This window comes from Diprion similis, chromosome 12 (genome assembly GCF_021155765.1).
Source record: "Diprion similis isolate iyDipSimi1 chromosome 12, iyDipSimi1.1, whole genome shotgun sequence".
NCBI classification, from domain to species: domain Eukaryota; kingdom Metazoa; phylum Arthropoda; class Insecta; order Hymenoptera; family Diprionidae; genus Diprion; species Diprion similis.
In genome coordinates, this window is record NC_060116.1 from 3,458,012 (window position 1) to 3,602,190 (window position 144,179).

A 144,179-nucleotide genomic window follows, 5' to 3' on the forward strand; every position below is an offset into this window, starting at 1 on the left:
ATCGCAAAAAAAGTAAGGCTAACCCCTTTGGATTTTTGGCGAAAATTTCGACGACTTTGAAAAGTGCTGCAATTAATTCGTTAGGGCACTATTCCGAAGTAATTTTGCGAGAGAAATTGATTGAGCGCAGTCCCAATACGCTCCGAGCAACGGATCAAAAGTTACAGCCAGAAAACTGCAGATTTTCTTCGTCGTTTCTCTGCTGTTGGTCCTACGCGTTTTTTAATGTGCTTTTTGAGTTCCTGTGGTTCCAATGAGCCTAGAAATGGTCATACAAATTAATTCGGAAACCAGAAATTTTCGTCTTCAAAAATCGCAAAAAAAGTAAGGCTAACCCCTTTGGATTTTTGGCGAAAATTTCGACGACTTCAAAAAGTGCTGCAATTGATTTGTTAGGGCACTATTCCGAAGTAATTTTGCGAGAGAAATCGACTGAGCGCAGTCCCAATACGCTGCGAGCAACGGATCAAAAGTTACAGCCAAAAAACTGCAGATTTTCTCCGTAATTTCTCTGCTGTTGGTCCCACGCGTTTTTTCATGTGCTTTCTGAGTTCCTGTGGTTCCAATTAGCCTAGAAATGGTCATACAAATCAATTCGGAAAACAGGAATTTTCATCTTCAAAAATCGCAAAAAAAGTAAGGCTAACCCCTTTGGATTTTTGGCGAAAATTTCGACGACTTCAAAAAGTGCTGCAATTGATTTGTTAGGGCACTATTCCGAAGTAATTTTGCGAGAGAAATCGACTGAGCGCAGTCCCAACACGCTGCGAGCAACGGATCAAAAGTTACAGCCAAAAAACTGCAGATTTTCTCCGTAATTTCTCTGCTGTTGGTCCCACGCGTTTTTTAATGTGCTTTCTGAGTTCCTGTGGTTCCAATTAGCCTAGAAATGGTCATACAAATCAATCCGGAAACCAGAAATTTTCATCTTCAAAAATCGCAAAAAAAGTAAGGCTAACCCCTTTGGATTTTTGGCGAAAATTTCGACGACTTTGAAAAGTGCTGCAATTAATTCGTTAGAGCACTATTCCGAAGTCATTTTGCGAAAGGAATCGACTGAGCGCAGTCACAATACGCTGCGAGCAACGGATCAAAAGTTACAGCCAAAAAACTGCAGATTCTCTCCGTCATTTCTCTGCTGTTGGTCCCACGCGTTTTTTAATGTGCTTTCTGAGTTCCTGTGGTTCCAATGAGCCTAGAAATGGTCATACAAATCAATTCGGAAACCAGAAATTTTCATCTTCAAAAATCGCAAAAAAAGTAAGGCTAACCCCTTTGGATTTTTGGCGAAAATTTCGACGACTTCAAAACGTGCTGCAATTGATTTGTTAGGGCACTATTCCGAAGTAATTTTGCGAGAGAAATCGACTGAGCGCAGTCCCAATACGCTGCGAGCAACGGATCAAAAGTTACAGCCAAAAAACTGCAGATTTTCTCCGTCATTTCTCTGCTGTTGGTCCCACGCGTTTTTTAATGTGCTTTCTGAGTTTCTGTGGTTCCAATTAGCCCAGAAATGGTCATATAAATCAATTCGGAAACCAGAAATTTTCATCTCCAAAAATTGCGAAAAAAGTAAGACTAGCCCCTTTGGATTTTTGGCGAAAATTTCGACGACTTTGAAAAGTGCTGCAATTAATTCGTTAGGGCACTATTCCGAAGTAATTTTGCGAGAGAAATTGATTGAGCGCAGTCCCAATACGCTCCGAGCAACGGATCAAAAGTTACAGCCAGAAAACTGCAGATTTTCTTCGTCGTTTCTCTGCTGTTGGTCCTACGCGTTTTTTAATGTGCTTTTTGAGTTCCTGTGGTTCCAATGAGCCTAGAAATGGTCATACAAATTAATTCGGAAACCAGAAATTTTCATCTTCAAAAATCGCAAAAAAAGTAAGGCTAACCCCTTTGGATTTTTGGCGAAAATTTCGACGACTCCAAAAAGTGCTGCAATTGATTTGTTAGGGCACTATTCCGAAGTAATTTTGAGAGAGAAATCGACTGAGCGCAGTCCCAATACGCTGCGAGCAACGGATCAAAAGTTACAGCCAAAAAACTGCAGATTTTCTCCGTCATTTCTCTGCTGTTGGTCCCACGCGTTTTTTCATGTGCTTTCTGAGTTCCTGTGGTTCCAATTAGCCTAGAAATGGTCATACGAATCAATTCGGAAACCAGAAATTTTCATCTTCAAAAATCGCAAAAAAAGTAAGGCTAACCCCTTTGGATTTTTGGCGAAAATTTCGACGACTTCAAAAAGTGCTGCAATTGATTTGTTAGGGCACTATTCCGAAGTAATTTTGCGAGAGAAATCGACTGAGCGCTGTCCCAATGCGCTGCGAGCAACGGATTAAAAGTTACAGCCAAAAAACTGCAGATTTCCTCCGTAATTTCTCTGCTGTTGGTCCCACGCGTTTTTTAATGTGCTTTCTGAGTTCCTGTGGTTCCAATTAGCCTAGAAATGGTCATACAAATCAATCCGGAAACCAGAAATTTTCATCTTCAAAAATCGCAAAAAAAGTAAGGCTAACCCCTTTGGATTTTTGGCGAAAATTTCGACGACTTTGAAAAGTGCTGCAATTAATTCGTTAGGGCACTATTCCGAAGTAATTTTGCGAGAGAAATTGATTGAGCGCAGTCCCAATACGCTCCGAGCAACGGATCAAAAGTTACAGCCAGAAAACTGCAGATTTTCTTTGTCGTTTCTCTGCTGTTGGTCCTACGCGTTTTTTAATGTGCTTTTTGAGTTCCTGTGGTTCCAATGAGCCTAGAAATGGTCATACAAATTAATTCGGAAACCAGAAATTTTCGTCTTCAAAAATCGCAAAAAAAGTAAGGCTAACCCCTTTGGATTTTTGGCGAAAATTTCGACGACTTCAAAAAGTGCTGCAATTGATTTGTTAGGGCACTATTCCGAAGTAATTTTGCGAGAGAAATCGACTGAGCGCAGTCCCAATACGCTGCGAGCAACGGATCAAAAGTTACAGCCAAAAAACTGCAGATTTTCTCCGTAATTTCTCTGCTGTTGGTCCCACGCGTTTTTTCATGTGCTTTCTGAGTTCCTGTGGTTCCAATTAGCCTAGAAATGGTCATACAAATCAATTCGGAAAACAGGAATTTTCATCTTCAAAAATCGCAAAAAAAGTAAGGCTAACCCCTTTGGATTTTTGGCGAAAATTTCGACGACTTCAAAAAGTGCTGCAATTGATTTGTTAGGGTACTATTCCGAAGTAATTTTGCGAGAGAAATCGACTGAGCGCAGTCCCAACACGCTGCGAGCAACGGATCAAAAGTTACAGCCAAAAAACTGCAGATTTTCTCCGTAATTTCTCTGCTGTTGGTCCCACGCGTTTTTTAATGTGCTTTCTGAGTTCCTGTGGTTCCAATTAGCCTAGAAATGGTCATACAAATCAATCCGGAAACCAGAAATTTTCATCTTCAAAAATCGCAAAAAAAGTAAGGCTAACCCCTTTGGATTTTTGGCGAAAATTTCGACGACTTTGAAAAGTGCTGCAATTAATTCGTTAGAGCACTATTCCGAAGTCATTTTGCGAAAGGAATCGACTGAGCGCAGTCACAATACGCTGCGAGCAACGGATCAAAAGTTACAGCCAAAAAACTGCAGATTCTCTCCGTCATTTCTCTGCTGTTGGTCCCACGCGTTTTTTAATGTGCTTTCTGAGTTCCTGTGGTTCCAATGAGCCTAGAAATGGTCATACAAATCAATTCGGAAACCAGAAATTTTCATCTTCAAAAATCGCAAAAAAAGTAAGGCTAACCCCTTTGGATTTTTGGCGAAAATTTCGACGACTTCAAAACGTGCTGCAATTGATTTGTTAGGGCACTATTCCGAAGTAATTTTGCGAGAGAAATCGACTGAGCGCAGTCCCAATACGCTGCGAGCAACGGATCAAAAGTTACAGCCAAAAAACTGCAGATTTTCTCCGTCATTTCTCTGCTGTTGGTCCCACGCGTTTTTTAATGTGCTTTCTGAGTTTCTGTGGTTCCAATTAGCCCAGAAATGGTCATATAAATCAATTCGGAAACCAGAAATTTTCATCTCCAAAAATTGCGAAAAAAGTAAGACTAGCCCCTTTGGATTTTTGGCGAAAATTTCGACGACTTTGAAAAGTGCTGCAATTAATTCGTTAGGGCACTATTCCGAAGTAATTTTGCGAGAGAAATTGATTGAGCGCAGTCCCAATACGCTTCGAGCAACGGATCAAAAGTTACAGCCAGAAAACTGCAGATTTTCTTCGTCGTTTCTCTGCTGTTGGTCCTACGCGTTTTTTAATGTGCTTTTTGAGTTCCTGTGGTTCCAATGAGCCTAGAAATGGTCATACAAATTAATTCGGAAACCAGAAATTTTCATCTTCAAAAATCGCAAAAAAAGTAAGGCTAACCCCTTTGGATTTTTGGCGAAAATTTCGACGACTCCAAAAAGTGCTGCAATTGATTTGTTAGGGCACTATTCCGAAGTAATTTTGAGAGAGAAATCGACTGAGCGCAGTCCCAATACGCTGCGAGCAACGGATCAAAAGTTACAGCCAAAAAACTGCAGATTTTCTCCGTCATTTCTCTGCTGTTGGTCCCACGCGTTTTTTCATGTGCTTTCTGAGTTCCTGTGGTTCCAATTAGCCTAGAAATGGTCATACGAATCAATTAGGAAACCAGAAATTTTCATCTTCAAAAATCGCAAAAAAAGTAAGGCTAACCCCTTTGGATTTTTGGCGAAAATTTCGACGACTTCAAAAAGTGCTGCAATTGATTTGTTAGGGCACTATTCCGAAGTAATTTTGCGAGAGAAATCGACTGAGCGCAGTCCCAACACGCTGCGAGCAACGGATCAAAAGTTACAGCCAAAAAACTGCAGATTTTCTCCGTAATTTCTCTGCTGTTGGTCCCACGCGTTTTTTAATGTGCTTTCTGAGTTCCTGTGGTTCCAATTAGCCTAGAAATGGTCATACAAATCAATCCGGAAACCAGAAATTTTCATCTTCAAGAATCGCAAAAAAAGTAAGGCTAACCCCTTTGGATTTTTGGCGAAAATTTCGACGACTTTGAAAAGTGCTGCAATTAATTCGTTAGAGCACTATTCCGAAGTCATTTTGCGAAAGGAATCGACTGAGCGCAGTCACAATACGCTGCAAGCAACGGATCAAAAGTTACAGCCAAAAAACTGCAGATTCTCTCCGTCATTTCTCTGCTGTTGGTCCCACGCGTTTTTTGATGTGCTTTCTGAGTTCCTGTGGTTCCAATGAGCCTAGAAATGGTCATACAAATCAATTCGGAAACCAGAAATTTTCATCTTCAAAAATCGCAAAAAAAGTAAGGCTAACCCCTTTGGATTTTTGGCGAAAATTTGGACGTCTTCAAAACGTGCTGCAATTGATTTGTTAGGGCACTATTCTGAAGTAATTTTGCGAGAGAAATCGACTGAGCGCAGTCACAATACGCTGCGAGCAACGGATCAAAAGTTACAGCCAAAAAACTGCAGATTTTCTCCGTAATTTCTCTGCTGTTGGTCCCACGCGTTTTTGAATGTGCTTTCTGAGTTCCTGTGGTTCCAATTAGCCTAGAAATGGTCATACAAATCAATTCGGAAACCAGAAATTTTCATCTTCAAAAATCGCAAAAAAAGTAAGGCTAACCCCTTTGGATTTTTGGCGAAAATTTCGACGACTTTGAAAAGTGCTGCAATTAATTCGTTAGGGCACTATTCCGAAGTAATTTTGCGAGAGAAATCGATAGAGCGCAGTCACAATACGCTCCGAGCAACGGATCAAAAGTTACAGCCAGAAAACTGCAGATTTTCTTCGTCGTTTCTCTGCAGTTGGTCCTACGCGTTCTTTAATGTGCTTTTTGAGTTCCTGTGGTTCCAATGAGCCTAGAAATGGTCATACAAATTAATTCGGAAACCAGAAATTTTCATCTACAAAAATCGCAAAAAAAGTAAGGCTAACCCCTTTGGATTTTTGGCGAAAATTTCGACGACTTCAAAAAGTGCTGCAATTGATTTGTTAGGGCACTATTCCGAAGTAATTTTGCGAGAGAAATCGACTGAGCGCAGTCCCAACACGCTGCGAGCAACGGATCAAAAGTTACAGCCAAAAAACTGCAGATTTTCTCCCTAATTTCTCTGCTGTTGGTCCCACGCGTTTTTTAATGTGCTTTCTGAGTTCCTGTGGTTCCAATTAGCCTAGAAATGGTCATACAAATCAATCAGGAAACCAGAAATTTTCATCTTCAAAAATCGCAAAAAAAGTAAACTAACCCCTTTGGATTTTTGGCGAAAATTTCGACGACTTTGGAAAGTGCTGCAATTAATTCGTTAGGGCACTATTCCGAAGTCATTTTGCGAAAGAAATCGACTGAGCGCAGTCACAATACGCTGCGAGCAACGGATCAAAAGTTACAGCCAAAAAACTGCAGATTCTCTCCGTCATTTCTCTCCTGTTGGTCCCACGCGTTTTTTAATGTGCTTTCTGAGTTCCTGTGGTTCCAATGAGCCTAGAAATGGTCATACAAATCAATTCGGAAACCAGAAATTTTCATCTTTAAAAATCGCAAAAAAAGTAAGGCTAACCCCTTTGGATTTTTGGCGAAAATTTCGACGACTTCAAAACGTGCTGCAATTGATTTGTTAGGGCACTATTCCGAAGTAATTTTGCGAGAAAAATCGACTGAGCGCAGTCCCAATACGCTGCGAGCAACGGATCAAAAGTTACAGCCGAAAAACTGCAGATTTTCTCCGTCATTTCTCTGCTGTTGGTCCCACGCGTTTTTCAATGTGCTTTCTGAGTTCCTGTGGTTCGAATTAGCCTAGAAATGGTCATATAAATCAATTCGGAAACCAGAAATTTTCATCTCCGAAAATTGCGAAAAAAGTAAGACTAGCCCCTTTGGATTTTTGGCGAAAATTTCGACGACTTTGAAAAGTGCTGCAAGTAATTCGTTAGGGCACTATTCCGAAGTAATTTTGCGAGAGAAATCGATTGAGCGCAGTCCCAATACGCTCCGAGCAACGGATCAAAAGTTACAGCCAGAAAACTGCAGATTTTTTTCGTCATTTCTCTGCTGTTGGTCCTACGCGTTTCTTAATGTGCTTGTAGAGTTCCTGTGGTTCCAATGAGCCTTGAAATGGTCATACAAATCAATTCAGGTACCAGCAATGTTCATCTTCAAAAATCGCAGAAAGGAAGGCGAACCCCTTTGGATTTTTGGCGAAAATTTCAACGACTTTGAAAAGTGCTGCGAATAATTTGTTAGGGCACTATTCCGAAGTCATTTTGCGAGAGAAATCGACTGAGCGCAGTCACAATACGCTGCGAGCAACGGATCAAAAGTTACAGCCAAAAAACTGCAGATTTTCTCCGTAATTTCTCTGCTGTTGGTCCCACGCGTTTTTGAATGTGCTTTCTGAGTTCCTGTGGTTCCAATTAGCCTAGAAATGGTCATACAAATCAATTCGGAAACCAGAAATTTTCATCTTCAAAAATCGCAAAAAAAGTAAGGCTAACCCCTTTGGATTTTTGGCGAAAATTTCGACGACTTTGAAAAGTGCTGCAAGTAATTCGTTAGGGCACTATTCCGAAGTAATTTTGCGAGAGAAATCGATTGAGCGCAGTCCCAATACGCTCCGAGCAACGGATCAAAAGTTACAGCCAGAAAACTGCAGATTTTTTTCGTCATTTCTCTGCTGTTGGTCCTACGCGTTTCTTAATGTGCTTGTAGAGTTCCTGTGGTTCCAATGAGCCTTGAAATGGTCATACAAATCAATTCAGGTACCAGCAATGTTCATCTTCAAAAATCGCAGAAAGGAAGGCGAACCCCTTTGGATTTTTGGCGAAAATTTCAACGACTTTGAAAAGTGCTGCGAATAATTCGTTAGGGCACTATTCCGAAGTCATTTTGCGAGAGAAATCGACTGAGCGCAGTCACAATACGCTGCGAGCAACGGATCAAAAGTTACAGCCAAAAAACTGCAGATTTTCTCCGTAATTTCTCTGCTGTTGGTCCCACGCGTTTTTGAATGTGCTTTCTGAGTTCCTGTGGTTCCAATTAGCCTAGAAATGGTCATACAAATCAATTCGGAAACCAGAAATTTTCATCTTCAAAAATCGCAAAAAAAGTAAGGCTAACCCCTTTGGATTTTTGGCGAAAATTTCGACGACTGTGAAAAGTGCTGCAAGTAATTCGTTAGGGCACTATTCCGAAGTAATTTTGCGAGAGAAATCGATTGAGCGCAGTCCCAATACGCTCCGAGCAACGGATCAAAAGTTACAGCCAGAAAACTGCAGATTTTTTTCGTCATTTCTCTGCTGTTGGTCCCACGCGTTTCTTAATGTGCTTTTAGAGTTCCTGTGGTTCCAATGAGCCTTGAAATGGTCATACAAATCAATTCAGGTACCAGAAATGTTCATCTTCGAAAATCGCAGAAAGGAAGGCGAACCCCTTTGGATTTTTGGCGAAAATTTCAACGACTTTGAAAAGTGCTGCGAATAATTCGTTAGGGCACTATTCCGAAGTCATTTTGCGAGAGAAATCGACTGAGCGCAGTCACAATACGCTGCGAGCAACGGATCAAAAGTTACAGCCAAAAAACTGCAGATTTTCTCCGTAATTTCTCTGCTGTTGGTCCCACGCGTTTTTGAATGTGCTTTCTGAGTTCCTGTGGTTCCAATTAGCCTAGAAATGGTCATACAAATCAATTCGGAAACCAGAAATTTTCATCTTCGAAAATCGCAAAAAAAGTAAGGCTAACCCCTTTGGATTTTTGGCGAAAATTTCGACGACTTTGAAAAGTGCTGCAATTAATTCGTTAGGGCACTATTCCGAAGTAATTTTGCGAGAGAAATCGATAGAGCGCAGTCACAATACGCTCCGAGCAACGGATCAAAAGTTACAGCCAGAAAACTGCAGATTTTCTTCGTCGTTTCTCTGCAGTTGGTCCTACGCGTTCTTTAATGTGCTTTTTGAGTTCCTGTGGTTCCAATGAGCCTAGAAATGGTCATACAAATTAATTCGGAAACCAGAAATTTTCATCTTCAAAAATCGCAAAAAAAGTAAGGCTAACCCCTTTGGATTTTTGGCGAAAATTTCGACGACTTCAAAAAAAGCTGCAATTAATTTGTTAGGGCACTATTCCGAAGTAATTTTGCGAGAGAAATCGACTGAGCGCAGTCCCAATACGCTGCGAGCAACGGATCAAAAGTTACAGCCAAAAAACTGCAGATTTTCTCCGTCATTTCTCTGCTGTTGGTCCCACGCGTTTTTTAATGTGCTTTCTGAGTTCCTGTGGTCCCAATTAGCCTCGAAATGGTCATACAAATCAATTCGGAAACCAGAAATTTTCATCTTCAAAAATCGCAAAAAAAGTAAGGCTAACCCCTTTGGATTTTCGGCGAAAATTTCGACGACTTCAAAAAGTGCTGCAATTGATTTGTTAGGGCACTATTCCGAAGTAATTTTGCGAGAGAAATCGACTGAGCGCAGTCCCAACACGCTGCGAGCAACGGATCAAAAGTTACAGCCAAAAAACTGCAGATTTTCTCCGTAATTTCTCTGCTGTTGGTCCCACGCGTTTTTTGATGTGCTTTCTGAGTTCCTGTGGTTCCAATTAGCCTAGAAATGGTCATACAAATCAATCAGGAAACCAGAAGTTTTCATCTTCAAAAATCGCAAAAAAAGTAAGGCTAACCCCTTTGGATTTTTGGCGAAAATTTCGACGACTTTGAAAAGTGCTGCAATTATTTCGTTAGGGCACTATTCCGAAGTAATTTTGCGAGAGAAATTGATTGAGCGCAGTCCCAATACGCTCCGAGCAACGGATCAAAAGTTACAGCCAGAAAACTGCAGATTTTTTTCGTCGTTTCTCTGCTGTTGGTCCCACGCGTTTTTTAATGTGCTTTCTGAGTTCCTGTGGTTCCAATTAGCCTAGAAATGGTCATACAAATCAATTCGGAAACCAGAAATTTTCATCTTCAAAAATCGCAAAAAAAGTAAGGCTAACCCCTTTGGATTTTTGGCGAAAATTTCGACGACTTCAAAAAGTGCTGCAATTGATTTGTTAGGGCACTATTCCGAAGTAATTTTGCGAGAGAAATCGACTGAGCGCAGTCCCAACACGCTGCGAGCAACGGATCAAAAGTTACAGCCAAAAAACTGCAGATTTTCTCCGTTATTTCTCTGCTGTTGGTCCCACGCGTTTTTTAATGTGCTTTCTGAGTTCCTGTGGTTCCAATTAGCCTAGAAATGGTCATACAAATCAATCAGGAAACCAGAAATTTTCATCTTCAAAAATCGCAAAAAAAGTAAACTAACCCCTTTGGATTTTTGGCGAAAATTTCGACGACTTCAAAAAGTGCTGCAATTGATTTGTTAGGGCACTATTCCGAAGTAATTTTGCGAGAGAAATCGACTGAGCGCAGTCCCAACACGCTGCGAGCAACGGATCAAAAGTTACAGCCAAAAAACTGCAGATTTTCTCCGTAATTTCTCTGCTGTTGGTCCCACGCGTTTTTTGATGTGCTTTCTGAGTTCCTGTGGTTCCAATTAGCCTAGAAATGGTCATACAAATCAATCAGGAAACCAGAAATTTTCATCTTCAAAAATCGCAAAAAAAGTAAGGCTAACCCCTTTGGATTTTTGGCGAAAATTTCGACGACTTTGAAAAGTGCTGCAATTAATTCGTTAGGGCACTATTCCGAAGTAATTTTGCGAGAGAAATTGATTGAGCGCAGTCCCAATACGCTCCGAGCAACGGATCAAAAGTTACAGCCAGAAAACTGCAGATTTTCTTCGTCGTTTCTCTGCTGTTGGTCCCACGCGTTTTTTAATGTGCTTTCTGAGTTCCTGTGGTTCCAATTAGCCTAGAAATGGTCATACAAATCAATTCGGAAACCAGAAATTTTCATCTTCAAAAATCGCAAAAAAAGTAAGGCTAACCCCTTTGGATTTTTGGCGAAAATTTCGACGACTTCAAAAAGTGCTGCAATTGATTTGTTAGGGCACTATTCCGAAGTAATTTTGCGAGAGAAATCGACTGAGCGCAGTCCCAACACGCTGCGAGCAACGGATCAAAAGTTACAGCCAAAAAACTGCAGATTTTCTCCGTTATTTCTCTGCTGTTGGTCCCACGCGTTTTTTAATGTGCTTTCTGAGTTCCTGTCGTTCCAATTAGCCTAGAAATGGTCATACAAATCAATCAGGAAACCAGAAATTTTCATCTTCAAAAATCGCAAAAAAAGTAAACTAACCCCTTTGGATTTTTGGCGAAAATTTCGACGACTTTGGAAAGTGCTGCAATTAATTCGTTAGGGCACTATTCCGAAGTCATTTTGCGGAAGAAAACGACTGAGCGCAGTCACAATACGCTGCGAGCAACGGATCAAAAGTTACAGCCAAAAAACTGCAGATTCTCTCCGTCATTTCTCTCCTGTTGGTCCCACGCGTTTTTTAATGTGCTTTCTGAGTTCCTGTGGTTCCAATGAGCTTAGAAATGGTCATACAAATCAATTCGGAAACCAGAAATTTTCATCTTTAAAAATCGCAAAAAAAGTAAGGCTAACCCCTTTGGATTTTTGGTGAAAATTTCGACGACTTCAAAACGTGCTGCAATTGATTTGTTAGGGCACTATTCCGAAGTAATTTTGCGAGAGAAATCGACTGAGCGCAGTCCCAATACGCTGCGAGCAACGGATCAAAAGTTACAGCTAAAAAACTGCAGATTTTCTCCGTCATTTCTCTGCTGTTGGTCCCACGCGTTTTTTAATGTGCTTTCTGAGTTCCTGTGGTTCCAATTAGCCTAGAAATGGTCATACAAATCAATTCGGAAACCAGAAATTTTCATCTTCAAACATCGCAAAAAAAGTAAGGCTAACCCCTTTTTTTTTTTTTTTTTTTTTTTTTTGTTATCGCTGGTAAAAATGCTTTATGCACACCCTGAAGTTTCGCGCAAGAAACTCCAGGGTAGTGTGGGACTCGCACCCACTAAAAAACCAGCGGCCACCCTGGTACGGGTAGGGGACTCCCCGGAACCGCACGAGGCATAACCTCGGGGAGCCCCCCGGCACCTTCCGCATTCGTGCGGACCTACCTCTAACGCCTAATTGGGAGTTGCGCCTCCCGTCCCACCCCACTATGTATATATATATATATAGTACACGTCCATACACATGCGCACATTCATACGTTCACACACATGCACACACACACACGCTCGCATATGTATTTCATATCTTAATATATTTTCGCCTTCCTCAATCCACCGATGAAACGTCGGTGGATGCGTCCCTGCCCGATGGTGGATGGTCCCTATTCGGCGCTGTAGCCCGGGCTCCGCTCAGCGGAGCCGCTCAGCGTATGGTGACCCCCAGTCAGTGCTCGTGTTACTTTGACCGAGCACCCTACCCACGCGAGTACGAGGTGGGAATGGGTCCGGCGCGGCCGTTCCATCCACCGTCCCAAGGCGCCGGAGGCCGAAGAAGAAGGAGAGGAAGAGGAAGAAGAAGAGGAAGCATGGCCGGGGCGACCCTAAGGCTAACCCCTTTGGATTTTTGGCGAAAATTTCGACGACTTCAAAAAGTGCTGCAATTGATTTGTCAGGGCACTGTTCCGAAGTAATTTTGCGAGAGAAATCGACTGAGCGCAGTCCCAACACGCTGCGAGCAACGGATCAAAAGTTACAGCCAAAAAACTGCAGATTTTCTCTGTCATTTTTCTGCTGTTGGTCCCACGCGTTTTTTAATGTGCTTTCTGAGTTCCTGTGGTTCCAATTAGCCTAGAAATGGTCATACAAATCAATTCGGAAACCAGAAATTTTTATCTCAAAAAATCGCAAAAAAAGTAAGGCTAACCCCTTTGGATTTTTGGCGAAAATTTTGACGACTTTGGAAAGTGCTGCAATCAATTCGTTAGGGCACTATTCCGGGGTAACTTTGCAAGAGAAATCGATTGAGCGCAGTCCCAATACGCTGCGAGCAACGGATCAAGAGTTACAGCCAGAAAACTGCAGATTTTCTTCGTCATTTCTCTGCTGTTGGTCCTACGCGTTTTTGAATGTGCTTTTAGAGTTCCTGTGGTTTCAATGAGCCTAGTAATGGTCATACAAATCAATTCGGAAACCAGAAATTTTCGTCTTCAAAAATCGCAAAAAAAGTAAGGCTAACCCCTTTGGATTATTGGCAAAAATTTCGACGACTCCAAAAAGTGCTGCAATCGATTTGTTAGGGCACTATTCCGAAGTAATTTTGCGAGAGAAATCGACTGAGTGCAGTCCCAATGCGCTGCGAGCAACGTATCAAAAGTTACAGCCAAAAAACTGCAGATTTTCTCCGTCATTTCTCTGCTGTTGGTCCCACGCGTTCTTTAATGTGCTTTCTGAGTTCCTGTGGTTCCAATGAGCCTAGAAATGGTCATACAAATCAATTCGGAAACCAGAAATTTTCGTCTTTAAAAATCGCAAAAAAAGTAAGGCTAACCCCTTTGGATTTTTGGCAAAAATTTCGACGACTCCAAAAAGTGCTGCAATCGATTTGTTAGGGCACTATTTCGAAGTAATTTTGCGAGAGAAATCGATTGAGCGCAGTCCCAATACGCTGCGAGCAACGGATCAAAAGTTACAGCCAGAAAACTGCAGATTTTCTTCGTCATTTCTCTGCTGTTGGTCCTACGCGTTTTTTAATGTGCTTTCAGAGTTCCTGTGGTTCCAGTGAGCCTGGAAATGGTCATACAAATCAATTCGAAAACCAGAATCTTCGTCTTTAAAAATCGCAAAAAAAGTAAGGCCAACCCCTTTGGATTTTTGGCAAAAATTCCGACGACTCCAAAAAGTGCTGCAATCGATTTGTTAGAGCACTATTCCGAAGAAATTTTGCGAGAGAAATCGACTGAGTGCAGTCCTAATGCGCTGCGAGCAACGGATCAAAAGTTACAGCCAAAAAACTGCAGATTTTCTCCGTCATTTCTCTGCTGTTGGTCCCACGCGTTTTTTAATGTGCTTTCTGAGTTCCTGTGGTTCCAATTAGCCTAGAAATGGTCATACAAATCAATTCGGAAACCAGAAATTTTCATCTTCAAAAATCGCAGAAAAAGTAAGGCTAACGCCTTTGGATTTTTGGCGAAAATTTCGACGACTTTGAAAAGTGCTGCAATTAATTCGTTAGGGCACTATTCCGAAGTAATTTTGCGAGAGAAATCGACTGAGCGCAGTCCCAACACGGTGCGAGCAACGGATCAAAAGTTACAGCCAAAAAACTGCAGATTTTCTCCGTAATTTCTCTGCTGTTGGTCCCACGCGTTTTTTAATGTGCTTTCTGAGTTCCTGTGGTTCCAATTAGCCTAGAAATGGTCATACAAATCAATCAGGAAACCAGAAATTTTCATCTTCAAAAATCGCAAAAAAAGTAAACTAACCCCTTAGGATTTTTGGCGAAAATTTCGACGACTTTGAAAAGTGCTGCAATTAATTCGTTAGGGCACTATTCCGAAGTAATTTTGCGAGAGAAATTGATTGATCGCAGTCCCAATACGCTCCGAGCAACGGATCAAAAGTTACAGCCAGAAAACTGCAGATTTTCTTTGTCGTTTCTCTGCTGTTGGTCCTACGCGTTTTTTAATGTGCTTTTTGAGTTCCTGTGGTTCCAATGAGCCTAGAAATGGTCATACAAATTAATTCGGAAACCAGAAATTTTCATCTTCAAAAATCGCAAAAAAAGTAAGGCTAACCCCTTTGGATTTTTGGCGAAAATTTCGACGACTTTGGAAAGTGCTGCAATTAATTCGTTAGGGCACTATTCCGAAGTCATTTTGCGAAAGAAATCGACTGAGCGCAGTCACAATACGCTGCGAGCAACGGATCAAAAGTTACAGCCAAAAAACTGCAGATTCTCTCCGTCATTTCTCTCCTGTTGGTCCCACGCGTTTTTTAATGTGCTTTCTGAGTTCCTGTGGTTCCAATGAGCCTAGAAATGGTCATACAAATCAATTCGGAAACCAGAAATTTTCATCTTTAAAAATCGCAAAAAAAGTAAGGCTAACCCCTTTGGATTTTTGGCGAAAATTTCGACGACTTCGAAACGTGCTGCAATTGATTTGTTAGGGCACTATTCCGAAGTAATTTTGCGAGAGAAATCGACTGAGCGCAGTCCCAATACGCTGCGAGCAACGGATCAAAAGTTACAGCCAAAAAACTGCAGATTTTCTCCGTCATTTCTCTGCTGTTGGTCCCACGCGTTTTTCAATGTGCTTTCTGAGTTCCTGTGGTTCGAATTAGCCTAGAAATGGTCATATAAATCAATTCGAAAACCAGAAATTTTCATCTCCGAAAATTGCGAAAAAAGTAAGACTAGCCCCTTTGGATTTTTGGCGAAAATTTCGACGACTTTGAAGAAAGCTGCTATTGATTCGTTAGGGCACTATTCCGAAGTAATTTTGCAAGAGAAATCGATTGAGCGCAGTCCCATTACGCTGCGAGCAACGGATCAAAAGTTACAGCTAGGAAACTGCAGATTTTCTTCGTCATTTCTCTGCTGTTGGTCCTACGCGTTTCTTAATGTGCTTTTAGAGTTCCTGTGGTTCCAATGAGCCTTGAAATGGTCATACAAATCAATTCAGGTACCAGAAATGTTCATCTTCAAAAATCGCAAAAAAAGGAAGGCTAACCCCTTTGGATTTTTGGCGAAAATTTCAACGACTTTGAAAAGTGCTGCGAATAATTCGTTAGGGCACTATTCCGAAGTCATTTTGCGAGAGAAATCGACTGAGCGCAGTCACAATACGCTGCGAGCAACGGATCAAAAGTTACAGCCAAAAAACTGCAGATTTTCTCCGTCATTTCTCTGCTGTTGGTCCCACGCGTTTTTGAATGTGCTTTCTGAGTTCCTGTGGTTCCAATTAGCCTAGAAATGGTCATACAAATCAATTCGGAAACCGGAAATTTTCATCTTCAAAAATCGCAAAAAAAGTAAGGCTAACCCCTTTGGATTTTTGGCGAAAATTTCGACGACTTTGAAAAGTGCTGCAATTAATTCGTTAGGGCACTATTCCGAAGTAATTTTGCGAGAGAAATCGATTGAGCGCAGTCCCAATACGCTCCGAGCAACGGATCAAAAGTTACAGCCAGAAAACTGCAGATTTTCTTCGTCATTTCTCTGCTGTTGGTCCTACGCGTTTCTTAATGTGCTTTTAGAGTTCCTGTGGTTCCAATGAGCCTTGAAATGGTCATACAAATCAATTCAGGTACCAGAAATGTTCATCTTCAAAAATCGCAAAAAAAGGAAGGCTAACCCCTTTGGATTTTTGGCGAAAATTTCAACGACTTTGAAAAGTGCTGCGAATAATTCGTTAGGGCACTATTCCGAAGTCATTTTGCGAGAGAAATCGACTGAGCGCAGTCACAATACGCTGCGAGCAACGGATCAAAAGTTACAGCCAAAAAACTGCAGATTTTCTCCGTAATTTCTCTGCTGTTGGTCCCACGCGTTTTTGAATGTGCTTTCTGAGTTCCTGTGGTTCCAATTAGCCTAGAAATGGTCATACAAATCAATTCGGAAACCAGAAATTTTCATCTTCAAAAATCGCAAAAAAAGTAAGGCTAACCCCTTTGGATTTTTGGCGAAAATTTCGACGACTTTGAAAAGTGCTGCAATTAATTCGTTGGGGCACTATTCCGAAGTAATTTTGCGAGAGAAATCGATTGAGCGCAGTCCCAATACGCTCCGAGCAACGGATCAAAAGTTACAATCAGAAAACTGCAGATTTTCTTCGTCGTTTCTCTGCTGTTGGTCCTACGCGTTTTTCAATGTGCTTTTTGAGTTCCTGTGGTTCCAATGAGCCTAGAAATTGTCATACAAATCAATTCGGAAACCAGAAATTTTCATCTTCAAAAATCGCAAAAAAAGTAAGGCTAACCCCTTTGGATTTTTGGCGAAAATTTCGACGACTTCAAAAAGTGCTGCATTTGATTTGTTAGGGCACTATTCCGAAGTAATTTTGCGAGAGAAATCGACTGAGCGCAGTCCCAATACGCTGCGAGCAACGGATCAAAAGTTACAGCCAGAAAACTGCAGATTTTCTTCGTCATTTCTCTGCTGTTGGTCCTACGCGTTTTTTAATGTGCTTTTAGAGTTTCTGTGGTTCCAATGAGCCTAGAAATGGTCATACAAATCAATTCGAAAACCAGAAATTTTCGTCTTTAAAAATCGCAAAAAAAGAAAGGCTAACCCCTTTGGATTTTTGGCGAAAATTTCGACGACTTCAAAAAGTGCTGCAATTGATTTGTTAGGGCACTATTCCGAAGTAATTTTGCCAGAGAAATCGACTGAGCGCAGTCCCAACACGCTGCGAGCAACGGATCAAAAGTTACAGCCAAAAAACTGCAGATTTTCTCTGTCATTTCTCTGCTGTTGGTCCCACGCGTTTTTTAATGTGCTTTCTGAGTTTCTGTGGTTCCAATTAGCCTAGAAATGGTCATACAAATCAATTCGGAAACCAGAAATTTTTATCTCAAAAAATCGCAAAAAAAGTAAGGCTAACCCCTTTGGATTTTTGGCGAAAATTTTGACGACTTCGGAAAGTGCTGCAATTAATTCGTTAGGGCACTATTCCGGAGTAACTTTGCAAGAGAAATCGATTGAGCGCAGTCCCAATACGCTGCGAGCAACGGATCAAAAGTTACAGCCAGAAAACTGCAGATTTTCTTCGTCATTTCTCTGCTGTTGGTCCTACGCGTTTTCTAATGTGCTTTCAGAGTTCCTGTGGTTCCAATGAGCCTAGAAATGGTCATACAAATCAATTCGGAAACCAGAAATTTTCATCTTTAAAAATCGCAAAAAAAGTAAGGCTAACCCCTTTGGATTTTTGGCGAAAATTTCGACGACTCCAAAAAGTGCTGCAATTGATTTGTTAGGGCACTATTCCGAAGTAATTTCGCGAGAGAAATCGACTGAGCGCAGTCCCAATACGCTGCGAGCAACGGATCAAAAGTTACAGCCAAAAAACTGCAGATTTTCTCCGTCATTTCTCTGCTGTTGGTCTCACGCGTTTTTTCATGTGCTTTCTGAGTTCCTGTGGTTCCAATTAGCCTAGAAATGGTCATATAAATCAATTCGGAAACCAGAAATTTTCATCTTCAAAAATCGCCAAAAAAGTAAGGCTAACCCCTTTGGATTTTTGGCAAAAATTTCGACGACTTTGGAAAGTGCTGCAATTAATTCGTTAGGGCACTATTCCGAAGTCATTCTGCGAAAGAAATCGACTGAGCGCAGTCACAATACGCTGCGAGCAACGGATCAAAAGTTACAGCCAAAAAACTGCAGATTCTCTCCGTCATTTCTCTGCTGTTGGTCCCACGCGTTTTTTAATGTGCTTTCTGAGTTCCTGTGGTTCCAATGAGCCTAGAAATGGTCATACAAATCAATTCGGAAACCAGAAATTTTCATCTTCAAAAATCGCAAAAAAAGTATGGCTAACCCCTTTGGATTTTTGGCGAAAATTTCGACGACTTCAAAACGTGCTGCAATTGATTTGTTAGGGCACTATTCCGAAGTAATTTAGCGAGAGAAATCGATTAAGCGCAGTCCCAATACGCTGCGAGGAATAGCTGGAATAGAGGAAAAGTTACGGCTGAAAAACTCATGATTCTCGTCATCATTTTTTTGCCGTTGGTTTTAAGCTCTCTTCCATGTGTTCCCTTAATTTCAAGTGGTCCAATTGGTCCCCAAAGGGTGATACAATATGATTCGAAGACAACAAATTTTTGCGCAAACAAAAAATCAAGGCGTCGGATTTAAGGTTTAATTTTGCAGACTCCGAAAAATGCTGCCCACATTTGTTTAATGCCCGATCACGAAGTAAATTTTCCAGAGAAAGCGATTGAACGCGGTTCTTATACGCTGCAAGCAGTGCTTGAAAAGTCACAGCCGGAAATCTGTAGATCTTTATTGTCCTTTCTGCGCTGTCGGTCCCACGCTCTTTTTGATCTATTTTCTGCGTTTCTGGGGGTCTCATTGGTCTGGAAGGATGATACAAGTCGATTCGGAGACAGTAAATTTTCAACCAAAAAAAAGTAAGGCCAACCCCTTTGGATGTTTGGCTGAATTTCACCAACGTCGAAAAATGCTGCTACAATTTCTTCAATGGCCTGTTCCTAGGTGAATTTGCGAGAGAAATCGTTTGACTGCAGTCTCAATACGCTGTGAGCAACTTCCGAAAAGTCACAGCCGAAAAACTGACGATCTCTATTCTTATTTCTCTGTGGTTGGTCTTACGATCTTTTTGATGTGTTCTGTGAATTACTTGGGGTCCAATACGTCCAAAAAGGGTGATACAAGTCGATTCTGAGACACCGAATTTTCGTCAAAAAAAAAAAGTAAGGTTAACCCCTATGGATTTCTCTTGAAAATTTTGAAGACTTTGTAAAATGCTGCGAACAATACTTTGGGGTGCCATTCCGACATAATTTTGCGAGAGGAATCAATTGGGCGCAGTTAGAATTCACTGCGAGCGACGTAAATACAACGTTTAATACACATTATACACAGATTTTGTTCAGAAATTTTATTTTTTCTTTACGTACACTAGCCGACTACTTTTGCATGCGTTTGGGAATTGGGGTTAATAGATTCAAAATGATGTTTCACATTTCAATTTGATCCACCTGAAATATTTTACAATAACAGTGGTATTTATTATTCTCTGACGAACGCTTGAGGTTACTTTTTTTTAAATTTATTTATCCATTTTCTTCCACGCAATCACTGTTTCAAATACTGCGTCCATTACGTGTACATAGCTTATCGTAATATAGAGTCTGTTCGCGTTAAGACGGCCGAATTTCGATCACTTGTAATTACACTCTAACAATTTAATAGTATATTAAGATTTTTATGTCAGTCGACCTTTCCGACATGATCCAGTTATGTCGTTTTCTTTATTACCTTCTTGACAATCATAATTTTGTCCCATAAAAATTTTCATTTGTAACTCTCTTGAAGGTATGCAATAAATTTGCCGTGAATCTTTAGTCCTTTTAATTGTTCACATATTGTATATGTATACATATATTAATGTATATATAGAGTGAATTGCTAACGGCTGAATGGTTTCATGTGTATATGCTAAAATACGAGAGCAATCGCAGTTGTCTTGTCAGGGCGACCAACAGTCATTAATTCAGATGACGGGTCGCCGCGGTGTACGTAACCTCAAATATGTTATCACCCTGATAAAACAACTGCTCCTGCTCTCGAAGTTTAGCGCATGCGCATTGAACCATTTAATCGTTAGCAATTCACTTTGTTTAATATACATGTATATTTTTTTATATGTATACCTATATAATCAGTTTAAAATATCATTTTGTAATATTACAATAATTTATTTATATAATAGTAATAATATATAAGTACTTCGATTAAATAATTTACACCAATTCGCCCTACTTAACGCATAACGACTGAATATTCATCATTATTAAACTGTATAATATATGTATCATACCTGCTATAACTTATATCAATATATTGCACATTTGACAACAATTACGTCTTAAGACCCTTAAGTACTTAGGTATAGGAATTAGTGCTCGCTTACTTTTTTTCTTTTTTCAAATCTATTGTTTCGTCTTTTCGTCATTTCATCCCTGGTCATTTGTGTAACCGTGTATAATTATGCGTATGTTTAAGTGTACATGTATATGAATTGGATCATGTTCTCTTCTGGAGACGATCGCAGATAAAGAAAACCAACAGAAAAATAAGTCAAGAAAAGATCACCTAGCTTCTTTGAAATTCGTTCGATGTATTTCATCTATTACAGATGCATAATAGCTTTCGTTGCGGTTTGATAACGGTACAATATAGCGTATGTGAAGGCGAAATATATTCGATATATATTTTTTTTTCTTCTATATATATATATACCAAAGCAACTATTATAATATTATAGATAATAATATTTGCAATTCGTTTTATTTTTCATTGTTTAACGCTTTGTATTATTTGTTTTTATTATTCTTAAAACTTTTTTCGTCTTCCTTTCCATTACCTCCTTCGTAACCACCCTACTTTACCATATCAGTAAGTACAATCTTTTGTAAGTGTATTTTTGCTTCATTGTATTTGTATTTGCAGATTAACAATATTCCCTCTGAATATGGACGCTTCTCTTAATCATTACTCGAACATTTACCCCATTACATGTATCTGTTTACGAGTATTTTGGCAATTACCTCAGTATAAAGACACCCGGCCCTATGCCGAAGTTAATACCGGCAGTCGAATCGAGTCATGCTCGTGCTATTGATGGGGGCAAAGTAATTTTCAAGAATCATATTTCCCCCACCGCCTTCAAGCGGCCTTATTCTGAGGAAATACTGTATGTATAAGCCAGGCATAATAGCTCTACAACCGTTTATTATTCGAGATCCATCATCATTGCGTTATACCCTCTTCGTCGAATCTAGATATTTATTATTTGTCTCCTTATCGGAGATATAAAATACCCGATGCGTTATAGGCCCTCTATCGTAGGCCTCGTAAGTATTCAAGCCATTATAACCTCATTACAACTTTTTCTCAACACAAAATCATTTTAAATCTCGCGCGTGCAACTATGTTCGATTCAGAACCTTAGACCATTTAGAACGCGCGTTGGAAGATTTTAAATTTTTGAATCAAGTCCCGTGACTCCCTCACAGCAGATATCTCGACCGGTAAAGTCAGGAGCTAACGTCCCGATCAGAAATCATTACAAGCGTTACATGGACGCCGCTAGGTAAGGGTAGATTCCGGATATACCAGCCGGACACTCATCAACCTCAATTATTTTTCACACTCAAAACAACGAAACTTCGCTGGATAATATCGTTACAGATTTAACCGAGATATCTAATTGTACCCTTCTTCTTGCTTCTCGCTCCTTGGTTTTCGCAGCAAGTCGCAAGAACCGATCGATGCTAATCAGCACGATTTTGCCGCAAGCATCGTTGGGCTATCACGAGACTCGGTAGAGTCTCGCGCTTGAGCGTTGCGTTGTGCCTAAATAGCGTTGAAAGACTCGTGCGCAAGCGTGATAGCATTCTTGCAGTTTCACATGCTTCTCTCATTGAACAGTATCGCAGTCCACGAATTATTTTCACGTTTTTACAGCAAATCGACCACCACGCTGATCGCTAATCTTCACAATATTATTGCGGAGGATTCGGACACACCGTGGGTCAATTCCTCAGCTCAGGCGTGGAGAGTGCTCGTTTGTGGAGGAGCCGAATACGGCGTCGTTCCAGGTGCTGTTGGCGGCTGAAGACTCAGTTGCAGCTGGTGCTGCTGTGCCTTGGCCCTCAAACAAGCGATGCTTTCGTTCCTGAGCTGCTCGGTGTCTTGAACGCCTGGAAAAGATTCACGGGAATTAATCTCTTTATGTACATGTCGCATAAAGTAGAACATTTTTAACATCTTATGTTAGAACTGAACTATGCAGTTCCAATATCGTCTAGCATGATAAAAAAAAAAAAAGAAATGAGTCCGATTCTTAATCAATTTTCACAGAATTGAAAAAAGTCGAGTTTCACAAAGGAAATTAGCAAACTGGATGGTTATGATTAGTCGAAATTCAAAAGAACTTGGAGCAAATAATTCAAAACCTTATTACATGGATGATTGTAACTTAGAATGGGTTCAGACTTCTAGTACTAAAATATCTTTCATATCATTTATTTGCGTAAAATAATTCAGTGCACTGTTTGCTTTTCTCTAAAATTTACGTGCACTCATCTCGGCTGTGAATTAATTTCTTTTCACTCCACTGCGATTTTTGGAAATTGAGAATTCTAAGATTTTGTGTCTTGAGCATGTTTGTGTCCTCTGCATCTACGTAATGAGACGAAAATTTGCGGAGACTCACCTTTGAAGTCACCTCCGGAAGATGAGGAGGGCCCCATACCATCCTGGCTCTCTTGGCCGCTCTCGGAGCTCGTGGGTCCGCCTTGAAGGTGGTTATGGTGGGGGCTACTTCCGCTTCCGGCATGATCGTTTCCGCTATCTTCGCCGCCACCCTTGAGGTGTTCCGCTGCCTCTATGGACTTCCGGTGCATCCCTACAGACCCACAGTCAATCAGATCTTGATTATTTTCGAAATCTTGATTAAAGCTGCTCGACTTAGACGATTGCGCTGATAGAGACGGACAGAAAAATTTTGCTTCGTATGAATCTCGATTTTCGTCTTCCTATCTGTGAGCTCTGTCTGAATATTACACAGCAATCTTATTTTCATTATTACAATGCCTACATGACTTTCATTTTCTTTCTTTTTCCATTCCATTTTCTCCATGTATCGGAGGCAGGAGATTTTCATATTCAAATCGCTTCAGACTCGATTTTGTACGAAATTTGAAAGATAATTTGATTGCGTATCAAAAGATTGATTTCTCGAAAGTTGCAATTGATGTTATCATTCATTAATTTGAGACGCAGTATAATCTCGTTGTATAACTTATTAAAACAACTTTTCGGAGAAGTTGAAATATTTAAACAGCATCATAATCTTGATCCACACTTGAATCGAAGAAAAAATTAAAGACCAACGCAACAGCTTAAAGGAAAAAAAATAAAATAACAATTCACGAGTGATAATCGACATGTTAATTAGGCTTACCGAGTAACCAAGGTGCGACGGCCTCGTTCTCCTTCGCACTTTTCAATATGGTTTCTGGAAGAGGGAGCGAGTGACGCACCATGGCTCCATAAAGACCGTATTCCGCCATTATGGTACTTCGGCCCCAGCATTTCTCAGTCTTACGCCATTTGGCCCTTCTGTTTTGGAACCAGACCTGAAACAGGAAATGAAAACAAAAATTGAAACCATGTAAATTTCTTTCACGGGGATAACAAACACGAGTTTTTATATACAAGTAAATTACCCGAGAAATAACCATAATGGTATCGAAAATCGATTCGAAGAACCACGAGTAAGAAGGATCGTGAAGTGCCAAAATTCCACATAAAGTCGTCTAAACTAAATTTCTTCTTCTAGGAAGAACGAGACAGCGCGATGGGTAAAATTCTCGAGAAAATCGGTAACACTTCGACAAGGAGTTACAGTGGCCTTCTTTTGGTCTGACATTAAAATTTTTCAAAATCTCTTCTCTTTTTCTCCCAATTAAATCAACTGCGTGAATCGTTGAATCGCCCAGCGTAAGCTTCTCCTATCCATAACGCACTTTCTAACGATATCGATACACACAGGATGAGTACGTATAGGTGCACGCGGGTGGGTCATTTCAATCTCACTGTATCCCAATTACGCAGACACACGCTTCAGGCGGCTGCTACTGAGCGTGGGTTTATTACGCCCGAATGGCCTTGTTAGACACCCGACCCATCATTATCTCGCTCCTCTATACCCGATACGCGTACTTTGCGGATAAATTTTCGTTACTGTATTCTTATTTATTTTTCTCCTCTTGCTATTGGTTCAGAATACAGATGAAAAGAGAAGGAAAGTAATTAGAACACAAATTTTATTTACGTATTCATTGAACAGCTATTTATATTTATATATATATATATATATATATATATTAGGGTAGCGCAAAAAAACCGACTATTTTTTTTTTTGAGTCTCGTGTGACAAAATGTTAGTTTTTGATGTTTTAAGAGCCAACTGTAATGGACGGCTCGAAAAAAAATTTTTAAGAGGTCGCTCCAAATTTTAAAAAATCTCAAAAATCGTCAGAAAATTAAATTAAAAAAATTATATTTCAAGTATTTTGTTTGATTTTTAATTCATGTCGTGGTGTATTGTTATCGATTCTATTTTACTAAATTATAGAAAAAAAAATTAAAAAATTTTAATATGAGTATTAAAAGGTCGCTCGAAAAGATTTAAAGAAATGCACCAAAAATTGAAAAAAAATTATGAGCGACCTTTCAAAATTCAAATTTTGAACTGACTTTCGGAAACTTATTTTTTTTTGTCTGTAAAATTATACCGTAACGAGAAATAAAATTAAAAAAAAAAATCGATTTTTGACGATTTCTGACGTTTTAAAAAAGGTGGAGCGACCTCTTAAAATTTTTATATATATATATATATATGTATGTATATGTTTTTTTTTTAAATTTATATCTCGTTTTTGCTCCTATCACTTATTAGTTATAAAGATTTTTGATGTGAATATTTTATCAATCCTCATGGAAAGTTAAAAATACTTTCAGTCAATCTAAGGCGTCAAATCTTAAACACATTTAGTGCATTTGGCTGCTAACTTCGACTGGCTGTTTTGTATTGTTTAACCATAGGCGTATATATACGATTCATATTAAGTCCACTTTTGCAAATCGGTATGCATTTAGGTACCTATATTCGAAAAATAAGCAATAGAAGCTTATCTCTATCGATCGATCGTACTCTGCACTCGTTGTTATTACGCATATAGTATACAACTAAAATATGTTCATTTCAAATCGTTTAGCCAAATAATTTTTCGATACTGTACGTTTATCTTCGCGTACTAAATCAGCGTGTTCCAACTGTAGATAAAACTTGTTACTTTTTTTTTTTTTGCATCGTTCTCAGCCACATCCCTGATCCGTGAGGCTGGATAATTGATGATTCTGCAGCGACAGAAAAGTTACAGTCTGCTAATAAGTGCAGACCACCCGTCGGGCAGACGCGTGTCAAAATCTAGTTTTGGTTCTAACGAAGTAGGCGTGCGAGATATTTCTTTCTGTATATGCATGAATTGTTTTTTTCTTTTCTTTTTTTTCCTCTCATAAACGACGCGTCACTTCTCTTCTTAAATTTCGACTTAAATTTTGTCTTCTTCTATTTTTAATTCATTTTCTACAAGCCTGCGTTGAATAATAAGTTCGTTTTGCCTGGAATCGTCGGGAACGATGATAAACGCAATGTCCCAAACGATCCGACTGCGGGACATCGCTATTACTTTTCCCTGCCCGAAATACGAATTGGAAATTAGATTTCAAGAGGCGCGTATAAATTATACCTTATACTCTCGAGATTCGTTTGTCTTCTCTAACGGTGGGTTGGTACTTTCCCCCGCTTATCCCCAACGAGCCTTTGAACGTACTTTATGAAATCAGGATCGATAAGCCCTCCAGTCGATACAAGGACTTTCGAGAGGAAAACGGACTTCTTGATTAATTAAATATCTCCGGGAATTATACACTCCCCACCAGAGGCTTATAGACTTCAGTTTTCGGCTTCAGATCTTATCCAATGTACGGTGCTCACCGTAACGAATGGGCAATATCGTTTTCACGTATACCATGATTTTCTGACGAAATTTAATTGTTTTTCAATATTCGTCGCATGCATAAATTGAAATAATTTCAGCCACTGGAATCATGTCTCCAAACGGAGTGAGAAGATTTGATTACAAAAAAAAAAACATCTATTCTTATACTCTCGGCTAGTATCAAATTTTATACTGTTAGGTATATCAAGTACTTACGATTCATTGCGCAAACGTTGCAAAAAAAATTTAAACACTTATTTCAAACTTTTCGGAATCATTAGGATGAGATCATTGATGGATAACATGAGTATGAAAATAACAGTTAAGCACTGATCTTGTATTTTAAGAAATTTTGTAATTCACCTGTCTGAATTCAAATGTCATCCCGTAAATCGGTAAAAAAAATCGTTTTTTCTCTGATAAATTTTATTCCCAGTGAAATAGTATGCAATGCTATTTTATATTAAATAAAATCAATATTTTGTATTGGAAAAGAAAAAAAAAACGATTTTCTTTTATACCCAGAACCGTATTTTTGGTTCTGTTTAGAAAAAAACCCAGTTAATGAACTGTACATACCAACCACAACAATAAAAAAGTTTTTTTTTCGCACGAAATAGCAATGCTGCTGCAGAGATTTTAGCAGCAAAGTGTTTAAACAACTTTATACTTATAAGTCGACTAATTTTTTATCGCCACATCTTTCTCGCCCTCCCTCCCTTTGCCTGGTTTTTTGCGAGTCGAAAATTATGACGGCCTAGGTTTTTGCAAAATTTACGCCTCGGGAGAGTTTGCAACTCGGAGACGGTCGACTTCCGGCAAACATTTCACCCTTGTGCCAGAGGCTGGATTCGCGTAAGCGGCGCAGCGTTGCGGAGAACACGCAGTTATGGGCGGGTACCAATTTGCACCAACAATACCAAAGTCACCGGCAGAATTGAAACGTAATTTGAATGAATGGAAATGGCGCCTGTTCCCGTGTCAATTTAACTCCACACCCTGAAATTATCAGCCTCCCCGTTAAACCCCCTCGTAGAAACTTCTCGCTCATGCCCTCGCTCCAACTTTTCCAAATTCAAACTTTCACTTTCGCCATGTTTGTGAATTGGAACAACCATTCGAGGCATTGTTTGCCACGTCACTGTTTATATCTATTAAACTCACCAAATTTGACAACAATCACACGAGAATTTGAATTGTCGTAGGAAACTCAAGTCTACTAGATTTGAGTAAAATTCGTTTTCCTTTTTTTTTTTTTTGATGTTAAGATTGCATGAATTTGAGTCACAGATGAATTTATCCATGATTTCTGTGTTTTGAGACAATCGAAATGCTGGGTAATTTTCATAGATTTTAAAATTGATACGCAGACTCGTTAAGTTGCATTTGTTTGATGAAAAAAAAAAGAATCAAAGTGTTCTTTACATTTAAACTTAAAGCAAGACAATTTTTTTCTATTTAAATATAATTTGAATATCAGTTCTTTCCCTACTAGAAATCTTCTTAGAGGATAAGGTTCTTAGCTCACAAGTATGTGACTAATTTTTCCCGTTTAAATAACACGTACCAAACATACTCATCCCAGTATCGTTACAGAATTTTCCAAAATAATTGTGAATGTGGTTTTTTATGTACACAATAGTGTAAATGGTAAATTGTTTAAAAAAAAACGATATCACTTTTTTGTATGTTTGAGCATCGAGAAACCAAATATCAGCAGAACCGGGACTTCTTGTACCTTTTATTCAAAATGGCGGGCTATAAGCGATGTTTCAAGGTCTACGAAGACAAATATATTATTATTAATATCGAATTAACAGTGAAATCATACTACAAGATCATTTTAGAAAACTGGAGTGAATATGTTAATTAGATGAAAATAGTCGCGAATATAAACACTGCAGCTAAGACTTGGACTAAAAATCCTAATAACAGGAAGAATTTTAGTCACAGTTGAAAATCAACGCTTAGATCTTGTGCCAGTAAAAAAAGGAACTGAAAAATATTTCGTTATTTTGGAAAATAGAAAATCTCAAATAGGCACCTCTTAATATTAATATTACAGCTCACACTTTTGCAGATTTTTTTTTTTTGTCATCTTGAACGATACTTTAAAATCGTAATTTTTTTTTGGCCCACCCCTTAAGTAGGTATACATGTGCCTAATACCATAAGCAGGATCGCCTAACAGCTTTGGTGTATCTGTTACCCTGAAAAACAAAGGGGAAAATGTAAAGAAATGTAATCGTTTATTTGCACGGTATAAAGCAGACAGCCAAGAAAATCCGAGGCGACACCGAAGACGCTCCTGCACGGTGGCAGCGCGAATGGCTGGCTTATTTGTCGCGATGTGCTTTCACGCCTCTGTGTGCATAGCTTGCATACACGTATATCTGGCGGATTGCTGTATACATCTATAATAAGTCTGGCTGGCATGCGCAGTAGCCTGTTGGCGTATCATTGATCAGTGCGGCGACAGACTATTGGGCGAGAACAACAGAACGAGGCTGGCCGGGCATAAAGAGATGAAGAAACGATTCCGCACATCCGAATCCCTCGACTTTTTCCGACGACAGCGAAAGGATCTCTGCGCCTGATGGGAAGGCAATCGGAGTTACACCTGCGCTTCGGTTTCAGCCATGAAGTAAGAGGGAAAGAGATGAAACTCAAGTCTGCGTGCCAGCGAAAAATGGGCTCATTTTTTGTGCAGAGTTATTAGTACCGATTTCGCAATTATCTACAAAATGATCTGCATATAAGATGGTTTGCTTTAATTTTAGTGAATTATAGTGATTATTGCTAGCGTGATTATTCTAGCCAACATATACAGTTACATAAATTTGAGGAAAGAGGAAATTTATTCGAATCCATAGAGTAAACGCGAAAAATGTGTCAATACTTGTTGGCACGGAGGATTAAATTAAGTAAAAATTTTCTAGAATAAAGGGATAAATAATTACACACTTAAATTAAAAAAATTTATAATCCAATTGAATAGATCTTGTCTACGGGGAATTAATATCTATATTTTGATTAATTAACCGATATTAGCGTCAAATCAAATTTGGGAAAGTATTAATTTCAATATAAACAAATCTTAACGCACGTCAAATTTCTTTATCAAATTGATATTAATCGAATCTCTTTTTATGTGCTCAACCGATTTTAAACATTCGATTTAGTAATCCAGTGATATCGATGAGTAATGGAAAAAGGATATCTACACAAGATATCGAATATAAAAATAGAATTTCACCGTGGAGAAATTCTTTTCTGCAAACGAGGATGAAAATATATGAATATCAGCAAATGGAAGGGCCACAAAATCGATTTTCCCAAACCGAGAATTTGGACTTACCACATTTTAAGAATACTATAAAATAAAATTCCACGTTTCTTCAACTTCTCCATTTTCAATCTTTCTAAATTTTCATTTCCATCAATTTCACAAAACCAAATCGAAGTGAGAACAAATCTATACCACCACTCGAACGATGACGTGCACTTTCAGCATGATCGGCAAGCAGGGCGACCCTTTTATAGTGCTCATCGAGCGTTACAGTCAGACCATATCAGCGTTCCAATCAGTATAATTTGAACCCCTATGTATACACACGAACCCATGTACGTGTGATATGGAATGAATCCAAAAGAAGATTCCCACCGAACGCTAGGAGCACACTAAGCCAATTAATGACTCGTTCGGAAATAATAAGTGTAACTGCACCGCAGTGTGCGAACGGGACGCATCAACCCCTGGCAACTCCGCAAGCCTTCTCCTCGCGTTACTTATTCACCGCATAATGCACCCGGATCCCAACGTCTCACGGGCCCTTCGGGATCTGGTTGTTACCAGTAAATAGCTGGCCCATCCGACGCGCGACGCCCCGCAGGGTCCGCGTGCGACACGCGTCACGACGCGTCATTATCGCAAGGGACACTTGCTGGACCATTTTGTCTAGCACAGACGGAGGTGTGAGAGAGTGCGAATCGGCTACGGAACTTTTAGCGAAACATACGATTTTTTCCGCCTTGATTTCAAAAAAAAAAAAAATATTAAGGTAATATCGTAAGAATTTGATGAAAATAAACACATAGATTTTAAAAACTCTTTTTAAGCAGAAATTCGAAGAACAACGTTGGGTTTTTACACACAGTTAGCACAGGGTTTTATGTAGCTTCGGTTTTATTGAAAAGTAACAATTGACGACGGACTTATTGTTAATGGAAAAAAGATATTCCTTCGTTCCTTGATTCTAATTTTTTTATCGATCGGCTGGATACTTTATTACAATTTTAAAAATCGAACAAAGCAGACTCGGTGAAAAAAGATTTCTGGATTTTCGTAAAAAAAAAAAAAAACTACTTAGATCGTTTGTTATTAACAAATGAATAGACATTTTTGTTAATCATCTGACCATTAGATAGAAAATTTTATGATAAAGAATCTGCCCACATTTCTGGTCGATTGGACAAATAGATTTTGAGATTTGATGCTCACCGATTTGAAGAATATACTTTCGAAAGTAAAAACCTAAAAGAAGAAAGGGTACGGAAATTCTCATATTCAGAATAAATTTTGGAGTCCGCTCAATATTGCTGGTGGTTTGTGATGTTTTTGCGCGCGGAGAAAAAAAATATATTGCAAGTTTATTTCTATTGTAATTTTTTTCCTCTATTATTTTATAAACAATTAGCTGGTTCGAAATTTTCTCCATTGAAATCGGCATAGCTCGATAAATTTTACGATTTTTTCTAAGAACTTGGCCGTAAATGAATTTTAACGTTTCAGGCTATAAGAATGTGACAAAAAGCGAAAATCGGTTCTTCGTAAATTCATTCTTCATGATACTGCCTTTAGGCATGGATCATTATTGCAGGGTTAAGGATCAAGTTTATTAAAACAATCTTGAAAAATCTCACCCCGTGAAAAATTGTTGCTAGGGGATTTTATCAGTCGTTAACTGTTTTAGTTTTTTAACATCATATAATCACACTAAAAAGTTACTAATTATAAGTTTTTTATAATAATTATTTTTGTTCGTAAGGAAAATTTCGCTAATTCTGATAAGAGATCGCAGAGAATCGACTGATCTTTTCAGATGACAAGTTGAAAAAGAAATTTTTCGAATTCGCTAATCGGACAAATTCATTTGTATCGAAAGTGAATTTTTTTTCGTGTATATCCGAAACAGTCGTAAGTTTTTAGATTTTCCCTTTCTAAGTAAAGAATAAAACGTGAAATTCAAGTAAGTAATCAGACTCTTACATTTGAATAAAAAAAAAAAAGAATCGTGACATCGAGAGTGTCAAGTGAATCATAAAATATATTTATACATATATAACATTACCTCAATATATACCTACACAGAATTATCATGATAAAATTTTTCAACCCTCGTCAAAGCAGATCTTGAAAATTGAGAACGAGAAGTTTGCCGGTAAAATATGTTCGAAGAGACGAATTAAAAATACGTCGGCGTGGATGTCCTGAGATTCTGAATCCCAGGGATAAAATCGTCGTATCGCGATTCCGTGCATGGTTTCGTCGTCGGATGTGTAAGCTTTCCCCAAAGGGCGTGGCAGATTTGATCTCGTACTTGGTAAAGCGGCATCGGGTAATTCGTTTAGGTCAAAATTTATCTTCTAGCCGTTGGTCGTTAACTTTGGTTAGTTTACCGGGCAAACGAGACAAACAGGGACATATAAGAGCGTTTTATTAGAATTTATAAGCAGTTTCGTTGACAGTATCTCGTAACGCCCAAATTGGTCGATAATCCCCGAACACACAAGTGGATATAAAACGAGACCACACGCACGTCGTGTATTCGAGGTCCGTGAGCCACCCTCTCTCGCTCTATACGTATGTACGTATGATATATACATACATAGATGCGTACCGATATGCGCCCACCCTTATTTATTCGCCATTCTGTCGCACACGGCCCAGTCAGTTGGACTGCCTGCAGCAGGTCGCGGTATATAAGAAATTCGATGTGCATTATTGGTCAATTTTTGGGGTGAAACGCGCCCATCTGGAATTCATCGCTTTGTTTGTCGACTCGGTTCGAGGGTCGAAATGTTTTTCCCCCCTCTCTCTGGTTTTTTTATTTATTTTTTTTTCAATTTTCTCTTTTTCTTATTGACGAAAATTCAACGGAAAATAATTCCCTTTGAAAATCGGATGAACTGACAAACGTGCTTTTCTCTACATCGTATGTACAGGCTCTACATAGGTACAGATCTATGTGCAAATGGATGTAGATTTTGTTTTATTCTCTTTCTTTTAAGTACTATTCGTCTCTCGATACAATTGTTTGTCTGTATAGATTCAAACACATAATCGATAAAGTATATTTCAAATGGATCGTCCTGAAAATAATCATGAAAGACGTTTGGATCGGTTAATAGTTGCTATTTTGCACTATTTTTTGTGTACGTTTATTTCAGGATTAAGCTGTAGTTAGACGTGTTATGTTTTTAGGAGTTTTTGTTTTCAAAATCTGGGCAAAACATTAAGTATCTTCATAAAGTTTCAAGATGGTTTAAGCATTTACAATACTCAATCCGACGAAAACTCTAAGAATTTTGCAAGATATTTGAAACTTTATGAAAGAATTTACTCAAGCGTAGATTTCGCGTGTTTCTAACGCTTGGTTCAACTTGTCTAACATATTCCTTCGAAATCCTTCGAGAATCTCTGACGGATATATTTCGTTATCATTTTACAGATTCAGAGCAAGTGCCGATTTCATTATTCAATTTTTACACGAATTTCTTCACCAGAATGCATTGCAGTTATAGTAGAGAAGAATTTAATTTTTGCACAAACTTGGCGTCTTTACGATACGTAAATACGTTACTGTCATACACAAATACATGAAGTTTTGCAATTGTTCAAAAGATATTTGAGATAAGAAGTGCAAACAATATCCGCCGAAGAATATTCTGCAAAAAATTTTACTGCACTTATTGATTGGTAGTTTAATTATTTTGTAAATAATTTCATACCAAAGTTTCTGAATTCGACACAAAAAAATGTAATTATTTCAGGAATTCAGTCGCTCCATTTCTATATTTTTTAACATAACGAATCACAAAAAATGTATTTTAGATTAATTTGAATTTCGAATTAAATTTTCCGAGCGAACCCTTTGAGGAATTTATTTCTATTCATATTTATCACGTGGGTGAAGCCGGTTTCCCTTTTATCAATTTCGCCTCACTTCTACGCGAAGAAGGAACGTATTTTTCGCTACGTCCTTGCGAATAACGGAATAACTGCACGAGTGGGTAGGTACGCAAGCCGCGGGGTCCTGTTAATGTGAATAATTGAACGTATAACAGTGCGTTACGAGTAAAAGTCTAGCGGGATAGGAACGATTCTTCCCCTCATAAACGCGCCGCGCAGAAGTCAAAAGCCGTCGGTGGCGCGTCGAGCCCGAACCCTCGGCGTCGAATCATTTAATCATTTCGACAAGTGATATAAAATTCATGAGCCCCGCAGCATCCCCCGCTGTATTTGGTCCAGCCGTTGACTCCCGACGACGTCAACGGCAGCAACTGCTGTTCCCGATGCAGGAACTTAGTCCTGCGAAAGTGGGGGCCTGTGAGAGGGAAATTCCGAGGGGGGAAAACCGACTGCGGCTGAATCACTCATCCTGGATATATTTTAATTCGATTTTAATTTGATCCTCGGTTTAACTGGCCCCCATTCTGCTCTGACATTTTATGACGCGCTCTTCAGCTGCCCGACTCGTATTATACGCTGCAGAATTTTTAGTTCAAGTCACGTACCGACCGGAAAAGCATTTCATTTGTACCCTGACGTGTAAAGATTAAAAAATTCGCCTCAACGGTTGTTGGTAAATTTTTTTTAACAATGCCAAATGCCTGATTTTACTGGAATTAGCTCTTTGCATTACAAACTGAGATGTAAAAAACAATTGGGTTATATACGAGGGGTTAATAACTCCTGAAATCTGGTGTACATCTTTCCTGGGAAGCCTGTTGAAATCTTCGAAATCTTCTGAAATATTTTTTGATCTATAAAATCTCTTGAAAACTTCCGAAATTTGCTGAAATCTCTTGAGATCCGTTGAAATCATTTGAAATTTTCTGAGTTCATTAAAATCTTTTGTGATCTTTGAAGTCTTATAAAATCTGTCCTTTGAAATCTTTTGCAATTTTTTGAATACCTTTTTATAGTAACAAAAATCTCATTTAAAATATGTAAAATCATTTCTTTCGTAAGAAATATTTTTTCTCCAAAGTGAAAATAATGCAGTCATTCGTTTGTAAAACAAAAAATTAAACATATTGAATCGCAGTGGACAGAAAGTAGTCCGCTGGTGAGCCTGCAGTGCTGTATTCCGAAGACAAAATCGATAACTTCCTAGTGACTAAGAACTATTATTTCTAATCACGAAGTAATAAAGTGCGCATATGAATGGATTAGAAAAATTGTCGAAATGCATAATAACGCTCGCAAAGCTTGCTCCGCCGCAATGAATGTTTTTGAAATTAGAGATCAAATTTTTTCCGTACATATTAATGGCTTGAACTCGAAAATTTATCGAGAAATATTCCGGTTAATTCAGGATTACAAATGTAGCTAGATTTATCAAAAACTGAGTCTAATAATTCGGTAGAAAATTTTATACGTAACGGTCTAGAATAAATTAGCAATAAATAAGTTGAATGAATAATTTTTTGACTGAGAGCTCAACGAAAACTAAATTCATAGACGTGGAGCAATTTTGTGAGTGAAAAATATTTTCCATTTCAAATTTGAATGAGGAAGGGTACAGGATTTTTATTCTATACCTAAGTAAGAGAGAGAAAAAAAATTCGAGAGAAATTTATATTTTTCTTGTATATTGTGCTTGTATCAAGTAATTAATCGGGCGAAATCCTTTTCGCTTTTGTAAAAAGAGGATGCAGCATCCCTGTTGAAACAAAGGTGTATAGTATACATACCTACTTCCACTTCGCATAATGAGTGCGAGGGTCGAGGGTCGAGGGTTGGAGGTTGGAGCGTTATTTCGAAGATTCATTTCTTGAGAAATCAGAAAGCAGCGACTCATCGTATTTAACAAAGCCAATGCAGCATTTGCCGGATCATTACACTATGGCGGGTAGAAAATTTCTATAATCTGTTGACGGTGGTCAAATGTGAAAATATTTATTTTACAGCTCTCCAAGGCTACGGCTAATTTGTAAGTAACGACAGTTTACACAGCGTTAGCCCAAGATTTATGTACTAATACATAACAGAGCTACACGTATTTCCTCGACGACCCTTTTGAGCCCAAAATTAGACGGACCAAGAGGTAAAGAAAAAAAATCCAACATTGTGGAGGGAAAAAAAGAGAGTAAAACGAAAGCTCGAGATGCACTTGGGAGCTGGTCAAATCCTTTACTCAACTCTGTTATTCTTTCATCACGACCCACGCACTCGAGACCTGAAAGACCCAGCATTAACATAATCGAGTTTAGCATTTTCTTTGGTATGCAGATGCTGTGTATAACTGGTACCTACATACCTTCAAGCCTCGAGTACCTACGTTATTAATTAATTTCAACCTCAAGCACCGAAATAATTTGCTTCACCGCATTATACACGTAACTTGTAGCTGCTGTACGGAACACGATGATATTCCTGGATTAAAAAAAATAAAAGATGACTACATCAGTTCAAGTTTTCACGATATAAACAGATTCAGAGTCTTCAATGAGCTCCGTAAATTAATCTCACAAATTCTCGCGTAGTTCCTATGAAAGTAATTCTGAATCGTAGTTACGGTTCTTACTATGTTTTTCGACGATCCAACTACATGGCTTTTGAATTTTATCGCTAATCCTTCTTAACCACTAACAACGCAGTCAATGCTGATTTAAAATCTGGTGTTGCATAAGAAATAAAATACTTGTAACTGCTGATAATTTCTCTCCACGTTCAATAGAGAATTTGTGTATTCTGGTGATTCTAGTTACTTTTTATGCATATATTTGGCAAAATAATTCCCTAGAAATATAGAACGCATTTCCAGTTTATCCCCAGATATCAAAATCACACAATTTGTCTCGGGTTCTCAGCGAGATTTTCGGTTCAAATACAGTCAATTCAACCCAAGATTTTTCGTTTTATGTGAAACTCGCTTAGAAACGACTTACCAAATGTACAAGCACTGCATTACCATAAATCTTTCTTACCCGGTGAGTTTCGGCGGTGAAAATATTTCCGATGATAAAATCTCCCGCCGGGATATTCTCCGGTGGATTATACGAAGACATCTGACTTCGGTTATCAGATAATCGCACCCCGGGCTGTAGAATTCGCACGAATATAGCGACAGTCTTAAACGGTTGTTTAAAAGCCAGTTGAGATTGAAAATTACCATAAATTTCCCGTGAAAATGGTAATATTACGGTATAATTTTCGCCGACTTTATTCCGGACTCTGCGGGAATGCCTACCAAACATAAACAGACTCCTCGAGCTGGATTCGCGGGTCATTTGAGTCGTTCCAAACCATTACCCGCCGCCTCCGCCGCCGCCGATTCGCGTCATCTTTGCCGCGAGAAGGACGCGGCTGGCGTCTCCTGGCGACGGGACTTGCGACTGTCTCCAGGACTCGCCGAGTCCTTAAGGAGATGATACGACCGTCTGGAATAATAGAAGCTTCCGTCCGCAACGGTTAAGAACAGAGTTACGATCTGTTCTCGAGTTTAATGCACTCCACCAACTTGAGAAACGCGAAAAATGTTGCAATATTTACTTGCGGTTGAAAGCACGCGCGAAAACCCGCAAAATTCGCGATTTTTCAGGCACGCAGAATAGCGGGAAATACTAATGAAACAGATTTGAGAAGTACCTAGTATTGAACTGAAATTAATGGGAGAATCTCTCATCAATGTGACGGAAGTCACGTTACCCAAAAAAAAAAAAACAACAGAAAAACATGAAATGTGAAACCAAAACTTTTGTATCGTTCTAAATGTTACAGTTTCAGCGAAATTCTTAACATACTGTGTATAATTCGAGATTTTCAGTTTTGCGAATGAAAAATATAAATTTAAGTGAAATGTGACCGAGAGATTGAAATAAATAAAATATAATCTTTAGCGATTAATTAAAATTTTTTTTTCGATATTTCAATCTTAAAAAACACAAGAGGTAAATAGAAAATCATAGTTTCAGATATTACTTGGAAAAATCAAGTAAATCTGCAATTTAATATCAGTGGCAACGATGAGAAAATATTGAAAAACGTTCACTCGATTAAAGAAATGCTTCTTTTATATCTTTTAAATACCAAGATTGTTCAGAATAATGCAGTAGTTATAGTAACGGACCATAAAAGACTGTAAGCAATTGATTGATACGAATAAAATAATAAAAAAAACTTTTATAAGAACTAAATTTTTCAGATGAATAATGGAGAAAACAGGAATAAAATTTTCACCAAAGTATACAACCTTACAGAAATTTACTGTTCTTACCAATATCGCGGCGTGATTTGATAAAAATTTTTCTTCCACCTAAGAAACAATTAAAACTCATCAGTAAAGCTTCAGTGTTGCTATAGAAGCATGAAGTTCTGTTTTACACCTAGAATCCGAAGATTTCTGCATCAATCAGAATTCTCTTCGTATGCTCAAGTCCCTTTTTCTACACAATGAAGCCTGTTGTCAAGAATAGAGAACTTTTGGCAGAGAGAACCCTTTGTGAGGAACTTGTAGGACCGTACGAAGAGCCGTGCTGATGACTTGTAATTTGTAAAACGCCAGCAGTGCTACCTACCTCACGTCAATTTCTTTCTCGCCTCAAGTGCCACCTCATGTTCGCCGGTAACCCGTTTCAAAATTTTCAACATTTCCGCCTGTAATTGAGTTGCAAGCTAATTTTTTTTAACTTATTATCGTAATAAAAACTTTCACCAGTACGAATGCAAGTTTCAATGTTTATAACGATTTTTAACGCAGCCAAAAACAAGTGAAACATCTTCGATAATACTTGATGCATTGATTAAACTACATTTTACTCAAAACTGATCAGATCCAAAGAAAAATCCGTACCGTTTTTTGTAAATGTACAAAAAGTTTTTCGTTCAAAACCAACATTCATTAACTTATACGTAAGGACGATTTTGAAATTTTTTAACCCCCCCCCCCTACCCCCATCTAAGAACACATCAAATTTTTTGGACTTCCCCCGCCACTTCTTACGTAAGATTTTACCTATAGTTTTCATTTATAAACTTCAAAGTGTGCAAATATGAAAACATTTTCGATTTTAACAAAACTTGTTGATGAATAAAATTTTTTACAATAAAAATGTATAAATGAAATCGTATATTAAAAATGAAAAAATAAATATCATAGTTTGTGGATCGTCTGAATAGAAATTTTTTGTAGTTTTTGAAACTGCCTTTTAATTTTCTGTGGGATTTTTGTTTCCTGAAATATTGCTGTACGAACATTTTGTCCCAATGGAAAATGTCTACTATGCACATTCCGACTTGTAAAATATTACGTAAGAATTACTTTTACCCCCTCCTCTCCCCCCTGCCCTCGAGATAAGATCATGTATAGACTTTTTAAACCTCCTCCTCCCCTTGAGACCCTTACGTAATTAATGAATGGCCCCATATCCTAATTTTCTCAAATGCAATGATGATAGCGAGAGAATATTGAAATAGTTCTTTTAAACTATTCGATTCTTGTTGCTTGTTGCAAATTAAAAAAAAAAAAAAAAAAAAAAATCACAGTATAGGTAATACAGTATAGGAATATTGTCAATTTATTTATTATTAGCATACTTTACCCGCTGAATAAGGCACTAAAATATTTATAAATATATTGTTTTTCATTTACCGATTTTCGTTCTTAGGAAAAAGCGAAATGGAAATGAAACGCCGACCCCAATTGACGCGCATGTAATACATCATCCACATATACATATATATGTGTATTGTATATATGTACGTGCGTGTGTAATAATTCATTAACCCCAGATTAATCGAAACCGCGGTCGCGCACGTGAGTGCCCTATAATTTTGCCACCCCAGAAGAAATTGGAATGAAATTACTTGTACTTTGTTCGGAAATCTGCGATCAAGTGCAGCCCCCTTCTGGTCTGACACTATCTCCGTCGGTGTTTCATTGACGTGGCGACCGTCGGGAGCATTTATCATTATATTTGTCAATATCGTTATGACTGTCGGCTAGAACCGCTTATTTTGATACGTACGTGTTCATGCCATGCGGCGTCAGCTTTCACCTATTATATATGTATGTATGAAATATATATAATTTGCTCGTTGAATTCTCATACACATAATTTTTATCCGGAGACCTGAAAGACGATAATACGAGTTTCTCTCTAAGATCGCAGGGCTGGGAATCTGCCGAGGACATTTCGATTAAGCGCTTGGCAGGGGGTGGACTCTCTTTTATCCGCACTTTGACACCCGGGGAAAAAATCTGAGTTAGCAGCTTCAGATCGTTTCTCGATTCCAGAAAGCTTTTTCTTCAATTGTTTTTTAGACAAAATATTTGACCCATTCGCATAACAATTTCGTTTACTTTTATGACAGTCGAAATTCAAACAAGATAATAGTTTTTGTATTTTATTGTTAAGACTATTTTGCTCAGTGGAGATGTGAACAAGATGGAATTTAATTATACAACACTTTGTGTACATGCATTAACACCGTTCTCATTTTAACGACGGCCGAATTTCACCATGTAAACGAAGGAGAAAAAAAAGACACTTAAGGAGCTGGCGAATATCGGTACATGATTTTGATAAAGCAGTTTTCTTCCCGTTCCGAGTAATTTAAAGAATTTTGTGAATGGTGTCGCACATTTTTTTCTACTTGGAAAACATTTTGTAAGACATTAGAGTTTTTCTCTTTGCCATGGTTTGTGCCTACATCGCAATTATCTTGATTCCGGAATGATACACTGCAGATTTTGGTACACAAAAATAACAATTAAAATGGAACATGATTTAACAGACTGCATTCGTTCCATTATTCCAAACATCGAGGTGCTCAATTGAAACACCAAATTACACGAACCACGTCCACGCGACCGTAGTTCTGTTGAGATAATATTGGACGATCGGATCAAGTCACATGATAAGCTTGAGGATCAGAGAATTAAGTGAATGATCGAACCTCAAAACGAAACACATCACCGCAAATGAGCATAGCGCATAACGCGTAACGTATACCTCCACGATAAGGCCATGCGATGAGATTGAAGCCTAGACAATATTTTCTAAGTACACATGATACCTGAATACCGTAGAACGGCTGCTACGCAGCAATTAGATGTGTAATGGAAAGAATGACGATTCGAGTCACACACGTGTTGTAAGATTTTGAAACGTACAGACATGGACACGCACACAAGTGTAGGTATGTAACATAATTCGTTCGGGTGAAGCAGGCATGATTATAACGTCAGTTTTAAAAGGACCCCATCAGACTCCGCGAGGTTCTCAGGTGTATCAGCCTGACAGTCTTCGCCGTTAACCTGCTCGGAGCCGTCCGAGGGTGGCAGCCGTAATTTGTCTGTCCGATGACTGGCTGGGACTCGAGCTGGACACAGTACGTCTTCCTCTCAGACAATAGGAACCGCTCCTCGAACAATGGACTCGAATCCATCCACCGTTCGTCTGCACATATACAGGCGCATTGCACATGACGTCTAGTAGGAGTAAATTATCACCGTGGATTATGGTGTGTGTATAAAACGCGATGAAAGTTTTCGCGGGTCGTGAAACGGTAGATAGGTACAGTGTAAAGAGAAGGGATTTCTTCTGATAGAAAAGGCTCCGATATCGCAAGGAAACTGGGCCCCAAACCAAAATCTCCGGGCTTCCATATCAAGGTTTTAAATTCTTCAATGAAACGGGACTCGAATGAAAAGCAGGGACAAGTTGACACGACTGGGCAATACAATGGCATTCAGGAAGTCCGATCAGGGGCCGGATGAGGGAGTGTGAAATGAGCTGGTATGCATTTGAGAAAATCGACTAGATCGAAGCCGCTACCTAGAAGCGTGTTTCACACAAATTGGACCATCTCTCTTAGTTACTCGGCTCGGTTGCCCAAAAAGAACCAGATCGTTTTCTTTGCGTGAGACAGAGTCGTACAGTGCTAGTTCGTTTGAATATACACTTTTATCCATAAACTGATTAATATTCGTGTTGGATTTTTAATGGTTAACAAGAAGTGTTCCAAATTTTTTTTGAATTTACACCAAGGGCAACAAATTGTGTTTTAAAATCCGCTGTTGTGTCTCCAAGATTGACGGAGTTAGCGTCTGCAGTTTCTAAACCGGAAATGGAATCGGATGGAAAAGCTTATTTGCAAATCTTTGGGGCAGGAATAGTATCCTGTGCAAATTTCATGAGAATCGGGTTGGTGGTTTGACTGTAACCTTGTTTACACGAAATGGGAATCACATACATCCACTGAGCTCTTGAAAATGTCGGAAAACGACTTCTCAGGTGCTTAAAAATGCTCTCGATATGGTTTGAGAATTTATTCTCCATCTGACGTTGTTTGCAATGGGCAATTTAAGGGGGGCCCTAGTCGATTTCGATGTGACGTATATGTCCCCAAATATTGATGGCCACGTGTCTCAAACAGGCTCATTCTATACACAATCTTGAATAAAAACATAAAAACACTCCAACACATTTTTATTTGACGCGGAAATAAAGAAATGTCACGAATTCTTCGAATTTCATACTGCGATTTCCTAGAATCCATGCCATTTCTTTATTTCTGCGTGTAAGGAAATGTATTGATGTGTTTTTGTTTAGTATTGCGTATAGCATGAAGCTGTTAAGTTCTTTTTCGCGTTTTAGATACGTGGACTTCGATATTTAGAGATATAAACGTCAACGTCGAAATTGACCTGGGAACCCCATTAAGAGAATCTTTGCGAACTCTTTGGTGAATAAAATAAGCCTAAACACATTAGAATCGTATCAAAATCACCAGAGTGGAATCATTTCAAACGTTCTGATCATGAATGATTTTCTCCAGTTATTGATATCCTGTCCTGCGTCTTTCGAATTTGCTCACATTCATATTTCTATCACATAGTAAGACTATCGATTCGTTCTTGTTTACTATAGTGTATAACTCGTAGAAATAATGACGCTAGAGATTTGTTCAACTTTGTTTTCCTTCTTCTAGCCTTGAATTCATATGGTGAAACCTATGAGCCTGCAGTGTTTCCGGAAGTGCTTGTAGGCTGATAAAACTACCTCACGAAGAATTAGGACGCCACCAGGGAAAGTTGAAGGTACAGCTCGATGCTATATGTATTACATTCATGCACGCAGACATACGATATTGGCCTCAAGTCTCGAGGGAATTGTTAAATTGCCGTTGAAAACCGGTTTCCGGTTTGAGGTGAACCTTATAAAAATATGAAGAATGACTTTGGTGTATTATACGTATACTTTATATGTATTCGGGGTGCCTCCATGCACACGTGGCTATTACCAAATTACGCAGTCCAACAGCAGCCTGCCTTGTTAACCAAGGCGTTACGTGTTATTACTTCATTAAATTACTGGGCAGTTACACATACACACACACCCACACACACACACACACACACACATATGTGTATATGTATATGTATATGGTATTGAATTATAAATTTACTTCCATATCCCAACTCGCTTGTTGACGCGGATATAATCGCATTTTATACAAAGTAGATTCGTGTACTACTCGACGCGAAAATATGGGATGCTTGCATATTATTATTATTATGTCAACCATACTCATCCCAAGTTCGTTTTGTAGTCAGGCCTCAAAAGCGGATTCTCGGCAACTAGACTAGAGGGCCTCATATATTAGTGAAATACTATTTTGTAATAGCTGCAAACGGAATTGAAAGTTGAGGAGCACCGCCTGCAGTCTGTAATAATAGTTTAAAAATCGGTATTTTTGTTCGATTGGTAGAAGTTATTCCTCAACAATTCCGGAGGTATGAATACATATGTGTTGCTATTGGGATGATCGATTCATAGCGAATACACGGGTACACAATACATACCGTACATTGAGCCGGAATACCAAATAATCAGGTATATACAAACGGAATAGCGAGCGAGAATCGCGTATACACCCGGTTGTTCAACCCTTATTATTTTCCACCCCGAAACCAATCGTATAGGACTACCTTCGCGCGTCGCCCGCAACCATATTCAAAAGGAAGTCTTGATCGCTGGCTCGTATACAGTGCAGATATTCCTGGCGCCTGGTCGTTGAAGCCGAATGATGGAGAGGAGGGAGCCAGCAGTAAGAGGAAGGGAGGAGGCGAGGAGAGGCGAGGCGAGGCGAGGGGGAGGAGAGAGATTAAAAGGGGAGTGGAAGGAGGATAAGGCAGCGGAGAGACCGCGAGCGGGACGAAAATATCCCGTTAACGATTACCAACCCCTCTCTCCGGTCCTGCAGGCTCGTTATTGTGTCCCGCGCGTAACTTAGAAACAAAAGACGACGAGGCCGAGTTCTGATTGGCCCGCGGCTCCCGTCCCGGCCCTCTGATTGGCCCGGGCGACCGCACCCACCCTGCAATGGCCGCTTTGTTGGTACTGCTGCTTTCTCTTGCATGCGCTGCTGCTCTGCGTCTACGTGTGCACTTGTCCTACGGTACGTACATGACTACACCGCTCTAGGTTCCCGTACACCCGTCCACTCTATTCACTACATGCTACTCGTATAATCTCTACAGCTAGTGTCGTATCTATACGCATAGTGTTTGAACGTACGTGCACCATCGTGCGATGGCACAAGAAGTTCTAACCTATATGTATGATGATATACAATCTAAGCTTTACTACACATGTTGTATAATTATGATCAAGAAAAATGGAAGGATTAGATATTGTTTTGCTGTTGTGTCTACTATGTTATACTTGTGGACTATAAGAGTGTAGAATAATTGCACATTTTGGATCTATTCATTCCTCGTACAGTGGGAAATTTCTTGCCTATTTTCGTTGCTCAAAATGCAGGGGTTTCGTGAAATTATTTTTTTGCATATCCTGGGTTTCCAAACCGTTCATTGTCCAATAGCACGAAGCTACTTCAGGACCTGCGTTATCAAGGAATACTGCAAGTTGTCTCCAACAACAGCCCTGATTTCACTCGTGATTTTATCTGTATATAGTCAATTTACGCCAAGAAATATTCAGGATTCAAATCTGGTCGCACTGAGAAACTGGATCACTACTGTTGTATGTAGAATTCGAGAGCTAAGCTCAAATGTGCGGTACTAGTACCGAATTTCTTTCACTAGCAAGATACACCCACCCCGAAACTCCCAAAGGGTTGGTCTCACCTTTACGGTCATCCGGCCGGCCGTAGCGAAGGGGTTTCAGCCGAGCGAAGAGGGTCGAGGGCCTCGAGGGTTGCCCTCTGCAGATGATGGACGGGATGGGACTGGCTGGTTCAGGACCGAGTGGCGTATCCGGTGGCGCGGCGTCGGCATATACGGGCAATTCCGCCGCGAAGAAAAGGGCCGCTTGTTCGCGTTCCGCCATGCAGAAATCACCGCGAAACGCGTATTTTCCGCGGGGAAGGCGGCGTGTATGTATGTATGTATATATACATATATAGGTATGTATAAAAGGTGCAAGGACGGTTTTGTTTTTCTCGTCCGCGGCTGTGTGACGTAAAGTATTGTTTTCCGTTTCCACCGCAGCCAAGCTCTTCAGCAATGCTCTGAAACGCTGTATATTAATGCGCACAAGTACAAACGCTGCGGAGCTTACGTTCGTCTTTTCCTTGCCGTACAGTACAGCCTGCAGCGTAGGTTGGTATAAAAATTCTGCTGCAGTCGGTATATATGTGCCACACGATGTCATTTACGCATCCCTTAATTCCCTCTCACTGAGCAAATGTAGGGAAATTTTCTTCGCGGTGTTAGTGAAAAACACAGGCTATAATGCTTAGGTATTGCCAAGAAAATTGTTTCAGAGGTATAATTTTCTCTATATTAATATTTTTCTATATAATCCTGCTCACGTTTTATATTTAAAAAAATTAGCTTCTGCTCTTTTGGAATTTTTATTCAACGTAGTTTCTGTTTTTTTTTTTTTAATTCTAGATGGAAAATAGTGTATTATGTAACAAGGAGGCAAACCAGGTATTTCCAGCCGGGCCAGTAAGTCTGCAATATGAGTCTTAGGTGAGCCGTTGCTTCCTTGTAGCAAACGATTCTTCATGCAACAAGAGTATGTTTCACGTTTGTTCATGAAGCGCGGAATTCAGGTTAGGGTCACGTGATATCAGATTTGCTTGCGGCTGCGCATGCGCCGAGTACAGAAAAGACTAATTTCAACTCCTAGGATTTGAACATGTCTTTTATCGTACTCCGCGCATGCGCAGTCGTGACTCATTTCCACCATAGCTACGACAGTTACTTTACGTACTGAACACAAGTGTGAAAAAACACGTAAAACATGCTTGCGTTACATGAAAAATTTATTTTGCCGAGATTATACGATACTCTGATGGATCGAGGCAGCCATGGTGGGAGAACGTTCTTCTTCTTTTTTCATCCAATAAAATATCGTTTGCTTCTAAAATGACGGTCTTGAGTTCTTGCGTAAAATATGTCTTTTAATTAATCCCATTGCATGGAAAATACTTGGAAATCATGGCAAGGATTTTGCATGTCCAAAAATACTTTCATCATTGTTATATAATAATCGCTCAAAGACGGTCTATGGATAATTGTTGTACATTTGACTGGAGAATTTATTCACCGATGTATAATAATAAAGGTAAGATTATTATGCAAATTCGGAAAACGCCTTCTTATTTCGGAGATTGCCTTTAGCCGGATTTTTCCATCATAAAAAATAGCAATGCGTAGGCGATTCCGCTGCAGAAAAGTATTACAGGTGTGTCCTGATTTCGTTTAGATACAAAGATGTATTCGCTCACCTGTATTCGGTCCTCGGGAAGATCCGTTCGGAGGCTGAGCATCTCGCGGGCGTAAACGTCCGGATAGTGCGCCTCCTTGAAAGCCGCCTCCAGCTCCTCCAGCTGCTGCGACGTGAAGATCGTCCTGGAGCAACAACCGTATGAACCTAGTTATATGCCATTACAACTTGTCACCCTAATTATTTTTTAGAGGAGAATTAGTTCCTCGAGCGTTATGGTCGAATGAATAGAAGGTCGAGATTCGCCTATCGCGAAAGTGTTCTTCTAATCGCGCTATCCAAGCACCACAACTCCGAAAGTCTTCAGAGAAATTGGTATTGAATCTCATCTGTGCAACTTCATTGATGGTTGACAAATTTCAGAGATACATCAATTATATTATCACTCGGTTTTCTGATACTTTTCTTTGTACAAAATCGAAAACTGTTTCTAACGGAATATTTCTTCTTGTTATCGTTCGATTATGCGCAAATTGCATTTTGTTGGGTACATTGTTTTTTTTTGCTGCAGTACAAATTTCGTAATAAGTTACGATTGGTAGTGAAAAGTTATAACTTGAAATGAAATAACGATTTTCAAATTGATTCAATGTTTACGTTTTTGTGTTTACTCCATAACATTTGTTCACTTAATCGCTTTGGGTTTGCAAGTAAATTTCAATCACGAACTCAATTTGCATTCGTTTTATACCTGCGTATAAAATATTGGAAAGTATCTGAAATAAGGAGATCGATCATATGGAGTTGGCCGAATAAATTCTGTTTAGTCGGGTCGATTAAAAACTCATTGGTTCGAAAAAATTTGTCGGATTGTGCTTGAAAGTGATTACCAAAAAATTATTCACCTTGGGTAGGTGCTGAGCTAAATTTATGATTTCCCAAAAGAATAACTGTACAATGTAGGGGGCATTTCACGAGGTATCGATCAAGATCAGAAAGTGTAATTTTAGATTCGTCCGAGAATTTTTTCTAAGAAAGTACTAGTCAAAACCATAAATTTGTAATTCTTTTTAACGACCTCTACTTGAATTACGGTTCTAATCGATATTTCCGAAGCACCAATATTCTAGAATTTAAAATAATGACGAAAAATTCAATAAAAAATTTTAGAAATTTTGACCCCATGTTAGAAATTGAGTGTTTATTACGGAAAAAGAAGTTTTGCTTCTTCAACATCAGCTGCAATCGATTTTTTTCGAAATTTCGCCGCAGGAAAAATCTTGTACAATAGAAGAAACCTTTTATTTTGCTGCTTTACTTGAAGTCCCAATTCGTAGTAGAACGAAATTCAAAGATACGAGATCAAAGCGTGAAATTGGAGGGTTGAGCAGCTATTTCTCATGGTTTAAAAGATGATGTTTTATTCTCAAAAGAGGAAGAAATTCATTATTGGTAAAAAAAAGTCTAAAGAAAAAAGTAATTAAATTTTTTCCCTTCTCTCTCCTCGGCTTCTTGATTCGTAATGTTTAATCCTCGATCCTACTTCGGATTTATGCTGCTGCTCTACTAATCGCCCCTGCAACGTGATAACCCGATCACTCGGTACAAAAATGGCGGGTTGCTTTGCGCGTGACGTATAAGCGGTCGGAACGCCCGTAGGGCGATGCTTAATGACGTAGCTGGGGACGCAGGCGCATTCGCCTCACGTGAATCGAAAATTGCATGCGGGTATATAAGGATTATATATAACCGATGAACGGGGCTTAATTGCGAATAGATATGTGGTGTACTCCGGTGTAACCGGACACGTGTAATTATGCTTTCGACTATGTAATACGAACCCATGGCAACGGTCAATCGAAGCACAAAAATGTTTAATACAATTCAGGATACGATGATATTCTTTGGCTATCTTCGATTTTTCCAAGACGTAGATTTTTCAGTAAGGAAAGCTGAAAAGATCGAAAAATAAAGTAACTCGTGAAGGAAAAAGGCGTAGCGTTTTTCTAGTAGACATAATCACATGACGCCATTTCTGTTATAGACGGAAATATTCCAGTTCAGTTGAATGTTTGTGTAAATAGGAGAGATCGGGGAAAATTGTTGTATGAGAGAAATTTCAAAGCGCTGAGCGATTCCGAATGAAAAAAAAAGAAAATTATTATTCGAAGAATCGTGTGAACCGTTTTGAACTGAATTATATATCAAGTAATAAAGAATTGTAACAAATTATTAACGGAAGCTGGTCTAACATCGAATTCTGGGACAATTCGAATTAGAAGATTCTTAGAACTATGAATTTTATTTGAAGTTCAGATTATCCTCATTTCGTAACCGGAGGTCAAGAGATATTCAGATTAAAAGAAATATCCGTATCTCGTATGTCCATCGAATAATTAATTTTCTTCCAATACTTAATTCAAATCGATTAATCCGTTGAATTTATTCGTAATTCATAATATACGTAACCGGAAGCGTGTTAAGTAGAAGTTGCAAAAGCTTCGTGAGACGTGTCTCCCCCAATTATTTGACGTATCACTAAAATGACGTCCACATCGCTCGAGCACACATTTCTCTGTAAATGTAATAATCAATATGTATTACAATAAGAGTATAATAATAAATTGATAAATATTCGATGGTGCATTTCATCCCCTTTTTTCAACGATTTCAATTCTGCGGCTGCACTGCAGGGATAACAATAACAGCAATCTAAAATAATTCTCCGCTAATTTCTGGCAATCATTCCTGCTGAACCGATAATCGTGTTACCGTAGCAGCGATCCAATTTGTCAGCAAGACGTCCAATTAGGGATAATTTCTGACAGATGGATATAGACGAACTTATCGTCGGCCCCCATACAACGGTGACTATGCTCCAAAGACGAAGCAGACAGGCATGAACTAGAAGGGCGGAAGGCAGCGACTCCTTCAACAAATTCTTTAGAATTCAAAGTCATCCTTCAGCCTACCGAAAATCCCGCGATCAGCTCGTTAGAGGATTGCAGCCCGCTCAGGCCTTTTAACTTCCAGGTTATACACAGCAAGGCTACGTCTAGCTAACCTGTCTATCATGTAGGTATATAAAGGTGAACACACGTCAAAAATTTAAACCTTTTTTTACACGTTTTTTTTTTATATTCTACATTTCGAGTTCGATTTGAGAATATTCCTGCAAGTGATTGCTACGCGATGCTACTAAATTTGACATAATATTTAAGGATCATTGATTTGTTAAAAATAACTTTCTGTCGGATGTACGTATAGAAAAATAGTTAATCCAGTGTAGAAAGCTAGTTTAAAAAGTGTTGACGAAAAAAAATAGACATATATAGGCCATCTACGTTCCTGAGGTGAGATTTAGTACATGAATTGAAAAAATTTGTTTATTGAAATTCGGTAATAACTGATCGTTGACCGCATCTAAATAATTACACTAAATTACAATCACACTTTATGTCCAGACTAGTTCATTTAGGTTGTGAAAATGTTATAATTGTAGGAAACATTCCGATTAATTTCGCGTCCGTAGCATGAAATAATGTGAGTAATTGCGGCAATAAAAAGAAAGTAAAACGAAGAGTAAATAGAAAATAATATTCCATTACATTTGCTTAATCTGATTATTCCAATCGCAATTACTGCGTTTCAAATTCTTTCAGCTGATAAGCCGATAATATGATAAAGTCAGTGATTGGAAGACCCTTAAAAAAAGTAAATAATTTGCCCGACTGAAACTTGATACTCAGGCAACCATCAGCTGCCTCATAGGTAATAGAGATAAAAATTTTGTACCCGGAAATTAATAAAATTAGAAAAAAAATAACAAACCAACGAGCTAAAGTTAAGTTAATAAAATATTAAATTGGCTTGATCAGAGCAGAGACTCACCTATGGCGACGTTTCTTCTTCTTTTTTTTGCTGAAACCTGAGAGACCGTCGACTGTGAAGTCTTTCCCAGTTTCGATACTGTGTCCGATACCTGAAACGATTGACAAAATTAGTACAGATTTATAACGGAATAGAAAAACTTGGCGAGAACCAAGCAAAGTAAGGAAAAAAAATTAGGCAACTTACGATGCCAGGTAATTTCGAGTTGAAGAAAAAAACAGAAAAAAAAAAACTTTCTACGAGTACGAACTCGACTCTATGTGTTCACAATAAAACTGCGCGCACTCGCTGCTAATTGACTTTAATCACGTTACGCTTCTATAAAAGTTGAACGACATCTTTTTTTACTGTTACCATATATAATTGGATTAATTAACAAGCTAGGGATTCTGATGTGACACGAATTGGCTCGATTTGTGCAAAAACGTAAACATCAGAGGGAAGATTGATATATTTTTCCAATTCCCAGTACACATGCGACTTACACATTATGCGCATAATCGTAATGAAAATGTGTCCCTTAAACATTTTCATTCGTTACTATAACCGAAAAATATAGTTCTAGGTACTAAATAAGAATCAGTTTTGTAGTCGCAACGCAAAATTTTTTGTAACTATTACGATAATATCGCATTGATTCGACAATAAATTGATATTAAAGCCTCGTTTGATTGCAAAAATGAAGTGCAGCAAATAAAAAAAGAATAATTGACAATTTTCTTGTAATTCCAATAACGTCGACACTATTTTTGTGAGGTGGCCAATTTTACTAGATTTTCCTTATACCATCTATAGAAACGAAATTTTTCTCAGCGCTGTAGTTTGAACAGCAAATTAAGTATAGCCTGCAGATAACTGAAACCACGACACGTACACGCCTGCATACTTGCATTCGTATAGGATTTAATTGAATCAGCGTTACACATGCAGTGTCTCATCGCGTATATTACTCGGAGCCATTCATGCAGGTGTAATGCTTAATTAAACCCAAGCTCATTAGGCGTATCATTTTATCGTTCGCTTCGCTTTGTTCGCGTAATTATATCCATCGATGGACCTGAATGCGAACTAAGTACTCGTGTATTTTGTATATATTCTAGAGAGATATGTGGTTCTCGTTTCAACCCACGGCTCGGATTACTCGATGTAGGTATAATGGATACACACACGAACCTAACACGCTGTTCACCGGCCCATCTATCACATTCACTCACTCACAGTTCGAAAATGGTGTACAAGGTATTCCCCGTATTTGCGCACATCGATATATCTGGAAAAATAAACTAAGACCCTTAAATTTTACCGGAAATTCGCACACATGTATAGCTATGACTTGTAATAGTGCAGTGTGTAATATGTGCCACGTCTCGGAAATCAACCGTCGTTAAAAAAGTGAGAGGTTCAGTATTTCACTGAAACTTTACAGCTGTCGATAGACGTTTTTAGGCACACAAAGAGACGAAATAAAGGGATGAAAAATAAGAAAACGGAATTCTGATCAAGTTTCAATCAAGAAAAAAATTAAGCTTAACTTCTAATATCCGTAGTGTATAATTGTATCAGAATGAAAGATGAAATCTTTACGAAAAAATCTTTTTTTTACAAATATTCTAAAAAATATCTGTATTAAATTTTAATGTTTATTATAATTGTGAATGCAAAAAGCAATAAACAAACTGAACCATATTCTTCGCAACGAAAGCTGCCGACTAATTTCAAACAGAGTACATGACAGCCAGAAAAACCATAAGGATGCAGATTGCGGTATCAGATTTATTCCAACATCCGCAAGGTTTTCACTGCAACGAAGATACCGATGATAAATACATTGACATCCTGTAAAAACGCGATCCAGAAACCGTTATTACCGCTATCGAAAAAGTACGCATAACACAGGCTTTAAACTGAGTTGAATAACGAAGCGCGGTGCCGGAGGGGTGAATGGGGGTAGAAGGAACGGGGGTTAAGATATCCGATGAACATCATTGTATACGCATGTATACTGTATGTAATCCAAACTAGGGAGGTATATAGGTACATATATTCGAGGGGTGTACGTTGTCCCCGAAAATAATTATCAATTATAAATTAATTTGAAATTAATGAGGGAAAAGCTTTGGTGCAACTTTGTACAATGAAACTCCCCCAACCTTACGCAGCGGAGGGTTTCAGGCCGGCAGGCAGCCCGCCCTGGCGGTGGCAAAGCGCAGCGTAGAGCCGAGCGGCGCGTGGTGGTAGCTAACTAACTATTAATTAAGAGCTTAATTCTAATTATATCCCCCAACTAATTGGACTACGAAACATTGCTGACGTCACTGTGCAGGTAAATATATAAATATATATATATATATACATACATATATGTATGCATGTATGTATATGGGGGAGTAGTCGGCCAGATACTCGATGAAAAGCGCAAGAGAAGACAGTTTGGGGGGGGGGGGGGGGAGTGGAAGGAAAAGAGTTTTTCTATTTTTTCAATTTTTTCTATTTTCCGGCAACAAAGCGCTGGCTCTTCTACTCCACCTCGGACCGCTGTCTTGGCCATTGCATGGATGGAACGCTGGCCATATGGCTTGAAATAACAAGCCGAGTGAATATTGCTTTTAAAATGAAACGGGCCGAGTCGGGTCTTGTTAGGTTAGGTTGCCTCGGCCCGGCCCGCAAGCTCAGCCACGTTCCGTTAGGCGCTTTTCAACGCTCTGCGGAGCTTCACCTTTCGGAATGACTCCTTAAGTGCGATTTGTCTCGGTCCTTGCCACATTGGTATAGTTCCGTCGTTTCCTCGAGGTGAGCCAGTTGCTTCGCATTATCCGAATCGTCACGTATGCTCTATTTATGTTATTAGCCAAGAACATTTTCTTTGACGGAGTTGATTCGGGACGCTACATGATCATTCAACGCTCGCTTGTAATACCGTGGGTTGAAAAATACCAGTTTATGTTTTTCGGTTACGTATCATGTCCTCGAATTGAAATGAAATTGATTATGCCTGTTGACTAAATTTATTAGATATACACTGATTTGGCAATGCGAGTATACATAGGATCTAAACTCGAATTCAGAAAGGTGAAGTTTCGAAAGTTTTAGACACCTTAATGACTACATCAGTCAACGAACATTTATCTCGATTACACTTACTAAGAAATTATGGAATGGTGCATATAGTTATAAGAACGCGTAAGTATTCTTATCATTACAAATGGTCGAGATAAATATTTATATATTTTTTTTTTCTCCTTCAAACAATGCCCAAATATATGACTTCATTGCGACAGTCACAGGAAAGTCTTTTATGAGTGACTGTCTACTGATAAAACAATTGTCACGCAGAGAAGAGTTCATAGAATAGTTATAACACTCTTTTTCATTTTGCATTTTAAGAGATAATTTTTAGCAACCTTATAATAGTGAAGCACTTCATAATGGCGGAAATAAAAAAATCTCGTTAGTCTAGAATAGTATATTCCCATTTCCCGTAACACCTGCTGTTGCCAGAGTGTTAATTGCGCGGTGACATCTGGCGACACTTTGTTGCACCAGTTATTTAGACCGAACTGATCAAGACCTGGGATATACCTACCCACGATTTGTATAAATTGGTAGACGCTTGGGTGCAGGTAATTCGAAAATGGAATTGAAAAAAAATTGGAATAGCCTACATCAGGAGTTCACAAGAAATCAACTGCGGCGTATCGGGAGAGAAGAACATGGATGAATCGAAGGAAAATAACACCCTTATATAGGGTTGGTAAAATCTGGTCCTCTGATTGGTAGAAAATGGGATGATATCGCGAGTGTGGTAAGCATCTCTGGTAAGAAGCCAAGCCCAATGGCCCGAAGGCAATACCGCGGAATTGCGTCCCTCGGTTCTTTGTAAGAGAGAGAGAGTCCGAGGTCCGTCTTGGGGGGTATTAAAATTCAATTATATCCTGCGAAGCTTTGATCTGAAGGATTCGGCGAAGAACGGAAAACTCCTTGACGGTTCCTGTTCGATCGTCCACCGAGACTTCGACTTTGAGTTCGAGTTGCAGGGTCGATAACACCGCGGAAATATCGATACGCCGTCAAAGCCCCTTTGCTCTGCTCTCTTCATCGTCAAGCAGAACTCTGTCCAGCAGTCAATTAATCAAATCCCGTTAGCGATTAGAACCACTTAGCACCCCAGCGCATGTCTAATCCGCAAGCGTTGCAGCAACCGGCGGGGCTGCTGATCCTCGTTGGCGAAGAAATTCCCTCGGGATCTACCGAGTTGCGAATTACCCGCAGTACCAGGACGACGCGATTCCCTTCTTCGAGTACCGAAGCACTTCGCCATATGGTGAAACAGTGTTCGCGAATTGATATGGTGACCATCATTCATGATCCCTTTCGTCAGACGACGTTGGATTCTACGTTTTTAGAAAAGTTATCAACGTGTCACAGAAGAAGTGTTATTTCACGTAGAGATCTATGTATCATGAATCTGAATCAATTGGATAATTTGTAAGTGTAAGCTGTTATGGCAATTGAAAATAATTTGTCTAAAATCGTATAATAATCGATGATTAAATTATGTTATACTGTTACAACTTACTAGCGATAAAAGATAATTCTTCTCAGTATAAACATACCCATATAAAGTGGAGAGTATAAGTGAGCTGACGAAATTAGATTTAGGTCTGCAGCGAGATTCTGGAGTGGTTTTAAAGGATCTTGAACAGATTCGGTTATAAGCTAATTGGGAAAAAGAAAAGACCAAGAGAAGAAAACGAAGAAGAATAATAAGAAAAGGAAGCTGCACTCGGATCGGGGAATCAATAATTCACATCTAATTATTTCAACAGAATTCAATTCAACACTCCCTCCTGCCAGTCTCAAGAGATGAAAATGCGTCTCTATACAGATTCGATGGATGGTTGTATGGACGAAAACACCAGCCGATCATTTCTCGTCGACATTTATTTGAGTAGACGTAATACAAGGATTGTGAAAAATTCAATGTTAATTATTAACCTCTTCCGATTGGTAGGTACAGCAATACCGACAACTCATTATGGATGCCTTAATTATGAATGCCTTCGAAAGTTTCAATAAATTTTAAATCATTTGAAAGGATGAATTTCGGTAACGTCTGAAGTCTGGCAATGGAAGAACGATCGAAAATGGTGTCCAGTGTCTTCCACAATTATTCGGCGATTAGTTACTATTTAACACCAACCGAATTCAATCGGTTCGAATTTCACCTGATCGGTGAATCCATCTACAAATATAAGTGCGACAAAATTTTTTTTTACAGCGATTTTTAATTTGATATACGCGTTTTTGAACGCCAAATCACTATTTCAAAACGGTAGCCTTGATTCAGAATTCGATGTCAATTTAGCGTAAATTATACCCCCACTAGGGAAACTAAACGCTAAGCGATGACGATCTAACAAAGTTCTTTATCTGGTCTGATAGTGAATAATCCAGTAGGTCTTCTACCGATTTTAGTCTTCGTCTTAGATAATGCGACAGCGAAGTTTAACGAAATATTAATTACGCTGCACTAAAGTTACAGTAGCTGATGCATGCTTCGCCCGGGAGACGTTGCACAGTGGTTTTAAAACCTTAACAGCTACTAATGTAAAGCCACCTCGGGTTCCTCGTTGCTCGTGTCTCGCTCTTGAGCACGGAAAACAAGCCGTGTTAGGCGAAGGGGTGTTGAGGGCCGCCATTGGCTATCCAGGGCTCCTTTATCGTCAGTTGCCAAGCAACGCGCACCACCACATCAGCCCGACGTTCACAACCGCCCGTCGCCCCGTCGACGGGGTGTACCGAGCTGCCTTAAAACTACCCCTGTTTCCGCGCGAGGGTGTTGTTGCTGCAGCGAGTCGCCAAGAGCCACCAGAGCTAGGCGATGTGTTAACCTGCGGGAATAAAGTAGTCTCTTCCGGAGCTCGGCAACGAGCCTAGGAGAACATGCATAAATATTTCAACATTTTTCACCCGCACTTCGTGCGGTTACTTGTAGGAAATTCTAGTAAAATGCGTATCGCCACGATAACTCTTGGAAATGACGTTACCGACTGAGTAATCTTTTGAATACGTAGCCACAATAGTTAGACGTGAAGATACTATTGTGACCCATGCCTTGTATGTTGCTTTTTTCGTAATAATAGAGAACAAAAGTTCACGTTAAAGGAATGGGTAAGAGTTTCTTTTCTTGCCCTAATCTCTCTAATAATAACGGTCGGAACTGCGTTAGAATTTCAAGAAAATACGGTACTATCGGTAACTATTCATTGTAACTATAGTTCCCAATACTTCATTACCTCGCCATTGCAACGTAAAATCTGTTCAGATAGTTTATTACATTTTTTCAGATAAATAAAGCATTACGTAGTTAACAATTGTTTAAAGCACCAACATCCGATTACATGAATAGTTACAAGTAAATGCACTAGTACGAGCGATTGTAATCAAAGAGAATAGTAACACGTATTTGATCTTCTGGTTATAGCTACAAAAATCTATTCTTATTTTAAGTCTAAGACGGAAATAGTTAAGGATCGTACAGTAACCACAACTGGAAATTTCTCTATCTGTCTCTATCTGTCAGTCTAGGAAACTCAAGGAATTAACACGCTAGTGTAAATTCCATCTTATATCCAATATTGGTGAAATTGCTGAATTATTGCAACCCAAGAAAATCGCATGAAAATTGGAATTTGTTTGCATGTAGATATCGTCAGAAATTTCTAATCATGGTTATTACACCGTCCTTAATTATTTTCGTTCACCGAGGTTTGACTTGTTTGACTTGAGTAAAGGTCAAGCTTATCATATCCCCCTGCATACAGGCAACAAAATCACAGAAAATTTCAACCCTCGATAAAACAGCAGGAAAACGTCGAGGAAAACTTTTTAACAAAGAGAATTTTTTCCGAATTAGTATCGCAGCGAAGGTTCTTTTGAGTAGCATGGATCAGTTATAGAATGAAGCGTGTTTCAAGTTTCTTTTCGGCTAATGTCTTGTTTCCGATTGGGAACGTCGAGGCGTGCATTTTTTTAATTTCGGGTAATGATCAACTCGTTTCACGGGACTTGTGAAAATGTCGGTGGGTGGAGTTGCAATGGAATCGAAAGATCAGAGGAAATGGACGGGCCTTCGCTCAGGCAAGATGGATCTCAATCGAACGCCTTTGTTTTGATCATCGCTCTCCAGTGGGTATGAAAATGTAAGAATTGAAACATGCGCCAAGAAACAGCGAGTCCTTAGTCGATTCTGCTCAGGCTCCCCCTCGTCGTTTTGCTAATGTCTCACTTCTCCTTAGCCTGCCTTATTTCTTGCTCGACAGTTTATACACTTCTTCACTTTCGCCAAAAGTCTGTATTCTGGATTTTTTTTCATATTTCTGTCGATTTAAATACAATCTTTATTGCACGGTATAAATTGACAAGCTTGGCTTATTCAATTTCGTTCGCTAATGACTACTAGATACTTCGTTATTCAGTCGGAGACGAGAGAATTATAGGTGCCGATAGAAGAATTACGAAGTCCTATTGAATATTAAATTATTTTTATCGACTTGACTGTAAAATTCCACTTCAATATAAACACAGTTGCAGCTGATAATCACTAACACAGTCTTCATATCTTTCTATTTATTTCCAAAATTAACTTTGCAATTAAAATAATCATTCAACCGCGACTAGAAACTCTTTATGGGCATATCGTTCCTCAACACTTCGAGCGACTTCATGACTCAGGATTTAAAAGCTCGGGGTCAAATCTTAAGATGGTCAAAATTCTTAACAATTCATCTTTCGTTAAGTCAACTAAATATTCCACCAGCTCCATATTCATCGTCTTTTCAAAACACTCGTCTGCATAAAGTATTGCCAGTTAAAAATTTACTACCGCAGTCTTTGATCAGCAGATTAATCATCGGTTCACGATCAGGCGTACAAAACACACATGGCTAGTATAGATTCAGCGTGAAAATTTCCCCCCCTGCAAACATAGACGCGCAAAGTGGGTGGCAGGCGCCATTTATGTCTAGCCTGTAGGACATAAGCATGCGGGGAGAAGCGAGGCGAGGACTCGCGGCGCATCTCGTCGGGGGTTGGAAGACTATTCGTGGCTCTCCCATGAGACGAGGGCCAGAGAGTCCTGGTGTGCGAAGCACTCCCGCGGGACGTCTTGGCACCACTTGTCCACATTAAACGGGTACTAATCCAGAAATTTAATTTGGAAATCTTTTCACCGAACACGATGCTCCGTCCCACCACCTCGTTCCACCTCCTCCCACGGCTCGAGATGTTTTAAACTTCGAGATTGAGTCTTTTTAGAGGGTAATTGAAAATTTTCTATGCTCAATTCAAACAGCGTTCGTACCATCCGCTGCTGAATGCCGCTCGCTTGCTGAATCCCGATTACGCCCATAAGGCCAGAGATACTTCGATCACAATTTTTTCAACCCTCTTTATAATGATGGTCAGGATCGTAATGGATTTCGGAACTCAGGGTGATACGAACTCGTTGCCGTGGGTCAGTGGCTTCGGAAAATCGAAACAGTTGCTGATTTTCGCAACTTTTCACCTTCTTCAAAGTACCTACAAGTTAATGTAACCTGTGATACCGTGATCTTTACAGAAATGGATTTAAACCGATAAGCATAGAATTTCGATGTCTTTATCGTGTAAATTCGACACACATAAAACACTGCGTGAAAATAATCTCTCATAACTTTGAAATTTGAATTGTAATAACGCAGATCACGTGGTTTTTACTCTAGATACTCAATTCAAGCTAGAAACATTTTTCAGACACATGACACTGTGATAGGAGAAAAATTTTTTTTGGTCACGTAACATCGCGTAACGATACGTCATTTTCGAATAGTTTAACTCTGAATTGGTCAGCTCCACAAGGGTTTGGAATCGGGGAAGGGGACGCAAGTACTCCGGTGACAATAATTCGCGCAACCCTTGAGCACGACAAACGTGTTATTTACCGATTCGATACGCAGCTATACTGCAGTCCCTTTTTCGTCACCCTGCATTCTGCTGACGTGAATTCGATATTACTACACCGAAAGACTCAACTCACCAACAAGCGAACGTTTTATCCTGTAGGAATCAACTTCCGACACTGATAAATATTTTCACTGTTAGCAGGCGAGAAAAAAGCGTTTCGGACAAAAACTGAACAACGTTTTTACTCATAATTATGACGCCACTACTGGTGGATTAGGTTAGGTTAGGTTAGGTTAGGTGCAATGCAAATTACTGGATGGTTAGGTACGATAATCGTAACACGTTGCTTCGTTCACGATCATTTCGGAACGTTTGTTTGAATTCCAATCTTAAAACTTTGCTGCATTTTTACTTCTAGTTAGAAAATTTCGTCATCTTTTTGTGATCAGAAAAGTGTATCGAATACTGACTGTTATGTTGGCTATACTATGAATTTTATTCTTCAAGCTTGTGTTCAGATCATGAAGATTGAGATTCGTGTGGTAACGTTCGACGAAGGCGTAGTACGTATGTACAATTTGGATGAAACGAGGGAGGGAATAAGTCGATACAAAACGGGGTGAAATCGTGACGGTGTAAAGCGTGGCGGACTCGACAAGCCGAGTTGAATTCACGGTAGGAAGTCAGCTTAGCAGTATTGCCACTCCATGGTATTAGCGCGAATTGCCTATAGACGTAGCCCCGGCTTGTCCCGAGGGATGTTTCGCTAGATTAGGGACCCCAAACCGTTTCCCTCCAGCGTGTAACACCGCCCAACATCGTGTAAAACACTTGTAGCAGACCAGCAGGTTAGGGGCTAAACTGCTAATGTTTCGCTCATGTTTTTGGGGTGAAATTAATTTACTTAATCCACTCGTCTGTACCCGCGTTACAACTCCGATGCTTAAACTTCATCATTGATTGGGTATTTTTGCCAATCTACTCGATTGGATGAACGACTGGCTTATTAAAAAATTCGTGACGATTTTCTACCCTCCTTTCCAACGTCTCTTATCGCAAAATTTATTTTGGTACGACTGCGACAATTGTTATTAGGACTTGAGTGAAAATATCATACGACCAATATTTGTTGGTACAATTGTGAGTCGCTGATTACGGAGTGAGAAAAAAAAATCAAAGCTGAAAAAGCTGGAAAGAAAAAGTATAAATAATAGCTTTGGGACAGAAGAGGGGGAAAGATAGACAGAAAGAATGAAGAAGAATAAAAAATGGATATCACAGGCGAAACCTGTGCAGTAGAAAAATCTTGGCTAGTTTTTTTGTCTGAGATTTCACACCTTCTAGAATAAAAAGGTGTTTCTCAATACAGCGTGTCTCAACTGGTTCTCTTCTACTCACTCCTGGAAGCCATATTGAAACCCGACGCCAGAAGAATGGTGTGAATATTATGATGGCCACGCATTCAAATGTCACGAAGGAACAATGAAAGAAGTGTTGATTGCCTGAAAACAAGTTTTTGCATCATTCTTTTTTATTTATTTTTGTTTTCTTAAACTCGGTCCGAGTCGGACTTTGTTTCCCGGTGTCCTTCCCCGTTATTCAGGTGCAATAGAATTTCAATGTCCAAGAAAGCGTCTAGCCTTAGGTACCTACAATATTTTTTTCGCCCCTTTTTTCGTTCTACCATTCTCTGTGTGTACTCTGCTAGCCATCCGGATACTCACACTTATCGTATTGCAGAGCTTTCCAGGTCGACTTTAAATCACTTTCGTCAGTCCAATATTAATTAAAGAATTTCAAGACATAATATCGATTATGTATACAGACAAATTTGACTTGAAGATGATGAATTTATAAATTGAGTGTTCCATGTAGGTCAAGAATTTTACAACTGGTAAACTGTTTACTGTTTTTTTACAGACTGTCCGAAGTTCCGATGATTTCTAAACTTTTAGTCTAGAAGTAGAATTCACAATTATTGGATTCTGCATTACCGTCAAGTGCAGAGTCTGCGAATGCGCATGCGCAGAATACTCGGATTTAAAAGTACTCTGCGCAAGCGCTGTCGCGGACAAATCTGACATTACGGGACCCTAACCTCAATTCCGTGCTTCGTGAAAAAACGCGTCACGTACTCCTGTCACATAAATAATCGTGTGCAACAAGGACACAAGGGTCCTTTCACCTTGCGTATTAGCAATATTCGTCGTTAGCTTGCAGAATCATACTCGCCTTCGGCTTTTTCACGTGTTCGCCTACGACTCGTATCGCACTCTGACGAGTTTGCCTGCTTGTTACACAATATTATAATCGCATTATCAATCCGTTCAATAACCAGAAAATATGGCAAATATCATTCGTAATTCCAGTAATAATAGCAACGCTGTTATTCTAACGATATCCATTCGACAAAAATTTTTCATCAAGTATAACAAATGAGATTTTCCCAGTGTAGGTACAAATAGTTCGGCAATAAGCCTCCGCAGGACTGCACAATGTGGATATTCGTTTAGGTCCTTCTGATCTCGCGGCTTCTGGTCTCTACGCGCGCTTCATGCCTTCGGAGAGAAGTTAATAGGGCCAGAGTATAGCGCTATAGCCTATAGCCATGGGCGTGTTAGGGCCAGGGCCATTAAGCTTAATGACATAATGAAGTAAATGGCTGTGCATGCCATGCCAGTCCTGTACGGCAGCCAACGCCACCGACTATAGCTTATAACCGACGCACCCCGCACAATATTCAGCATACCAGAAATTCCTCGCTGCTATCTACTCGCCTCTGCTGCCCACCGAAAGGGTTAGAAACACGCACACACGTCGCGTGTAACGCATCCCCATCGGCTTCGTTCGCTTAGTTATCACATATTAGGACTCCGTATCCGGCGATGGTTGCTTTCCTGCACCCCTTCGATCCGTGCAACAGTTTTCTTTTTCTTCTTTTCTTTTCGCGAATCGGGTAATTGCGAATTCTTCGGTTGCTCGGCTCCGGTATAGAGAATTGCCACGGCATGAACAAATTTTTTTTCTAAGACTGTCTGATGGTTGGGTAAAAATTAAGTAAAAAAGAAAAATTAAAGATGTTCCAAATCGATAATCCGACGTATCGAATACTGTACGTTAAGACTTGTTGAAAATTGCGCCGAATATCAAGTTTTTAATATACTTGATATACTCGCCGTTTCATACCCAAAAGTTCCATTGAATCGTCAAATTTTTGTTTGAATTTTTTCTGCGATATGGTCAAGTGGTTAGTCAATAATTGAAGGTATAAAATATTCTAATTGCCAACGTATAATACTTTGAAACGTGAAGCCTGTGCGGAAAAAATCATTTTTCAAAGTCGCACTTTTGTCGCAGAAATATTTTCACTTTTGCCTAAAATCTTGTCACGCTGGCGAGAAATTTGCGAAGAAGATGGAATACAAGAAAAATCATTCTTGTTTTAAAGTAGGAAAATAAATAGAAATTTAATACCTGACACGCGGTATCTTATAAAAATTTTACCACAGAGATAACCGAACAATTTTTTATAAGCACGAGTTCAAAAATCACCGAAATAGTTGTGAAAAGAGGTGGAAAAAGGAGAGAAATATAAATTTCGATTCTAACAAATTCTGTCAACTCGACATAAAAGTGCTGCGTCAGAGTTAATTCCCGACTAGTTAGCGGGGTTAAAACAAAACTTTTTTGCACGCATGGCTGATAATATTTCACGGTGTAGAACGTGTCGTTAAATTTATCATCATCCTAGCGCAGGAACTGACGCTAGGAAAATTGCAATCCTTGTTGCAATCACAACACTGGCCAATGTGCTCTGGTTTTCCATCAAAATCGAAGAGTTTAGCTTAGTCTGCTTCCTGAGATTTTTGCCGGATGGCAAGAGCACCGGAGCCACGAAGCAGTCAGTCTTGTTGTCAGGAAGAAGGTTCAGCTATGATCTATACTTAGGCCAGCATGTGCGAAGGTAACTCTAGCTGGCGCCAGCGGCAACTGCATGCTCTAGTAGGTAACGAAGTACCACCGCTGGTATATATATACAGAAATATTAAGTTACTTAGCAAACACCCTTCGTGTCAACACCTTCCTGAATGGGACCACGTGTTTTTCCCATTTAAGGAGCAAAAAGGAAGCGGGAAAGAAGCAGCAAAAAGGAAAAGAAAATACTTCTGCCTCTTGATCATTTTCCGACATATCTATATTCGACAAACTTATAATTGAGAGAGAAATCAACTTCGATAGAAAACTCAGGGTGTAACCATTAGTGGTGTAATTATATTATATTTACTTCGAAACTGACTGATCATCGTTTATTCTCATCCATTATTTATGCGTTCAACTGTAATTATTTTACTTTTGAAAAGAGCTAACAGCCAAATGCGTTAAACTTTTTTGTAAGAGGATAACTCGGTAGGATTTATTGTCTTTGATTTTCTGAACGTTGGTATGTTGACTCTGATTATAGCAGCTTTAGTTACATTGAAATTTCAACTACAATTAGTTAACTAATTATTGTTACTAACCATACTGTTGGTGGAAAAGTAAATAGTATTGTACCTTTTCTGTAACAATTGATCAAAAGTTCAGTTGAATTATATCGTCGCGTCTCGTTCTAACTATTTAGAATCAGTTGGCTTGATTTCTATCTATCTCTCTCTCCCTCTCTTGTAATTTATAATATCTTTTTCACTTTGATTCAGCAAGTAGTTCCATTCATCCAAATTTCAAAATAGTTATTTTCTCACTTATTTGACAAAAACTGCTCTAAAATCCAATGGCAATTGAAATAATGAAATTTTCTGTCCAGCACAACTATGATTAATAGTGATTACCGTGTCAATATTACCGATAAAAACCGTTCAAATTTATTCAATTTATCATTAAATTTTGTTTCGACTAGCAAAATTTTTTTCCAGTATGTGAATTAACCAAGTCTCTCACCTTTAACAATTCAGTCCAAATCTTAAATTAATTACCTGCATACATTTATTACGTCCGTAAATTTTTTTTATTGCTGGAGCAAAAAGCGTCCATTTCTTTCCTTTGTTATGAATTTATAAATTTTTTTCCAATCAAAAACACCTTGTTATTCTTATGCCATATAGAAGTAACTTTCAGACATTTGCGTAGTGCAAGTTTTATTCTTCGAATCGAATTGCTCAAAGTGTGTCTGCAGGACGTAAATGGAAATGTGTGTGAACGGTCGAAAGGCAATTAACAGAAAAAAAAGAAAGAAAAAGAAAAGAAAGTAAAAAAATAATAAAAAAATCAGAGTAAAAACGAAAAAATAACCCAACAGAGGACCGCGGTGATGTTTGCTATTTTGAATAAATTAGATTAAATCTCCATAAGATATCCATACCGAAGCGCGATAACGTGACGGGGAGGAAAAGCGCTTCATAAAACACCGGCGAACTCCTGTATCGGGCATTTAGCCATTTGTGTGTCGTGTTTAATCCGACGTCTCTTTGTTTCGATCCTCCTTTTTGTGAACTCTATTCCATGCACACTCTCTCGACTTCTGTTCTCCGCATCTGCAGATTCCTAAAGCATTTCCGCGGTAACTGCAGCAGCATGTGAAAAATTGCGTGTTTGGACCTTCTCCTGACGCTGTGCACTGCAGTGCATTATGCGAGTGCCTGAAAGTTATTCAGATGAAAATCGGTGTAAACTACCTTTTGGAGTAGAAGAGACAAGTGACAGTTGCAACTATGGAAGCAGGACTTGGAGCATGGTGTACTTTGAGTAACACAGTACCAGCGAATATTTTTATTTTTCAAAGAACACTGGAAAATCGTCGGAGTATTTCTACACAAAGGCCCTGTTAAAATATGAGCCTTTAATATTATTATTTAAAGGTAGCGATTCTCAATTTTTTATTTCCATTTAAATAGCATAGGAAATTTTTTTTCTGAACTTTGGAATTTTATTACTCGTAACCGAACCACTGTACTGTAATAAGCAACATAGATTTTTGTATGAAATTGAACGCTCCATAAAAAAAAGTTTCGTTTCGAAGTTATCAGGCCTCAACCACTGAATTGTTGAAAAAAATATTACGTCGTTGTTTCATTATTGTTTTAATATTGTTTTAATATTGTATTATTATTATATTATAACGTAATTATTTTCAGGCGAGCCGTTTCGAAGTTATGAAGCCTCAACCATTGAACTATTCAAAATAATATTATACCATTATTTTGAACAGTTCAATGGTTGAGGCTTGATAACTTCGAAACGGCTCGCCTTACACAAATCTTCATTCAAACCTTTTTTATGGAGCGTTCAGTTTCCTACAAAAATCTATCTTGCTTATTATTGTACAGTGATTAGTTTACGAGTAATAAAATTCCAAAGTTCATGGGAAAAAATTTTCCCATGCTATTTAAATGGAAATAAAAAATTAAGAATCGCTGACTTTAAATAACAATATTAAAGGCTCATATTTCAACAGTGTCTTTGTCTAGAAATACTTTGACGATTTTCCGATGTTTTTTGAAGAAAAAATAGTTGACTTTTTTTTAAATACTCTAACAACAGTGATTCAAAAAACTTGGAAGAAATGAAGAATGATTTTTTCCCCCGTATTTTGTGCATCTTCTTTTTTCATCACTTTTTTGCTTTATTTAACGTTTCGAGATGCCCTCTTCCGCTGAATAGAAGGCGCGGAAAGTCCCTTTGAAAAGGTGTGAATCTCCGCAGCAGCCCTCAAAAGGTGACAATGCTCACAATGCGCCACAATGCGACCGAACCTACAGTATAGGATAAACGTCGCGAATCCATCCATGCCGACGACGAAGCGACCCAAGTGCCGACCCTTTCCTCTACTCTCCTCTCCTCTCCTTTCCTTTCCTTTCCTCTCCTTTCCTCGGGTCTCACGTCACTCATTTACGCAGTGCTGGGTACCTTCACATCTACTTGCATGTGGCGACAAAATATCATTTTAAACATCCTGAAATACAAAGCGGAGAAATTTCATTGCCGTTTCAACAAGGCGGCCACGCCCACGATGTCAAAATATTTCCAAAAGGGTTGTACCCACCCCTGCAGACACTGAAAGGGTACAAAATTTCACCATAATAGATATTGAATGCGCCTATGTATACATATATATACGGACCTCGAGGCACATATGTATATGGAATATATATGCGCTGCATGTACACGCTTTTCATTGTGCGATTGTACTCGACCCGATATTATGGCGTACGCGCTTTTGAGGGCCATTGTTGTGACCAGCTGAGTCAAAATGGCCGACACTGTGACGTCACCGACAGCATGGGACTCCATGATATGCATGTATACCAACCACTACGCACACATTCACGTGTCCCCGCTGGTACATGACTCTATTTGACAGAAATCTGAATCCAGGCAGTCGCAGTCGCATCTTCTTCTTTCGTAACTCGATCGTCTTCCACACTTCAGACTGAACCTCAAAACTGTCCTGATGAAAAAGGGTTCACTATATTGACAAGCGGTGAAAAAAGGTACTCATTTTCCAGTCTTACACTGGAAGAATAGTAGCTTTCACGTGCGGACGTCGAGCGACTATAATTTTTTGTCGGTATAACATTTTCTGATCCTTCAATTCCCAAATTGACTCAAAAAAGGGAATTTTTATCCACAACAGTATTAGTACCACTTTTTCACAACGTCAGTAGATATCATCAACGAAGAATCCTTCGTCGAAAAACATCCTTAATCTCCAGGATATGTACATATATCGACGCATATTCACGAGTAAAAAATGTCAAGTAATTTATGATCTTTTCTCTCGTCCACATTCACAATTTTGACACAGAGGCTAAACGCGTTTCCACCATCGTAACTTCACCGCAGTCTTACGCTGTAACATCATCAGCAGCAGCTTAAGGGGTCATTGTTTTACCAGTGTACACTGTTCAACGTCACGTGTGCAACTTCGTCTCTGTCCTCCTAATTGAGATGTCAGTCACGATTCCTAGATTAGGGAGTGAAAATTGCGTTCACGCTACCTCGTTGTCACAACTTCACCGTTTCAATCTGTTATATAATATAACGTTAGACAGTCAACGGGCGAGAATTTTCCACGGCTGGTACTAATTCGTTAATGTTCCAACACACTGACGCGTGATTCTTGTCAGTAGGTAAGATTATAATGTTTCCTCTAGACAAGTTACAAGTTAGAGTCTTTTATCGAACGCATGTTAATATCCATTGTTATCAACTAGAGGACTGAACTCGTTACTTCATTAATGGTTTTCAGTTGCTCTGTGGCCTGGAAAGTTCTAGGTACTCTAATCCCAGCCCAGTTACAACACATACTAGAGATTATTTGGTGACATATCAAACGAAATAGTAATTCCACCCGAATACCAATATACTTATAGTCTCCAAAACGCCTATGCCACGAACTGATTGAAAACAAGACTGTAAATTAAGAAGTGAGTCGACATTTTGGAACGAGGATATCGAGATTGCATTGATGTTCAGTCTAGGCAATAACGTGGTGAGGAGAAGGGACAGAATCTTACAAATCCTGGGACACAACTGAATGGAAAAATTCTGGCTTGTACTTTGTAGTATCGGTGAAACGCAAAGTGAACGACGAAATGGGAAACTGCCTCAACGATCAAAGAGGAGCGTCTTGAGTTTCGTGTTTTCTACCACTAGATGGCGACTGCCGAAAGATTAATGTCCAGAGCCAAGGACTGACTGATTCGCGTTCTCTTGTCACGTGTTTCTCGAGAACAGCTAGCGTCAAAGATTTACTTTTTGGTTGCCACGGTTCCGAGGTACAGGAGCCCGGCTTCAGCCACCCCTGAACCGTGACAGCGTAAGTTCCGGCTGAAGCAGACGGCACTAAAGCGATCGTCGTGTTGGTTGGTTCGTGTGGCTCTCAAACCGCTGCTCCAGGCACTCACTGTTACTAATTAAGGGTGGCTTCAGTACGCGTGTTAATTCCTCATTAATATCTTTGTCACCTCCTCCGGTAACTACCTACCCCTACTCCTTTGCACCCTGCGCCGGCGGTTCTCTTTACCGTTTTTTTCACTCTCCCTTTCTTACATCACATATATATATATATATGTATATATCTATATACGTCACGTATCCCTGGCCGCCCCTCAATGAGCACGTGATACGTTGGTTGGTGCGGAAAAAAGGAGAATCGAATTCGAAATTACGCCGGGTTTTTATCGTAAAAAACTAGGCTTGTTACAACCAGTCAGATTTCTAGTTCTGGTTACAGTACGGTATTTGACTATTTTTATTTTTTACCATGACCGAAAAATGTGGTTCAGGGTTCAAAGTGAAAATGAGTTTTCTCGCAGCGACAAATCAACTTTTCTCAGTGTGCAAATCTTTGCCCGATATTCCAACATTCGGTTTCACTCTTTTCCACTAGATTGGAAAAATGTTAATTGGCTTCAACGTCTTTTGATCGTGACGCAACATTTACTAGATAGTTAGATAATAATAATGATAATAAGATACGAATTCATTTGTCACTTCCTTCGTTGCTTTTCTATTTTTTAAGTAATAAAATTACTGATAATTGAGATGAAGATTTTAACTAATCCTGCATCGAATAAAACGAAATACATTCTTATTTTGTGATTTTGTAAGTGATGGTTGTGATGCTTGCTAAACGATTTCCTGTATTTCTTACATTTAATTTACTAGAAACAAATATTTGAGTTGAAAAAGTGACAAAGGGAAATCGAGCCCTTACACTGATATCAAACCGTGAGGCGCGTTTCTCGTCGAAAATAAAACAAAGCATGTCGAGTTGGAATTTCCAGTGTACCTCGCCGCTAAAATGTTTCCGTCCATTTGGCTTGGAGCTCTAATTACCGGTTCTTCCTCCGCAGGACGGCGCTAAAATCCGTAACGCTATGACTGACGTAGTTACCACACGTATAAAATTATGAATATAACCGCTGTTGTTAGAAAATTTTCCGTGAAGACGTAATAATTGCAACTCGTTCACCGAAAAAATATTTCAAATTTTCTAGGCTAAATATGATAATTTTGATTAATTATTTTTAATCAATATTACGAAAAATTTTCTACATTGTTTATCAAGTTTTTGAGAACCTGATGTGACTTCAATTACTCAATTTTTCAAATTCAACGAGTTTTTCAGGCTCATAAAAAAACAAATTATGAAATAACAAGAGAGAGACTCTCGCACACTGATTGAAAGATGGATTCGCCGATACGGAGGATAAAAAAATTGTAGGTATCGTTTGCTTCTCAGGATTTCCGAATATAAGGTGTAATTTTACCACACGATCGATACGCACGATCCAGGGGCAGTGCTTTCCTTTCCACGAGAGGAAATTGGATCGTTAAGTAGTCGTCTGCCGGAACCTCAAAGACCGGTAGAGCTTGCAAGATACGGTTTGCAATCGGCGGTTCGTCCTTACCGTAAGGAAGGAATATTTCACGGCGAGTTGAATCGCCGAGTCTGCGAAGTTGTTAAGACAACCAATTCTCTCGGAAACATCTTGTTAGGAATACTTTGGCCTACAGTGGCGGGCGGGGCTGGAAATACGCTGCATGGATGAGTAAATCGTCCCCGAGGAAACTCTCCTCCACTTTGTCCTTGAAACTGATGCCGATGACTCGTTTTATTACACACGAATCCCGTCTTCATCCCCTGTTTCTACTCGAAGGAGAACCCCGATATAATTACCGGTTAACACGAGCAACCCACACGTTTTTCGTACATCGAAAAGTGAGAAATATTCGCGCGACCAGAATAGTTCCAGTTGTGGTTACGCAACAGTTTTTAATTAATTTTGTGTCTTATCGTGACCTGAAATAAAATTCTGCATTCAAAATGAGAATCTGATTTATAACCGTAAGAACCAAAAAATCTAGGATTTACTGTCGTGATTATTTTTCATTGCGTTCAATTGGATGATTATATTATTTTATAACAGTATCCCGTTATTTAATGTTTATGGAAAAATAAATTGACGTTAAATTATCAGTATAGTAACTGATATAATAAATTTTTGATAAATTTTTCGAGACAGGTGAATCAGAATCTTTATGATCTACGAATGATCCTAAGCTCATGATTCAGCAATAAATGAATTGTAATGGTTATGTGAAATCTAAATGAAGCGATTTGTGTAAAACTCGTTTAGGTAGGAATAAAATGAACTACATTTCATCAGAATCAGACAAGCAAAATGTCCATTTTTCTATTGAAATAAGAAAAACCCATAAAAAATATGTCATTTTTCTGACACAATAGTTAATAAACCTAAAGGACTGTTTACACTTAAAATTCGTTTCTCTGTCAGTGCAGAAATATTTTTGTAAGTTTTGTAGTGTTTCGTTATTCCGTTTTTCAAATACTTTTCTCGCCTGTTTTTAAATCTCATACACCCTTCGATGAGAGTATGGAAAACAATGAAATAGTCATTCACTCGTACCTCCCAATGTTGCAAACGCATCAACATATAGCGAATGTAGTGACAATTTTCAAAGTGCTTACAATCCTTTGAATTTATGCCGTCCAAATGAATCCCACATATATTAAGCCTCGGTTTTTCCGCAGCATCGATTTCTCACTGATCAATTCGACGGTGCGAAGGCGTTGAGTTAAAACGCGTGCGACAAAAAAGGGATGATGAACAATTCACTAGTGCCGCTCCCTACTTTTTTCTCTCGCCTTGAGTGTATAAACGGTTTAAAATTGAACCAGTAGCTGGGGAAGCTAGCTTCCGTGGAGCCCCTTCGTACCTTATCCAGACCTTCGTCTAGGCGTCAAGTCTATTCATCAGCTGCGGGAGGATAATTAGAGGCACGCTTAACCTGATTTGAAATGTTCAGAGTACTGAGAAGAATTTCGTTTCCTATAATTGGGAGAAAATTCTCGTAAAATGAATATCATCACAAGAGTGATTCAAAGATTGTTTACGCGATAAGAAAATGTCGTACAAGTGATTGTTTGGTTTGATTATTGCAGTTGTCAATGCAACATTTTATGATTAGCGAAACAGCTTCAGCTATATACTTGGGAAAGAGACAAACCCAGGAAATTTTCGACCTGGTATATTGTCGGGATTTGAATGGCGCTGAGGTGGCTCGAACCGATCATCGTTTAATAGGCAGTTTCCGAGGGTTTTCTCAACGAAAAATAGTCTCCGGTTTCCCTAAGAATCTCCAGTTACCAATATTAGCGTTTCAATGAACTGGGCGTACGTTCGCCTCGGAAATGTTTTGACAAGAAATTTAATATTCTTTTTCTACTTCTGGCAGAGGTCATCAGAAATCCTCGGCTCGTTCAGCAAATTGAATTCCCGCGTTTATTGTCTGCGATATTCTTCTCCCAGGAATACTAGTTTCAAAAATATCCAGACTGGTCGAAACACACGACAGGCTAACGGATCTTCGTCACACCAAAAATATAATTATCACCAAGAGGAAATTGACGTTTTTCGTTGGCATTTGATCGCATCTAAAATTTTAGGTTAGGTTTGGCTGAGTTAGGTTAGATTAGTATTTTCACTTGAAATTCACAGACAAAAGCAACTAATTTCTTCAACGATTAATATAATTGTGACACGAGCTAGCTGCAATGGATTGCCAAAAAGGCGTTAGGTTAGGTTAGGTTAGGTTAGGTCAAATTCGTATTTTCACGTGAAATTCACGGACAAAAGCAAGTAATTTCTCTAACGATTAATATAATCGCAAGACGAGCTAGCTGCGATGGCTTGCCAAAAAGGCGTTATTGATCTGCATCTGTGCACTAACCTGCAACCCTCTAACGTGCTTCGCCAGACACGCTGCACTGACAGTCACTCATGTACCAAAGCGCGCCGATTATAATAGTAATAATTCCGAACCTGTCAGCCGATATTTGAAACAACGTTACTTGCGGGGCGGCGGGAAAAGAACTTAATGGTTTGGAAATGCCGAAGTCATTGCCTCCCTACTTCGTGTATGAATATCAAATGAGCACGCGGGACCATCTATGACGTCATTATCGCTTATCCACCCTCGCTCTCCGTCTGCTGCGTAAATAGAATTCCTGCATATGTGTATTACGTGACGTTTGTGTTGAAAAATCAGAAAATCATCTGCAGAAGTAAAGCGTGATTTTTATCAACACTCCTCGATTACGCGCTCATTTCTTCGGCATGTCGTGTGGGATTTGAGATGGGGAAGTTAATTAGCTTGGCTGAAGGTGCGGGGTCCTTTCAATTGTTTTTTTTTCTCTCTCTCTTCCGTTGATTCGGTTTGTTGTTCTTTGTTCTTATACCAGACGGCGAGAGACAGGATTGAGAGAACGCCTAACTTCTAATCTTCACGGTGCATTTCCGCAGAGGATAGTTCTAATTAATCTGACGAAACATTGTTTAAATTCACGAATCACAATTCCAGGTTTTCAGCAAGGTGATGAATGATTCTTAGTGTAGAGTCTAGTCCATTCTATAAGTGCCTGGTCAAATCAACGCGATTTCGGCAGTCCAAACTGTGACCCTGAATTGCTTCAGAAAATGGCTGTCGTCACACGAGTCAATTTCGAAATTGGATTAGATCGCAAAAGGAATGAGACAATTCCTACAGCTCTTACATATAATCGAAAGATAGATCAGCATTTTCAAGTATTTTGGAAAATTTATGCCATAGCTTGTTTATTCTAATAACAAAGATGACGAGGCGTCTATCCATAAATTAGTATCTACTTAGTAGAATGTTAAAATTAGCTTACCTGAACTCGTGTTAGAAAAGGCGTTCTTCAGCTGGGAGAATCCTGAAAAATGAAAACAGAGAAGAAAACTGTATAATAGCGTCCATAGTGTAAATCAAATAACTTATTACTAGCAAACCAGCACGCCCAGGTGTGAAATCCATTCGCACATTTTGTGTTGGTTGAAAAAAAACCTCCGCGAGTAAAGGACCAGTGAATGACAACGCCTTAAGCACACGTCATAAGCTTTGTTTCGCTAGTTCGTCTCGAGTGACGTGGGTCAGACGAGGAAACAGCCCTGCAAACAGCTTCGTGTCGCCTAGACAAACACTTGCAGTATATTTCTATTTTCCGTTTGCCATTTTCCCTCTACGAGCCCCTTGAAAAACTTTTCTCTTTAATTGAGAAAAAATTGAATATAACTATATCAAGTTTTTTCTATTCAATTTGATTGCTATTTTTACAAAAAATTGAAATATTCATCTACGAAACTTTTTTTCTTTATTTCTTACCAAAAATCATACATTTTTCTGTTACGATAAAAAGTGATGCTTTATTTAATTGTCAAGGAGTTTTGTAGCGTGAAACAAAAATAGAAATTTCTCTCGGTACTCGTACTCAAAGATTTTCCTTCTCCCTGGATTAATTTATAGAAAACAATGTGGAAGCCATGGTCTCATGGAAGCAAAGAACGCGCTCGCTCGCTCACTCACTCGCCGCGTTGCTGTGCAGCCCCATTTTAAGATACGGGCTCGTTAAAGTCGTTTGGGGTGGCTTCTCTCCCTCTTCCTCTCTGCCGGTCTTTTTCGCCTTCTCTCTCCCTCTCCCCGCGGCTCTATCGCTCTATCTTCCCACCGGTTTTCCCCCTTGCAGCCAAACTTTCTCAGAAGGCAAGGAATCTTTTTCAACCCCTGTTTTTCTCTGGCTTTTCCCTCCCCACGGGTCTTGGAACGCTACGACTTTATTAGAAAATGGCCGAGCTAAAACGTCTTAATACTCAGGCACTGGTTTCACCATTCAATTTAAAGAAAGACTGGATAAAAGGGCTCCCTGAAACTTCTGCTATATACGGGGACGAAGCAGTTCGCATTATTCGCTGGAGAAATACTACAAGAGCACAATATACTTACTACCGATAGGGTAGGATATCCTTTTAGCTCAGCTAAATAATCACCGATAACACGTGGATCAATATCTCTGCAAATACCTTTGGAAATCGAATCGAAACGTATTCGTAGAAAGTTTTTGCAAATTAGAATTCATGTTACAAAAAAACAAAAAGCAACAACTCCAACCTTGTTCTGATTTCAAATGAATTAACAAGCTGGGATTATTTTAACCAATTTTCAAGCTATTTCTATATTTCTGACTGTCAATTGGTTTCCGAAATTGGTCTAAAAAAAAAAAAGTGTTAATCCATCATCTTTATATATGTTGTATACATAATACATCGGTTACTTTTCTTGACCGAAGTAATTTTTCGGTAGATTAAATTAAAAATTTTCTCAGAGGATAAAAAGGAACGAAGAGAAAATGTATAGATAATTCTTGAACACGATCAGCACGGAAGTACGGAACTGAATGGCGTAAAAAAATACCGGATCTGATTTCCGGTGAATGTGGGGATTTTCATCCCTGAGTATAATGCATCATACCTACACTCGGACTGTTCACTTGGTTCGCGCCTGTCTCGAAATAGCGGTAATTTTTTGCCTCTGTTAGAGGGATAGAGAAAAAAAAAAAAGAAGATAAAAGGAGAGGAAAAACGAAAAAATGAATAAAGAAATATTTCCCCGGTACCTACAGGGCTGAAATATAAACCGCAATTATAACTGCATGCGAGAAGAGGGGATTTCAGATTTTTTGAAAAATGCACATAATAAAGGCGTGCCCATTGCACGTTTCACCAATTGTGAGTGAAATACCACTTCCTAGTTCTCCGGTTACTCTAGTGCCGGGGAGTATTTTGACAAGATCTTATTGTCGAGGGGGGCTAAGCCCTATTGAACCTATTATGACCCTATTAGTATTATACCGGGATTTGCGGTTATTCCTTGAAAGGTCCTTTCTGGAGGAAAGGAGGCGTGCTGCCTGGCCACGGGCCCTCTTACCTTTTCACGCGACGTGCGCCCCTAACCTACATATATATATATGTATACACATAATATACTTTATACACAGGTGTGTGCCTTACCCACGTGTCGGGTGCTCCTTAAACCGCGTTCAAACATCGGCTGGATTTAGTCGAGGAAGCCGATCGACTCTGCATTTATCACGTGAGAAGTTAACATTTTAGGTACTTGAAGTTCACTCATTAAGGAAATTAAACCTCGTTTTTTACAGGTACGTTATATCCTACGGCTACAGGACTTGGTCTCATTTTTTTTTTTTTTTTACGCAAAACTAGGTTTTTTCGTTATCCTGAAAAATCAAGACAGATGAAGACGTTTAAGAAAGAAAACTTTTTTTCATCCGATTTTCAACGTTTTCCAATAAAAATTATTTCGAAAGATTCTGACAATTAGTGTACAAGATTTTTCTTTTTTTTCATAACGATCTTATCATTTTCTCGTGACTTGAACGCTTGAATTTATTCTTGAAACGATCTAACCGATGCTTTTTTCAAGATCTGCGATTTCCTGCGTGCGGAGGAATTTCATCAGAAGTTTATTCCGTCCTAACCGTGGATCCAAAGAATTCTGCGTAGAGAAATTTTTATTAGACTTGTATTTTTATTAGACGATAATCACGAATCTCGTTGCGCGCTGAAAATTTTTCTATCAAAGCTAAATTCGAGGCGGCATTGAACGGCCATAAATTGTCTGCTACTTATACACGGAAGCAATTAACGAGGAGTAGCAATTGAGCGCATGAGTAATCGAGATTCGCGAATGCTGCTGCAGATGCGTGTGCACGCGTGTGCAGAAAGCGGCGACGGGGCGGCTTTCGGTAGATGTTCGAGGTGTGAATTGCACGTATGGAACGCCAAGGACTCTCAGCTAGGGACAATTGAGGTGTTGGACTGGAAATTGTTCTGCTGATTTCACCGACTTACTCTCAGCTCTTCGTTCGCGTTCAGCCTCACAGACATGGCGTATAGCCTGCTTTGTTCATCTAAACCGAAAGTACATACCCTCTTTACGATTATTCATCCAACGGAGATACGAATAAGCGCATGAATTCCTTCCTTACTTATTAATTTAATTTTTTTTTTTTTCAAACTTTTTCTCTAATTTTTCATTAATCACTTGTTAACGAGCAACGATTTTTATTCGTTCGAAAAAGAGAGGAGAAAAAATTTGTCGGATGAATTAATGTAGTTCTTTTGCTTTTTTTCTTTTTTTTTTTTTTTGCATAACTTCTACGTTTCGTTGACTAAATTTAGTTCGATTTATCCGAAATAAATAGATAGAAATTAAATTACTTTCATTTGTACTCTCGCTCAAGTTTGTCGCAGGTTCATTCACAGCTGAAGACTCAGTTGCTTCAAGCAATCCATTTTTCTGGATCAAATTTGACAAAAGAAAGATACTTTCTTGGAGTTTCGAAGATATTTCTATTTCGATGTAGAATGTAAATCTGACTGCCAATCTTTCCCGTTAACTCTGGTGTTTAGTGAATTAACGTATCGACAGAGTATAACCCGGAAACGAACTAACATAATCGAGCATTCTAAATGGGACGCATTGAGAAGAAAAAAAATAACACCATTACCTAACTTCAGGACGACTTTTTCAGAAGTTGAGCTTTAGAAATAAGCGGTTTTTTTTTTTTTTTAATATCTTTTCCACGGTTTACCGAATTTCAAATCCTGAGGTTGTGAAATAACGATATGGTGGTATATTTAAGAGGCTAATCGTCAATCTGGCCCAAATAAAATCCCAAAAGAGTTCATTTAACGGCGAATAATATTCACAATTAATAATAGGCTATTACATCCCTTCACATTCATTGGCATTGTCCATAGATGGTTGGTTATTTAAAGAGACCATTTCACCCACATGTGAGTTTAACTTGTTCGTCGAATCTTAGCCCAACTATTTAGCATTCAGGTCACAAGACGATATTTACTGAAAATTCGCAAGTTCGCGATGTTCGATGCTTTCCACATCCACACACGTCTGAGGAACACAGTCTGAATACCAGATTTTTACCTGTACCGTAATTCCTCCTTCCAAGAGCCAGAAGCCATAACGAGAGTGTGAGATTTTTGGTTGCATCGGTTTTTGGAAAATTCACGAACGCAAGAGCAGCTCGAGAAGCAGGGCATCGAAGGCTGAGCTAATCTCGAGGCGCACTCGGGCATCCGGGTAATAACCCCAGTTCCACCCCTGCAAGTCTCCGTCCCATTACGTGCATTCGTGTCAAACACCCGTTTACTCGCTTGCGTACAAGCGCTCAGTCTGTACGCACCCTAGCGCATCAAGTAGTGACGCGATGCCGACTCGAGAGCGCAAAGGAAGCCTCATCGCTTCCAGTGCCAGTGCAGAAAGGAAGGAGGCTCAACAATTCTTTCTTGCAACAAAATATTTTTTTCAACGCCCGACTCTTTCGATCAGAAGCAAAGTAATCGAGGCTTTGATTGGTATGGAACAGTGCGAAACGAAGAAAAAAAAATGAGGAATAAATCACGTTTTTTAATAACGTATATATATATGAGTTGATTCGTGAAAAATATTTCTCTTCTGAATCAAATGCAATTTTGCTGATTTCTTCGTGTCAAATAAAGAAGAGTAAATGAGATGTTAGGATGTATAATTGTGTATGAAATAAGAGTCGTAAGATAAGTTGTAAAGTGTTGCAAACTTTTCTTTTTTCTATTGAATTGAATTGAATTGAATTTCAACCAACTTTCATTTTATTGTTAGTGATACTTTTCGCTGGAAAATATTGTTTAAAATCCAATTACCACGGAATGTTTTGATTTTCAAAATTCAAATTGTTCTACAAGATATGCGGGTTAACTTTTCGTCAAATTCAAAACTCGAGAGTCACAAAGATTTTATCGAATTGTAGGCGATTTTTCAATCGTTCTAAAATACTTTGATTTATTTCAAAAGATTTCAACTGATTTTAGTCGATTTTATGTTACTTTCGATCTTCTATCTTTCACCTGACGATTTCGGTGACTATCCGAAATTCAAAAAAGTCATAGGTTTCTAAAAGATGTCACGATATTTCCATAGGTTTGGATAATTTTTCGGAATTTCACATAATTTCAAATATCAGTTACGAATATTGAATATTCGACTCTAACCATTTAAAATATAGATTAATGAGTTATAAATTGATAAAAATTTCATCTGACCTCCGACGAAATTCTCTGATAATGAATTTTCACTAAAAGACACAATGCAGGATTTTAAAACTGCAGATAGATACAAACCACGATTCTAGTCCAATTGCATAAATAATAAATGAATAAACAATCGAAATATCATTAAAGTTGAATATCTTCCTAAAAATCATCTGCTTGCTTCTACTACTTAATTATATCAAATCTACAGTTTGCTTCTATATCTGTTTTTTTTTTTTTTTAAACGGTGTATATAATAAAACCAATATTTCGTAAATTTCAGTGTCTGCTCGTCTAAACACAGAGGAAAAGTTTAATTGAAAACATGAATTTATCTTTTACTTCTTACATCTTCTTAAAATGCAATCTCCTGCAAAGAAGTGCCGAATTGATTGCCTGTAATTGGGGAAAAATTCTTCCCTACATCGAATCGATTCCATCGAAGGCTTTATGCGTTGCCTAATATAACGGGCAATAAACTTTTGGACCGCACTGTACGGGGGCTACGTAATGGACATAGTTTGCCGGTAATGTCCAAGACTAATCTCCGCGTTATTTCATTAACGCGGCTCTCGAGGGTTGCGGGGGTCGGACGAGCGGCGGGTCCAGGGGATGAGGCTGGCCTCGGGGCGTGTATTGGGAGTTTGTCAAAGGGTGAAAATTTATCACAACTATACCGACGGAAGAAAGACAAGTATAATTATCGTCCGCTTCGCGCCGAAACCTTCCGACCGATTATACGTTAAGCCGATTTTCTCGATTGCGAGACTCGATATATAGGTATATACAAGGTTTTCCTGAAAGTCCTGCGGTCAACAAACGACGCCATTTATTTTCTGGCAGTTTTTTTTCTATCCTCTCTCTCTCGAACTCTTTTCATAATTTAGTGATAAAGATTTTTTAGAATTTATATTTCAACGTGTGATAATATATGTATTAATTTTTTTTTTTTTGCAATTTATAAACGATGATATAGAGTCCTGGATACAATGTGGTAATGAATTCCTTATTGTTGTAACCATAAAGTTTAAAATGTGTTTGTATTATTTTTAATTATGGTCACTGGTTATATATTTTTCGTTATTATTGCGATAATTTAATTTCGGTGCAACAATGAACTGAGCTAACCCAACAGATTTAACGATGCCATCCTTGTAGTATTCGCAACTATCATCATACTAAAAATACTAGAACTGTGCCTAAAATTTTACTGGTTTAACCGGCAGACGTTTAACTTACTGTTATTCAATTAGCAAATAGTTTAACCAATTAACTATACAAAATGGTTAATAGTTAACCGGTTTAAGCATTGGCTAATTCGTAATTCAGTAGGTTGATCGGTTGAATCTTACCAGCCATTCATTAATTTAACTAGAATTTTCTAGCAACATTATCGAATGAAATTTTCTTCAGTGTACAAGAATTCACTTTTGAATTTGCGATACTCTAGCAATTCCCAGCCGGAAGTTCTCGTCAAGAATAAACGAATACTGATAACTATTGAGAAAAATTGTTTCGTGTGAAAATTTCTACGATAACCATATATACATAGATTCCCATAGAATTCATTTTGCGAGGGCTTCAACTGTCTGTACCAAAGAGTGTATTGGTGCCCATATAAGTTTGCGGCATTGTCACGCTGGGGTAGATTGATTCGTCAGTACAGATTAAACGATTAGGTATAGGCCACGCTGCTGCGGAGGGTCAAGTGATTGACACAGCCTCGTAAACGTAATAAGAGAAAATAATCTGAACCCGGATGGAATAAAAGAAAGACGAGAAAACTTCACCGAGGAGGTGATGAACAGTCCGGAAGATCTTATTTCATTCTGCAAATTCTTCACCATTCATTATATATGTGACGCTGATTTCGTCACAATCGTTGAAATTATAAAAGCGAAGAGAGAAAATAAGAGAGGAGGGGCGAGGAAGGGGGGGGGGGGGAATTTTCTTCTCCCAATCAGTGACTTTTGGTCTTTGTAATTATAATTGAAGATCGCTGCAATGTTCAGTTGACAATTCGTTAGTGGATAAGTCTAGACCAGGTCGTGAAGCTTGGAGTGGAAATTTCTCCTTTCATAGCCTATATTTATGTACAAACACAGACGCACACACACGTATTCACATATATGTTTGCGTGTGTATATACGTATATTTATGTATATACGTGTACACGTATAGCGTGGCCCAATTATTCAAAGTTGTTAAGGCGAGTTAGGACGCTTAAAGGACTAAATTAAGACATTCCAAGCGACAAATCTCCCAAGAATCTCAATTAACTCTCGCGGATCCAGGCGTTTAATTAACTGTTTAATTTCGTTTAATTTGCATTCACAATTATACGAACTGCCCCGGGCAGCAGCGCAGCTCCAAGGGTTGAAGGGGGGGGAGGGGAAAAACTGGTCACGCAAGCATTTTGTAAATATATTGTCGGTAAAACAGATAAATTTTATACACGTAAAGATTTAGTGTGCGATTGTAGAATTGTCGATACAAGATATTTTCGTTATTTCAATGTAAAATCTGATTTTTTTATTTTTTTCATTTTACGTTTTTCATTTTACAACATATTTTTACAATTGAATAAGACCTGAACGTAAATTTATTCCTGTACTGACGTCAAACGTTTAATTTTATGAATCTAAGTTGATTTTTCCTTCCCACGAAGCATAAAATTTTCAAAACACCTTGCAAGACGTGTCATCATTACGATATCATAATGTGCAAAATTGTCGAATGAGTATTACTAGAAACTGTTAAAATTCGGGCATTTTCATCCGTCTTCTCTGCAATGTAATTGTTCGATACGAAATCAGGTGAGTACAAAAAAAGATCAATTCTATTGACTCTAAGCGCATAGCAATTATGCCTTGAAGAAAATAAAACAACCCATTATTAGTGTATTATATGTATATTAGGGTCGTGCAAAAAAACCGACTATTTATTTTATTTTTTTGTTGAGTCTCGTGTGACAAAATGTTAGTTTTTGATGTTTTAAGAGCCCACTTCAAAGGACAGCTAGAAAAAAAAATTTTAAGAGGTCGCTCCAAATTTTTCAAAATGTCAAAAATCGTCAAAAAATTAAATTAAAAAAATTGTATTATCAGTATTTTGTTTGATTTTTAATTCATGTCATGGTGTATTGTTATAGATTCTTTTTTACTGAATTAAAGAAAAAAAATTTATGAAATTTTAATATGAATATTAAAAGGTCGCTCGAAAAGATTTAAAGAAATGCACCAAAAAATTGAAAACAATTATGAGCGGCCTTTTGAACTGAAACTTTCGAAAACTTATTTTTTTTATTTTTTTATTTGTCTATAAAATTATACCGTAACGGGAAAAAAAAAAACGATTTTAGACGATTTCTGACGTTTTAAAAAATGTGGAGCGACCTCTCAAAAATTTTTTTTCTGCACTGTCCTTTGGAGTGGGCTCTTAAAACATAAAAAAAACTAACATTTTGTCACACGTGACTCAAGAGGAAAAAAAAAAAAAAAAAAAAACTCGTTTTTTTTGCGCCACCCTAATGTATATAGGTAGTTATTCCCAAATACGCGTACGCCTTGATTATTTATTTATTTATATAATTCGAGCGAAACACAAATTTCGCAAAAAAAATTATAGCCATCTAAAAATGATCTTGGATCCTTGAATCGAACGATGTTACGTTAATCGTTCGAACTCCCTTGTAGCACGACGCAAGTGGTTCTCCCGCACACGGCACAATAAAAATCCATCAACACGGCATACTCGGCCTGCACCCAATGCAGACCGCCTACAATTCCTATATACACCCATAATACAAGCACTTCCACGTTCGCGGGAGTCAGGAACAAAGCTCGGGAGCGAATTAATAATTCGCTAATTTGTTCAAGATTTTTTACGCGAGTGGTTCGTGCTTTGTAGTGAATCCAGCAGAATGGGGAGGCGAAAGCGGCTTTGAAGTACTAATCAGTATCGACCTGCCTCGCGTTTCACGCGTATATTTGTGCGTTGACGGTATCCCGTTTCGGTGAAAGAAAGCACAACTCGTGGGCGTCTCACGGTTCGCCGGAACTGCTTTTCCGGAAGCTCGTTTCCCTCGGGCACTCCTCGACTCTCTCGCAATTTTGAAACACCCTGTATACCACCAGGTGGAGTTTGGCGGTGTGCGAGGGTACGTGAACGAGTGAACACCGTCTAGGCACGAAGGAGAGAAGCCTAAAGGCTTACTTACCGAGAGTTCGGAGGAGGTCGTCATTGTTTCGGAACCTTCGAGCGTTCTCCAGGCGATCGCACGCTGGCTTCGGTCTCGAGATTCGTTTGAAGTTGGTTGGCAATCAACTAGATTGCCTATCACCGCCGTTCCAACGCCCGCGAGAACCGCTTTACCCCCAGAAAACATTTCTGAAAACTTCTCCCGGCACAATCGTAGAGCGTTTCTTCCAGCTCTTCGTCCCGCGACGCCGCGACGCCACGCGCCGGGTGGCTGTTTTGTTTTCTCCATTTCATCGCCCGCCGCTTTTTTAATTTTCAATTTTTCCTCCCGTCCTTTTATCTGGTAATTCCTTGTCTCGTATTTACCCGAGTGTTTCATTATCATGTGTAGTTTCAACCCTGGAATCGCAGTCGCGAGATGTGATTTTCATAAAACATTGACTCCGAGACGGATTATCCGATCAGACATCGAGTCGCGGATTTTATTCAATCAGGAAAACGAGATCCGAAATTTATCGGGTTTCCGTATTCATGAGCATGGCGGAAAGTTCATTACCCGTTCGGATGTAGCTTATTGATGAGCCAGCTCTGAACTGTGGTCACGAATCGATTTTCAGACGGTATAAGCTTTGTGTTTCAATTCAACCCCCAACCATCTTTGTTGCCTTCCTTTTACCATTTCTATGTGAAATCGTTAGCGCGGCTACATTATTATTTTAACACTATTTCGAGATAACGATTGCAAAGTTATTTTTCGGTGTCAATAACTTTTTCCCTCATTGCCAATGCGTCTGCGGTTTTCGGAATAGAATAACTGTAGGTGGTACGGTGACGAGTGTTTTTACTGCCAAAAAGGCACACTAGCCAGCGATTTGGGTACCTTTTCGAAATCAAGAATTGTCAAGCTTAGAACTCTGAATTCAAAATAAAATTTTGCAACCATAAGCCTGTTTGGTAAGTATTATTATTATTATTCTTATTATTATTATGTTATTACAACACATTCGTACGATTCATTCGAATATTTGGTTTCAAGGGAGTTTCCTCCTCAAATTTTTTGGGAGTTGAAAATTTTCATTTTAAAAATGTGTAAACATCCTTTAGTTGACTATTCGCAAATTCATTTTTAACTAGATAAATTTGGAAACCGAGTCGTATAAAATAATTCAAGTTCTTCGTGTTATTTCTCTTTATCTTCTTCTGTTGTAAGATAAATTTCATTAACTTTATATTTTTTTTCCACGTGTTTACAGCGTAAGAATAAAATATTAAATGAGGTGATCCAGAGTCAGAGGAGGGGAAGCGAGAAAGAAAATAAAACGCGAAATATATGTGCGTAAATTTACAGAGATTAGCACACTCATCGGTAAAATTACCTGCAGTGCTGATGAATAATTTCATTCACAATGTAAATCGATATGATTTAATGCAAATAATAAATATAATAAGACATAATACACTCACTCGTTAAGTATATCTGAACGTGGATCGTACCTTCGTCTTTAAGTCTGCTTAGATTTAAGAAGGAATAAAACAAAAAGTAAACAAAAAAAAAAAAAATGAGAAGAGGGAAAAAAAAGGAAAGAAAGAATGAAAAAAAAAAGAAAAAAAAAAAAGAACGAATATAAAATGCGTCAAATGAACGCGCGTATACTGCAAGCAAGGCGAGGTGCTAGAGCGACGTTTCAATGGAAGGGCAGATCTTTTGTTCTCCTTGGAGGAAACCTGACACCCGAAAATCGTTCTCAAAATTCACTCCAGAGCGAGCGAGCGAGACTCGCGGACGAGAGAAAATCTTGGCTTAATTACGCTGATGAAAAAAAATATTCCACACATATACATAGACATATATGCGTGTGTAAAATACATACAAACGGGGCCCGGGGCCGGGCTAAGTAACTGTCCAATTACCATTTCACACCTTATGACGAAATTACTACGCAGGCGATACGAGTGGCTCAGCAGCGGTTTCTGGATTCCGCAAGTGGAATACGATGAATTGGTTGAACACTTTTCTTCTCCTCTTTGACTGAACGTTTTTGGCGGAATCGATTTTTTTTTTTTCTTTTTGTTTTTTTTTGGCGGAATAACGCGAAACGGATACACATACGGAAATCACGAAACGAGGTTTCACAATTCGAACGGGAATGGTTGAGAACAACGTTTCTGTCAACAGCCATTTTCACGTATTGTCGTGAGCTTATTGTGCCTTGGTGAGACATTGCAGGTATACTTCAACACTCAACTCATTATACCACTAATTATTTACAACGCTTTGAATCATTTGGGGATTAACGGGATAAAGAAGAAGAAAAAAAAAAACAAAAAAAAAACAACAACAACAACAACATACGTGGACCAAATTCCCACAGAATGGGGCGGACGCAACGTTTATTAACCCCCTTGAGTCATGCTCGACGTGACCATTTTAAAAATCGATCCCAAGGCGACGGTGAACCGGAACCTTCTCGCAGCACCGCGAGTTTCGTGTCCGTCTGATCCAGGGTGAAATTGTTCTTGTTATATCGTTATTTAATAATATCGGAACGTCGTGCGACGAAGGGAGGTCGAAAAAGAGAGGGAACAGCTGCTTCTTCGACGATGTTCCCATGCGACAAAAGTCCATTGAGTCTTCTAACCACAATGGATACTTGTAGGTGCAGGGTGTAACAAAAGTGTATCGAATTTCTGTAATTCAAGCCTAAGTGGCGTCAAGTTAAGTGATGATAGCCAACCAGTGCGGTGGCTAAGTGCCCGCTTCACACTTCGTCGATCCTAGATAAGAGATAGCTATTAATTTACCTCGGGTAACGATTGTCTCGGTAACGATTCTCTCGCGTGCAATGTTCACAGAGAAATGGGAAGAGAGAAAGAGAGAGAGAGAGAGAAACCGCGGTTTCTAGTACAGGCGTTGCCATAGGTGACAAAGTCTCTCGCCCACCATGGAAGTCAATTGATTATACATTAAGGAGACCCTGTATGTGAATGATGGTGGGATTGTGTGAAGGTACGTGAAATACGAAACGTTCCGATTTCACGAGGTACGTACGTATTCAATTGCCTCGAGCTCTTTCGAAAGGGAGAATATTTAAGAGCCTGATGAGATCGTCTCACGTTATCTCTTGCCAAATACTCGGTACTGTTGAGCTATCCTGATGTTGAGTTGATCGAAACGCGGTTCAAAGCTTCGGAGCCATGCCGTTGCTACATTACACTGTCTCTACGCATTCGAAATTCACTAAGTCTTGTTAGCCGCCGTGTTTCTGGTCACGGGAAAGGGCTGAAGAATTAATTTTCCGCCTCCTGTAGAGCGTTCAATCAATCCCTGTGAATTACAAAGTAAAAGTCGAAGAGCTATACGCATGGGAAATAAGATAAATTATAACAATTTCAATTCAGTAACACTTGTTTCTAAATTTATCAAGTGATTTCCGTTGATTTCTATAACTCTAAATGATTTCCGGTCTAAGCTATATTCAGCGCCTTCTAAATTGAATGTAATCACAGAAGATCATCCAGAAGACATGATTCGAAAGCTGAGAGATCACTCTGATCAGTGCGAACCGCTTTTTAACCGCCTGATCGCGATTTAACCATGGATCAAGAGAATCACACGAATCGAAACCAAGGCTTACACCTTGGATCCCGTGGTTCCCAACACCTTTCAAGTACCTCGCTTGATTCCTCGTTACTTCAATGAACAACAGAGTCATTCAAGTTATTTGGACATGAAATCCGAGTGCCAACCGTCAAACGCATGATATGTGCGTTCCTCGATCGAATGAGGCACCTCGACAAAAGTATAAATCAAGCGTACATTTCGACTCTCTGCAAACTTACCATGAGGGGGTGTGTGTTGATTGGGACTATGCTGATGGTGATTGGCACCGACCGCGGTCCCCGGAAGAACGTGCTGCGCGTGCGCCGCCGGATGCAGGTTGCCACTGGGTGACGACGGAAGTTGTCCGGGTTGGTGGACCTGGTGATGCGCGACGTGATGCGCGGGGTGCGGGTGCGGCGGGGGTAGAAACGCGGCCGCAACGGCGGCCTGAGCATTCAAGTAGGCCATCCTCGAGGCGGTCAGGTTCCCAAGGTTCCCCAGGTTCCCCAGGTTCCCCAGGTGGCTCGTAAGGGACGGCATGTAGTCCCATAGCTTATGGTGCGGAGCCGATGGGGCGTACGAAACGGCCGAGACTCCAGCCGGCGGTGAGCCGTGCGGCGATCCCCGGTCGGATCCGTTGGCGTTTCCGGTACCATTCAGGCCCAGAAGCTCCTGGATCGCGAAGGGCGACCGCTGCGGCATCTTCAAGTCCTTTGGTTGAATCGTGGTGAATCAAATTATCATCACACGTTTTGCGAACAGTTTCCTCTCCCAGGATTCCTCCCACTCGGATCCTCGACGATATTGACTTCCTGATCCCGGTCCTGATCGGCTGGTCTTTGGTCAACACTCTTCGTCGATTATTCGATATTCCCACGCCGTCGGATCTCTTTGATTCTCTTGATCTTCTATGATTTCGCCAAGTGACGATTGCCTATCTCTTTCTTATCGTCAGAGGTTATTCCTCATCTTGTTTGCTGACTGTTGGACCGTTTTAGGTCCTACGTGTCTTCATACGTATCCATATTAAATTAGAGCTTCCAATGAACCGGCTGGGACAAGCGGTCTAATAACACGATAACCGGACGGCGACTGCGGACGTTATTTTCCTTTTTCGAGTACTATTTTCCCTTCTCTTTTGTCAACTGAAAAAATGTTGCCTTTTACCTCCACCGAGCGCAAGGTAGCGAGAAAAATATTTTTACTATTTCAAGCGAAGAGTGTCAGACAACGGAGAAACGTCGCGCTGCCGCGGTTTTAATGCCAAGCGACGGTAGGCGTCGCGATCGCTGAATATTTGATCGACAAGTCACGATCAATCGTAGCTGGGGGTGGTTAGATTTTTTCTTCTTCTTAAATTAGATTACGGACTTTATGAGGATCTATGAGGGATATTTTTCTGCGGATTCAATTTTTTACTCTATTATCTGTAGATCGTTGCGTTTTAAAAATCGTTGTGTTCAGGTACATTGAGTATTGAATACATTCGCTCGAGTTTATACTTGTTTAGATTACTTGATCAATCGTACCAACGATTGTCCCTTCGTTGTAAATCGACAATCGATTCGATATATACTTAAGTGCAAAGTCAACTTGTACGCTACTTTACCCAGCTCTCCGTTTGCTGCCTAAGAATGATCAATTCTCCTCTATTTTGGCTCACATAAACGGTTTTCCATCACCTCGTTGCCTCTCTTCGGTGTTCAAATTCCCCGCTTGGTTATCCTTATAACCACGCTTTTCACTATTGACGAACGACTTCTAATTACTCCGAATAAAGAAACAACCCTTATCAGTTCCCTGATTTGTCGATCGAAAGAAAAATAAGATAAAGAAATTATTCTAATTCGTATATATAGTTCTCAAATTGTTTCTGGCTTATAAAAAACACACCATATTCGTATATTCATCGCACTAATAAAAATCCACGATTTCCGGACGCTCGCGTTACTGTTTATTGTATTCAACGCTTCACGCTTCCTTAAAATTCCTTTCAACTTATTCTTCAAGTCGATGCAATGCTTGCCTACTTATATAGCACAATGACAGAGTAAATTTAGTTCGTCTTTCCTCTTCAGGGTGTTAATTCGACGTCGTCGTCGAGGAACGATTCCAGCTAGACGAATGGAAACTGTCGTCAAACAACACTTTGGCGATTTGGTAAAACTACAGACGCAGCATGGTACGTACGGGTGGACCCCGGTAGGTACTCGGAGGAAAAATCGCGTCAACCCGGGAGGGTTGCGACGGAGGCTTGTACCCTGACCGAATTGGCGTCGCGGCGGTGAGCAACTGAGCTCGAGACGGGGGTGCCGGTTGTATGAACAAACCCCGCCGCTCTCGCTCGCTCTCCTCTCTCACTCCACGCTCTTTCCGGGGATATTCGCTCCGCACATTCAGAGATATACGTATATACGTATATTGCGGACCGCCGCCACCCTCCCCGTATTTCACGCACAACAGTGGCCGTCTCGCATCCCGGATTGGTCCGTTTTTTGAGCCTGGGATCCGGGCAGACATAGCCCTAGTTAAACCGGAAGGAGGGATTTTCGCGGGGACACGCCTCGCCAAGAACGCCTCTTCGGCTGCGTTCACACCGCGAGCGAGAAATATCGACGAACCTAAAAAGTTTTACTTTTCCTTACAATTTTTCACCAAGACTTCTTTTCTTCCAAAGGAAAATTAGTTTCTTTTTTTTTCTTTATTTATACACGGAACTGACGTTGTCTGACGGTATTTTTGTTATTTGAGTTGGTGATTTTTTTTTTTTTTTTGTTTTTTGTTTTTTTTTTTACACGCGATATCAGCAGACTTCGAAAAAATGATTCTCAATTATTTCTTAAAACTTTTTTTTTGCCCCTTTTTATTCCGTTCGAACGGTGTGAGTCGAGCTTCTGGCGAATGGTTTTATTTACACCGAGGGAGTGGCTTACGCGTCGGCCAATCAGAGGGCGGCACTTCTGACGGCGATTGGCTGTAGCGTAAATCGATTTATAACTCGCCCGGTGGATCAACCCCCGGGAATATCACCCTTGCAGCGAGTTGACTTAAGGCTCATCTTCCGAAAATTACGCCTTCTATAGCGCCAATTCGAGCGGGTGGGGCGAGATTATCGTTTCTAGTCTCTCGACCACGGAAAGATATGTTGGAGATATTTCGTGCCGCTTGCTTCCGTTTGTCTATATTTTTTTAAACACTGGTTACAACTATCTAGTATCGCCAATTATTCGAGGAAATTATGAGCACGATAGATCAAATGTTGTGACGTGACGTAATATTAAGGGTGACAAAATCATCGAGCAATGGAAGAATGAAAACAATGAAAATATGAACGAATAACAAAAATGATGGACCGAACGTGAGCAGAATAAAATTGCAAATTTCGTTAGTTGTACTTGCTTGACAAGTTTTGTAAAAATTTTATCGTTACAATAACGGTTTGAATATTCATCAAACTACGAAATAATGTGGTAAAAGTAAATATTTAGTGTTATTATAGGTTTCAACTACTATATATTTTCGGGTTATTGCAGCGTTTAATCATAGTTGGAATGATCAATGATAAGTCAAAGTTGCAGGCACCTTTTATTGGTTTGAAAAATTGACTGTTGATTGATTTAGATTCCATTTTTGAATTTCCTGATTCTATATTTACTCCATACTTGTTACAATTTCGTACCGGATTATTCAAATCACACTGCGACTGATCGTCGTCGTCGTCGAGGAGGCAAGAAATGCCTATATATACCATAGAAATGCGAGAAATAACTGTCCGTCGTTTCGTTTACAATTTCATACGTAAAGTAACATGTTGTAATTGGTGTAACGGAACTATATAAGACGGAGACATCCGGTCCAGAATTTTTTTTTTTTTTTTCTACTTTCTTTCGAATAACCGTAATTTAACGCTGCGTTGTTAAGAAATTGGTAGAAATTCTTTTATGGACGTAAACCGTAAGTGAAACCAACAACCAATTGAGTTATATACAGTACGTATGTTTAGTTTTGAATTCAATATTCGTTTCTAGTCTTAAACTATTGCGGAACACTGCCTAAAATTGCACAGATATATCAAAGTTTCGTAATTTTTGTTACCTGCTCTTCTGATTCTCCAATTTTTTTTTCTAGAAAGTAAGGATCCAATTGTTCGTGTGTAGCGTTCGTCAAGAAATTTTCCGGTAATCGAGTTGGTGCTGTACACGAATTTTATTTATTTACAAAGAATTCTTCGTGACAGGCTTGAGGAGATTCTTAACCAAAGAATATTGTGTGAGATTTATTCTCTTATATTCCAGCACATTGTGTTCTGTAAATTACTGAGGGATGAAAAATTTTAAGAACAAATTTCCGTAGCGGAGATAATTTTGCAGACAATTCAACGCGCTGTAGCTAATTATTTTAAAGTTGATTATAGCCTGTCCGGAATAATGAAAGAAATTGCAATCGTAGAATTTTAATTCACACAATTTCGAGTATTCAAAAAAAGCGTAATACATTTAACACATTTGGGTATTTACCCAAATTTTTTACTTAACAGTTAGGTACTTTTTGTCTGTTAAAATCGTTGTAATTAAATTCAGTTAATTGGCAAGAAATTCGCGATTCTTCAGAAAAAATTATATACCTATACGGCAGAGAATATATCAGCGCGTTGAGGATTCAAAAGTACAGTGCTGAGTTTGTTGAATGTTCAGAGAGGATTGGGTGAAAGGATTCGAAACGAAATTGGATGGCGAAGAGAAATATATATATATATTAGGATGATTTTTGACTATTTTTTTTTCATTCTCCACCTAAAATAAAATGTAAAATACACGTGAATCGAATTTTTTTTTTTCGAAATTCTATAACTCAGTAGAATTTTATGCTATCGTATTGTTCTTGGTCGCAATTTACGCGGAATTGAACGATCTTCAAAATTGTACATTAAAGTTGAATTCTACCCGAAATTCTCTTTTCTTCGTTGTTATCTCCTAAATGATGAAGTTTACCGAAAAAAAGTTGAAAAAAAATTTTGTTGGAAATTTAATTGCCTAAAAAAAAGGATATCCAGACATAAATACTTAGATTAATATTTTTTGAGATATCGAAATTTGGCTTACTTGCCGTATAAATTTTTTTTTATGGTTTATCGAATCAAACGTTTTTAATTATTGATATTCCAATGGAATAGTTCGAATGTATCGAATCGAAACGAACAAAATAAAATTCCAAGTAATATATCGAATTCGAATATATAAGGTCGACAAATTCCCCCCCCCCCCCCCCCCTCTCTGTATCTCTCTTTCGACATATTTCCGGAAAATTAATATATCTTCAAGAGAATTAAACCAGGCGTAATTATTGGTATATTGATAAGCGGAATACTTTTCGAAGACGATTGGATCGGCTCGTTTGAAAACGGGTTCTGGAGATGGAGATATCGCAGGATGAAGACGTTGCCGCTGCCGCTGCCGCGACCCTCTTGTAACCGTCTATAAGCATCCACCTATACCCCGGGATTTAGCCGAGGCTTGCAAAATTGTTAATCCGAAGCTTTTCCAATTATCAACCGCGCTCTTTGTAAGCGAAAATACTCAATTCAGATGTTAAACTCAATTACAGCATCGTTGATTAATCCTAAGTATCTTTGGATCTCCCGCCCCGCCCAAAACCCACCCCCCATCACATTTCTCCATCGCTCTCTTCCGCCACTTTCGTACCAAATCTCTCTCTCTTTTTCTCTTCCTCTCCATATTTCTTTCTATTTTCGGAATTTTTAAAGTATCATCGATTTCACCAGCAGTTACCCGCATCCTCTGTATTAGGTACACAAGAATACCACGTTTCGTCATATATACTTCAGTCATATATTTAACATCGATTCACATCGAGATAAATTTCTAATCAAATAATCACTGTATACCTAGTAGTAATAATAAAATAAAGTTCTAAGTAAAAAGTAAAAATTAGTTGTCTATAGTTTATTTTATATTCTTTTTCATTAACGTCGTTTGTATCATAATTTCTTGTAACTATTGCGACAATTTTATGATGGTTCGATGTTGAAACAAAGGAAAAGTATGTATTTTTTCAATAATCAGAAAATTTCGTATCGAAAACTAAACAGTCAAGTATATATATATATATATATATATATATATTTGTGCTACCTAACTTCTTTTTTTGCAATTCCTTCAATATTGTCACCCTTGTTGCAACACTTATAATAAATTATTTTGTTTGTTTTTCATTGTATTTTCACAATTACTATAAAAATTTCTCCAATTTTCTTACGCCTTACACAAATTTGTTTCCTCAGGGTTACGTTGATAAAAATCGGGATAGTGAATCAGGCGTGATGACGTTGCGATTATTTTTTATTCTGTCCGATTAGCGGCTTCCGCCGGATTCTTCGGGGCTGATTCTCGACCGGAAGCGTCGAATCAATCAAGAATTTAATTTGTTTTTCACTACAAATAATAACCGTCAATCACGACTATCAGCTGTAAATCGCTGCAACAGCTCGGTTCAAATACCGATCAACGAATGAAAATTTTTGAAAATATGACGGCAAAGAAAAACAATCATGTCGTATCTGTTTCGATGCCTCGAAAAACTGATCTTTGATCGTTTCAGAAATCTTTCCACGATTGCCGAAGCGGATGAAAATTTAATTTTTCCGATACTTTTAACCGATAAAGTTTCTTCAACGTTCTGTAAAATTGTTTTAAATATTCTAAAACGCAAACACAATTGATTACGGCAAACGGTGGGAGAAAAAATACCGTTTCATTCATCTTATTGCGAGACTACGTGTGACGGGAACTTTTGCAGAAGATTCGGGCACTTCGATAGTCGTTAAATTATATTAACCATCGCCGGTTCTCCTTCTTCTTCTTCTCCAAACACATCGTGTAGTTTTTGACGAATTCTGAATCGAGCCGGACCACCCAGAGCCCCTGAAAAAAACTTGACAAGATAATTTTTCTTGACCCTTGAAAAAGTGACTTAGTCATCGGTTCTAACTGCTAGTCTTTCTTTTAATCTCTCCATAAGCTCTCAAATATATGGTCTCGCGTTCCACTTGAGAATCCCACAATACACGCGTCTTCCGCGAAAGAATTCTTAGATCGCTTTCTTCCTTCTTTTTATTTATCATTTCTCTTTCACCGTTTCCTCGCTCGATTTTTTTCTTTGGTTCTGCGTTAAATAAATGCTGCACTTTCCATCGCAAATTTCCATCTTCAATTTGATCCGTAAAAAACTCTTTCGTGTCTGACGAATCGAATTTCGTTTCGCCTTCTTTTTCACTCGACTCACTTCGGGATCTTCGGGACACACCCCCGCCCCCGAGGGTTCCACCCTTTCGAAACAGATGGAGCCACGCGGTTTTGTCGGTAATTCTAGAAGTGCTGCCGTCGACGCTCCGAATCCGAACTGTTTCTTCAGTCAATACTTGATCCGTCGTCGTCCCGAGATCCGCGTGATCTTTGAGGGAAGAAGAAATTCCGTAGAACGAAAGACGAAATGCGCAAACGCAAATGGCTGAGGGATTTTTATGGAAATTGTATAAAACCACGCAGGCAAAAACACACGCGACGAATGTTAATTTGAAAAATTGTGTGTATCGCAGTTGTAAAGTAAATCGTTGAAAAAAGATTTTGCGAATAATCGACGTCCGGTAAAATCTGCCTGTTTTTTGAAAGAAAAAATTTTTCCCATTCGGAAACGACAATGGTGGAAAAATAACTAATGACGTCCCGAGGATTAAAGTTGAATTTGAACCGCAGACTCGGATTTTAGACCGGAGATGGTCTTTCATCGAAGCCGTACGTCATTATCGAAGAACAGTGTGATTTTTCGATGTGGCTCAATAACGCGGCATCGAGGGCATTGAAATGTAAGGATCACCCTCCTCGGTAACACGATCTCAAGAAAGGGATGAAGAGAGGGTGCACGAAGAGTGTATAGCGAAAAGAATAAAGAAGGGGGGGGGGGGGGGGGGGGGGTGGAGGGCGGAGAATGAGGAGGAAAAAGTTAACTTGAAATTTATCCAAGATCAACGTAGCGGCCGAGGCTTAATGGCGTAAGCTATACGACTTCAAAAGAGATTACATTATACTTTACTTTTCTCGCTATATCCGAAGCCAGCTTCGCCTGTCGTTAAATATTAAACTTTAAACACCTCCAGCATCTTCCACCACCTCCTACGCGACGGATTCTTTATTCTTCGTAACGACCCTGTGCCGGTGATCCTGGAGGAAAACGAGATATCTCTGGGATTATGCCAATCCGGTTACATTTGTATATGTACATAGATATGAAACACGGATATACATAAGGAGGCGAAATTCAGTCGTACTTCATGCTTTGAAATTTTCTCCTCTTAAATAACGACGCGAGTATTGGAGGGTAGTTTCTTGAAAATTTTCTTTACATATATCTATTATGTAGCAAACAAGATACGGGAATTATTTTTAGCTATATCTCATTCCGAAAACACGAAATTTATCTTAGAATTATTGTTAGTTTGCCTGTATAATGTTAACTAACAAAAAGTTTCAATCAAATTAAAACGGGCCCAAGTTCACAAATGATCGATTTTACGATTCAAGATGAAAATCAGCGATTTCGTTACAACGGAATTCTTCGATCATGCGTTTCGCGATTCATGTTCAATTTTCCGCACTTCAGCTACGAGTTATAGGAAAGAAAAGAACGAGATTTTTATTTAAAAAAAAATCCGCGCTGCACGAAATTTCAAAGCAAAATATTAAAAAGTTTAATTCATTACTTCAAGTTTTCGATTCGAATATATATCAACGGCATTAAGGGTTGCAATGTAATCGATATTACATTATAAATCTATCGGCAGACGAGATTTACGATTCAAAAAAGCGGTACTTACTGAAATTAAAATGTAGAAATTTTGGAAACACTTTTCTCGATTCGTCAATTTCCAAACGACATCAATTTCAAAAGTTTCTTTAGGTGTGTCGCAGACCGTTCGAGTGAAGGATCTTCAATCAGGAATACATCGATTCAGGTTAATCCGCGACAGGTGAACCGATGAAGATTGGCGGATATCATCCCCCTCTAATTTCATTGGACCTACCGGAAGCTGCAGCGGAAACGAGATACTGCGATCGTCAATTATTACCTCGCCAACTCGGAAATCAGGAATTACGGCGTTCGGCTCGGTGATAATCGCGAGTCCTCGTCATCGTCGTGATATTAAACGCGTGCGGAATACTTCGGCGACGATTGTTGAGGACGCCGGGCGTCCCGACGCCCCGGGCGATCACGGCGTGTACGCGCTGTCTCCGAATAGAGCCAATTTTGAGAGGCGACGAAGCCCCGACTTTGCGACTGTTGCCGTATCGCCTCCCATCCTAATTGGACCTGCAGCGACGTACGCCGACGGAAATGATACCGAGTCACGGCCAATGCAAGACGTGCCTCTACCAAAATTTGACGTGACCAATAAATCAAGCCAATTCCAACGGCCCCGGGGACTCGGGAGAAGTTAGGCACAATCCCATCTCTGGATCTGACGCGTTCTATGTCGTTGAGAAAATTTTTTTTCAGGGAATGAGGTTGAAAATATACGCAACATCGAATTTTTCAACGAGCGGAAATTCAACTTACGTAGAATTTAAAAGTGTAGACGGTCCAAGTGTGGAGAGGTAATATAAATATATGGAATATCGAAATGTACACTGTTTATTTATACAAACTTCACGGTGTTAATAAAAGTCCGTACTGATTAGTGTAAAATTAAACGTCATTTGGGTAAGAAAGTTCGATTCTTCACACCAAGTGGTTCTAAAATGTTAAGATTTGTCTTTACAATGTAGAATTGTATATATATATATATATATATATATATATATATATAGATTTTAGATTCTGCCATTGAATATTTTCAGTATTCTATATTTTGTATTTTTGTACTTCGACTTTTCTTTGCAAAGACTTTTTCCATTTTGATTACATTGTACGAATTAGATTTTCACATTTTCGAAAATTCGATGTTTTGTTCATTCTGCTTTTTTATCACCCTCAGCCCTTACGAGGCAATCATTTTTTTAGTCATATATACGTGTGCGACGAAATTCTGACGAATTAACGTCTGAATGAAGCGACAAGAATTTTATTCAGCCTGAATGTAGCTTGCAATACTGCAATTTTCACCTGCTCGGTTTACTGCATTCTTATAAAATTAAAAAAGGTTGAAAAAATGAATTTCAAATCCAGTACCAAACTTGAGGAAATAAGCAGGGGATGAAATCTCATCCCAATGAAATTGCACTAAGTAACATGAGAAGTTATGAAAACATTTCAAATCATCCGGAGGCCCTAAACGCCAGTGAATGGACCCTTGATCATCTTCCAGCTTCTTACAGCCACTAGTTTTCACAAAACAACGTCCAATCTATCCCATTCAAGAATTAAACGTCTTCCAGCTATTTCGATTGAAAGTGATTTTACTTACCTGATCAACAATTTCAATTTTACCGTCCCGAAACGTGTGGATCAATGATTACTAAATGCATACATACAGATAAGCAAACGCTTTAGTCGTCCTACCTAAAAACCGCTTCAAGAAAAAACCAAAAAGGAATTATAACCTACAAAACTGTGGTTTTTTCTTCTCCACAAATAGGATCCAGTAACTCAACCACAGTAAAATTCTTCGAGGTGTGATTAAAATGAAAAGAAACATGAAGAAATCCACTGTAGCTAAAATTCCGAAGGTATGACTGAAATTGTTTCGAGACCAAATCTTGGGACCTGGGCTCTGAGGTTGAATAAGGTTGAATAAGTGCTGTTCGGTTTGAGGTAGCCGGTAGCCTCGGGCTAGCGAAGAAGAAGCAACAAGCCACTCGGCCAGGGCGAACTACCACCACCTACGTGGAGCCTGGCCTTCCGGCGTGGCACTTCGACTCTAGTGGCCTCGACACATCGGGCTGAGCAGGCTGTAGTGTCATACAAGGAAGAATGCTAGTTACCTTCCGGGTAGGTGGGTACGTGCAGGGTGTCAAGGTTCCCTCCCAGGCCTCGAGATCTTGGCTAAAAGTACGAGCAAAACATCCCGAGGAATGGAAACAGTCGCCTCAGGCTCGTTGCATGGACGCGTCGCTTATTCTCCGCACTAAACTGATTGTGGGAGAAATTTTTACTTGCAATTACCACACGGACTTTGAATATTCTCATTTTTTACCACAACCGATAAATGTACTTCTGGTTAAAAATTTTTAACGATTTTCTTTGAAGAAATAAAAATAAAAAAACAAACCGATACGAAGAACTTATACACAAACTGCAAAGAAAACTTTTTAGACATTTTTTATTATCAATACTGAGTAATTTCTTGCTTCTCGGCTTTTAAACTGTATATATTTTCATTTTCTTTAACAAATCGATAAATCAGAGTAGTATATATATATATATATATATATATACATAAGCTGTAAATGTTAATTATTTTTTATCATTTATTCATTCGCTAGATTAAAAATACGTCTTTTCTGTGATGTATAAATGCTCACTTTAAAATTGAATTCGACATATTTATCGTGACAAATTTCTTCTTTTTTTAACCAATAACAGTTTTTTTTTTTTTTTTTTTTGTACGCAACTTTCCGCAGTTTGTTGTTGAAAAAAGGACGCAGGTTTTTTAATAACCGAATTTTTCCAAGCCGTTGCGTCGCGTTTTCGTTACAAAATGAAAATTAGTTTTGTAACTGTAACCGGGAAATTCAGTAAATCTAACTATTTTGGTCACTGTTGCTATATTTTTTTGTAACTTTTGTAAAAATTAAAATTTTTTGCAACAGAGTGTTGATGTTGGTGTTGTGATCTTACTCAACTAAGGAAGTACAGTTGACTTTTATGAAAACACTTACTTTAATGACAATTGTAATTGCTAAAAGTAGTTACTTGTGCCTCGATTTCTTGTGATTCAAACAATATTCAAAATTTTTTTGTAAAAATACCTATTTTGTTAAAATAAAAATTTTATTGCAACTATGATGAATGAAATTTTTCTCATTGTATACGTCGATAGAAATTTGTGGCTGTTTTGAAACCGTGACTGAAAAATGAAATGAAAATGAATGCTAATTGCTGTAACTAAAAAATCTAGTATGTGTTGTACTATTATTTTTTTATAGAAGAATTACTTTCGTGACGACGAAACAATATATTTATTTTTAAGCAGGTATTACTTAACTCAAATAATTTATTAAAGTAAAGAGATTTAACTTTGCAGTAACCAAGAATTTATTCTAATTCCAACAATATTCAAATCGTTCTTGTAACGATACTCGTTTTACTAAAATTTTTTCTATGTAAAGTGTAATTCACTCGGTGTACAATTATAGTTCATTCACGCGAATCGAACGAATACGTTTTATTTTTTATTATTTTTTATTTTTTTTTATTATCAACTTTTTTCCTTCTTAAATCATTATCAAGTTCCGTTTACCGACATTTTTTCAATATGAACGTAAACTTTCAAAATTTTTCTTTCATACTCGATAATGTGCGTCACTTTAAAAATCAACGGCATTGCAAACTCTAAATCAGATAATTAATTGCGTGATTTCTGAATTTTCATCCAATCGAGTTTTCAAAACTAGCTTTTTGAGATAATTCAAAAATTCATCAGTAGACGATAAATGTTTCGCTGTTTCTTCGTTTTTCCATCAATTTTTTGTGAACGCTTCATTTTTAGAAAGATATAACTTACATACTTACAATTCTTATCACATATATACAATTCTACCTTGATTCTTTACCTTTATCTTGTGAAGAGAAATTAAAAAAAAAAAGAAAACAGAATCAAAAGAAAATAGCAAACTGCGGAAACAACCGGCTTGGACTTATTGTTAGAAGAAATGATTATCAAATTATAAATTCGAATGCAAGAATCTGGAATACTAGCAGGAAAGTTTCACTCTATAGATTTGTGATGCTACAAGAGGGAAAGGCTATAAAAAAAAAAAAAAAATAAAAATAAAAATCAGTTAAAAAATTTTTTTTTAATACTTCGTAATAGAATTCTGAAATTTGTATAAAATTTTTCCCGAAAAAACCAGAATAATTCGAGAATATATTAACTATCGAAATTTGCAAAACGACGTTTCTTTAACTACGAACCAGTTGCGAGAGAGAGAGAGAGAGAGAAAAGAAAAACCGAGAAAGTAAAAAAGGAAACAGCCAAGACGTAAGGATGACATCACCGGGTGTAAATTTAGTATGAATTAAAATATTGCCGAGGCGAATTCAGGGTGGAAAAAAGGGTCGATGCTGATGCAACACGCGTGACTCGAGTGCATATGGAGGCCAGGATTTCGGAAATGCAGTCGTTGATGTTGGCTGAGGAGAAGCCGGCGGTGAAGAAGTTGGGGCGGGTCTGCCCCCCCAGCATCCACCACTGGAGAGTGAATATTAAATGAATATTAATGTGCTGAGCACGCTAAACGCTCCGCAAGCCGGAGAACCGCGAGAGAACCCTTCGAGGCTACGACAATCTATGATAATCCTCGTTGAAAATCTGCATGAAACAGCCAAATATCGTGAGGCCTCTGTCGTCTTATGCCATTATTATCTTTGAAAAGAACAGCGGTTTATACACAGAGAATTTAACTGGGAAAACTACATTCTGAAGGAAACTAAATTTCAGTTTTACGAAGTTGGGCGCATGAATCAGCTACTAAAAGATCAGCCATTGCGGCAAGTTATATAGATTGAGTTCGTTTTGAAGACACTTTTTATCGCGGAATTATTTTTTTAATATCGAAAGTTTCATTGATTTTAATATTTATATATATTTGTGTATGAATTACAAGCAAAATTTGAAGTTTCAAAGAAAAAGGAAAAGTTTAGTCATATGGATTGAGTTCATTTTTAAGACACTTATCGCAAAATTATTTGGTAAAATGTTTTTCACCGAAACTTAATTTTTTTAAAGTCGAAAGTTTCATTGATTTTAATATTTATATATATTTGTGTACGAAGTACAAGCAAAATTTGAAGTTTTAAAGAAAAAGAAATTTTTAGTCATATGGATTGAGTTTATTTCTAAGACACTTTTTATCGCAGAATTATTTGTGAAAATTTTTTTCACCGAAACTTCATTTTTTTCAATTCGGAAGTTTCATTGATTTAAATATTTATATCTCCTTTGTGTACGAAGTACAAGCAAAATTTGTACTTTTGAAGAAAAAGAAATACTCACAAATTGAATACCGTAAAAATGTTTGACATCTTAATTTCAACCAATTAACTATAAACTGATGGTAAACCTTCCTTGTTTAGAAGCGAATATATTTGATTTGGTTCAAATAAGGCGAAGAGCTGAATCTAATGAATTGTCTAGAATCAAGGCACTGGTCTTTGAATTCAATTTTTTTCGCCATCGCAACAATGTCAATATTATTCGAATAATTAAAGCATTGTGAATCTCGTAAACATTCGCTAATTTCATATAAAAGAAAATGACTCATTGAATAAAGCAAATCAAAAGGAACAAGTAAATATATTCACTTTTTAAGTGAGTGGTTTTTTTTCTCAGAATAATTACATGTATTCAAGTATTAACGCACGTTTCGCATAGGACTGTAATTTTGAATAGGCTGCAAAAATATTTTGAAGCGTCGAAAAATTTTCCATCCCTCAATTTTCGACTTAAATCTCGTTTACGTACTCATATTCATCGTCTGTATATTTTTTTTTTTAAATTATCCTTCATCATTCCGTCACATTCTCAGTTTTGGATGCGGCAAAATATTTATTCTGATTTTCTTGTACTGAGATTATTTTTCGCAAGACATTTTTTCTTAATCAGATGGTCGGACGTGTCCCAAGGAAGTACAAACGATTCCTTGAAATATCCCACAGTAAAAACTGTCAAGGATTCAATTGAAACGAAAGCTTTCGATAGTAAATTTGCTACCCTGTTACTTTTTTCTATACTTAAAACTGACTTGCCATTTTTTCAATTCGCAATTTCAGCTTTCATTTGAGCTTAAACCTCCTGATGTGTTATTATTCATTCGTTAGAAGAGCAAAACTGCGATTGAGGGATTAAATTAAATTTTTTATCAAAATAACGATTTCAGTCTTATTTAAATAACCAATCAATACAATTGCTGTTTCAAAATGTCTCCGTATTACCGATGCATCACAAAAGTAAGTCCAATTATATCCGCACGAAGCAAGAGACACTTTAATTAAAATCAATTTTCGATACGAGCTGTATTCATGAGATTCAACCGCTTGGAATCTGGCCCGAAATAATATTATCTACAGTAATTAAAAGTCAGCGATTATTGTACAGTTACTAAAGAGCAAGTAACAAGCGCGCTAATTTCCTGGATTCAATATTTCCGATTTTCGACACAACAATGGGAAATTCCGTAGAACAAAAAGTGGCAAAAAAAAAAAAAAAAAAAAAAAAAAAAAAAAAAAAAAAAAAAAAAAAGTACCATACCAGCAAGCGCGGCGTAACCGACGAAAAAATTTCATCTATCGTCAATGTAAAAATTTTTATGAAAATATTGTACACGTACTATAGACCGAAAAAATAAATCCTCGTTTTGTAGTAGAATAAAAAAAAAAGAAAAAAAAAGATAAAATTCAAACAGTCGAGTATTCTACAAAGTAATTATCATAAACTAGAAGATATTCTTGATGTTCATCTGAATGCATGTTGCATTACAATAAACATTGTCAGGATAATTGAAAAAAAAAAATATATGCGTGTATAAAATACGCAGGCGTATTCGAGAAGAAGGCTCCATTATTCGTCGCGTGACACGCGAGCCTCCCTCAGATGCGGAGATAAATGTGGAGCCGAGGGCTTCGAGATAAATGTTAAAGATAACGAGGCCCACACTCACTCCAGGTATATATTTTATGCATTCGAATGGGCGCCGCGGGGCCGCGAGAGCCCCTCGAGAGGCTACAAACAAAATCATAAAGCTCAAAACCACGCCCTCTAGCCCCGGCTCTCGACCAATCGGGAGTAACTGCATTCAGATCGCAACCCTTGGTGCATTGTCGCCTTTTTTCACGGGCGGAGTACACAGCTTCGTCCTATCCCCTCAGCCCCCCCTCCTCTAACTTCCTGCCTGCATCTCTCAATGACCAGAATTCACCTATACGCGAATTTTTACTCGGTCCCTAATTCCTTTATGCTTTGAATACTTGGGTGAATTATAATTACGCGGTTATACCTCGAGGTCCTCTTTTGCAGGATTAAAACAGTCCTCAGACAGCGCAGCGGCACGAAATCCAGACACGCTGTGTATATATATATATATATACGCAGATTGCGAATTGAAAAAATTGCAAGTCGGTTTTCAAGTATAGAAAATAGTAACAGGGTGGTAAATTTTGTTATTGAAATATTACGTTTCAGTTGAATCCGTGATAGTTTTTACTGTGGGATATTACAAGGAATCGTTCGTACTTTCTTGGGACTCGTGGGATCTTCTGATTAGGAAAAAAATTTCTTGCGAAGAATGAACTCAGTAGAAGAAAATCAGAATAAATTTTTAGATGCATCCAAAACTGAGAATGTGACGGAATGATGAAGGATAATTAGAAAGAAAAAAAAGTATCCAGACAATGGATATGAGTACGTAAACGAGATTTAAGTCGAAAATTGAGGAATGGAAGATTTTTCAACGCGTCAGAAGATTTTTGCAGACTTTTCAAAATCACAGTCTTATGCGGATCGTGCGTTAATACTTGAACACATGTAATTATTTTTCGAAAGAAAATCACTTTCTTAAAAAGTGAATATATTCACTTGTTCCTTTTGATTTGTCTCATTCAATAAGTCATTTCTTTGATTTGAAATTAGCGAATGTTTACGAGATATATATATATATATATATATATATCAGACTGATCAATTCCTTATCAATTCACTGCTAAAAATAATTTTTTATTCACTACTACGCATCTACTGTACAAAAGTGTTGCCAATTTACGAAATTATATTGCAAATTGAAAAAAAAATTTGGTCCAGCGACGTAAATTACTATGTACTTGCTTTAAACTTGGAATAAAAATTTTTGATTTTTCTAAACTTTACGAGAACAAAACAAAAAAGCAATTTGAATTTAATAAATTGTGTAGTAAATTTATTGTATTCGTAAAGTGAATGAAGAGTAAATTTATGGTGAATTCAGTGTTCCATATCCGAATAAAACTTTTAAACTATTGTGTGAGAAGTTACATGGCATACAGAAATTTTTAACAGTAAATATCGTCATTTTCCGTTTCAACATGGCAGATATCTCACATGTTTCGTCATTCGTGCACAGGTGAGATTAGTTTTTTTTTCTAAGTTCATGTGTCTCCAGAAAATTGGTTGGAATGTACTATAAAGTTTGGTTAGTTGGAACGGATTTATTATTTTAGAGTTTTACTAGTTTCGATGTAATTTCATTTCGTTTCTGAACGAATTCTTTTCAACCCAAAGTCATTGAGAATTCGGAATTATTAATTTCATTCACATTGATTATAGGAATTAGAATTTTAGATCAAACGGTTTGCCAGTTTGGCCAAAAAATTTTTGCCCCAAAAATTGACGAACGTATCTCGTGCGTTTTGATCGATTCGAAATATCACGTGAAGGAGAATTTCTCGGTAGACTTTTTCCTCCAATTTTGTTAAAGTCAGTAAAGTGAAGCAAAAGAATTTATTTAATTCGTGTACCGCTTGAGTAGGACTTGGAAATTTTTTTTTTTAATATTTGTTACTTTGCGAGAAGATTTCAGAAGAGCTTGAAAGAAATGATGATCTATTTTTTTTCGCTCTACACGATGGAATTTATACGATTAATTTTTTACATTTTTACAAAACTTTTTCGAGTTCGTGTGAATGAAAATTTTGGATGTATTTACATCAATTTTAGCAGTTTGATTGCAACGAAAATATTGCAAACCGTATAACGTGGCGATTTCGTAATAGAAGTTTCAGTCCTTATATGATGAAATAAATCTGAGCACGAAGATCTCATGTAGCAGAATAAATTCTTGAAAATCATCGTTTGCATTTTATATCCTCCAGAATTTTCACAGGTCTTAATTAATCTTGTATAACAGCGTGAACGTCGAACGAGAGGATTTTCCAAGGTATAATAATTGAAGATCGTTAGGAATAATAATTTCGCAAATTAATTCGATTCGCAACTCGTGGAAGTTTGTATTTCGGATACTTCCGCGTTTCAACTCGATCAAGCCTCGTCCGTGAATAGATAAGATCGGATAATTAATAGAACTTGTCATCAATTCTATGAAAATATAATATGTAATTGCAATTATCGTCTGCGATCCATTCCGACATTTTTTTTTTTTTTTTTTTTTTTTACTTTTTGCTCCAGTAATACACCATCGTTTACGTCATATCATGACGTCACGAATAATTTAACCTAGCATTTGAATTTCCAGACAAAATATTCGTTCTTATAGATCGCAATAGATTTTCAAAAATCTCTCTGAATCAGAGATGATAGAATCACTGACCGTTTGGATCATAGATCAGTGGAGTTTCTATGGTGTAATTAGATATAGATGGAAACAGAATTGGTGGCAGAATTCGATTGTAGTTTATTTGTGAAGATATTTTCATTTTTTTTTTTTTCTATACAATTTGATAACCTTTTTGTCAAAATCGAGGATCTAGGAGAATTAGATCATGTGAAAATGCATGCATCAGCTTTGAAATATTGTCAGGTTCGAATTCTCATTTCAAACAATTCTCTGGTTTTTTTGAATTCATAGAAATTCAGTGCAGAATTGTAATGAGGGTTTAAAATCTCTGTTATAAAAATGATTTGTGGAATAAAAATTGACGAATGATCTAATGCGGTATTTAACTATAATTTTTTTTCTCACACTTGTCCAGGAAATGCGTTTAACTTTGGCTGAATTTGGCAATTAAGCAAACTTTTGTGTACCTGTAAATTTGTTCATGGTTTGAATATTCCAAAAATCGAAATAAAACGTAAAATTTTTTACACCATATACAAATTAACAAGTAAAAATATGTCTTGTTGACCGTCCCCGCGTGATTAGAAAGTCGGAGTTCGTCGGATATTCAGTCAATAAAATTAACCATATTCTTAGTTGGGACATAATTTTTAGAAGCCAATCAATATTTTGCTCAGGAATATAAAAAATACCGTAAAATAGGCCATTATAAAGAGGAAATTTCGAGACTGCATATTATTCTTACATCGAATATTACATCTTACTGATTATTGATATTGTTATAAAAATTTCGGCACTACCTTGACTTCTAAAAAATGCATCTTCATCTGCAAAGAGAAAAAATGATTAATCTTTTAATGAATTATAGATTATTATTATCATCATTCATAGTTGGTTAAAAAATTACTCAAAACAATAAAGAAACAGACACTCGATTTGTATTATAATAAGTTTTCATCATGTTTAAAAGAATTAAAATAACAGAAAATTTTCGTTCATCTGATATGTTAATATTCACGTGTTTCAACGTTAATCAATATATAATTCCACGGAAAACGCTCAGCCAAAAAACATCCCACCGAGTAATGATATCCATAAAAATGTGTAAACTGTAACGATCATCGAAAGAAAAGTTGAAACTGGAGGATCAGAGTCCGTCAGACTTTCCTGAGACTCGTGAGTATTTTTCATCCCTCTCAAGGCTCCCCAAGCATTTCATAAGTTCCAAGAGTACCCGGCAGCCCCCCGACTGCGACTGCACATAGCGTTCAACCCCCTTTCTATCATTCGTTCATTTGATTTCTTCTCGGGGCGGAAATGGCTGAGCAGCCATTCGCTCGAGACTTCCGGTCGGTTGGAGATAGAAATGGAGTCTCTGACTTGAGGCGGGAGGGTGCGAGAAAATTGCCGTTCACCCAAAATTGATAATAAATTCGATAATGGCGCCTGGCCCTCGTAATAATTCTATTCGATAGAATACCGCAATTTTATTTATTACACATTTATATGTACATGTTTCAATATTATGTAGATTCATTGTATTGGTCATGATTGCCGATTTCAAAATTATATTACATTATATAACAAATTTATCACGGATCGCTCTGCTGCGGTGATGGACCTGATTCAATTCGACTGTTCGTACACGGATTAAGATTATTATTTGTTTCCTTGAAAAATTTGCGTGCTGAGATTTTGTATTTTTATCTTCTCATTTATTTAAGTGTAAACAATACTTTTGAATATGACTAAAAAAAATTTCATTCGAATAATGCGTCCAAGAAAATATAACGTATACAGTTTTTTTTGCATTCGTTTCTGCAAACGTTTCTGAATTTTCCAAAATTTGCTGTTTAACTTTTATAATTATTAATCGTGCCTCGAGCAGCTAAGCAAAGAGAATTTTTGTCACTCAAATAATTATCATCAGCTGTCAAAAAGTCAGAATACTTGAATCCGAGTACTTACAAAAGTAGAAATTTTATGACAGAGATAAGCGGTGATAAAATTCGATAAAAAAAATTTCAAAATTTTATTTTAAACAATTTGTCTAACTGAAATCAAGTCGAATGCCTGGAACAAATAAACGCACTTCTGTTTCAAATAAATATTCTCCGGTGTAGATGCGTCGAAAAACGGTGAAACGACGAGGAAGAAAAAAATTTGGAAAATTGCTCTGAGAGTGCGAAGGGTGAGTTTTTGGCGCAGCCTCCGGCACCGAATGAATCCTAATGCATAAACAGCCCGCTGACAATATAAATCCCTTTTTATCATGCACAGATGAATGTGTGTGACACACGTGTAACCGGTAGAAAAAGGGCGAGGGTGCGTTCTGAAGGCGGATGAATTTTGCGGAAGCATTTATATCGGGCGCCATTTTGTCACCCTTAATTTCTAGATCCAATCAAAGTGACTCACACGGTTCTCTGCAGAGGCTGTTCCTTCGCCCCCTCCGGCAGTTAGACGTAATGCAATTATATTTAGCGCGCTAACGAGCTAAACTCTCAATGGAAAATGGCTGTATGCTTCGTTGACTGCAAACGGCGAAGCCATTATGGTTTTTTAAATTCCCTCACGTCGCCGAGAGCAAATATCCAGCGTCAAATCGCGGGAAATTTGGGAAGCGATTTACAAAAATTATGCAAAAAAGGTGGAATTTAAATTAAGTACGTAGCGATCTTGAACTCGTGAAAAAATTATAATTTAATTTGCCACGTCATTTTGCAACGCTATTTTGCTCAGGTAAGTTTTTTTTTATAGTCATTTCGAATTTCTGGTTATCCATGATTTCTCAATTTCCTGCTGATATTTGCAAAAAATAACGATCGATCTGAAAAATTACACCGCATTTATTTATTGCTGTGTAATAGTCTGGAGTTGAAAATTAGTTTTGCAATCTTTTATTCGCGTAGGTACATACTTTTATCGATGAAATCAATACAAGAATTTCAAATCATATCGCGTACATTTTTCAATACCTGGAGATTAGCATTAAATTTTATGTAACAATAACGAATCCGTTGAAGGGTGAGTCGAAGAATATTTTAAATTGTCAAATTTTTGCACCGTTTAGAAAAAAAATTTCTTCCGAGACCAAATTAACTCAGGTTTTTCTACTTTTACTTAATATTGATTGCAAAAATTTCTTACTTTTGTCAGCTTTCAAAACAATTAATGCGTAAAAGGAAAGAATTCCAAAATGGATGCTTGACGTGCATGATTCTTTGCTCTCGGAGTTCTTGTTCAATATAGTTACCCAAAAATTGATTACACGAGTAATTAATAATCTTCACATAAGAATGTTCATCCAAGTATAATTTAAATTCATTTCCTGTTGCGATTTTTAAACTTATTCGCAAATAACGAATTATTCGACAGCGTACGCAGTATTTTTATTTATTTTTTTTATTCTTCTTCTTATTATTATCATTTAGAACTCACCAATTACGGCGAAAAAGACGTTTCGTCATTTGATTAAATATAGTCAAATATTTGATTCATCAAGTGACATTTCTTCGAATCGAAAAAACATTTCTTCTGCCATATTCTGTAAAAAATATCTTCGTATCTGATCATATATCTTTTTAAAAAGGGATTACCGAAAAAGCCTCGATCATTTCGCATCTAGTTTTATTACCAGATATTACAGTCTTCTTCCAATAACAGATGAGCTCTCGTCAGAGCGATAGTAAATTGATTTGTAAATTGCTACGATCGAAGCATTCGTATACATACCTACGCACACATAAGTCCGAAATGAATATAAGAATGAAACTGATTACTTAGTTTCGCGAATTGATTCCCGTGCATTAAGGAAATTGCCAAAACCACAATCTCCGAGTCTTCACTCGAGCCCCGCAGAAATTTGGAGAGCTTTCCCCCGAAAGTTGAAGACGGGAAAACGTCTCGGGCATTGTCAAGGCCTCAGAATCCGCGGGTCAGATGTCCTCCTCGGACCTTCGAGAGTCTGGTCTCTTTCGCCAGAAAGCTTCTCGCTTATTTTCCTTCTTTATATATGACGAGGGGCTTCCGCTGAATGCCTGCCAGTGCCAGAGGATGTCCCGCATTGTTGCCGGATAGTGGAGTTCGAGGTAAAATTTTTCTACGCGACACACTTTGGTGTCCTTTAGAGAGCTGAGCGACCTCCTTTCTTCGAGGTACTCTTTTTTTTTTTACCCCGAGCTAGGAATCCTGCCGGAAAAGAAAAATCGCCAGTTCCAACTCGTAGTAAGTCATCTATTAGTTTCTTTCCACAATCTATTATTTGTACTAAAATTAATCTTGCACATTATATCTTCAATATTTCGCAGTTTTTATTATACTGAAAGTGTCGTTTTTACTCAATATTCTCCAGGATCTGCGTAAGATGATCGACGAGATCGATCCAAGGATATTTTCATCTTTTGGTTTATCAGGATATATATTTCAGGCCTTAGAATCAATATTTCCTAAAAATCGTGGTTTACGAATGTGTAACATTAGAGTGATTTAAAAAAAAATCGACTTGTTCTTCTCTTCCCAATTCACACATTCAGTATATAATTGCAGTAAAATTAACGAAAGAAAATAAAAGTGATGAAAAATAAAAAATGATCGATATATAACGAACTCTGCAAAAATCTCTATAATTGTAAAAATTACAGGCATTCACCGAAATAATTTCGACAAGATCGAGAAAAAGAAAAAAAAAAAATACCGTCGAGCATTGCTAAGATTTATAAAAATTTTTTGAAATATTTTTTAACAACAATTATTCCTTGTAATTTCGTTAGCGCTAAACTTTTATACGCTACAGAGATCGGCGCGTGTTTACGGATTTCGACATATGGATGCCTATAAACCAACACCCTGCAATGTCCTCCAGTTCTCCATATAATGTACGATATGCATTATGGCCATGGGGCTTGGAAATGATTAAAAATGTCCCCGTAGCACGCCCACACAAAGGGGAAAAAATTTTCATAATGGATTTATGCGCATATGCTTAGCCAGCAGACGCGTTATTATTCCTTAGTTTAACACCTAGACGTAGGTAGGTACATAACAAATGCATCAGAGAATGAATCCTGATTTTTTTTTCTTTCTTCCTCACATCAACGATAATTGCTGCGGTAATTAATCGCCGAATTCAACACAGCAGTTCTCAACGTTTTCTCCAATGCTGACGATATCAATGCTACACCGTGTCTTAAAACTGGTTTATTTCTTACTTCAGTCATCATTTTATCAATAAGATATAAAAATCGTAAAAACTTTTCGTCCTTATCGCCTATATAAATGGTCCTTAGATGATCATTTTTGACGTAAAAAACTCAGATCTATTATAAATACAAAATTCATTTCAAGGTAAATCCTTACAAACTATCAAAAAAGAACAAAATTTTTCGGCATATTCAGTTCTGTTTGTACGAATGATCACAAAATAAATTTATCCAAGATTTGTGAGTCAGAAAGTAAACATTTTGAATTAGATTCTAAAATTTTCAGGGTGGAATGAAAATGGGATAACGATTAAAATGGCGTAAGTATTTCATTAATAAACCAGACGAATAGAAAAATCAGACTTTTATGCCGCGTTGTAACTTATCAAAATTGTGGTTAGTTTGAAATTCTTACCGTAAAAAGGTGACCAATATTCGATGGAAGATGTTAAATAAATGACGTATATATAAATTTTCGTCGTTGCGATCGGGGAGAATCAAAGACAGAACGTAAAGTAGCGAACCAATGGCTTCCGCGATGGTGAAACGAAAGCTGACGAGCGCGGTATAAACGCGTAGGATTGAGGGAGGAAAAAATTGTGAGGTAGATTTGTGCCGCCATTGTTATACAAGTTATTTGAGTTTCATATACGGTAATACATTGCACGTTTGATCGATACGTCGAGGCGTGGAAACGCGTCTCTATACCTACCTACCTACATGCACGCGGATACAAAGAAGATATATACATAAAAGATTCAGGAAGTAGAAATGTTCCAAGAAATAACGAGCGCAGCCATTTTGTTCGACAAGTTTTAATCTCGCGACATAGGTATATATATATATATATATACCTACGCTCGCGAGGGGTGCAGTTTTCTTTATACCGAGAAAAGTATCTCGCTGAGCGCATCGAGCCATTAACAGCTTCAGTTGCGATTTTTTATACACACCTATATATATATATATGTATAGACGAAGTCGACACGATGTCGTATTGTACCGATGGTTTCGACACAATGTACCTCCATTCACACGCTTGTGTTTCCACCAACACCCCAAACGACTTTGGCCTAAAGGGTTGATGCCCGTAGGTATAACCACTCGAAAGAACCCTTCGGAAAACATTTTTCAACTAATGGTTCTAGCCCCAACCCTGCTTCGTATAGTTGCTTCGATTTTTTTTTCTTCTTTTTTATTCCACTCTCGATGTTATTTCAAACGCACTTGCATTTTAAGTGAGAGTGAATCGAACGTGAAGCCATCTCGTGCCTGGATATCCGATTTATAAACACCGCACTCGACCGCAAGGGGTGAAAAATATTTGCAAAAAGTTTTTCAAATCTTACAGAATCAAGGGATTTCCCATTTACACGTTCATATTGTTTTTATTCAATTTTTACAGAACAGGGTTGAACTTGAATACCGATTTGCATCGTGAAAACATAAGATCAAGTAGAAGAAGAAGAAAAAAAATCTTTCACTCAAGAACAAATTTATTGATTTGGATGAAATTATTCCAACTTTTGCGAATTATGTGGTTCCAATCTCGAAGGAAGAGATATTTTTTTTTAAATCTACGATTCTTGATTATTTTTTTTGCAATTTCTTACACAACTTTTGAATAAATTATCATTCAAGCTCTGATCTATATTGTTTTTACTCAGCAATTACAATAGAGTTGAATCACGTAATAAAGCAGAAAATTTTTCAGTTTCTATAATAAAACAATAACCATGATTTTCTGAAAAATTTAACACCGATCAGCAGCGTTCTACAAATTCCAAACTTTTTTTTAAATGATGTACGATTTGATCGGAGTCAGTAAATTCTGTTACCAATATTGTGCCGAGAAGAAAAAATTCCGTCGAAACACCAGACGACTTATAAAAATCTTCCGCCTCTTAGTGAATATGAAACGGTACCAAAAATATGATAAACTTATTTTCGCGATATTAGGGTACCTATACTAAATAAAAAAAGAAAATATCCATATAAATGGTTCCTCAAGAGATGAAATTTGAAAAAATATTTTGCTGTAGGAAGTGCCAAAAGGTTATATATAGAATATTAGCGAGAAATCGGCGTGTTTTATCGCTGAATCTAATGTCGGATCTTTCGAATTGTTGAATTGACAATGAGTATGAAAGAATTAGCCCGTGACCGAGGGAAATAATGAAGTCACACCGAGGGATGAGGTAACGAAGTTAATAGGGTCTTAAATACTCGAAACGATGAGCAAAAAGCTGTGCAGTAAATTGTGAATAAATAATTAAATCCCATCCCGTCTTCGCCACAGCAGCGACGCCGTTGGTGGCTGCAGGGTATGAAAACGGCGATGCAAATGCCAGGTGATAAATTTGCGTAATTTAATTCGTTAGTTTGTTATTTAGTGTTGCGATTCAGCGGGTTCGCTCATAGTTTTCGTATAAATATAGAAGCCTTAAGAAGCACCCCGATTTGATATTTAAATTCGGATATAATCGCATTTCGTGAAGCGCGCGAACGCAGCGGCCGCCATCTCTGCGATTCTGCCATGTTGATTTTTGCTCAAACGATATACTCCGACCAAGAAATAAGCGGGAATTTAAAAAACCCGATTTTTCCCAAAAAAACCGGACAATTTTCGGCCGATAAATCGATCCGAGGAATTTCCTCACCCGGGAAAAACGATCCGGGATTAAAACCGCGCTTCTGTTTCCGGTTTTCGACCCCGAATCGCTCGCTGTTCGCGTGCCCGAAGTATAGGCTGAGTTATTACGAATGTCCCCACCTCCGGTTTTGATATCCCCACCCTGGATAACACCCCTGAAGGGCTGGAACACACAAAGCACACATCTACCCCATTACGGTACCGTCGCCTCCAAAAGTTAGACAAAACTCTGGAATTTTGTTTTGTTTTTTATTTTCTTTGCTTTCTGCCTATTGAGGCGGGGCTAAGAAGATTGAAAAATTCTGTGCATCGAATTCGCGTTTCGTAGACGGTGAATTTTAAAATCGTCTTTCAAAGATCTCCTAAGAATTGCCGAGAGTGAAAAAAAGTGAAACGCGTGCGTCGCATCGTCAGCGTGAAGGAGAAGAAGAAAAAAAATTTCTACCCTGCACGCGCCTTTCCGCCTCTGACGTTTCGTTTCTTTTTTTCCCCTCTTTATTTCTTCCTTTCATTTTTTCTGTTCTCTTTTTTTTTTTGCATTAATTAAAAGCGCCAGCCTCCGGCCTCTGGCCCGACGGCCATCTTGGATATGGTAACGCCTCCCTCTTTTGTTTTTTGAATGTTTTTTTTCTTTTCCTCTTTCTAAAATCATTTCTGCTTCAGACCCGGCCTCTCGCCTCCTCATCCTCCTCCTCCTCCTCGCCATCTACGACTAAACTCTCACGTATTATACACACGCACTTGCACACACGTATTTTCCTCCCATATTATCCTAGTGAATAATACTAATGACGAGGCCATTGCCCACCGTAGTTTTCGATATAGTTCCGCGAGGAAGGACGCCGCGTACTCTCTTTAGTTTTTGCTTTTTCTGCAGAGCGTCAGGTTACCCGCTCGCAGCCGAACCGGAACACGACCGTTTCGTTTCGTACATTTTTTTTTTTTTTTCCATTTTTTTTCGTTCGTCTGATCTCTATTTTCAATACTACTTCGTAGTGTTTTTTTTTTTTTTTTTCTTGTCGCTATTTACGCTTCTATATATTCGTTTTGGCACTTATCATCGTTTATCGTTTTACGACGGTTCAGACTAGTTTCAGCCCGAATCTTTTCATCCCACGCATTCATCGTTGCAGATTGTGAGGGAACCGTTGATGGCCATTTTGGTACGTTTTTTAATTTCTTAATTTCCTTCTCTTGTTATTGTTAGCAATTGAAAAGCCGATTACGCCTGTGCGAATATTTACTCCGATGATTTATTTATAAAGTTTTACTGTGCAGTTTTACTTCGCCATTTTCATTTTTTTTTTTTTTACCAAAATCGGTAAATACACTTTTTGGTACAAAATAAAAATCAGTTGTATGGGCTGTAATTAGAAAATTTATTATGTGTTAGAACTGTTACTTTTTATTATGGTAAATCGTGAAATTTCACGTTGATGCCGGAATAAATTGATGTTGAGGCCGTATTTGAGTGAAAAAATTTAGTAAACCAAATAAACAGATTTGATGTTGTAATAATCAGAAAATTTTGTATCTCCTAACAAGTAAATGATTACACTGAATGGTCATTTGTACTAGATTTTATACCGTCATTGTGACGATACTCATTTTGCTAAAAGAAAAAGAAGAAAAAATTTCTCAGTGTACCCATAATCAGCGATAAACGCTTTTACCGAAGAATATTTATCATTTCATCGCGTAGTTTGTTGCCATTTTTTGCAAATGCAAAAATTTTGTTTTAGCGGTTGAAACTTTTTTTTTCTTACCATTTATAATTATTTCTGTGTACAATAATCGGTGGCCAGAATTCCCTGATACAATTCATTCAAAGTGAATCCTAAGCTTCTTTCGTTGTTTGGTGAGATTCAGCAGTATTTCGTAAATTTATGTCGATGTATCCGAAAATCCCTGCGTTTTTGGATCATTTTGAAAACCGAGTGTATTGCCAAATTTTCTCCTTCCATTTTTAACTTGTATTTTTTTCAAAAACATATCAGACCAGTCATTCTACGTGGTCTTAATTCAACCCTCATATACTTGTTTCGATATACTGACGTCGTCTCTCGATTTATTGAATCCGGCACCGAGAGTAGAAAAAAAGAAGATTTCATTAAAAACTGCAGGAAAAAAGGGACACGTTAGATTATCTGGTAAAGCATACTTGGTAGAATGCAGAATTTACACTAGCAATATTCAAAATCACAGTGTGCAAAGTAAAATTTTCTACATTTGTGTTAAAAAATACTATTAACATGGGTATATTTTTACCAGAAACATTTTTGTCTCCATTTTTTCTTGTAGTTTTTTGAGTATAGTCTGTTCTTTTTCTTATATCAGTGGAGATAACGGAAACCACAAAAAAATTAAGACTAAACGATGAATTCAATGTCAAATAGACGAATTTAAAAAATATCTGACAACTCCGTACCGTATGTACCACGAAATGTGTTATTCAATTTTAAAAAAGTTTCAAAATAAATCTCATTGCGACGCCCCGCGTCGGTCGGACGTCTGGATTTGACAATGTTTGGACAAGCGGGAGAAGAAAACTTTTGTAAGGGACGCGTGAATTTGAATGGCAAATGTCCGTCCAGCCTGGCTGCAGGGGCTGTGTTGTACACGATGGAGAATACCCGCAGTTTGAATATGAAAATATCGAAAAGCGGAGATCGAGTTGTCGGACAAAGGCGGTCATCAGATTCTCACCGCAAGTTCCTCGCTCCCTGGACACACCGATTCACACAGGCGCAAATCTCACGTCGAAAACGCCATCGTGTGTCTCGCCTTTTCCATTCTCAGATATTTTTCTTCCTCTTCAACGTTTCTTCACCATCCCTTTATACTGTCAGGCTTACACGTGTTCAAACACGATTATCTTATTTCATTTTTTGCCAAATTTTAACCCACAGAATAAGCGATTATCGTTTTGTACTTGCAGAGTTCTTCTTCGCCTGTCTGTCTATCTATTTATCCATATATCTGTTCATTTATCTATCCATCCATCTCTCTGTCTGTCTAACTATCTGATCGGCTAACTATCTGATCGGCTAACTATCCGTATAACTATTCATTTATCTATCTATCCAACCACCTATTTGTCCATCCACCCATCTCTCTGTTTGTCTAACTATCCGTATATCTATTCAACGGCCTATTTTGTCCATCAATTTCTCTGTCCGTCTAACTATGTAGTTATCCGAATTTTTCCCTGTTTTTGTCTTCACCGTTTCGATGAACCGCGAATCAACGACGGCTCTTGCCAAGCCAAGAAAGATTCCCAGGCGACGGGAACCCGTCGCGACAGACTCGCCAGCCGCCGGATCGTAGGCCTAACCAGCGGCCGGAAGCGAGGCTGTCAAAAGCTTTTCTTCAAAATAAAAGCGTGCGAGACTAGCCGAAACGGGGTGAAAGAAAAAATTTGAATAAAAAAAAAACTTTACGGATCCACAGCGACCCTATAGTTACAATTTATCCGGAAAATTTTCACCAATTAATTCGTAACCTTCTAATGAATTGTATTATATTATATGTATGCAGATTAATAATTAGAAACACGCAGGAATCTTGTCGAAAAAAACAAAATCCTTCCAGCTTGAGTCAAAGAAAAACGTTAAACAATGAATTTTTCTGTCAACCCTTTCTTGAACAACTTTGAGTGGGCAGCTTAGTGTCAGATTCTTGAATGCCTGGGATTACTTTCCATTCTGTTGATGAGATTTTAATAAGGCGAATCGCGGGCTTGTCTTACGACGTTGGACACTCGAGCATGCGGGCTCTGACTCCTCTTTGATTATTTAACACGTCACTCTTCGTCGCTGCTTTCGATCTCCGGTGTCAGCCGGCTCGTTCCTGGCGGCTAATCGCTAGATCCACCCGCATTTTAGGACAGGATTGAATGTGGAAGAAGGTTTATTAAAACCGGATGAAAGAGTGAAACAGCTTTTTCGTAAAAAAAAAAAAACATTATATAAAATCCATGGAATTTCGTCTCAAATAAATTCTTCGCTGTTCAATATTTGCGGTATTAATTATAACGTCGATTTTTGATCAATGCGAATTTTTCGCAAAATTTTAATTAATAATAAAATTAATAATACACATTTCTCGTGGATTGGAATTAACGAATCAAAATGTATCGTTGCGTCGTGCTAGACTATAATTTTACAGTACATTTCGGCGATTTGAAAACGAAGGAGATATTTCTTGAAAAGAAAAAACCAAGAATCTAAGTACATAGATAAAAGAGACGGGTTTCGCGCTTGCAGGGCTGATATATAAGATTTTCTTCCATAAAAGTGTAAAGTGGCCCTATCCTTCTAACGGTGTCAGTCGTCGAAAAGCAATTTTTCAATTTTCCCTTCTCAACGTCGAGCTCGACGTTAAACTCGACGTCGGATGTTAGCTCGGATTTTCATCATCGAGATCTCGGTTGAACGTTAAGCCTCGAAAATTCAATATCAAAATAGTTAGGTAATGCAAATCTGATTTCGTCAAATTTCATTTGGTAAATGAAATTTTCAATCCAGCTACCTGTCATCGTGCGACCCCGTAACTTGGCTCATATACTATATCTGCCATCGCATTTTCCGGACGCAGTTATTTACCGTTTCTTTTAAAACTTTTTTCCATCCTCAAAGAAATTCTCATTTCTAGAGTCGGTCACTTGTCTACCGATTTCTTTCCCATCGTTTGGCCCAGGGATTACTTTGTACACCTTAGGCTGGCAAAAACCTGGCATCTGCACCTTTGCGATGCGAATAATGTCATAACGCGGGTCCCGGACTCTTGAAGCTAATTAAGACTGAATCGAGTTTTGAAATTCGAGGCCGAATTTCGAACAAATCATGTTGGGTCAAAAAGAGCTCTTTGTATGGATCTACCTTTTCACGTCAGTCGTCCCGATGCACGATGCATCGCGTCGGTCTTCACACTGAACACGATATTCAAGTGTTTACTCGATATTTGGAAATTTGAACGGCCCTTTTTGCGGCACAACAAACCGCGGAAGAAAACGGATGGTCAGGAAAAAAAAGATAAAAAAAAAGAAAAAAAAAACATACCAAAAGAAAAATGTAAAAAATAAATAAATAAAAACAACAATATAAAAAACTGTCAACCGTGTGTTACACAACACATTGTCCTCGAATCGCTCTGTTATTCGTGTCTACAATGAGAAAAAAAAAAAAAAAAAAATTTGCATTGAATAGAAACACGTCCGTAACATGAATTTGAGAACAAAAACCTGAGACATTATAACGAAACAAACCGAAATGCGAAGCCGTTCAGTTTATACTCGACGTTGGAATCGCTGTCAGCAGGCACTTTGTTCGGTTTACCTACTAGTATATAGTTATTCAGAAGAGTCAAGACAATACTTGGTCGGTTTTGTTGTCGCATCTCCTTTCGCCAGTTCGTTTTCCATCCGACTTACGGTACAAAATGTATCCCAGTGTTATCAAAAGTTCGCCAGCGAGTGCAGATGTACAAGCCAGAACGCGTCTAAAGAACACCGCTAAACAACGAGCCGCAAATAAAGAATGAAATGACATACAAAGTGCAACGGGATACGTAGCTCTTCTTCGTCTTCTTCTTCTTCCAGCGTCTATTCAGTGGATTTCGACTGTTCGTCATCACCTTAATCATTGCCTTATTGTCTTCAGTTTTGTTTCGCATCAATAGGTGGAATAACGATTAAAAAATTCGAGAATCGGTCTTACGATGGTGACTGATATTCGATAACTCGAAATTTTCCGTCATTTGGAATTATTGTATAGACTGTTTTAATAACTTCTGACAAAAGGAACGGCGTGAAAATATGACTGAGGACCAAAAAGTGAAATGACTACACATTATCGAATTATCGAATTTCCAAAGACGCCAAAATCTGTTAAGTGTTTTGTGTATTTTGTGAAGTTTGAAAATACGTAAAAGCAAGCTATGTAAAAGTCAGAATGTAGAAAGGTCAAAGTATACAAATCGAATTTGTAGAATCGTTAAAATCTCTGGCTTTTCAATTTGGCCTCTCTACATTTTTAATTTTACACACCTGCATCGGCTTTTTCTGTATTTAAAAATTTTATAACGAATCATATTTCGAGCTTTCTAAAAATTCGATGTTTCCGTAGAATTCCACTATTTGACCCAAGCCTGAAAAAATGTTTTCACCCGATTCTCAGGGCGATCAAATAATGAGAACTCGGTTAGAATCTGAAGATTCGAACCGTTCCGTTTGCTTATCAGTTTCCTCCGATTTGGTGGTTTCCTTCTCCCTATCGCGTCTTCGTTTCACTTCACTCGACTGTTTTATTTGTTTTTTTCCTATTTCTTCCCTCTTGCCCCCAGGTTTTGTTTGTTTTATACAGAGACGGTTTTCGCGGCACATGGTCTAGCTATCACAATAAAATATCCCCCTTGGCGTATAATGTCTATACGTGTATACGTGTGTGTTTGGGAGAGCGAGACCAACAGCCGCAGCAGCAGCAGCAGCAGCAGCAGCAGCATCGGGATAAGCAGCGCAGTGGCAGTAGTAGAACGGTAGTATAAGTCACCTCGTTCGATTCTCAGTGTCTGGAAATAATTAAAGACGAGGCTGGGTGTTGCCAAGGCAACCGCCAATCAGAGGGCGAAGAAAAAATTTTTCCTTTTATTTCGCGCCTTTTTCTCGCCTCGCCTCGCCTCGCCTCGCCTCGGTTCCCTCGTCCTCCGTCACCCTGCACGGTTGCCCCCAGGGAGATAATGTATGCAACGGCACGTCGGCACGTCACACACTGACGGATCACACACGTGTGTAGCCTGAAGTTTGCGTGTGTAAAACGGTGTGAAGCGAGCGGCGAGGAAGGAGCGAAGCAGCTCCAAGATATCAGGGAAAACCTGTGCAGGCTGCACCCGCCGAACCAAACCTCGGTACACATCCCCCCTCATAATCTACCTCGATTTTTCTTCATCCACCTTATCGCTCTTCGATTATCGTTTCGCTCCCTTCGAGTGGCTCTTGAGCATCGAAAACTCACCCACACTCAGCACCGCTTTCAAACACGCCTCTGAGACACTTTAGGTACTGATTTTTCTATAAATACGTGTTTCATCGCGCCAAGATCCAGCGTTTTAATCGTCACATTTGCTTCTAGATAAAATTTTCGCCTGAGAAAATGCGGCACGGATAGGAGTTGGAATAAATGTGATCGACGTTGTGCCCACGGGTTAATTAAAGATCGAAATCCGCCGACTAGACTTCGCATGAAACGACGAAAGATAGCGAAACTTAAGCTATTTCTAAGGGGGTTGAATGGGTGAGAAGGTGAACTTTTCGGGTTATTATGGTATCGAAATATTTGAAAACCAACGATTTTACCTGTAGAAAATCCAGGAGAAGTGTAGAGAAAATTTAGTCCCTCTTCTGGTTTATTGTCTACACGGTGTTACATTATCCTACATTTTTCCGGGAATATGTATGGGACTGTTTTTTGAGGAAGACGGTAACCTTTGATGTCCTTTGATTCTACTTCGCTGACGTTGTTGTGTCCTTTTTTCAATTAATGTATACACGTAGAATGAAAAGATCAGAAAGAGACACACCGAGCGAGCGAAGATGAAATGGAGAGAAGGAAAAGCAGAAAAGCAGCCCTGAAAAGCCAGACGAGCGAGACGTGTCAAGTTGTAAAAGCAAAAGAAAAGACTCGCTGGAAAACTGAAAATCAAAGGCTCGTGCTATTTATGGATATTGAGAGTATATTTGCACTATCAGCCAACAACCAATCAAACATTTTCATTAATCACAGAACACGAATCACGATATTCGTGATATAGAAGCGAAGTGAACATCGGAGTTGAGATGCACATTTGTTATACCGGATTCTCGACAGTGACTCTAACAAGAAGAGGTCACGTGATAAGAGAAGCCTATTTCGATGAAAAAAAAATAAAAAATTGTCACTATCTCCTCGGCCAAAATAAAGAGACCCGTGTTTGAATTGAAAACTCGTTTTTTATATCTTCTGAACAAAGTTCTGTTTCTTTGATAATCTCCCCTAAACATGTCTGCTAATTTTTCAAACTACCTCCTATATTCCGTCCACTTCACACTATAAACATATTTACAGTACGTCGGATGGTTAAAAAATATGAACAGCATGTTGTCTAAAACGATGTTGAGAGAAGCGTCAGGTTCTTCGTAAGATATCAGAGGAACATGTTTTTACTGTAAAATACTTTTTTGCTTTCTTGGAAGTTTTGAGGCTTTATTTATGGTTATTATTTAGGTTATTATTTATGGCTGTGTACATTCACTGCCGATGAAAATAAAAGATTAGTTTCATCGTGCACTGTAGGCGAATGGTTTGAATGGTTTTTATTTTGGTTCCGTTTGACAGGGTCAGTCTTTGTCTCGGACATAAACAGAAAGCCCTACCCGTCCTAATTAACCCATTCACGTACCACCGGCCGCGGATCTAATGTCGGCTGCTTCTACCTCTCTACCTATACCTATACCTATACGCCAGGAAAATCTTATCCCTACAACACCTTCGGCGAAGAGTTTTTCGGTGTTATTGTTAAAACGTCTTATTCCTCACCCTGCACTTCGTTTCCTCATCGTCGCAATATATACTAAACTCGTTTTGTACTCTACCTCGGTTTCAAAACAAACGTTATTTTATAATTACGAACAAGTTGACCGACCCACGAAACTCATAGTAGAAATAAGACGTCATCGGGTAGAAAAAAATCTTGCGCTCAGCTTTCACACACTTCTAGAATTTTCTGTATTATACAAGAATCATATAGTGAACTTGGATTGATCCTCGCGTGACGCTTCGCAAGTGGAAAAAAATAATCCAAACGAAGAGTATATAAGATGGAAAATGACGGTCGGCGAAAGACAGCCGAATAAAGGGACTAGATGGTAAAAAACTGGAGGGCAAAAGTGCGAGGAAAAGTGGAAAAAGTCGAAGCCTCACGCGAGTTCCATTCTTCATCGTCTGCCAACGAGACTCGGATGGTGGTCAAAACATATCCCGGTACTGACGCAGGTTTGGGACCATTGGATCAGAATGGCGACGACGCAGGTTCGGGTGGATGAAGAGAAGCGTTTAACCTAGACGTACGTGGTGATGGTGTTGACGAAGGCCGAGGAGCGGGGGTGGTAATACGAGATGGAGCCTAAACAGCACGTGGGAAGAAACCGAGGGGTAAATAAAGGCATAGAAATCAAAAATGGGGTACGTATAAAGGGGTACGCAGGCGGTTCTCGAATGGCAGCTCGTCTCAAAACATGTCACCTTCAATATCTCTCTCTCCTCAGGAATCGATCTGACCGAAACTTGCTGTTTTCTTTTTCTTCCCCCCCCCCTCCCCCTTCCCCCTTCCTGTTTGTTTACACGCCTGTTTTCGGCTTCGGATTTCGGGGGATAAGGTCAACCCACTTCCGGCCCGCGAATTTCGGGATCTTCAAGGTTTTGTTCGACCACACCCTGGCCCATGTACGTGGGGGAATAATCTTCATAGCTCGACGATGTTCGTCGAGATATCTCCTTTCCATCCACCCCGCTCTTCGATACTGCCACGAATACCTTCTCCAGCAGTTCCGAGCTTCCCTTAACTGATCCGCCCACGTTGTCCTGCATATAAATATAAGGTTTCTCATGTACCTACCTCGCGGATGTTCCGCGGACCGCCGAGATTCGCTGGATTACAAGCACAGGTAATGAGGATTAATTAGATCGTTGATCCGTTTTTCCTCCTTTGCCTATTTTATTTCACAGCGATAGCTTACCGCGGGGAGAACTTTTAAAGACTTGTGTCCTCTCGACGTCATTCCCTTCGTTATTATTCTCACATTTACGTTTGTAAGAACTATTTTTTCACGCACTCGCCGCATGGATGCTGCGGACATTTTTTTTTTTTTTCATCTTATTAATAATTCATTCACAATCGCAATTCACTTTTCGAAGAGTCTTTCAATTCTGACGAGTAAACACTGTTTTACGTTTATCAATAAAAATATATTCTCTGAAATTCTGGATTTCTTTGAAACTTTAAAAATTTTCTGTCGATTGTTCACCTTAATCTTGTGATTTTACAATTTCAATACAAATTCGTTGAGAAAATTGAAAATGTCTTGACGTGTCACCGAATATTTGATTTTTAGCGTCATTTATCCTGAGGTGAATACCTCATCGATTTGGAGAACGTCAACGTCTGTAATAATTTACATAAAGTAGATATTTTTTTCATACCCAAGTTCATGTTTTAAAAATATTTCATATTGCATTCAAATTTTTCATGCATTTCTTAGGCGAATAAATCATACTCCTATATCAATAAACACATCGAATATGTGATTCAATTACATTCCAACAGGAGAAAAACATTTCCGTTGAAACGGTTACCAACGAGAATCAAAAGAGGTGGAAAACGGAAAAGTTTGACAACATCGAAATTTTAAACGAATAAAGAAAATTGCATGTACACGGCTTAACGCGGCATTATGTATATAATACATCGAGCCTTCGCAATTTCGGTTTAAAAGTTGAGCCTGCTCTTTTAATATACGACTGACTCGTTTCGGCCGCTTCATAACTCAACGACAAAGCATCGGGCTCTCGACTTTGAGGAAAAGCTTTTAAATATTATTACCGAATATTTTTTTTTCCTTTTTTTCTTTCTTTTTTTTTTTTCTTGCAAATACACAAGCAACGAAAAGAGGTGAAAGACGTACAGCAGGAGAGAAAAACGGAAAAAAAAAACAAAAAATTCTTCAAACGATTTTAACAAACTTTTCAATTTGTACAGGGGAAAGAAAATTTCTACAGTCAATCGGTTAAAAACAAATGATTGAGTAAAAATTAAATCAGAAATATAAATATTAACGTAGAGTAAAAATCAGTGGCTATGTTCACCTGTCAACCATTGTCTATCTATAAACATATATTATATCCAGTTCTTGGTGTAAATTTAATGAAGTGTAAAACGAAAGAGAAATAAAAAACGATAGATAATATATGAGGCAGTGACTGTTTCGATATTTTTTTACCGATTAATTACGAATTTAATAATTATTGTTCCTCCCGGGGTGTCTTCAATGGGTTTCTCCCAGTACCCTTATAAAGCGCGGATATCAGAGAGCCGCTCACAGCCCCTCACTTTCTGCTTTTAAACAGTAAATACATTCCAGTTCCGGTAGGTAATGTGTAATATTTTTTAATTGGATGCGTTTGTCTCGCTCGCTCGCCCGGCGTTGATTCGGGACAAATGGGAGCTCGAGTTTCGCCTCCTTGTCTCACTCGCTAGAAAGCATTGAGGCATTTCCTAACAGAACTTGCAATTATTTTACTCCTACCTTGTAGATTGTTGCCCCCTGCGAATTTTCACTCTCTGACGTATAATCTCTTTATATGGCTACGAGTTTCTTTCGCCTACCCTACGGGCAGAATCAGACTCCACACAACTTAACCCTCAACAACTCACGTGTACCTACATACATCGTATCGCAGCTCGTCGACCAGGAACTAGGCTTGCGTTGCAATTTTTCCTATCATTATCTTCTTCCGTGTTTTTTTTTTTTTTTCTTCTTTTTTTTCTTCCAAAGTCTGTTTCATGCCGATTTTTCTCATCTTTTTATCCTGTGCCGAGCATTCGCCATTTGGTTTACTGAAAATATTCAATCGATTTAATTTTGTGTCTAATCTGTTTGGCTCAATTTGTCGAAATGTTTTGTTTCGGGGAACTGGTCAGTTGGGATTCAAAAAGTTTTTCGCAATTTTATTAGGAGATATTAGAACGTTCAGAATTCATAAAATTTATTATGCCACTCTAGCTGCAAGGTTTGTCATGAAAATTCTAGACGAATAAATACTAAAATTGTATACTTTACATTTCAGTCCACCGAGGTTTAGTTTTTTTAGAGAATGATACGTCGCTTATTCATTATGACAGATATTTTTTTGTCAATAATGAACTTAATAAAGCTGTCTTCTAATCGAAATCAATATCCGTGTATTTTCCAGGAATTGAATATTTACTGACATCGACGTAGCAAAATAGTATCTTAGTAGGATTGTAGCCATCCTGAAATGAAACGATCATCGAATTTCGCAAATTTTTAACTCTTCTCAAGTGTTTTGAAATGAAATTTTGAATTTTTAAAAATATCAGTTTATTATTATTTTACTCTTCTTTTTCTTTCATTATCAGAGAAATCTTCGTAGCTTATGAACAAATGAATTTTATAAATCCAATATCGTAATAAAATGAACCAAAATTTTATAAACTCTTGGCTAATCAGCCAGAGAAATTTTCAGTTGTGGTAATAATACAGTCCTCAGCTACTTTTCTTCCGTATGAAAACCGAAGAACGTAATTTCGGGTATTAAATGGAAATGATTCTTGTAGCTATGCACCAAAATATCTAGTATGCATTACTATTACCATTGATTACGGTAAATCTATGCGACGGCTATGTAACTATTGCGACGATATGGACGTTGGTTTAAAAACGAATTGACGTCAAGATAAAAAACAATTTAACAGAAAAAATTCATCGAACTAAAGAAACAGATCAGACTCTGCAATGATAATAAAATGTTTAATATTAAAAAGTATAAACAAACCGGATAGATGCTTGAACCAAATATTCTCGTGATTAGTAAAATATTCAAATCGTCTTTATGACGATACTCTGTTCACTCTAGAATCTTTAAGTAAGTATAAAAAATGAAATAATTCTCAACGTCAAAGAGATCGAAGGGAGTCGGGAGTCGGCAAGGATAGAAACCGAGGAATCACACCCCGATCCACAAGGCAAATACTCGAGAATGAAACAACCCTTACATCAGCGGGTAACCCAACGTCACTCAGCGAGCAGGCTGTAACAGGGGATTTAGATAAAAATCAGAATCGTCGTCGTCGTCGGCGTGTTGTGGGAACAAAAACATCTGTCAGAAGCTGTTGGGAGCTGTTAGGAAAACCGCAGAAGTAGGGAGCTGTTAACTAGGCGATAGGGATCTCGATGATGCTCGCCCTGCAAACGGACAAAACAAATTACATCATATTTCTAAAGACGACGAGGATGCCAGTCTCCCAGATCCTCGGATACGTCCTGGTCGATTTTGTTGCGTGGGATTCTCCGAAGGCGAAAGAAGGAAATGAAAACGGGAGATCGATCTTGATCGCGAAATCCGTAATCTGACACGAATACAAACTTCTGAAGAATCTCATTCGCAACGGGTTTTTTCAACGAGTCAAATTTCGTTGTGATTTCAAAGCTCATTTAGTATGTTTTTTTTTTTTTTTTTTTTTTTTTTTTTTGGAGGGCGGGAGGGGGGGGGGGATTGTTTTTTTTTTTTTAGATATTTTGCTGGATGAAATATAGACGTTTGATTTGAAATTTATTTTTAAACAAAATTAATCAAGTTATGGAATTGAATTTCGTGTCACAGCGGACACAATTTCTTTGGCTAAACACACGCATGTGGTTTTGTATAATTCCTGTTTCATTTTATTCGCTCTTGAATCACACCCAGCTTTCGGTAATTTCTTGGAAAATCCAGATCCTTGTATACGAAGAACGTAAAAAAAACTTGAAAAAAATTTCCACGTTATCGATAAATAACTTGTGATCGTAATTTACTTTGAAAAAAAGAAATATGAATTGCTGAAAATTTTCTTTACAAAAGGATATATTTTACGTTTACAATTACACATTATAGTGTTGATTCACATTGATTAAACCTTCAATATCCAATTCTTCAGTAATTACTCTTCGGTTCATTAGTTAATTCGTACAAATGAAAGTATTTTCAACTTGCTTTTTTGTCTGTCCAAAGGTTTTCAAAATATGCCCACATTACAGAGTTTATCTGCACTCCCTCATCTTTCTTGGTTATAACCGCGCAGTAGTCTTGGAACGGTTATAAAGCAAATTTTGAACAATTTTGAACATTTTACAAGAAAGAAGAAAAAAGATAATATCGCAATTTGAATTGGCGTAGGAAAAAAGGCTAAAGAAAAAAGTCCGTTTGGTAAATTGTCAAATTTTCAACGTACTAGATGAAGGTGGTGGTGAATGCTGATGATGAAAAGAAATTCGTTGGGCGTCGTCCGGGACGTTTTGCCGTCGCAATGGCGCGAAGCTCTTTCTTTTTCAAGCCCTTCCAGCAATGTTTTAGGCCTTCTCCTCTCGGCCCTCGAGCTTTCCTCAGCTTTCCAGAGCTTTCCGGTATTTCGCTATTTTTCCTCTTCATTCTGCCTCCATTTTTCTTACTTATTTTTTTATTTCACGCTCAGTATTCTCGAGGTTCCGTCTACAATGAAACACCGGTTAACATTCTTCGTTTCTCAATAATGACCCGCGACGAAAAATGAATTCTTCTTGGGGTGCAGCAGGCAGTGAGAGAATTTAAAAAAAAAATGGCGGACACACAACAATTCTCAAGAACATCACTCTAATTAAGCTTTCCCCGAGACGTGCATATTCCTACTATACATATATAGTTGGATTATAAACAGAAAACAAAGGTTACATTTGCATACACGATTAGAAAAAAAATGTCTCAGCAGGTTCAGTAAAATTTTTCGATTGATTTAACCATTTTTTAATGAATTACCTGGTGAAAAAAAAAAACAAAAAAAAACTGAAAATTACAAGTTAAACGTTTATACGATGATTTTAATGTTAGAATCAAAAAAATTCAGGACATTAGGTTTAGTAAAATTTTTCTAACAGTTTAGACGATTAAAATATTTCGTTTTGTTGTTGTATCCTCTGAGCGCTAAAACACGTTTCTAATCCACGTATCGTGAAATTTCTACTCTTGCAAGAAATTCTTTCATATTCCCTCCCCCCCCACGTTGCTGCGATTTTACCTGTTTATTGAAATATGTTTTGTATCACGCCGAAAGTGTGCAGAATGACCTCGATTTTCCATTTGCAATCGATAATAACAGAATTGCTTGCTGATTACGATATTCATAAATCCAAATTAGGCTCGAAACTGAAATTGGTCGGTTGGACGTTTCCACATATTTAATATGGATGCCAAATTTGCTATTGTTTGTATATTTTCAATGATCTAATTACATGATTCTTTCTGGATTTAAGCGTGATTGATCGATTGCAAAAATCCTTCGTTTATCGAGCTAGCTGAATTCGTGGACTGACAAGGTGGACACAAAACACCGTAAAAGGTTTTCCATACGTGCCTCGAAAATGATGCTCGCTATTCGGAGATCAATCAGTACGATGTCACTTCAATTACCGAGAGACACACACGCGTCGTCGCGGATGTAAATGAGCTTTGGCCTCGTTCTGAAAACGAATAAAAGTAACTGTCTCTCAACATCAAGACCTGAAAAGAAATAACGAAACAAAATGAGTGAGTGAAAACGAAAATGAAATAGAATGGAATAATAAAAAGCCTCTAAAGCCGCGTATCCAAATTGCTCGGAAATTTCTAGCACGCTTACTCCACGTCACTTATTTTATAGACTCGTTTCCTCTTCCGATTCAATTATCCGGCATTCGCAAAATCCTAAAGTGGACGTCTCGATGAGAACTCGCTGATATTAGCTCGTTCGGACACATCGTTGAGTAGTTAGAAGTTACTTGAAGCCCTCAAGTTTATACTTAGGAGTTGCATTGAAGTAATTCGCGAGCTCGTGAACGCTGCTTGAAGTCACGCAACAGTATTAAGTTTGATATTTCTAATATATAACTAAGTTGGTTTGGTATTTCAGACAACTTATTAGTTTCGAAATCTCTGTGAATTAATTCACTTGCATTGAAAGAAAAGGTAAAATCCAGTTTTTTGTTATAAACGCAAAAGTTCAGACATCATTCGTTGAATATATTCGTAACTGTTGTAATTTCTGTGAAGAGATTTATGATTGACTAGTTTTTATGCAGTTTTTAGTAAATCCTAAGACTTGATGACAACCATAGCCAAAGAAAGGACATTCCAATGATGATCACTAATAGAACAACGGTTTCGCTACGATTCTAAGATGGATATTGATAGACGAGTGTTATAATAAGGTTTATCATTAAAATATTTTCTTCATATTTATTTTATGCAAAACATGAGTTTTTAAGTTCTACGTACATACGTCGTTGGAAAAATGTACATTTCTTTTGGTAGCACGAGATATTTTACAGCGAGAACATGAACGAGGATTCCTTTATGAATTCGACAGCATTTATCACATTCACCAAAATCAAATATTCTTATCCCTTTTTTTTTTTTTTCATGTTTTCTAAGTCACCTAACGAAGTTGAGGATGTAGCTGCTGTCGCGACGTCAACGTTGTATTAGTGGGTATTGGGGTTATTTGAAAAAGGAATTAAATATTCCCTCCAGAAGCCATTTTACACCAAACAGTGCTTGAAACAAAGGTAAACCAAAAAAGTTCACGTGTCTAGTGTTTTGATATCTCTTCAATGAGACAAAAAATCTCATTTAAATTATGTTTCCAATGCGATCGAAGTCTCGTCAATTATTTATTTTTTTTTTTTCGACGATCATCTCAAGCCGAAATATTATTGATAAATGCATTCGCATAAAGCTAAGGAGCCACTCAGAATTTCGCCTAAGACTTTCAAGTTTCAAGTCACTTGAATCGACATTTCCGTTTCTATACGCAATGATTTTTGACCTGGGATCTCCAGCGTAAGGATTAATCTTGCAATAACCAAAAAACGTAGTATTAACAACTATAATAACCTAAACCAAACAGTTTACTCGCACAACATTTTTTATCGTGATTCAAAAAATATGTAAACCGTTATTATACGACGATACCTATTTAACTAGACTCCGTTATCAGCTTAAAAAAAACAAAAAAAAAAAAAAAAAACAACAAATGTCTTTTACTTTCAGTGTTTTCAATTCAACACCCAGAGCGCATTATTTATTCCGTGAAATAAGTGTAAACGAAGTGAATTCTTACAGAGAATATGAGCCGCCTATGGCAAAGCAGTTAATGAAGTTTTGACGTTGTTTCGACGAATGAAATTTGCCGAGACAAATAACCAAGACCGTGTATTTTTGAGGCGTACCTAAAGTACCGCACCTGAGTGAATTCGGCTCTTTTTAACACGGTGGAAATCCATTATTCGCACGCTGCGCGCATGCCACGTTCCGAATCCAAACGGGCGCCATTTTGATCGTGACAAATGTCGGTGGCCCAGTTTTTTTCCTCTTTTTTTTGTTTGTTTCTTTCTTTCTTTCTTTCTTCCTCTCCTTCGTACTTTTCGAACAGGGAGAGTTCGGGGCTTCGAGTTCGGATTTTAGATGGGTAAACGCGCCCGTAATATTTAGGGTTCTAGACCCTAACGCCGCCCTTATTCTTCCCTCTCGCTCGTCACTGGACCGACAATGTCACGCACGTGACATTTATTCAACAAAGTAACCCCCAATAACCTCGTTACAATGTTAGCTGCGGACAGCAGGCTCTGCCAGCCGGGAAATGAAGGACGAGGGACGAGGGGTGAGGGATGAGGGATGAGGGATGAGGGAATTCGATGCCCGAACGGCCAATGGAAAACTGGCTCACGTCCGGGCTCGAACGATTTTTTTCAATCCTGATTTATGCACGCTTTTTTCTCTACACTGACGACGAATTAGAATGAAGAAAGGGGCAACGAGTAGTTGAAAATATAATAAATAAATAAATAATAGAAAGACGTGGACATTTGTATAAAGACGACGCGAAGTCACGAACAAGGGTGAAAAAAGAGGCGTTCTTTACTGAAACTTGACATTTTTTTTACAGACTTTTTATGGACATTATTTATTGATTATGAATGTGTAATTTTAACTATATGTTCATTGGAGTTTCAAAAAAAAGTTGTGCTTTTTTGCTCCTTTGGATTTGCACCGAGAAAAGAGGTTATTTACTGTTAACGAACGTATAATTGGATATGGCGAAATAAATGTTTTGGTATTATTTTCAAATTAATTGACCAATTAATGATGGATAAAAATTTGTTGACAGTTAAGAAATGATATTTGGCTGAACTAACGTCTGATAATAATAACGTAACATTTATCTCGCCATATTCGGATATTATACGGCTGCTAACAGTTAAATAAACACTTTTTTCAGTGATATTTAAAACTGGTAATTTGTTAAAATGAAAAACAAAAAACAAAAAACTCTTTCAGGCACATTTTTTGTCTTGAAAAATGTAAATAATTTCACAGCTATCCTGTTGGTCTCGAAGACAAAAGTTTGCATCCATTTGTGCAGTCTGATGATCAAGCATCGAACTATGCGAAAGACAGAAAAGTTTATGTAAATAAATAAGAAGTTAAAATTTAATATGGAAATTATTTCTGGTTAAATTTTCCTACGTCGCGAAAATTTTCTTCGTTAAAAATTTGTTGGAAATTAGTAAAATCGTTGATTTGAAAATTCGAAGCAGGCTTCTGTTCTCTGTACTACGAAGATAGCTGTGAAATTATTCGAAATTTTTACATGAAAAAGTGTGACGTATGGAATTGTTTAAAGATGGCCGATTTGACAGGTATTAAACGACTGGAATACTTTGTTACCGTCATTTTTTCTCGAAGGAACGAAAACGACTTGTGATGTAACAGAGGCTTGAAAAATGCAATTTAAGGATATTAAACTGACATTGACGAAGCCACATTTTCCAAAAAAATACAAACATTCAAATCTTTCCGAGTAAAACTTAAATTGAACAAAATAAAAATTGAAAAGTTTGACAAAATTGACATTATCAATCCGCTTCTTAAGGTCGAAATCGTATTGTTCGTCCAATTTTAATGCATTTTACTATAAAAACTATAAAAACTTTCTTCCCAAGTCTTCCCAATCCAGTGCATTTCCATCGTTTTCAAACTGTCACCCTCTAATATACCGTTTTTTTTTTTTTTTTGTTTATCAATATTTGTATAGCTGAAGAAAAAAATTGATGTTAGTATACAGATTTGAGTAGAATTTACTTGTAAACAATTAAATGAGATATGTTTGATCGGATCAGCCTAAGGATAAAAAGATCGTGAAATGCTTTATTTTGGGTGTTAGAAATAATATGATATTATTAGTGGTTCTCAACTTTCGTTTCGATAATTCCTTACAGAAAATTTTTCGATGTAAGGATATCGTCAATATCTCTTCGTTTTAATCAGTGACGGATACTATATTGAAAAAAATAATTTATATCTGCAGGAACTTTTTTTGTGGATGGTAAAAAATATTCTAACTTATAAGGCAATAGCCGAATTAGGCTCGAGTAAAAAAAAATTCTTTTTTTTTTAGCGGTAGCAAATATTTGGTTACCTAAAATAAAATATTTTTCTCAACCCTAGAAGAATCCTTCGTAGATACAAGCAATTATTTTTATCTCAATCTAAGATCTGCTTTTCTTCTCAATATTTCAGAACAGAAAATGAATCATCCGAAATCAGAGGAGATATCTGTACTCGAATGATCCATAAAATGCTGATCTAAACTTATTTTGTGGCGTAGAATTTACGATTTAAACCGATTCAAACTTATCACGAACTCAAAAACTTTTCTTGCGAGATGTTTGCAAATTTTTAACCTCGATATTCGTGAAAAATGTGAAATGTGTTGCAGACAAATTGCAGTTTAAATTGTGTTAAAATACGGAAAATAACGTTCAGTTGTCGGTCATTTGAATTTCATCAATTCTACGCAAACTAACGAAATAGCAAAAAATAATTGAATTCATTGTTAATATTGAATATCTTTAAATTCAAGCAAATCTCTCCGTACTTTTTCTATTCATTTCAGCATCAATGATATTCACAGACGGGTTATACACTGAGCTGTAAATAAAGTTTGAAAGAACAACAGAACACAAATCCACCAGAAACTAAGAAAAGATCTAAATTAGTTATACAATACGAAATAGGTGAGTCACATTTTACATTAACACTAGCTCAAAGTTGAAGCTTCGTCAGCGTTGTTTCATCTCTAATTTTCATCCTGCACCAAATCATGTGAGTACATTTTACACGATAGGTATAATAATACGAAATTTATACGAAAGAATTGCTCATATTGCACAAAATTGTATAAAAATCTGTGAAATTTTTTGCAGTTTGTTTTCCGCTCAAAATTAAAGTGATCGTGTCTAAAACTGCAGTACATAATTTGAAATTTAGTTGCACTAGTAATTCTTGGTAACATTTCAGAGCGAAATATCTCGAGAAAAAAAAACACTGAATCAACATTCCAGTGAAATTATAGATTCTTTGAATATATCCGATTTCACTTTTGAACAGAACTTCCGTAGTGGTCTAATAACAGAAAATGAATAGAGCGGAAAGAAAAATGCTTCACACCTCTGGCAAATTGAAAGCTTTTGCATTGACAATGAATGCACGTTGCATTTTAATTAGAGTGTAATAATTTAAAGAACATTCATTATACCAGTAGTAATAGTTTCTGAGTAAAGATACTGCTAAGAATATATTTTTGAATTTGCATCGTGTTCCGATGTTTGTGTATAATAAACTGATATCAAGCATACTGTTAGTATAGGTTAAATAATTTTCTAAACAAACGATTCTTGCATTTGATAGAAATAAATTATTTACAAAATATTCGAGTTAAATTTAGGCAAAATTCTCTCGCGTATTTACGATTCGAAAAATCTTACGATTCAAGCCTAAAGATAAGCAATAATTCAAAATGTACAATGCATTCAATAATTCGATTAATAAAGAATAATTTTGAATCGAATAATTGATTTTGACCGGAAACGACTTTATTATCAAGATCTATAGTAATAATATACATATAACATTTGCAAGTGTCTTATTTATTCGTATTTCGCGTTGCGATATCCAATTTCTCAATATTTCTAAACATAGATCAAACGTTTGATCAAGACCAAATGATCCAGTGCAATATTTGGCATGGAGCGGGCTGCAGTTCCTCTTTTTTGATATTAAGCTCTTCAATAAAATAGCCGCATGAGAGATACATTTTAAACTGATCTCTAAAAACTGAGTACAAAACACTTTACAACGAACATAAATTCTTAACAAAAATTGACTCCAGTTCCTTAATTTATCCAAGCTAACATCTGGATCGATTAAGATTTGGATGAATCTGTAGATTAGCTGCACCAATTCAACTTGAAAAATATATACAGTTGATAAGTTGGCTGCTGAGTGGTTACTGGAATGTTTCGTGTTTTTATATCCAGTCGAAATTTTTTTTATCACTTCATGAATATTGCTTCAATGTTAAATTGACAACGAAAATCTATGTTGATTTGTGGAACAAGGTGTTTCGTAAATGCGAACCGTACGTGCATTTGTTGATTTAAGTAAATTCACTAGGGGTGAGCGAACGATGTATTTGAACCAAGGAAACGTTATTCTGGAAGTTTATTTTTTATGAAATGAAGTGTAGCATAACCTGCAGGAGATTCGAGTAAATTCAGGCATCGCTTTATCTCACAGACATTATTTTTTCAGTGTATCAGTTCCATCATTCCAAAAATGCCATTCCAGCCCCGCATTAACAAATTTTGAATGAAAATTTGTGATTCAAAAAATCACTGCGCAGTTTCATTGTAAGGTGCACGCGTTTGCTGGTTGATTTATTCGTCAATTGAAGAAATTTGAGGAAGCTTAACTGTAATCGAGTGAAATGCTAAAAATTCTAAGGCCTCACACGCCAATGATTCAAAATTAGACATTAAAAACGAAAATTAAGCTAATTCAACAAGGATAAAAATCACACAAGTAAAGAAATGTATCAACATTATAGTGCATTAAAAATTTATCACGTATGTTATTCTGAAAACCTAACCTCGCTTTTTGGTACTTTGGATTCACTATTGCTTTACCATAATTGAAAAATAATTCTAGAGTAACAAAGATTTGTAAGCTTGTAAAATTTTAAGAAGAACGCTTACGATTAGTAGAAAAATCTTGAATTGATCTTTTTTCAAACAAATGAATATCATTTGAATAAAAGCATTATAGAAGCAGTCTTCGGTTTGCTTTCAGGATTCGTACTGCCAGTCGTTACTGTTGAACAAAGATTAGAAAACAGAGTAAGAATTTGTTTAAAAAATCATGAATGAAAGCGATCGAATTTATATCGAAGCTCTTGTCGGCGAAAAAATCGTCTTCGTTATTCACAAGATGGAGTGTAAAGTAAAAAGTTCGCTGTGTTCCGCCGCTGATTTGTTATACCGCATTATTGTGTCAGGATGTAGCGTATTTCGGTCGAATACTTGATTTTCGTACTGTTCAACGGTCTCGTCACGACCACCAACTTGAACAAGTTGAACGCAGATAGGTTTGTAAAAATAATGAGATCCGTGCAGCTGCTGGGGTTAACGATATACCCAAATTATTGTAAATAAGTACGTAGAAAATAAATAATGCACCTCATTAATAATACACAGAATAGTCAGCGGCGAGGCTCTCGAGTGCGTTCTTATTATATTCTGATAGCGCAGCACAAAATGGCGGTGTGCCAGTACTTTTTCGTCCTAAAATAAAGCTCGCTTGTCCCGCCTGCATATTATACGCGCCTCTATAAGCTGAACCCATTAAATAAACCACCCGACGGATAAATTTTCGATTTTAATAATCCGTCGCATTCTTATACCTGACAGATTAATCGTCTCGAGCAATTTTCAGCAGTCACACGTCGACGTAATATCATTATCATTTCTTCTCGATTGCATCCCCCGGAATTTTTTGAATAGCAGAAAATGCGTTCATCGTCAGAATTTATGCGGAATATCGTTCGGTTTTATTGTTTTTTCTTCGAACAAAGTGTTTCAGAAATTAGATTAGTCAAAATTATCGGATCGTAGGTCGACATTGATTTATTTTGGCGTGTGTGTGCAGTGGATATAAAAATGAAATAAATTTTTCGAAAAAATAAATATCTCTATTTTCATCGTTCGTACGTTTTTCACTGACTTTTTATTCACAGAATTTCTTTACTGAGGATGGAATCATGTAATTTGAAAAACGGATCCTCGACGTTGGCAATTACCGACACACAACGTGAAGTCTTACGCTAACAATAAGACCTTTTTATGCTTCCATCTGTTGGCTGAAAGGAGAAACTTAACGCGTGTCCTTATAGCCCAGTGACGACCACGACTCCATGACAAATCTGCCAGGAGCAGATAGCTACGATTGAAAAAAAAAAATTAATCACTTAATGTTTTCCAGGTGATTATTTTTTGGTTTTCTTTCGTGTATAATTTTCTTTCCGCGTTAATCACGACAAAAAATCAGATCTTTTTCCACTTATCGTTAGATGCGTGACGTTATCGTCGATCAGTAAGGCTGCTTAGGCCGATTCGGTAAGTAATGTAGGGTTGAACATTTCGGGAAATAACGATGAGGAAACCTTAAGAACATTCGAATTGCTCTCTCCCACACGATCTTTGTTTCAATATCATACTCCTGCAAAACTTTTCCAAAGTTTGTACATACATACATTCGGATTCTTGTTTGTTCAACAATAAGACATTCGATATCTTAGTGCTTCTCGGAGAATGTTGATGAATAAATTTTCGTCACAGCGAGAAAAATTTTCTCATACGGTTTTACCATTCATTCCTTATTATCTTCATTACTAACTATAACCAAAAAACACAGATCTGGTTACAAAATGAAAATTAATGTCGTAACAATAAATTGGAGTATTTAATTAATACCTGCCGAATGGCAGCTGGCAGACTTACCAACAGTCGGTAAAATCGTTTCCGTTTCAGCTAGCGTGAATAGGGGCCAACGGCCATACCAACGGCCGGAAGTTGGTGACTCGGTGAGCAGCGAGACGTGACGTGAGGTTGCTGGCAGCCGGAAGCACCTGCCTTTGGTCGGCCTTCAGAGACCACCAAGAGCAGTTCCGTTCAAGTGTTGATCACGTTTGTCGTTGCGATATGTAATAGTTCTCGATTTTGCGGCGCGGCAGCACCGTCATCACGACAAGCTCCTCGGCCAAATTCAAGTTGAATTCAACATTGGAGGCCGCAAGGTGCAGACCTAGCGCCAGGAGGAAAATATGTCAATTCCACACGAGTGTCTGGTGATTTTGTCAAACTCTAAGTCGCACGCCGAGTCGATAATTGTGATGTAATCCTGCGGCGAATATGAGTGTCTCTCAGGAGATAGCTGCCACTGTCGTGTGCAGAGAAGTCTTCGACGAATCTTCCCATCCGTCTCACGAAGGTACGTCGTCTCCTTTCCACCTTTATTATCCGCACAATTCAAATCAGATTTCACCGGTCGATACAGAAGTCGTGATTTTAAGTCTACTTTCTCGCAATCGCGCGAAATTCAAAAGCTTTTTTTCAAATTAAATTGGCAAGCCTATGAGGTTCGACGGAAGACTCAACAGCTAAGCATAGATTTGTCTTGCTTATCTAATCTGCGTTTGATTGTTATCGATTAGCTTCTTGTCACTTGCTTGTGTGAAATTGATCGCATAAGCTTTACGGTTATATCGTGACGATGAATACCTGTCAAAGAAGATACAAAGCTTCTGCTAAATTTGTACCAAAATACTATCGACAAGTTGGAGTTGAATCACAATCGGACCTGAATACAACTGATTCAACAACTGAAGCAAACGGCGTTTTTACGCAATGAAAAATGGAACTGGGATCTCAGTTGCAGGCTGGCAGGAATTATTTGTAAAGATAAAAAAATAGACGGTTGATAAAACTTGAATATATACACATAACACCTCCCATTCAGCAAGAAGTTGTATCTTCCGATACAATCGGGTAAAAAAAATAATCGCACCTATCGTTTTCCAAAATATTAAAAGTCGACCAGAGTTTGAAATCCGGTTTATATTGTGTCCGTAGAATTCATGTACGTTATTGTTTATTTACTCCAAGGTAGCTTGAGCACGGCGTATAGTTCACTCGGCGAGGAAAATCAATAGGGGCCCCACTGCAGGGAAACTTCTGTCGTCAACCAGCGACGTTACCGAGTCCATATCTGCGTCGTATGGGCTTGAATTTTCGGTTGAAAAAAGTTCTCGATGATCCACGAGGCGTGAGGATTTTTCCAACTGGATTTTCCTCCGTGAAAGTGCTTGCGAAAGAATTTTTACGGCGTGTATATCAACATGGCAATTGATTAACTCTTGTCCAGTAGTGACAGCTGGTGGCTGCCGGTCTCGCCTCCCCCTCGCACCCTGCACGCATGCATCACCTGTCAAAACAGTCTTGATGGAATTTTTAATCACACTTTTCAAACTCTTTGAATTTCCGGCCTTTCAAGAGGTAACGTTGTTCACTCTTTTTTGTGTTGCTCGGCCGCGGACAGCGGCTGATAGTCTGGTCAAAGTATGTTTGAATGATAAATGTTCGGCTCGTGGCTACATTTTGGTTTACAGAATTTTCGACCCTCGAAAATTTAGCTCTGAAGTCATTTTTGAGCTGCATAACCGGTGTTTCGAGAAAACAGTCAAATTTGACGTCTTTTTTTTTTGTTGAAAAATTAATTGAGCATCGTCTAGAGTGGAAAATTCTACATCGAATTATGTCCTCATATATCGGAAACGGAGTTGAGTTAACAAATTTCGAAAAGAGGAATTATTTCACCAAAATTTCGGAGGTGCCGTCGGTAAGTACAATTTCTTCTTTTTTTTTTAACTTGTTAATCCGAGTCTTTTTTCGCTCTACACGATGGTCAAATCATTTTTTTATATATCGACGGTAGTTTTTGAGGAAAATGCAAAATACGTAAAATTTTGCCGTTTTCTCGAAACACCGACTATGCAGCTCAAAAATGACTTCAGATTTGAGTTCCTGAGGGTCGAGACGTTCGGTACACCAAATTGCAGCCGCCAGTCGAATATTTCGAATCCGGATCTACGTATTTTGAGTGAACTATGACGCTTGTTAAGTACTAGGATGCTGTAGAACATGCTGAAGTTAGTAACGTTACTGCGATGATTCATGTTGACAGAAAACTGTTATTTCGCGACTTTAGAGTTGTCTGAAATTGAGCAAACTGAAAATTTGAAATCCAAATTCCGTTAGAGGCTTTGGAAACTTGAAAATAGTACATTTTTTCCGAATATTTTATTCCAATAACGTTAACAACTTCAATTTCGTGATGATAAACGGCTGGAACCGTTTGAATAAAGAGTTGGATGACGAAAAAATGTATTTGAAAAAATTTTTAGAAATATTATTAACGCCAAGTATTGTGAATAAGAATGAAACCATATTTCCATACATATATTATGTCACAAAAACGAACCTAAGTAAAGCCAAGTGACACAAGTTCATACATCAACGACTCGAGAATTAACTTTTTATTGACACAGCCGTTCAAAATGATTAACTTCTGCTGTTTTTCACCTGATTTCAAATGTTCTTGTGCTTATTTTGTTCACCGTTACATAGTAACATACAAAGATCAACTTAAAGAAATTTTAAAAAATATTTATGGGCTCGTCGTGATCGAAACAAAAAAGCCAGATATTAATCATTCCGAAGAATCAAATTATAAATCCTTTTCTCAGACTTTCGACGTCTCAGATTATGCACTTTTCGAAATTTGCTCGAACTCAATTCTATCGCATAGTAAGAGTAGCTGTTTAATTCGCGTTCATTTTCATTGGCACAAACAGCGCTTGTAATAATTTTTCAAACAGTTTTTTCTCTTCTCCTAACTTTTCATTCAGATTACTTGATTCGCCCTCCATTCTTAATCTATTCATTCTTAAATCGCGGCATTGAAAATACATGCAATGAATCGGTGCAGAGAAAACTTACAACGTCTGCATTCACTCATGACTGTACTCTTTTTGTTCACTGTATCTTGTCGGTTTTTCAATCAATATAATCTCGTTCTAATTCGCGGCTGACAATGAGAACTATAACTGTGTCAAGTAATTTGTGGCCAATCAGAAGACTTACGAGGGTATCATCAGCTGTACAAGCCAAAGCTTTGGTATATATGCAGAATTATTCACGTATCAACATAAAAGCTGATGATTTTTCATGCGAACAAAGTACGTTAGATGAAAGAATGACTGATTGTTTGCTACAGGCTTACTCGGAAGTCGTTTTAGATTAAACTTTTGCTTTTAGAGGAATAAATAAATGATCATTTTTCAGTGAAACGACTGGCTGCTCAAATTTGATGTTTATCTATTCACAATTATAATATTCTCTAAATATTCAGGAATTATTCGGGATGTATTGGAACAAAGGTTTGAACCAATTTAAGCGATGATACCAGGAAAAATTTATTAGTTGCAGTAGAGTATTCATTGCGGGAATGAATCATATGTTTTCAGTGACCGCGTTGTAATTATCCGCAAAAACTCAACTTCCAAGTAGCTTTACACTATGAATAATAACAGCTTCTGAATTCAGCACTACGAATGCATACGTCATCTATTAATTATCTACACCGTGGTTTCATCTTTTTCCTTGTCGCATAACTCGTCATACCGAAACCTCGCGATAAACACAATTACATGCTCGTTAAATAATAAATATCAATAAGTATTTTAGTCTGTTAACATTCATTTCTGTAATGACCTCCAATTTTCTCACATTATATATATATTAGATTGTATAAGGAAGAAAAAAAAAAAAAAAAAAAAAAATGGGCTAATTTTGTTTTTCAAAAATGTTCCCATGTTTTGTTTAAATGGGAAATATAAAATCGCGATGACGCACCTTTTGATATATAAAAAATAAAAAAAAAGCTCAAATTGTGACAGAATTTTTTTCATTGTCATTTGGAACAATATTTTTTGCTTAAATTTTGAAAAAATTTCATCGATTTTTTTCATACAATCGAATGAATATTTATACCAAAAAATGTTTAAAATTACTTTCTATGATTATAGACTTCTTTCAACTCGTAATCAACTCGTCATATCTTGCGGAGCGCTGATTGACTTCCGTTAATTAACTGGGAAAAATCTAATCAAGCAACGTTGACGATAGCCGTATTTAAACTTGTGAAAATTATTCCTCATTTCTCTTACTCCGTTATGCAATGTGGAATTGAATTTAAAACAACGTAAAAGCTGAAAGCGTAGATTTTTTTCAACCAACAAAATCAGCTTTAATTACCAAATATATATATATATATATATATATATACATGCAACTGTGAGAGTAATCGCAAGATAAAGGTTACCGCATAGTTGAGGAATGTCGGGAAAACTATAATTGGATCGCGGAGTGCGCAAAGCCATTGCCGTAGGTACCTAAATTATTATCTCTAACGTAATTTCTCGAACTGTGTTATTTTCCACTAGCACGCCTACCGAACGATCCTCTTGACCGTTGACCTCCGCTGGTGTGTGCTACACACTATCTAATTTTTGCCTCAAGCATATGTAAGGTGCCTCCATCCGTAATTCGCTTCATACGATGCGTAATACTTCGAAGAAATTCGTTCGCTGCGTCCGGACGAAACCATTAAATTTTTTGTACACTATAGTGTACAATCTGGATTCTCATTTTTTACGATTTTTTCAAAATAAACTGCGTATTGAATAATTGTCAAGTATACGAAACAGAGTGAAAATTTATTAACCGCTATTTATTTTCTATAATTATTCTCAAATTTCGAGAAAAACGTAAGTTGGGAAGAAAAAAATCGATTTCTAAAACGTCTCCAAAACTTGTAAAAAATCGTTCGAAATGGGTTTTTGTTTTTTTACTCAAATAAACGCATTTTCAGTCAATATTTTCATTTTCAAGGGAACAGTTCAACTCAGCCCGATTACCAATAAATAATCCAGTCCGTAAATTTTCGGCCTGTTTTTTAACGCTCAATAATTTCGATGTGAGTGCAATTTTGTTATGTCATATCTTCGGTCTTCCCGCAATTACGAAAAACGCGTTGATCAATTGTATCACGTTTTTTAATTCAACCCTTGTGCTCGAATCTTCAGGATTTTCTGTGACCAGAAAAAAAATATGACCCGATATATTACCTGTGTAAAAAAAAAGTCTGATCTGTCCGAATATGAAACCTATTTTGAGACAGATTCTCAAAATATTTTTACCGATTTAATTACCGATCTGATTTTCATCTCGGTCTAAAAATTTCGGAATAAACTCGAAAATATTCACTTTTTCACGAAACAAGATGAAACAATTTGTGTTCACAGTATTCGTATACACTTATTGTTAACCAAAAATATTGAAATCGGTTCCTAAGGATCTTCCTCGGGAAAAATCTTGGAAAAACAGATTTCATATTCGGAGAAAACAGGCTTACAGGACAAAAAACAAAGCGAAGTCATGTTTTTTGCGATGCCAAAAAGTCTAAAAAATTTAAAAACCGAGATTCATTTCGAAAACGTGAATGCTACTTTAGGGCCTGAAGGCCTAAAACTCTCGAACGTCTTTCACGTTTCAGTTTACACCGAATAATATCCATAACCGTATAAAAATTTTCACCTTAAAAAGCTGGCCAAAAGTTGGTGAATCGGCTCAAATACAATCAATAAATTCATGTGACGAGATGCAAACGACACTCCCAACGCACCTTCAGCGAGGAGGTGTCTGGCTTCGATTCGACATCGGAAGTCCAATTTATCATCGATTCGAGGTGTAAAAACCTCTTTCGAATACAATCCCATGAATCAAATGGCCATTTTTAGTCCGACATTCCTTGTTGCAGAGGTCGTCGACTATGCGACACGGCTGGGAATCGACCCTGAGGCTGAGCCGCACCTCTTGGGCCTTGCCAAGGATGGGCTCATGGCTGCTCTGCCCAAGGGATGGTCTCCCTGCTTCCACGAGGCGACGGGAGCCTGGTACTATTACCAGGCTTCGACGGGCACCACCACCTGGGAACATCCTCTCGACTCGGTCTACAAGGAGCTGGTAGAGAACGCGAGGAAAGGAAACCGGCAACCGAGCATTGGTGAGTCTTGCTCAAGTCAAAATCACACCGGTGCGATATACGTATAATTGATTGAATTGTAATTACAAAAGTGAAATGAATCGCAATTTATATTTGTGTGTGTGTGTGTGTGTGGGTGTTTTTTTTTCTCTTTCTCTTTACAATTATGGCGGAATGAAATATATATTATATCTATAGGTAATTTGTAGTAATAGGAAAAAACGAAATACAGTATATTTGTGATTGCGATTGATTATATATATATATATATATACATATATATTAGGGTGGCGCAAAAAACCGACTATTTTTTTTTTTTGCGTCTCGTGTGACAAAATGTTAGTTTTTGATGTTTTAAGAGCCCACCCCAAAGGACAGTGCAGAAAAAAGTTTTTAAGAGGTCGCTCCACACTTTTCAAATGTCAGAAATCGTCAAAAATCGATTTAAAAAAAAAAAAAAAAAATTTCTCGTTACGGTATAATTTTATAGACAAAATAAAAAATAAGTTTCCGAAAGTTTCGGTTCAAAAGTTGAATTTTGAAAGGTCGCTCATAATTTTTTTTCAATTTTTTTGTTGCATTTCTTCAGATCTTTTCGAGCGACCTTTTAATATTCATATTAAAATTTCATAAATTTTTTTCTCTTCTTTTGTAAGAAAGAATCGATAACAATACACTACGACATGAATTAAAAATCAAACAAAATACTGAAAATACAATTTTTTTAATTTCATTTTTTGACGATTTTTTACATTTAAAAAAATTTCGAGCGACCTCTTAAAAATTTTTTTTTTGAGCTGTCCTTTGGAGTGGGCCCTTAAAACATTAAAAACTAACATTTTGTTAGACGAGACACAAAAAAAAAACAGTCGGTTTTTTTGCGCCACACTAATGTACATATACTAAAAATCCAGCCAATTTCCATAAGGATTCTGCGGAGTCCTTTAGTCTGAGTTTACACTTTTCCCCTTACTGATATTTGTTCACATCCGTCTGATTCTTCCTCATTTACTGAGTATTCAACTCGTATTTCTGTTTTCTTTATTTTCTGCCACACAGCCGGATTGTACTCACAAGTACTGTCGGGCATGTGTTTTTTTTTTTTTTTTTTTTTTTTTTATCCTAATCTGAAGTAAGCTTCGATCCCTGTTGAGTGAAATGATAAGATGTTGAATATAACGATTGAAGTTATTCGAAATGTTCTAATCCATCGTAACGTACTAACGTGGATAATTAGTTATTTAACTGATATGTTTGTGTTAATGTTTCTACTTTTCAACAACTTTCGTGATATTCAAGAAAAGTATTGCTCTTTGTCTAAAATAATCACATTTTCTAATATCAAGCAATCTTCACGTTTTCGGATTTCAACAATTCCAAAAACAGTCCGTCCTTCTGCCGGTAACTCAATTCTGTTCGAAAAAAGAGAACACGATGATCTCGCAAATGCCTCGATGTAAAAATCTGCAATTTATATCAGAACATGCAAGATGAAAATGATGCTTATTGCATTAATTTGATTGTCAATTCGTTAGGTAAACATTGTGAACCAAACAGACTTGCAGTAGTTTCAACTAAAATTTTTAATCATCGAATGATCGAATTTTCCTTCATACTATATATTGGAAGCAAACCTGGTACTTCGAAAAATAAATTCACTCAAACCTGGTTTCACAGTCACTACATTTTTCACACAGCGAGGTTTTTTAAACTTCTGTTTTGTTCCATTCGATTCGAAATCTATGACTACATTATGTCACATGCAGAGTGGCCCAGGGACAAGGCACAAGTTCCCTCGCCTTGACCCTTGATCCTGACAATGAGTTATCGATTTTCCCACCCGCAAGCACCTGGAAATATATGACGTGTGTTGAACGTTAGCATGCTTTTCCACCTTGCGTTCTGCGGCTAGAACAGCTTCATTTATGAACCAGACTCTCCTCGTTAATAGGTTGCCCTGGGATTCTAGTTTTTACCCAAAATTCTCCCAATGCTTTTTCGGTTCGTCACTCGTCCACAGGTGAATAAATCGCTACATTCTTTGTACGCATAATACAATCGATGAAACAATCAATAATTAATCGATGTAATCAATTTTATGAAAATATGCCGAATACGAGTAAATCCAAGTTCTTAAAGGTCACGCCCATACGT

The 144,179-nt window shown here is 38.0% G+C and overlaps 2 protein-coding genes across 6 annotated transcripts in view; one reads left to right on the forward strand and one right to left on the reverse strand.

Annotated features, from left to right (window-relative positions):
* Window positions 1-21,978: 21,978 nt before the first annotated feature.
* Window positions 21,979-86,573, reverse strand: LOC124413339 (visual system homeobox 1-like). 2 transcript variants are annotated; one of them, XM_046893866.1, is made up of 7 exons: window positions 86,041-86,573; window positions 72,726-72,767; window positions 50,066-50,156; window positions 46,236-46,359; window positions 23,638-23,812; window positions 22,888-23,079; window positions 21,979-22,372 (listed from the first exon to the last, which is right to left on the reverse strand). In XM_046893866.1, exons 1-7 carry the CDS (start codon window positions 86,501-86,503, stop codon window positions 22,218-22,220), a joined length of 1,242 nt encoding a protein of 413 aa, XP_046749822.1. In that variant the 5' UTR covers window positions 86,504-86,573; the 3' UTR covers window positions 21,979-22,217. The 2 variants fall into 2 exon arrangements, with proteins under 2 accessions (XP_046749822.1, XP_046749821.1); XM_046893865.1 differs by having other exon boundaries at window positions 22,888-23,154.
* A 49,563-nt stretch (window positions 86,574-136,136) lies between these two features.
* LOC124413007 (centrosomal protein of 164 kDa-like) overlaps window positions 136,137-144,179 on the forward strand; it is an 18,222-nt gene continuing 10,179 nt past the window's right edge. For all 4 annotated transcript variants that reach the window (XM_046893296.1, XM_046893292.1, XM_046893293.1 and 1 more), the window contains exons 1-2: window positions 136,137-136,352; window positions 141,801-142,046. In XM_046893296.1, the coding sequence (XP_046749252.1) occupies window positions 141,901-142,046 (146 nt within the window). In that variant the 5' untranslated portion in view covers window positions 136,137-136,352; window positions 141,801-141,900. The remainder of the gene's footprint in view (window positions 136,353-141,800; window positions 142,047-144,179) is intronic.

Bases quoted from the DNA above. Each gene is read 5' to 3' on its own strand.
- LOC124413339 (XM_046893865.1), bottom strand. From the start codon at position 86,503: ATGCCGCAGCGGTCGCCCTTCGCGATCCAGGAGCTTCTGGGCCTGAAT. The intron at 23,813-46,235 runs GTGAGCGAATAC...TTCCTGTTTCAG, and splicing joins TTCCCGAGGACCGAATACAG to GTCTGGTTCCAAAACAGAAG. The intron at 23,155-23,637 runs GTAAGCCTAATT...CGTCTCTATCAG, and splicing joins CGTCGCACCTTGGTTACTCG to CGCAATCGTCTAAGTCGAGC.